General features: G+C 48.2%; 2 protein-coding genes and 1 long non-coding RNA gene across 16 annotated transcripts in view; 2 read left to right on the top strand and 1 right to left on the bottom strand.

Moving 5' to 3' along the window:
* Window positions 1-4765: 4765 nt before the first annotated feature.
* Window positions 4766-7003, bottom strand: LOC109283710 (uncharacterized). The gene is made up of 2 exons (XR_002090982.2): window positions 6133-7003; window positions 4766-5604 (listed from the first exon to the last, which is right to left on the bottom strand). It is a non-coding gene; the product is annotated as an uncharacterized LOC109283710 (long non-coding RNA).
* Window positions 7004-7059: 56 nt separating this feature from the next.
* Window positions 7060-117977, top strand: TCF3 (transcription factor 3). Of its 14 annotated transcripts, none has more exons than XM_059719451.1 (20): window positions 7060-7294; window positions 9001-9105; window positions 16536-16608; window positions 57443-57516; window positions 59734-59830; window positions 70205-70272; window positions 76073-76202; window positions 78162-78211; window positions 88416-88518; window positions 89006-89145; window positions 91186-91312; window positions 92370-92428; window positions 94594-94672; window positions 96160-96233; window positions 97328-97531; window positions 97928-98051; window positions 99103-99265; window positions 104192-104418; window positions 104914-105058; window positions 106658-117977. In XM_059719451.1, the coding sequence occupies exons 2-19, from the start codon at window positions 9028-9030 to the stop codon at window positions 105054-105056; spliced, it is 2013 nt and encodes a 670-aa protein (XP_059575434.1). In that variant the 5' UTR covers window positions 7060-7294; window positions 9001-9027; the 3' UTR covers window positions 105057-105058; window positions 106658-117977. The 14 variants fall into 14 exon arrangements, with proteins under 14 accessions (XP_059575434.1, XP_059575436.1, XP_059575437.1 ...); XM_059719453.1 differs by having other exon boundaries at window positions 104195-104418; XM_059719454.1 differs by having other exon boundaries at window positions 99103-99250.
* An 8867-nt stretch (window positions 117978-126844) lies between these two features.
* The window catches only part of LOC102577101 (cytochrome b-c1 complex subunit 10), a 5118-nt gene continuing 5007 nt past the window's right edge, over window positions 126845-126955 (top strand). The window contains exon 1 of the mRNA XM_006275741.4: window positions 126845-126953. Within this exon, the coding sequence (XP_006275803.1) occupies window positions 126904-126953 (50 nt within the window). The 5' untranslated portion in view covers window positions 126845-126903. The remainder of the gene's footprint in view (window positions 126954-126955) is intronic.

Raw genomic sequence — 126955 nt, forward strand, 5'->3', positions numbered from 1 at the left:
AGCCTTGGTTTTGGGTGCTGAGCTTGAACTGCCTGGATCCCCCCTGGATCCAGTCTCCAACCTTTTTAATAGGAGATCACCTTTGGCATTTAAAAGCAACCCAAGATCTACCACACACTGACATTTCCTGCTCCCAGTGGGTAGGTCTGTGGGAAGGGGAGGGGTGGGGTGGAATGGGGGGCAAATCAAGGCAGAGGGAGATAAAATTATTTGGAGGCATATCTTCCAAGTGGATAAGTCCCACCTGGCCAGGGCCCCACTCAACTTACCCCTGCTCCTGCCTCTGCAGCACTATACCTCACCATGGGGACCTCAATCTTGCCCCTGCCCCTTCCCTCACCCATGGACTGACCTGCTGGGCTGGGGCGTGTGTGTGCATGCACACAGGTGCTCAGGCCCCCACCCCAGCCTCAGATCAACTCCAAGAGGCTCCAAGATCTACCACAAGAGGCTCCAAGATTTACCGGTGGATCGAGATCCACTGATTAGTGACCACTGCCCTAGATGCTCAGTGCTAATGGAAAACCGGACTCATACAGAATATCCAAAACTGAAGGCTGCTTCTGAAATGTTGATCCTAGATACCAAGGCTGTTGGAGGGAGTAGAGTGTAATGGAGAGGAGCTTACTGATACATGGATAACAGTGAACAAATGTTGGAGGAGGAATAAAAGCCAAGCTGGAATGATGTGGCTCTGGCCACACTTGTGCATATACCTGGCTGCGGTTGGGGTGAATCCCAGGGCAGCTGCATGGCACAGACACTTGGCTGAGCTGGTTTTGTCAGGGATGTTCTTGCCTTGAGCAGGAGGCTGGACCAAGTGACCTTGTGAGGTCCCTTCCAGTCCTACCTTCCTACGATCCTATGATCTGCAAGAGGGGAGGAAACCCCATGTTTGTGTGTTTGCACGTTTGTCCAGATGTGGGTGTTGCATTTGCATTTCAACCTGAGTAGGCTTTTGTACGTGCATCTGTGAAATGGGGGTGTTGTGTTCCAGTTTGCTCATGTAAAGGGAGGAGTGCCTGTGTGTGCACTTCTGTGTGAGCCTGCCCACGTGTATGAAAAAGGAGTTTGTGTGGGGGCAGTCAGGGCTATGCATGTTTGGGTGTTTGGTGTGTTTTCTGGATCTGGCCATATGTTTGTGAATGTGCATGTGTTTGAGGATGCCTGTGTGAGCTGATATGTCTGGAGGTGTTTGGTTGCTTTATAAAACGGTGTGCCAACATTTGTGTATGTGCCTATGTCTGTATATATATGGAGTACTGTGTATGGATTTGTATTTGTGGGCATGTTAATGTGTGTATGCTCAACTGCATATTTATATCTCCCTCCTTGTGTTCATAGTGCTTGAGATGGGCTTGAGTTTACTTGCCTATATTTAAGTCATGGTTCCTTGAGTTATGGGATTAGGTGACAATCTCAACTTCTATTTAAAAAATGTAATTTTTTAGCCCCCACAGTTGCGGAAAGAGTCTTGAAAACGTGACGCAACCCCACCCACAGTCTCAAAATCCAGCAGGAAAATACACAGGATCCTGAAGGTACTGCTTAGAAACGCTCCCAATTTTTACACCAGCCTCATGGAGTTTAAATGCTGGGGGTGTCATGTTGCCTAGTACCACTGAGCGCTCACTGTTCAGGTAAATGCCTAGCTTTCCTTAGCGTCCTGTGAAACTCTTGGCCTCCATGGTGTCTGGGAGCAATGAGTTGAACAGCCTACATGCAGCCTAAGAGGGGAAATAGAATTTCTTTTCATTAGCTGGCAACGCATTTCTCCTTGGTGTCACGGATGACCACCAATGTCTTTTATAAGAACGGATGAGCTGGGACATGCTGCTCACCTGCTCTCTGCAATTCATTATTCTGTGTATTTCTACCAAGTCCCAGGGCCAGATTTTGACCTGTGCTATTGGAACAGCATACAGGGACACGAAGGAGAGTGCAGTCGGCTCAGGGCAGCCCACCATCCAAGCCCCTGGTATAATGGTGTATAATGGGGTTGGGCAGCTCATGGTGCATTGTTCTATGCCTTGGTACATCTGGGCTCCAGGGCAAACCACAGGTGCCAGGCAGATGCTGTGAACAGGGAGCTGTTCTTACCTGGGAGTAGCCCTACAAAATGGCTTTATGCTTTTCTTACAAGCAGCCTGGTCTTTATGTCCCGTGACCCCAATGAGGCATAGAGGCTACTCCTAGTCTTGCAATCTCCTAGGGGATCTTCTCACCCTCCTCTCATTTCTGTCTCAGATGTAAGGAAGCACAGGCTACTAGGGAATGGGGCTGGGATTTTGCATTTGTGTTCTCACTTCATTCCTCTATACTCATTCATGTACTTCATTCCTCTATGCTCATTGGGTAGGGAGCCAGCCCGCTGCTCTGATTTGAGTCTGTGCACAGTCAGACTTCCTCACCTGCCCTGCCTCCACACCGAAATGACTACAGTTTAAAAACAAAACTAGCTTTGGTGCAGCTCAGAATGAGATTTGAGTTGTGTGTTTCCTGTTTTAAACAGCAAGGGATTGCATAGAGTAAGAAGCATCACAGCTTTGCTTTCCTTTTCTGTTTCCTAAAGCCTGTCTATGTGGGAAAGATTCACCTGCTCAACTTAAACTGATTTGAAAACTGGTGTGGACACACTTATTATTGTCTTTCAAACTGGGGTATTTAATTGACTCCCATTGCCTTTTCATTTAAACCAAAATTAGGATGTCCACACAGGCATTGCGCCAATTTAATTAAATCAGTTTAAATTCCCACGTTAGGCTAAGCATCCTGCTCCTGTGAACAATCCCTAAGAAAACTATTTTTTAAATACTGATGGGTGCAAGAATATCCAGCTAATAAGGAAGAGCTGAGTCTACCTCAGAGCTGGAAAAATAGGTTAGCCTCAACTTTTAGAGAAAAGCCAGTCATTTACAACCCTGAGAAAAAAAGAGGTGGGTGTTACTAACCTGGATGTTAGGGGAAATCCTCTGGCACCAACAGTTTTAACTCCTACCCATTATTTCTATTAAGTATGTGCTCTTGTAGAGCAACCTTTGCCATAGCAGCTAAGCACTGAGGTTTAATTAAATCATCTTCACGGTGAAGTTACAGTGCAACTAAAATATGATATGCAACAGTATTGCTGCAATTTAGATTCTTGCAGGCTACTACTTCCCAAAGATCTGGCCCAGGGAGGGGAAGAGGGAGAAGGAAGCGCTGCAAGGCAATTTGCAAGGAGCACCGTGGTGTCACTTGTAGTACACAAAGAGCTGGAGACCTTATTGTGTTCAGGACTCAATTGCGCCGGGGGATTAAGTGCACACGGTGAGACAGTGTGACCCCAAAGAGCTTACAGACTAAACAGCCAATGGGTGGGAAAGAGGAAGGCTTCTTATCCTGGTTTCACAGATGAAGAAAATGTGGCACAATTAACAAGAATTACTTAGGAGCCCACAGGAAGTTTAGAGCCCAGTCAGGAACCCAAATGAGTCCTCGTGGTTCCCTGTCTAGCACGTTAAGCAGTATTGTGCCTGTAATATTTAACCTTAGTATTACTTGCTTTTCTCAAGCACCTTATGTTGCAGAGCCTGAAGTGCTCATGAGGCACGCACGTCCTGCTGATGTGTCTTTGCCCAGGAGACACCAAGAAAGGGGATTGCACTGTAGGATCCACATTGCAAGGAAACGGAGCAGGATTCATAGGATAATTCAGGCCAGTTACCCCAGGGAAGAAATTGCTGAGTGCTGCCGAACGGCCGGTTTTAAAGTAACAGGGCGCTGAGGCCTCTAAAATGAGATGCTTAAGTTTCAGGCAGGGGCAGGGGAGAGAGAAGCATGCCAAATGCCACCAGCACATCCGTGCTATAAAAAGGAAGGGGTGCTCCCCGCACCCCAGGGATGACATTACGGCATCCGCTCCAGCGGGGTCGATGCAGAGGCAGACCCTCGGTCTGCTCAAAGACACAGGCCTCTGACCATTTACATCAAGTGGGAGCGAACGCAACTCTGTGCAGCTCCCTGGCGGTTCACCACGTTCCAGGTGCAAACCCAAGAGATGGATTTGGCCCTGCTGCGCCTCGCCGGGCAGGCCTCGCTCAGGCAAAACTCCCATCGATCGGTCCCACTCCATTTCCTGTCTGCTGGGCCTGGCGAGCTACTGTTCAAGTGCATGTACGTGTGTGCCGGGAGGTCCCTGCCCTTCTTCCTGCGCGACCTCCCTGCCGAGCGCCCCTTTGCAGCGCACCGGTGCAAAGCACGGGGTTTCTTGGAGGGTCATTTGCACCCCAGCTCCTTTGGAAAACAACCCCGGTTTGGCTCGGCTGAGCCGCCAGGCTTGGGAAAAGGGCTGTTGCAGCTTTAACAAAATGTTCCCTGCCTCTCCCCTCCCCCTCTCTCTTTTTCCTGAAGTGATCCCACACTTTTCTTTCTTTTCTCCACCCTGCCTCTATGAATCAGCCCCAGTCAGCTAGACAGATTGATTCTCTGTTTGCCACCCAGGGCCTCTGGAGAAAAGGCAACGTTGAGGCAGGGCAGGAAAGCGGCGAGAGGGAAGGACCGGGGGCCAGCCAGGAGGAGAACGGCTTTGAGAGGAGGCGTGCAAGGGGCGGGTGTGAACTCAGGGGGAGAGAAATGCGATCACATGGTCCAACTGCTTCAGAGAAGGCACAGCGTCGCACGCCCCTCTGCCCCGTGAAAGCAGCCGGGACGAGGCTTGGATGCACTTTGCACAACTCCACGGAGCGGCCGTGCCCACCTCCAACCAGGCCGCGGTTATTCTGAAAGGCGCACACTAATCAGGGTTGTGGCAGTTCAGGACAGCTAGGCTGGTGGAGGATGGCTGCGATGAAGGGGAATCTCCCCCTCCCTCCTCCACTGCTGTTAAATGGGGGGGCGGGAAACAACCCTTATATTCTTATTTTTCCCCGCTTGGGAACGCTAGGTGTGCAAGGTATAGAGGATTATTCAGGTCGTGTTTGAATGCATGCAAGCCCTTCTGCCTTTGAAGAAAATACAGTTTCCTTCAAGTTCAGGGAACAGCCAGCCACAAAACAGGAGCAACTGCCAACTGAGATCAGACAAAGTGAAAATGAAAGCATCTGTGGAAACTGTTGGATTTGAACATGGTACCTACAGGATACTGGGGAAGGCAGGGCAGCAGTCTGGAGCGCTGCAAATGTGGTTGGAGATAGCTCTGTTGCTAGTGAGCGTGCTAAGCGGGCTGGTCAGCAGCAGTTAGGAGCGGTGCCCACCCATCCCTTCCCGTTCAGAACGGTTTAGAGGGCTGCGTCCAGAGTCCGTTCCACCCGAGCGCAGGAATCCAGCACCAGCTCTTCTCTTCCATCGGACACTGGCATAAACTTTATTAGATTAGATAAACTCACTTCCCGAACCCACAACAGTCGCACGTAAACTGCAGTCTTCGTTTTTGTGCCCGCCGGCGTTGAACGCATTTAACTTTGGCCCACAGTACCAGGCACTTTTACAGCCTACACGTGCAGGAAGAAATGTCACTATACAGAGATGAGGTGACTTCACTTTCGCCCAACCAGCACCATTGATCTCATGCTTGCAATACACCCCGTTGCATCTCAAAAAGAATCCGCCAGCAGCTTTCAGCCCCTGTGGAAGAATCAATGGCAAGTGTCAGGCCGTGTTGCCCAGCACTGGCAAAGGCTGGGAAACACTTGCTAATCCATGATAAGCACAAAGAAATGCCAATGGGGTCTTTAAAATTGTTTGCCAAGTGATACCAAATCAAGAGGCTGCAACCCAGGATGGAGGAAGCAAGCAATGCAGGGAGATGCATCCACGCCAACGCAGGGCAGGGTGGGCCCTTCTAGACAGCCTTCTGCCTAACTTCAATCTCTAAGCACCTCTCTACTCCTCAAAGAGAAACCAGTACAGCCTTTACACAGGGCTGCTCTGACATTAAACCAGTTTCCCGTCCAGGTCAAGGCTCGACAGAGGGGGGGGGGGGCACTCGCCCGGTGGCATCAGCCACAGCTTCATCCTTTGGCCTCCTCATAGCTCCTGCTCAGTCCAGCTGCCTGTCATGCTACAGAGAAAGCACAAATAGAAAAGAAAACTCCCTGGATGCACTGTTGCAATAAGAAAAGAGGATACAAATCGGGTTACAAGTGTATCTACCTTCCTTCGGGCACCCTGGCTACAGCAGGTGGCAAACTGCACGTGTGGGCCGACTTTCAGCATCCACCTCTGGGATACAAAGTGCAGCTTTTTCAGTGCTGACAAAGGGCGGCAGAAGGAGACCCGGAAATTAAGGGGGCAGAGGGAGAGCCAGGGTTGCAGCAGATCTGCGGGGATGGATTCAGCCCCGCGCACCACCAGGCACGCGGGCCCTGCGGCGGCTGCAGAGGCTCCGTGGGGGCAAACACTGCTCCAAAGCGTGGAGGGAGCAGAGCCTCCCCCCGCGGGGACCAGCCTGGAGGGGCCGGCCAGGCCCGACAGGTGCTGCCGGCAGCTGCGGGAGCTCCGCGCCGGCGGCGCGGCCCGGGAAGGTGCGGGCGGGAGACGCCAAGCAAAGCCCAGCAGCCGCCTCCGCCTCGGCAGCGCGGGGGTGGGCGGGGGCCGGCGCTGGTTGGCCGCCCCGCCTGCCACTCGCGGCCGCGGGGCCCTCCTGTTGGCCGAGGCCCCGCGGCCTTATCATTCCATCTCCCGGTGCTCCCGTGTCGTCACACCGCTCCGTCCCTCCTCGCGTCCTCTTCCGCCAGGAAACATAGTCCCCCCGCTGCCAGCCCCTTCCTGCTGCCCTCTTCCCCTCCTCTGCAAGGGGGGCGGCTCCTCCCCTCCTGGTGCAGGGAGCGGGGGACGTGACCAGGGCTGCGCGGGAAGGCAGTGGCAGAGGCCAGCCCGTCCCCACGGGGCACTGGAGGGAGGGGGAAGCCCCGCCCCTCCTCTCTCCTCTCCTCTCCTTCGCCCCCCCAGCCAGTGCAGCTGCCGGCGGCGGAGGGATCCGCGGGGGGAGGCGCCTCGGCGCGCCCCGACGTGCGCGGGAGGCGGGGCGGGCCGGCCGGGGCGGGGCGGAGCGGGCGGGCGGGCGGGGGTCCCCGGTCTCGCGGCCCCAGCGCAGCAGCCTCGGCCGCCGCGGGGGGACGATGAGGAGGCGGCAGCAGCGGCGCTAGGAGCGGAGCGGGGCGGCCGCGGCCCGGCGCATCCGACGGGACCGGGCCGGAGCGCAGCGGAGCGGGCGAGAACAATAGGCGCCGGCGGCCGCGCTCCGGGCACCGCCGCCCCGCGGGGCTTTGTCCGGGGGCGGCCGCAGCGCCGCATGCTCGGCCCCTCCCTCCAGGTAGGCGCGGGGGGAGCCGCCCCCTCCCCTCCCCTCCCTCCCTTCCCCCCCCCGCGGGGCCGCCCCCGCCTCCTGTTGCGCGGGGCCCGCTGCTGCCCGCGGGTCCCGGCCGCGGCCCCAGGTCGGAGCCGCTGGAAACTTCATGCGGAGTTTGGGGGGAGGGGGCGCATTGTTCCCCGCGGTTTAAAGGGCCGGGGTGGGTGTGGGGGGGGGCGGCCGCGTGGCGCAGCTCGGCTCGGCTCGGCTCCGCTCCCCTCGGGCCGCGCCGCTGTCAGTGTCGGCCCGGGCCCGGCCGGAGTTTGGGGCGGAGGAGAAAGGGGGGCGGAGCGGGCGGCGGCGCGGAGCCTTTGTCCGAAGGCAGCAAGGTGCAGCTCGGCCTGCGGGGGAGCGCGGGGCCCGGGGAGCGCGGCCCTGCCCCGGCGCCGGCTTTTGTTGTGGCGGCTGCCGGCGGGGCAGGCCGCGCCGCTGCCCGGGCCATTGTGCGGCCTCCCCCGGCCGCGGCTCGGCACTCGCCGCCTGGTTTGTGCCGGCGGAGCTGGGGCTGTCCGGGACCCCGTGGGGGAGGGGGGGGTTAATGTTTTCAAAGTTGCTTTAAAAACATGGCAAGATGCACAAAAGAGGCGAAAGCAGGGGCTTGGTTTCTTTGCCGGCTTGTAAGTCCCCTCTTTTATTTTATGGTGGCAACGGGGTTTCACGGGCTGGGCTGATTTCGGCACATTTCTTCAGCTCCGCTGAAATGAGAGGGGTGAGCGAGCTCGCGCTTCCTCCCAGGGCTTTGGAACAGCGCAGGTTTATAAAGGTTTTTTTTTTTGTGATTAATGAGTTAAATTATTGGCCAGCTGCCCTTTGTAACTATGAATGAGCTTTAAGGAAGAAGAGGGAATCATTTATCTCATCCCAGGTTTCTTTTTTTTTTTTCCTCTCTCCCTGAAGAGATATTTTTTTTCTGACGTAATGGGCTTGATTTTTTTTTTTTTTTTTTTTTTTTTTGCCATCTCCCTCTTTTACAATTTTTTAAAAATAAGCAAGGGATACTTTCCCCCTATATTCTGCCGAGGGAGTTTTATTTTTGCAAGAGGCTTTGAAGGTGAAAATGTGACTTTATTTTCCTTATCGCTTGTGTTAGGGTATTGATCGTTCTGGTAGATAATTCCAGGGGCTCGATCTTTGTTGTTTTGTTTTTTTTTCCCCCTTCTTTCTTTTCAAAGCTTGCTTTCCACGACTCCGGTCCAAATAAAGTAGGAGCTGCAGGTGCTCCGTACCCATAGGGAGGGCGACGGGCACAAAACTGGGCCCTTTTTAAACTTTAAAGAGAAATAGACAAAAACAAGAGAGCCTCCTGCGAGGAGGGGGGGCGGTGGCGAAGCTGAAACCCGCCAAGAACGTTTGATAAATGAGCTGGCTCTCTCTTTTTTTTTCTCGCTTGCCGTAAGCCGGGAGCGGCAGAATTGGTCTGAGCTAGTGGAATTGGCAGCAAAAAACAAACATACAAGTGTGGCTGGTCAATAGGAGGCTTGTTCCTGCCTCTGGGTGCCATGTGAGGACTTTCACTGTGTTCCAAGGCCCTGAAGTTGGAGGCTGGGAATTTGCAAAGAATTTTTTTTTTTCCCTTTCCTTTTTCTTTTTTCTTTAATATTCATCAGTGGGGTGGGTAGTTTGCTCTAGTCATTAAAATATCTCCTCCCCTCCCCCATGGTTTTCTTTAGGACTGCCACCGCTGAGTCTGTGGGAGTATGAATCAGCAGCAGCAGCAGAGAATGGCTGCAGTTGGGACAGACAAAGAACTCAGTGACCTGCTGGACTTCAGTATGGTAAGCGAGCTCTTCCGAGGGGGGCCTTTAAAGGGACCGTGGCTCGAGCGATTCCTAGTGTTCCTGAGCACTTGTTAGGGGCCAGGGGGTGGTGGGAGGGGGGGCAGAGAGTGTGAGTTGGTAAAATGAGGCAAATTGCAGATGATGGGTTTCATATGTGCCGTATTGTGTGTGCGTGCGTGCACATGCACATGCTGCAACTTGTTTATTATCAAGCTGAGCAACAGCCGCAGCACCCCTCATCGCAACATAATAAAGGCCCTTCTTGTGATGAACACGTGGGGACTTTGATGGGAAAGCTCTTTGGAACGGTGCGGGGTTTAAATGCCCATAGCAGAGCACGCTGGATAACTCTGAAGCTAGAGATACAGCGCTGATGCAAAGATAGGACTTTTAATCAGGCTGTTTTTTCCCCTCTCCATGATCCAGACTGGCTATGTTTGCGCTCTTACAGATTTTTCTAACTAGGTTTGAAATGTTTTTGAGCATCCTCGTATTTGAATTTTGTCAAAATTAGGTGCTTTTTAGGGGTTACAGTGACAAATTAAGGCTTTTATCTGAACAGCGCACGTGAATGGTTCACCTTGCCCACTTGAGTTGTTTGGCTGACTTTCCCGGTGGTACTGGCGTGTGTGCGATCTGGCTTGTTTGTGCGTGCTTGCTAGGCTAGAGTTAGAATGTAATTGGTAGGTGACTAGTGGAAAGAGAAAGTTACTGTTTTCAATGCAAACTCCAGCTGGGGGGAGGAGGGGAGCTGTCCTGACACTGGGAGTGTATCTTGCTTTTTAGATAAGCAAACCTAGGGTAAAAGCTGAAAAAAATGCAGCTCCACAAAAAAAAAAAAAGAAGAATTATCAGATAGCAATATAGCTGTTACTCTTCTTAGGGCCGTTCTAGGTTACAGTTGTCAATATGTTGCATTTCTTTTTGTATCACAGCAGAAAGATACAGTATTGACAGCACAACTCTTAGAATAGTTCTAACTTGCAGTGGTCTCTAAGAAGCTGCTGGTTGCACAAAGACGATCCCTACCTTCTCTTTACCCTGCATGAGAGAGATCGTTTGGCAGGAGGACAGGGTGAAACCCTACCAGCCATCTCCTAACAATTGAATTTTAGAATTTAATTATGAGTGATATATTTTACAGTTGTTAGGAGGGCTGCAGTGACAATATACCTGAGCATAGAAGTGCATTGGAGGTTCATGGTGGAGTAGCATGCAGTGTTTTGGGGGTTTTTTTTTTCCTCTTTCGTCTTGGAGAGACTGCCCCTATTGATGGGAAGTCTGGCGATTGCTGTCTTGCATGTCTGGCATCCATGTTTTGAATTTCAGAGTGGGTGAACAGTAGGCAATCCACTTCTACATAGGATCAAAAAGTTGCTCCTTTTCCACCACCCCCTTACAGAAAGAAATTTCCAACCACTACTTGCAATGTAAACAAACTCTTACATGACTTATGGCTGTAACCCAACTTAATTTGCATGGTCATGCAGTTGTTAAGGCCATTACAGTTAACACATCTCCCTTTTTAAATATAAACTCTTCCTGAGCTGGGTAGGGTGGGGGTTTGATCTGGAGCTAGAGGTGAATAACTTGGTTCAGATTTCTGCTCTTTTAAGTCAGTCTAACTCTTGAGTGACTTCAGAAATTGCAGCAGTGTAGATCTGAGGTGTTGCATCCCTATGGCACTCTCTTGTAGTTACCTTCAGGGAAGTGGCTCATTGCAACTGGTAAGGTTCCCTGTGAACACAAAAGTCAGTTGATTTCAGAATCGAGGCCTGCAAAAGTTGCTTACAACACACTGCTAAAGAGATTCTCATCAGAGCAAATTAGGCCTCGTCCTAGGCTGTTGAAGTCAGTGGGAGTCTTCTCATTGACTTCAGTGAGGTTTGGAATTGGGCCAGTTATGTCCATCAGCACTCAGGGGCATACTTTATTTTGGCTTTGCATAAAAGAGTGTTTTAAAATAGTAAATATCTATTGAGAATGAGACTTAAAAATGTTACTAGCAAATGGCTCATATTTATCTCGCTGTTGCAAACTTTTTAAGTATAATATAGACTATATAGAAAGCTTTGGAGTTTAGCAGGTTGCTGATACGTTTTGTAATGGATCTAATTTGTCTTGTGGTCTGGTTCTCTTAAGTGTGTGTGGACTCTGCAGATCTAGTGGCATCTGTTTAGCTTGGTGTTTCAATGTCTTCCTCTAGGACAAATATGTCCACATTGTTGTGATTGTGGTACTTGTTCTGTGCTGTGCTCCTCTCCCAGTTGGGTAAATGTTATGTCTTCAGCCACTAGATTGTATAGCCAGGAATGTGTTTGTCCTGTTTGGCAGTGTGATTGGGGGGGAAATAAATATGGTAGGTAAAACAAGATTATTGTTGATATCATGGAGAGGGAGGTGAATACCTCCATAAAATAAGCAAGGTTTGGATAGGAGCTTTCATAGTTTGCTAAATAACCTTCCCCCCACCCCTTCTCCCTACTGAATTAACGTATCAGTTAAAATAGTGAAAAGCAAGAGAGTGCTGCATTATATAGTTGAGTGACTTAAAGTTGGAAACCAGCACTAAACTCCCAGAATTGCAGTCTGATTGCTGCTCTGGGCTGGTGCAAACTAGTCCTTTACAAGTCCCTCTGAACCAGTTGCCTTTCATAATTGCCCTGAAGTACAAGTAATTTGTAAGCCTTCTTTCATTGCGGCTTTGCTGGCAGTGGGCCAGGAGGGTTTTCGGATGTGGGGGAGAGCTTTCCAGAAAACCTTGTATTTATTGGTTTAATTTTTCTCCAGTTGTAATGCACAGCTCTTTGACCTGTGACTTGACATTTCTTGCTTTTTTCGGAAGATGCTACAGCCCCAGCTGGCTGGAGGCTTGTTCACATTAACTCCATTCAGATTGTGTCCACATGGCATCATTTCTGTTCCCACAGCCATGTTTATTCATTGGCCTTCCCCGTTTTGCGGGGTCTGGCTGCGTGTGCCGTGCATTCTGGGAAAATTTGGGCAGCTATCCCAGAATGCCTCAGTAGGGGGAGAGAGTGCTCGAAGGGCAGACACAAAGAGTGGCAGGAGCAGTCCTCTGGGGCAGTGCAGGCTGGGACACTTCAGTGCAGAGAGAGCTGGGAAGAAGGAAGACCGGCCAAACCAATTACACAGACACGGTTAGGGGGTCCTGTCTGTGCCGCAAAGCAAGCATGCCAAACCAGATACAGTCTAGGACTCTGGCAGGAGTAAAACAGTGTTAACTGCTACGGTTATTAACCAAGTATTAGCCATATAGCATGGGGATACAAACGGCGTCATAATTGGTTTCCAACTACTTTAAAACTTGTTGTGTGGACAGTGTGTAAAATGATAACCAACTTCGCAGTAAAGCTGCAGCTCCGTCTATCAGCAGCCACCTCTGAGGAGTGAAACTTTGGTGCACGGCAGAGCTGCCTCAAAACCTCCTAATGCCAAGAAACAAGCACGTCATTCATTTGAATGGCTAGATGTTTGACTGGAGCTCTCAAATCTTGCCTCAGCTGCTTCCTAGAGTTAAAAACACTAAGTGGTGTTAAAACACTGCCATATGCCTCAGGATAGTTAAAGGATTATGCCCATAATAAATCTGTTGGGTTTTTTGTTTGGAGTCTAGCTGCAGTAAAGTTCATTTTACAACAAACTGGGCAGAGGAAGGTTTTTCTTTTTTAAAAAAAAAATGCTTTTTATAAAGCATTATTCTGGGGAAATTAACTGAATGAAATCTCCTCTCTTCCATTCTAACACAAAATAAGGTTTGCAAACTTATGTGCTGGAAAAAAGCTTTCAGGTTTTACCTTTCTTTAAACCTGCTATTTGGGTGGCTGTACATAAGATGTCAGCAAACCAGAAGGGAGATGAAAGTAACTTGTTACTTAATTTGGAAACGTTAGTGTATTGATATACACGCATAGTAAATAGACTGTTGCTTAATATTAGTAAACGGAATATTTTCTACGATAGCATTTCCCAAACTTTTGATACCGGGGCACACTTTTTCTGGATTGAAACGGGCAGCACACTTTGCTCACTGGTCTGTGGACCCAGTCCAGGTTCACAGGGCCAGGGCCTGATTCAGGCCATTCTTCACAGCACGTTTCTGTTCGTCTTGTGGCACACCCTTTGGGAACCTTCAGGTGCATCACTTGAAGTTAGTGTGAATGTTTGCTGACCAGAGTGATACAATTGTTGATTATGTTGTCTTTGTTATGGTATAAGCAGGTAAAAAAAAAAATCATGCACATACCAGAGAAAGTTTGTAAACGAAGTGATGACAATGTAGGTGATAATCCCAAATATATATACCCACACAATCGTTCTAGTTTGAGTTAAGTCACTGTCACCTTTGTCAGCTAATATATGAGCAAATTGCTCAGACTGGATCATTGCACTTTATCATCTCATGAAATGTCTTTTGACAAAAGTGAGTGCAGTCTTAGATTTAACCTTCCATAAAACCGTGCATATTTATGTATGCATTTTTACACTTTGGATTTGTGGTCTTTTATGGGAAAGAAGGAATGATCTTTTGGTATTTATGGGACTAACACTTAAGTTATTATCATCTGTCCAGGAAACTGGAGGCTATGCATTTATAAACAGTATTTAGAGATTTAAGCTTTACATGACCAATTTAAATCTATGCAATTCAAATACAGTGAAGGACATTCATTGACCTCATTATCAGACCATTAAAAAATGAATGTCTGTAAACCCCCCCCAATGTGGTGCTCTCCTGCTGCCCTGACGTACCAGTTCATCTACTCCCCCCTGAAAGTTAAAATAGCATCTGAACACACAGCATTAAAAGTGGGTGGGTGATCCTAATATATTGAGTAACAAATTAATAAAGAGCACTTTTTCATGTTAAACATATTTAAAAAAATTTTAAAGCACTCTAGCATCTCTTTCAAATATTGGTCCAATAAAATATAATACCCAACCAGTCTTTTTATTTCTCATATGTACCTTGGAACAACATGGCTTCAACAACACTTTTGTAAGCTAACAAACTCAGAGAATACTTCCAAGTATAACTTGTACTCTGCCCTTAAATGAAGCAAACCAGTCTGACTTAATAAACCCACACTGCAGTGGAAAAACAAGTTGACAGTATAAATGTTATATTTCCTGGATTTCATGTGTGATAAACTTGTTTAAAGTTCTTATTGTAGTAACAATAGCCTGGGGTTCCCTGTTATCAAATGTCATGATGCTTTAAAGTTTCAGATTGCTTTGATGTGGAACAGTGGGGAGGGCAGTTCTTTAACTCCTATGGAAACAAACAGGAAGGTGTTATATCAGTCTCCTACCTTCAGTATCTTTCAAAACAGAATAAGGAACACGAAGGCGAGAGGTGGGAAGGGCATCCCTCATTCATGTGTGTAGTCTGTGGGCAGGTTGGGGATTGCCAAAAGTAGTCGTGGGAGGGCCTTTCTTGCAGAAGCAGATGAGAAAATGTGCAGTGCACAATGGAACAGAACTGTACATTTTCTCCATTGGCATTTTGTCACTCTAACCTTGTGCTTTTCAGCATCAGCAAATATTAGGCAGAACTGTTTATGAAAAAAGCAGGCAGTGCAGCTAAAGAAGACAGTATGCATTGCATTTCTATACATTGCTTTGCTATAGTTTATGCATTGCTTTGCCATAGTTGGAGATACTGGCTTTTGATCAAAGTAACATTTCTCCCCTGTCTTGGGGGGGGGATGAATTAAGGATGTCTCCTTTGCTCTCTTCTTAGGTAAATGGAGTGAATTTCTGATGTTGTAATATCATTTCAGTAATCCAGATTTTAAAAATCTCTCTAAACTAACATTATTCCTTTTCTTAATTTCTTTATCACACTGAAAATCTAAATACATTGTGAATCTTTAGTTTGGATGTTTAAAAGTGTGCGTGTGTCTATGTATGTATATACTTCTGTACACACATTTTTGGAGGTCCCTAAGGGAGCTAGTTAAATGCCCAGATTCAATTGCCTTCAATAGAAATTGGTTGCCTGTCTGTTTTGCTGCTGTGAATATCTGCCATATCTTCCTTATTTCCAGGTTTTGTAACTAAAACTGGATGGACAGTTGTGCATAGGAACACAGCTGACCGAAAAAGCCATCAAACATGTCAAGGCCTGAAATGCTGACTTTCTGTAGGTTTTCTAGGCCATTAAAATTGTTCAGCACATTAAACTTTTGAGTTACTCAGACATTGGAAAGGTAAAAATAATATAAATTCAAATGACTCGATGGTGAAAGTATCTGAGTAGACTAGTAAAAGCATATTAAAATGTTAATTTACCAAGCATTTTCCTACCAGTTGTTTTATTAGCTAAAGCTCCATTTTTGTAGAGAAGAATTAGTTTTCTTTTCTGCTGCATGCAGGTGCATATACATTTTAAAATAACAGCTTTTGAAACCCTCCCAACTTGTATTAAAAATATTTATACAGGTTAGCTGACTAGGTATGCAGTATTTTTGAGGAAGCTCTCTGGCAGGAGGAGATTAGCTATAAATTGTAGCAGTAACAGTGTGGCAGAGAGGTAACTAAAATGACTGATAATATAAAATAAGTTAATCTTTTTAATCATGTGTTAAAGAATATTGCAATCAGCCTGACTTCATCCACCTACAAATTCTTGCCTAACGTCCTCTATCTTGCTTTGCAGTAGTCTAGTGTCTGTTTTGGGGGGAGGAGGTGGTGCATTCATAAGACTCACATTTTTCTGGAGAGGAAAGGATGAAAATTAACCTTTTGGAGACCTATGAGATTTTTATGCGTTGAAGGCTTGCGGCAAAGGAGTAGCCTGTGGTTTAATCACCTCTGTCCTTGCTGGTTAGAGCCCCTTCAGTCACTGCTGACTCTTTCCTAGGACATGGGATCATGATAAGGAAGGTATAGGGGGGCAAAAGAGGAAGAATAGGAAATAAACCCAGATTCTGTGCATGTGATTTGAGGCAAGGAGATGAACTTTCCTCTGGACAGAGAGCTGGGCCTGCAGCCTTCATGTTAATTTACTAATAATGGAACAAATCTTTCTCTGGGTTTGTGAACACTATATTTTGATGCCTCCTTTAATAATGTGAGAAAATAAATCATTTGCCATTAGCACACCAGTGGTGAGCAAAAAGCACCTTAGAGAAGCTGAAAAGTATTCTAGCAGTTGCTCTCCCATGAAGAAGAAACTGGAAATGTGTGCATGCCATGAAAATGTACTTACAGGGGAACTTTGAGTTAGCTTACAGTTGGGCTAGTCTCTTCTATTCACTCGCCTGCTAGATAGATCGCCTGAGAAAGGAGTTGGAAAACTTTCTGTACCCGTAAAGGCTTTCCTTCTCCCCCACCCCTAACAGCAGCACAGTAAAACTAACATATTGAATTCTCTCTTCTCTTTCATCTTCTTGTTTTTCTAGATGTTTCCTCTGCCAGTGGCTAATGGAAAAAACAGACCTACAACCCTAGCAAGCACTCAGTTTGGAGGATCAGGTATTGTCTTATTTTTCTTTGTACTGTCTCTCTCCAAAGTTTAAAAACAAACAGAGTCATGTACCAAAGGGAGTTGTGTTAGCTTTGTGCCCGCTCTTTTGTGTAGTCCCATGCTTCCCTTGTGCCATGGCTCTTCTTGGGATGAATATGAATTTAGTATTGTCACATTTGTGTCTGAGAAACTTCAGCTGTTGCTTGGCTAAAGTGTTAATTTTCATGCTGTTGGGTCTGTCAGGGGGTGGAGGGGAGTTTGACTGTCAGTGGGACTTGGGTGTGTGACACCCTTCAGCCCCTTTGACAGTCCTGGCCCTTTTGGGGTGCTTAAAGCTATGAGAGTTTTCTGCCCTGGTGAAGAATGACTTTGGCAAGTGTGCTTGCTCGGTAACACTGTTTCCCAGCAGACTGGCAGCAGTGCTCTGCTAGGGCAGGCATGCCAGTTCCCTGGAAGAAAGCTGCTGCAGTCTGAGCTTGTAACAACTGCTGGTAACCCTGGGAGCCTCGCGGTAGACACCCTGCATTGGGAATTTTGGCCCACGCAGATGCACCTCTGCACACTTGCCGAAATGTCAGCGTTTACTGAGAGGTTTGTTAATTTGAGGTTAAAATTAAATGCCTCCAAGGCCATACCTGGCAGGCTGGCTTTGCTTTGAGCTGGTTGGGTTTCCTGTGCATGGGGATGCGTGGCTTGCATTCATAAGACTTCTGCGTGCCAGGGGATCTGCTCCCAATATGCTTTCCTCTGCTGCAGTAGCTTTTTCTTTTTTGGTTGTTTTTTTAGGAGAATGGATTGTAAATTGTTAAAATTTCAGCCATTCCAGTATTGCTTAACTGCAGCTCCCCAAGTCGTCTTGAAATCCTGTGGTCCTGTAAACCAGTCTGCACTATTGCTTTGATGCAGTGATGCTCCCTCTGTCTGGCCCCACAGGCTGAAGGAGTAGCACAGGCCAGATCCCATGTCTGGGGTCAGTGTGGAAGCTGGATCCATTACAGGATCCATGTGGGGGGTGATCTAGTGCATTGGTACAACCCTTCAGGCTGAATCTAGCCATGGTGTGACACTGGACTGATGCGGTCAGGTGCATGCACCATGAGGCACCCCCTGAGTCTGGAAACAGTGGCAGCATTAATTGCTGCACCCTGAAAGCAATGTTGCTACCACTACCCTCCCACCAGATTTCCAGACCCATTGGGAGCTCCACAGGCCAGGTAATAATGTTTGTAGACCAGACCCAGCCTGTGGACTGAAGGTTAAGCACCACTGCTCTAATGGGAGGTGCTTTGGTGCCATGGGATAGTGTTGCTCTGGTGCTGTAGACTGATTTAATAGGGTATATGGGAAATGTCAGTAATATGCATCACTAGGGCTGCTGGACATAGCTCAGTGTGAAAAAGTATTTTTTTTTTCCTCTGGATGTACTTCCTGCAGGAGGGAGAGGGGTGTAGAGGGGCAGGACTCCCTGAAGTAGGTGTTGAAGTTTTCCATGGCAGAGTTGGCACTTCGGTATGTGGAAATGTGGCATTTTGGAAACTTGCTGTTTCTGAGATGAAACGTTGCAAAGTGGCGTCTCTGCAATATGTTCCTCTCCTCCTTTCACTTCAGCATAATATTAAGTGCCAAGATTTCGCCACTTAGCTTGATGTGTAAACAGTTTTCAACAAACATTTTTACAGAGAGGCAAGACCGTGGAGTGGGTGATGGAAAAAGAAGGCAATAGAGAAAGAAAGCGAGAAGAGAAAAGTATAAATTATTCCAGTTGGAACTTGGTCTCCTTAGTGAATGTTCCATTTTGTGTGTCTTATTTTTACTATTTAAAATCCACAAAAGAGATGACATGCTACTGAGAGGTTAGCAGTGGGGAAAGCTTGCATTCATTCTTTTCCTGCTTGGATATTGGTTTGGCTACTTGTCCTGCAGACCTGGCCCGTTCCAGCCAGGATGTAGGAGGGGGTGAGGAATTGTGCTGTTCTGGGAAAGTCAGGCTAGTGGCTGGCCTCTTGCTGCCTTGGCTGTGCGCTGAGCCTGGAATACATGAAATCTTTGTCTGTCTTTCTTTCGGGTGAGTGAAAGGTAACGTTGACACCACCCTTCCTTTAGGCTGAAGCTTTTGAGACGGGTTTTCTGAGCATTTCATAAAATCCAGGGGAGTGATATTATACAAGGCAGTTACACAACTACTGCCATTCCCTTCTCAAGCCTTTGTACAAATGTTCAGTCCAGCAGATGGACATCTCAGTTTTGAAGTGCTGCTTACTGCTGTATTAATGGAAGCCTTTTCATGCCATGAATGGATTCCTGTGGTTCTCCTTCCCCCTGCCCTTATGATCTCACCTTTAATAGGTGAAGTGTGTATTTTAATTGCTTGTCAAGAGTTTATAAATTACTTTTCTGCTTTGGCGTGATTGAATTTTTTTTTTTTAAATACTGATTGGTGAGTGTTGAAATCTGCAGTGTGCTGCTGACGAGTCTTGTCATCCAGGAACTTTAAATTGGCACAACTGTTGGGTATAAATAAAGGTCTTTACTGTTGAGAACCAGGAGGCACATCACGGAATTGGAGCGTCTTTAAACTTTCATTTTGGTACTAGGGAATTGCTTCCCTATAGTTCTTGGTTGGCGAGGGCACCATTGGGCCTATTTTCTTATGTCCTGTGTGCACTGGTTGCTCTCTCTGGCTTCGTTGCTGTTAAATCAAGGCTGTTTCTCCACCCCTCCCCTTCCCAGTGGAAGTTAAAATTGAAGGGAAAAGGTACAATCCTTCTGCCCAAATGCCCCTGCCTAGTAAGAGAGAGGCCTTCTTTCTCAATTCAAAGCTTGCTATGATGCCGAATTAACATGGGTAACTGTTACCATAAAGTGGTATTAGTAGAGAGTTGTAATAATGACTAATGTGGCACATGTTAGAATGCTTTAGTTAAGAATGTTCTCAGTTTCCCTTCCCCAAGCTGTTGTCCTGTGTCTTGTGTGACAGTCTCAAGGAGATGGAAGCTCCTCAGGATGGTAAGGTGACCACTTTTCCTGTTCATAAAGCACTAGATAAATCCAGCGTACTATTATAGGCCATTACATGTAGAAATTATTAGGAACTCCCAAATCTAAAGTATATCGAGTGTATACCCTCTTGCTGTGATCCTTTGATTGCAGAGCGTTCCTGTACCAAGCTGTCTGATATTTGCAGTGGCAAAAATGTTAGCCTTTCCAAAATTAAAACATCTTTTGTTCTGAAATATTATAACTTTTATAGATGACTGTTTACTCCAACTTCTGCTCTCCCTTCCCCAAAAGTGTTTCAGATGCATTATCCCTCTAACAAGATACACCGCACTAAATTTCACATAGGAATGGCTTTAAAAAAACCCCCAAGAAAAACAAAACAACAACAACTTGGAGTTAAGAAACAGTGGGGAGGTGGCAGCAGACTTGAGGTTTTAAAGAGAAACATCTTTCCAGCCTTATTTCTGGAGTCATTGTTTTTCCTCCAGTGCCCAAGTACCTGTGCATTGTTATTAGGGGACACAGTGGCTGCTGAGTTTCCTAAATGGCATTTGTATTGCTGGTGTCTAACTTGTGTTATGAAGTGCGTTAGGGTTGTCTAGAGTACAGCAATTTAAAAAAAAAAAAAAAGTGTTTTTCTATGAGGTGATGCTTCATGCGGTGATCCTGGCCTCTTGAGGAATTTAATATCTTCCTTCAAATTTATAAAGATCTCAAGCATATCTGTGAACAATTTAAAGTGAATATAACCTCACTTTCCTATCTAGTTAAATGGTGGTGTGGGCTGGCTCTTGCTGATTAAATTACTTTGCTTGCAACAAATGCAAGCTTTGCTATTTAAACTTGACTGACCAAACCTTTTTTTTTTTACTTAAGATTAAATAAGTTTGCTTTCAAATTAAAGAGAACTTTGTTGCTTGAAGACTGTAAAGGGGAGTTACAGGGGGAAAATTCCCTTTTGCACTGTGATGTGGTTGGCTACTATTCCCAAAGTTTGTTCTGCACCTACCTGTTAGTAAGATTGTGAGATGAGGCTTGTTGGGGGACTTGCTTTGATCAGGCAAGTTTATCAGATATTTGAAGCCGACTTACTAGGGAGTTTTTCAAAATTGCAAGCTGGTGCATGCAACAAACTCTTTAAAGTTATAATCTGCCAAACAAAGTAAATGCATTCTCCCTGGAGGTAGGTGAGTGTGCATCCCCTTTGAAATTTTACTGTAAATAGCATTCAAACTTGGATACCTGTGGCAACAACACTGAAAGTAATAAATCCAGCAAAAGATGACATTGTGTCTTTAATTGGTGCTACAGGTTAGCTGTTTGAAGATTTAATTACTCTGTTTGTGCATGTAGCCTCTTCTGTGGGCACATCCAAGGTGTAGTGTTGGTGTGCATGGGTGAGGTGTCTCTTGGAAAGGAGGTGAAAAAAGAAAAAAAGCCTCTTGCTTCCTGCAGCAAACCTGCAAAGCAAAAAGTGATGCTCTGTCCACTGTTAAATGGGTTGAGAAGCTGACTTTTTGTGTTTGAATTAAGAGCAACTAAATCGTAACGAGGGACATGAAGAGTTCAGTGAAACGTTTGTTGAAATCCTATCGGTAGTTGAATTTCGGACTGGCAAGCAGTTGCCAGCGCTGTTCCACAGAGTGAAGAAAAAAGAAGTTTTTAGTAGTAGAGGTGCATCGTGTTTTCCTACTTGGGGCTCATGCTCCCATGTATTTTCATTATGTAGAAATACAGCGATAGGAGATTTTGCTATTTTGATGAATTGTGAAAGGCAGATGTGAAGTGTACAATATGCGACTTGATATTTAGAACTGACATTTCTGTGCTGAAAGTATTTATTTTAGGCTGTTGGTTTATTTTGCAGCCTTGCAAAACACTTGGGGGGGGACTTATCCCACAAAACCAAGGACAAAATATAGTACGCAATCTCTTTCTCACCTAGGTTTCTTTCTTTCTTTTTAAATCGTGACGTGGGCAAGTAGAATTGGCAAACCACTGGTAAGTGCAGAAGTAGGTGTCATTTAGAATGAAAAATACGAGATCTTTGTAGACCACAGGTTCAGTTTTCATTATTATAAACCAGCTGTGCTGATGTGCGCACCTAAGATGTGCCCCAAGGTGGGAGTGACCTGGAGTAAACTTTTTAAAAGTGCCCAAAAGCTGCCATCTGCAGTGATGCAGCCAAGGTGTGTGCCTCTGCCATGCTCGGTTTTTGTTGCACTCGGTTTCCCCAGGGCCCGAGCCACCACTTGGAAAAACGAAACAAAAAACCCATAGCTTCTGCTTCTTTGTCATTAGACCAACACAGCTACAACCCACGTCACTTAGCTTCAGGGATGTATTTGGTAGCTGTGTTGGTCTGAGACAAAAAGAAATGCAAAACCCTAGAGCTCTTGGTTCAGAGACGATACCTTTTATTAGCCCAACTAAGAAATTGGAAAAGTCACTTTATCTTTTCATGGTTTTGGAAATATGGCAGCTTGTTTTGGGGGTTCTTGTTCCCCTCCCTAGTTCCTTGGTGCTAGTTCTGGAAACCATTAACAAGCATACAGAAGGGAGGACTTAAAATATATATGACAGGGGCCAGGAGAGAAAGAGGAGCATTCTTGGAGTTAGGGAGGAGATGGGGGAAGGGAATTCTGGCAGCAGGAAGTAGCAAGCTGCGTGGAACAAAGACTTCACACTTATCTCCACTAATCCAAAGTAACACCTCTGTTCGGTCCTTGCCTCTGATGCTCTCCTTATGCTTTTGAATACGTATTCCTACTCCCAGCACTTCTGCTTCACTTGAATCTCAGCAGCCAGGCTAGAAAACAAAGTCTGTATCTTTCCCATTTTTTCCTTTTTTCCCTTTTCCTCGCAAGGGTAGAGAGAAGAGATCTGAAGCATATGACCACAGTATCCTAGTTGCATAAGGACAGGTGAACTGGGAAGGAGGATAGTGAGGGGGAGTGTGTTATGGCGCAGAACTATGAAATTCCAAAATAACCAGCATGTTTCTCTAGCAGCTGGAGGCAGAAAAATGTTATAACATCATCTTAGCAATTCCTAAATTATGATAGAGAAGGCGAACGCCTTACCAATTCTGTCTTCATATTCACTTAGCTTCCAGGAAGGGGGAAAATATACCACTTTTTTCCCCACTTTTAATTTTTCTTGCTGTGTTGTTTTAATTGGAGATTGATTTCTTTTGGGTGGCCTCAAAATTCTGCTTGTCCACCCAAAAACTTCTGAATGGAAGAAAAGCCCATGAATAGTATTCCCCATAGTCTGGTATCTCTGCTGCTTTATTCAACTGAACTAACAAACGGTTTCCTTCTTAAAAATTTCAAACTAGGCACAGCTTAAGTCAGTACCTACAAATTGCATTGTTTTAAAGATACCACTACAAAAAAAGCAATAGCGCTGCCCTGTCTAGGAAAGGGCAGAAGATGCCCATTTTCCACTCCGATTAGTGTTCGGGTTATGGCTTGCAATGATATAGTTGTATCTCTTTTTTAAAAAGTTCTTGCCCTACAGTCAGCTGAATCCGACTAGTACAAAAACATTATAGAGTAGGTCAGTGTGGAGTGTGCGCAATTTGTTTCAGGAAACTTTCCATTAAAGCAAAACACACACAACCTCAAGATACATTTTCTTCCTCCTTTCTAAGGAAAAAATAAGTTGGGGGGGTGTTGTTTTTTAAATCACATGCTGAGACTTAAATGGTCATGTTTTAAGGTTTCTTTGGAACCAGGAGGCCTAGAGACTCCCATCTTACAAAACAAAAAGTGAGTTTCTGGAAAACAAAGGCAACTTGGGAAAGATGGTTTTTGCTGCACAGTTATGAGTTAGACTAAGTCAAGTCCTGAGAACACAAGGATTTGTTTTTTTTCCTCTTGTATATTGCTGGTTTTGCAGGATTGGGTCTTTAAGTAGTGAGGATGGGGCCTTGGCTGGCCCCTGGACCCTTGTTGGTCATTCCTGTTCCTGAGCCATCCTTCTATATCTGTCTGAATGTGCAGTCATTAGATCACAATTTTGCTGACGGGAGTATGCCGAGTTCTGCAATTGGCTTGATGTCCCAGCTCAGAGCCTTCCAGACTTATTGTGCTCCCTTCCAAAAGGGGAAAGATGGCTTTGGAAGAGGCCCAGCAGATCTGGCAAGCATTCTGCTGGACCTCACTGCTGCTAATTTCAAATTCTGCATGGTCTGTGGGGTGCCCAGCTCCAGCGTGCACACCATGTGTGACCACGTCACACTTCCCATTGAGTCCGAATCCTTTTCTTAATTAACCCTCAAAGCTGAACTAAGCTAATACTAAACAGATATTTTTACATGTGCAAAGTTAGGAAATTCAATTACAGTGACAGGAACTTGCTCACATTACGTGTGCATGCACGTGTATTTATAATATGCATAGAATTTAACACACACTTATTTTTTTTACTGTACAAGCTTTTCTTTATGACATGTAACAAGCACAGTTTTGTGCAGTAGTAATACGTGCAAAGGAGTCCAGTGATTTAGATAAATTCTCTGTATCCTGGTATCATGCAATGTGCCTAGTCAGGCTCAAGGCACTATGTTCTAGGGACAAGTGTGAGAGAAGATAGGCTGTGAACTCAGTGGGGCAGGGACCTATTTGCAAACTACTGTATTTCATATCTGGTTACAGTTTTGGCTGCAGGAACCACATTTTGAAGTTGTGCACAATAAGTCTGCAGGGTATAACTGGGTTATAACCTCTTCGTTTTTAGCATATGTCATGACTCTTTGGCACAGTGCTTCCTGCACCTGGGCTGAAAAAAGGGTTTTGGAAGCTTACCATTTCGTGAGCTCCAGACAAGTTGAGGCTGTGCTTGGAGATGCCTTGTGCCTGGTGGACGAGCAGACTCCACTCCTCTGATGTAGTCATTCCCTCCTACCCCACTTGACCATGGAAGTTGTAATTGGCTGTTGGTTTTTATTGATTTGCTTAGTTTTCAAAGCAAGCTGATCTGCCATGGTGCTTAGACCAGATTTGTTATATCCATGGGTCCCACCCATCTGCATTCTCACTGAAATTAGAAATTCTGTAATTCCTAATGGGCTTCCCTGTCACTCATGTGGATGGTGTTGGTATAAATGGCCCTCGTTCTCTCTCTCAGGGTCTTGACAAGTGAGATCTGTGACCGCTGGGTCTACCTTTTGCAGATTTGGCAAGCTCTCAGATTCTCAGCATAGTGGGCTGTGACTACCAGGTCCCCTGCCCTCTCCCAGATTCTCTGAAATGCAGAAGTCTCAAGTGTAGAGCAAGGGAAGTGGTAATGCACGTAAAGTTGAATCCATGTTAGTAAGTAATCCCTTCTGGAAAGGGACTGCTGGATGCATTTCCAGTGTTCTTCTAGCCTTGCTGCAATATTTTGGCTGCCGTTTAGCACCACACAGAGCAATGTACCGGCTGCATAACTCACTGCAGCTGCTGGGCTTCCCCAAGATTGTAGGCTAGAAGCCTGCCTCTAGGTTGGCTGGGTGGATGGGGTTCCCTGAGGCTGTCCTTAGGTGGAAGAATGGGGGATCTCCTTTGGGACATGTTTCACTGTCAGCTGCTTTCCAGTTCAGACTGTGACTTGAACCCTTGCAAGCGAGTGCCAGGTGCTGAGCTACACCCGCTGCTTTGTTATGAGTGGCTTATTTTGTGCTCTAAGGAGTGAACATTTTGAGAGTGCAACTGCTGCTGGTGTTCAGGCAGATTTAGTAATCTAGTTGTGCCCCTGAGCAGTCCCTAAGCCAGTTCAAGGGGCTGTTGAGACAGGCAGCATTTCAGTCTGTGCTTCAGCGTGAGTACTAAGGACCATGCTTCTCCACTGGCCCTTTCCTACCAAAAGGGCTTCGTAGTACTTTGATTAGCACATTAGCTTAAACAAATTGAGTTATATATGCCATGGAGGGGAAAAAGGTACTGTACTGCTTCAGCATTGACTTAAAATTTAATTAATTTTGTTGCCAAATGAGGCATGAAATACAGTGTGAAATATTATGGTGCTGAATGCTTAAGTGTATGGGGAGGATGGAAAATGCAGCTAGCACTGATGGATCACCTAAGGCAAACGCAGGCACAATGTTCTTGTTCGATTGCAGCAATTCTGAACGAGGGTACCACGGTGCTCTGGGGTGCCTTGAGATCCTTTCCAGGGTGGCATGGATGTGCAAACATGAGTCACAAGATTAAACCCAGAGTTTCTGAATAGGAATCCACAGCGTTTAGAAAGGTTCTGTCCCAGCGTGGTCTGAGTTATTTGCAACAGCAGAGTTGCTCCATTCTTCTGTCGTCATAAAAAAGAGTGAAAACTAAGAGCTGGCATTTTCTGAGGGGTGTCTGGAATGTAAAAGTGTTGAAAACTACTGTTCTATCGCTTGGGGCCATGAATAGCTAGCTGCCTTTCTCACTGTGGCCAGGGGTCTTATGCCCTGCCTAGAGCTGCAACAATGCAACCAGCAGCTCTAGCTGCAATGTGATCCAGTGGGCAGTGGTCTTTTCCCCACATGCTTAGTTGAGCAAGGGTTTGAGGTGCTGTGCAAGGAGCCTTGGAGTTGGGTGATGCCAGGAGAGGAGGTGGGAAGAAGGCAGCATGGAAGATGCTGCCATCTTTGAATAAAGAAATAAAGGGAGGATGTTTCAGTTCATCTCTGACTCTTATTTTCTCGTTTTTTTCTGGAGATAAAGGTATTGAACGTTACAGTTGGCCTGCCTTCCTTTTGTTGGACCCTCTAAGTATGGGACCTCTGAGCTTTCTTTCAGTCCTCTCTTACCATTTCATTTAAGGAATCTTTAACAAAGAGAGCCATCCTCTTGAAATGCTTGCTATAGGTCAAATGGGCTTTAAAGCCATCTACTTAAGTTATAAAGAGCTGAGGAGGCGTCGTAACCTTCCACAGCTCTTCTCTCCCTTTTCTCGTGCTGTTTCATTAGCACTCTGCTTGTCAAAAAGTCTTTCAAGGAAGGTAATAGTAGAATGTCCTTTGTGAGACCAGAATACCACCCCCAAAAGCATGCGTGCATGTGCACATACACTGCAGACCTTTTGTGTACATCACAAAGGGGGTGGAAACGGTCAAAAGCAATGACCGTGGATTTTTTCTGAGCTACAATTGTTAGAACTCACCTTTCTAGGAGAGTCGGAGGTCCTGTGCATCAAGTAGAGAGTAAGTGGTGTTGGTCAAAAACTACATTATCAAAAAAACCAGCTGGCATAAAGCCTGCCCCACTTCTTCAGCAATAAGTCTGAAATGCTGGCACATCTCCCTGGGTCAGTGATCATGCAAGGCAGAATGGATATATGAAGTTCCCAGACCCTGACGACTGGCTTCCTTTTCACCAGAATCATGGCCTTGCTGGCTGAGAGAGCAAAAAGCTCTGGAGGGAGGGTGGTACTGAGCTAGTCACCTTTTCACCAGCTGGATTGTGCCAAAGTGGTCTTTAGCTCCAGGACCTTGATGGCTTGCTTCGATGCTGCTTTTCCCTTCCTAATAATGAGTGAGTTGGGGAGGGTGGTTGACCCAATTTGTCTTGTGAAAAAGACCATTAAAAATGCAGTCACTAGGATGGTACGCGCACGGTCTTGTCCTAGAGGAAAGGAAGTGGGAATTGCCAGGCTATCTGCTTGTGTTGTACTTTTTTTTTTTTAAAGTGAGGTGGTCTCCTTTCCAAAGGCTTGTTAACGCCCTATTAACATTGTTATACAAAACAGCAGTATACCGTTTAATTAGGAAAAATAAGTACTAACCTCTACCATATGTTGCTCTTCTCCTGATATTTGCATTTGAAAGTCCAACTGAATTTCAATGTGGAACTGGATTTTATCCAAATGAATGGCCTCCAAGTCTGGATTTCTGTGAGAAGATGAATGTGTCTTCCTCTCAAATTTGGTATCTTGATATATACATTTTTTTTTCCAAAAAAATTAGCAAAATCAGTTTTTCCAGCAACTTTTAGTTCTTGTATCTTTGCTCTAAACCCTAGTGTTAATATATCCTGCCAGGTGGTCATTCTATCATTTTCTGATGTGCAAAGAAGAGCTTTGCAAGCCTGAAGAGAAGGATTACATTTTGTCTTAAGCAAGGTATTTTTAGCGGCAAACCTACTCAAAGCAAAACTAATGATCTCACTACTAAGGTTCCTAGCACCTCGGATTTCTAGCACAGCTGCTGCATCCTTGTAGGATTATAATCTTGTTGAATTGGATCATTTACTTTATATAGTGAATTTTAGTACTAACAAGCAACTTTCTTTGAGAAGGCAAATGAAAACCTTGTCTGCCCTTGTGTCTTCTCTGTTTCTGTGCTGTGAAAACAGCATTGCAAGAAGCTGTTGATATGTCAAACGCTCCATGTTCCAGGTCAGTGAGGGACAACCTTTTTGGCAGGTTTCACAGACTAGCCCCATGCCTTACCCAAGTGAGATTCCCTCTCTCCCTTGCCTGATCTGCTGCTCAGCTTTCTGATCCCTTCCCTGTCCTCCCTGACCAAGCTGCTGCTCTGCCTTCTACTCCCTGCCCTATCTGCCCTTGTGCTGCCTGTCCCCTCCACTACCTGCCATGTGCCCTACAAAGAGGCTACCTGTGCCATAGGTTGGCCAACGCTGCTGTTGACTTGTTGGGAGGCCAAGGTTGGATGAGATGTTGCACTGCCAGTGGCTTTGCTAGCAGGCTGCATCAAGGTCTACAGTATATAGTCCAGAGGCCAGCTAACCTCATCTGCTCCTTAGAGTAGGAGTGTCAAGCTCATCAGGTCCCACAAACTAGCCCTGTATGCCAGATCCAGTGTGCGTTTTGGCTTGGCTTAAGTGCCATATGTAGCATGTTGGTCAACTCCAAGACTCTCACAGGCCGGATAATGGAGTTCCTCAGGCTGGATTCAGCTTATGGGCTTTATCTTTGACACCCTCGCCTTAGAGAGAGGATGGTCAACTCTAGGACTAAGAAGATGGTAGAGGACGGTGAGATTAGTTTGCTTCCCCACTTTCCCACTGTTCCATGTAAGCGTTTTGGAGCCTCAGTTTTCCACGTACAAAGGGAAGTGGCAGTTTCCCTGCCTTGGAGGGATGTTGGGAAAAGCAACACATTGAGAATTGTGCAAGGTTTGTTTTCCATAGTAATCGAGGCCGTATGGATACCTGCAATAATCTCAATAGAATTCCATTGACTTTGGCAGGTTTGTGTGTCCTGTCTCCACTGCTGTTCTTTCCTAGCGACTACTATTCACGGTTAAAGTGTGGACTTTCTTATTTAGATCAAGCTAACAATTTTGTTGTTCTGTATTGTGAAGCTGATTCTGTGCACAAGGTCATTGGTAACCTTAATCTCACCTATCTGGCACGTAGCTATATTGGAGCAAAAATGCATTTTGTATCCTGACTCCTTTCACATTCTTTGTTGCTGCAAATCTTGTGCCAGAAAGTTTGTGTTGGAGTCCTAGGCTTGTTTTCTATTATTATTATTAATAATAATAATATATTAGGAGTAGTGTTGGTGGTCCTATTGCTGTGTTTTTGTTCCCCTTTGTGTTGGCCTCTTGGAGATCAGATTAATCTTTAAGACAGTTTTTGTTGTTCTTGGTATTTGTATGTTAATGCAGCTGAATTAATATGATTGCATTACCAGACTCAGATAATGGAATTACAAGTCAGGAAGCTCAAGATGAAAAGTATTTTGAAAAAAAATGCAAATGACATTAAATTCACTCTCTAAATCTCTAGGTTGGAAGATCCTCTCCATCCCCCTTGGCTCAAAGGTGTCTGGTTATGTTGCTGTCACCGAGTGTTTTCTGTCTGGGACATCCAGGTCGTAACATGGCAAAAAGCCTGATCTTGGGGTTAGAGCTCTACTGTAGGATTTTAGGGCTCGTATACGCGTGAATGAGCTCTGCTCCGATGCATGCTAATAGGCACGTGCCGGAGCAGATTTGATTAATCAGGTCTGCTGGAGTGTACTGTTTAGTGTCCTCCAGCAGCCTCCACGTCATGTGTATTTGGCGTCCCCATGGTTCAAAATGGTGGTGGGGGTGATTTAACTAAAACTTGTTGAACATGCTTTGGTTTAAAGCGCCCCCACCATCATTTTGAAGCATTGGATGCTGAATACCTGTGATGCCACAGGTGCTTTAATTACAGCAGCTCTTGCATTAAAGCACCCCCCTCCACCCTGGAGCACATGTGCAGATGTCCTTAGTGACCCAGGACCCGTTTCCTGCTCTGTCGCAGCCTGGCTGGATGACCATGGGCAATTTGTCATACCTATATAAGAAGGTGATAGCTCTTCCCCAGCTTAGAAGGATATTGGTTGGGGCAGCGGAGGGGAGTGGAGGAGGGAGCATATAAATTCCTAAGCTAGACAAACCAAATTCCAAGTGCAGTGTATCAGGTGTCTGTCCAGTGTAGGCACAGCAATCTCCCAGCAGGGATACTGGAGCCAAAGCATGCTGGCTCTGCTAGCCTGCATATCCATTTTCATAGTTCACTGGACCAGCCTGGAAAACAGATAACAGCAATGCAGCCAACTTCCTTTCTGAAAAGAGAAGGATGTTGTGGTGGTAGTGGCTTCCCATTATTTGTCCCATTCTGAGCACTCTTTAGTGTTCTCCGTATGGTCTGTTTTAGTTTTTCAGTGGTCTTGTTCTGGCCTTGCAAATACCCCGCTGGAAAAGGACTTCATCTGGGACCCTTGAGTGTTTCCACTCCATTGTTGTGGCATGAATTTGGCACAAAGGTCCCCAGGGCCAGCTGCTTGGTGTGACCAGAACTGCCAAGTTGCCATCCTGGACATGGCCTTCAGCGTGAATATTGCTCACGCCCCCGTGTTGCTTTTTTGCACAATGTTGGCTAGCCAGCAACATTGTCCACTTCATAACAAAGTCCTGTGGAGCACTAGCATGACCCTTTGCAATTTGTCCTTGTTTGGGTATGTTGTAATAAGGTGGTGAGTCACTTTCCATTGAGCCCATAGTTACCCCGCTCTCATCTTGTGTTGTGTATCCCATGAACTTATTTATAACTTAGCCAGCATCCCAGGTCTATTGTTTCAGTAAAGAGCAGGAATGACTAGATGACTTCCTGAGATTTTTTTTTTTTTTACCACCCCCCTCTTTTTAAACTCTGCTTTTCCTTCCAAGTATTATGTTTGCCAGTTGGATGTTTTTCTCCCCCTCCTCCCCCAATTGCACATTTGCGCTGTTGACAGTCCCGCAGCCAGTGTCGCTTTAACCCTGAATATTCTCCTAGGAAAAGGTGGGAAACATCCTTGAAATATATATTACAATGATGTATACACGGGTGTAACTGGTTCTCACTGTGATTGGAGCTGGCAGGAGGAGTGCTAAACAATAATGCATGACTCCTATCTATAGCCTCAAGTTCCTGGCTGTGCTGTTAATCAGAGGGGAAAGCTCCTGTGTTCCTGCGCGTGGAAGGGTGGGAGAATTGCTTTGTGGTGCGAATGCTTTTGAATACTCTGCAGTCTAGAGCGACCATCACCCCTGTGGAGTGCCAGCAAAAAAGGTTGCACACTACTTACATCCTTGAGGAGCTGGGTGAAATGCAGACGTCTGATGCAGATCATCTGCTCCAAGGTGAATGTCATCCCCTGTGAAGACCAGTTCCAGCTCTGCTGGAGTGGCACCTGTTTATGTCCCGGTTGAAGTTGGCTTTGGCACTGTTGAGGGATAGGGTGGGCACCACGTTCTTAAAGCAGGCTGCATTTTCTCATTTAATTTTCTCATTCCTAGGCTATCTTTCAAGCAGCCCCCTTCTGTCACTCATGTTTGTACCTGCTCAGAATGCAAGCGGCATTACTTGTCCCCTGCACCCTGTTTTGTGACCGACTTGTACCTGCAGTATAAATATGCTTCTGCTTGTTGCTGGTGAACTTATGCCTATTTGAGTTAGCAAGTCCTTTTCATGATAGTATTTATGCTTAGAAGATGGGTTTTGTATCAAGACTGAGTTGTTACCCTCCAGAATGGTAAATAAAGGTAAACTCTTCTGTTTTTTTCTCCCCTTCATCACCCCCTACCCAGCTTATAGGATGCAACTTTGATCCACTTGGATCAAAGCAATGAACAATTATTCTTCTCTTGTTGTGAGATGCTTCCCTCTGGAAACCACTGGGCAAAGAATCCCCAAGGTGTAATTAGAGGGGGGAGGTGGAAATTGTCTAGTAAACTCTGCCGTTTCTTTTAAGCCTGTTTAAAAGGACTTGGGTGCAAGTCTTTTGAGCTGTGGAGAATGGAAACCAGCTGTGAGTGTGTGAAGCCTTAATGTCAGATGTCCTGTGGCCAAACCTCCCTTCCCCAGATGATTAATAACATACAAGAGTAAAGCTTCCACTCCAGAATTACTTCTGTCTCCAGGTCGCATTAGATGCCCGGACACATTTCTTCCCAAGCAACTTCCAGATCCTGCCTTCTCCGCTCTGATGTAATGAGCAGTCTTTGAGGACTGGGTGGCCTGGACATCTGTCTGCTTGAGTAGGGTGCCATCTTTGTGCACTAAACAGCTGAAGAGGAAAAGCACATCACTTGCACTGTGGTCACTGCAGCTTCTGTACAAGTTCTCTCAGTTTCTATTAGTTTGGAATTTAAAACTTCACGCTTGGTTATTTTAAGGTTTTGTGCGTGTTGGGCCTACGTGCGTTCAAGCTTTTGCATGCACTTTTGCCCCTTGAAGACAAGGTTCTTTGGGTAAATGTGATTCTTTTTTTGGACCAACTAAACTTTTGGTGACTGCGATGCGCACTGCAAAGGGTGAGAGAGGCACTGGGGTACAGAATTCCTCCCAGCCCATCTCCACTTCAATGCTCTTGGCACACAGTTTTGCTTTTCATGAATTTCCACGTGGGAATCTGAGGCTTGTCCATAGGGAGTTCTGAAACTTTGGAAATGTTACACTTTGAGCTCTCAGATTCAGTTAGCACCAAGTGCAAAACTGGCCCCTGACTTCTGTTGTGAATGTGTTTTCATACACTCCTAATATCCTATTTGCTTTTCTGAATGCCTTTTGTCAGCAGACCAGTAGCAGTAGGCTGCAACACTGAGAAATGTCCTAGGATTTCTTTTACAGATTAAATCAGACCTGGCAGTAGGTTGTGGGTATTTCTGGGAGAAAGGGGGAAAGAAGGTGGTTGGAAAGCTTGTGTAAAAATTACATGGTTCATGGTACTCTTTTGCTCATTGGAGAGAGAATTTGGTCTTTTCCAGCCCTGTTGCTGCTCAACTTCAAGACCCCAGCAGACACCAGGGACCTTTTGTGCTGGCACAGGAGAGGCCCACAGTGTAAAAGTCTGTGCCCCAAGGAATTTACAGCCTATACAGGCGGGTCTGGCAAGGAGAGGGAATGAAGGGGCGTAGGGAAGGGAGTAACTTGCCCAAGTGGGCAGTGGGTCAGTGGCAGAGGTATGACTAGAATGAAAGCCTCCTTGTCTTTGATCCCTGTGCAGTCACTAGATTTGGCTGCCTCCTCCCTGTTTCCAAGGTTTTGATCTTCGAGTTCTTGGATGGCCAGTGCATGGCGTGCTCAGAGCAGGGAGTTCTTGCCATGTGAGATGGCGCTAACTGATTTGTATGGAAGAACATGAGAGAGAGACCAGCCTGCTGCTTTCCAAATCTCTCAAACTCCAGGAGTTGTGTGACTCATCCCCATTCCTGACATGCTGCTTGTTTGGGTTTGAGTCCAGAACTAGCTGCTGTCCTGTTACTTGTAGCTTCATCAGCTGGTACAAAGTGTGCTAGGGATCTCTTGCCCCTCTCAGCCCTTCCCTGGAGCAGTGGGAAAAGCATAGCCTATATGTCATTGAATTCCCAATTCCTGCTGCTACTCAAGATTTCCTTCTCCCCCTACCCCCTCCAGTAGCTGGGTTAATGATTGCTTATAGTGGACATGTGCATACAGGCATTTAAAGGATAAGCTGTGTTGCTTTGTGTGTGAAGGGAAGCAAATGTTCTCTACTCAGTTAATTCTCCACTCTGCTGCTGACTTGGTGTGATCTAGGGCAAGTCTCTTCATTTCTCTGTTTTTCCCCTGTGGAAGGAATGGTTAGAATAATATTAAAATCCCCCAAAAGTTGTTTGGGGTTATTTAATTCCTTTCAGGCTTTGAGATCCATGGGTGCAGGTGAGATAGGAAGGCAAAGTGATAAACAGCTGCCAAGAGTATGGCAAAGATATGCAACATAGTGCTGCTGCAGCCCTGTGCAGCGATGGGTGGAAACATCTCTAAGGAAGGGCTTGCCTGCGTTCTGTTAGCAAGGGAGGAGTGGGTTAACCCCTGATCTAGAAGAGCCTGAAGAAGGACTCACCCCAGAAGTCACTCCTTTAAAAATGTATCCAACTGGAAGCAGGTAGCCTGGGATTTTCAGTGCTACATGTTGCCTTTGTAATGCTACTCCCTTTAAAGACAATTGGGCTTTTACTGTTGCCTGTGAAGGGAGCAACATTTTTAGGTAATGCTAGAGGTGCATTGATACCGTATCGTATCAGCACTGATGAAAGGAAAATTGATGCTATTGGCAGTCGGCTTTTTTTGGGCTAATGTGGCCAGCAGTATCACTGATAAATGCTGTGTGCATGAGTGCAGCCAGACCAGGTATGAATGCAGCTCGGCAGCTTGGAGAGAAGTGTCTGGCTGGTAAGTTTGGGGGGGGGGGGGGGGGCAGATCAAGGACCCTACGGTGCAGGAGGGAGTGGGGCAAGTGGAGGGGCAGGAGCTGCCCAGGCAAAGTGGGGGCATGGGGTGGCCTGTGTAGGGAGCAGGTGGGGTGGGAAGGGGGAGGCAGCTCCTGTTGCTGCATGTGCTCCTGGTGTGGGGGCATGTGCCCTTTGGATTTGCCTGTGGGATGAGGGTAGGGTGCCCACTGGGGGCCAGGGGCTGCGCAGGCCTCTTCCTGGTGGGGCCTCCCAGCTCGGCCCCAAGCCCATCCTCACCCTGTGCATCGATCAGGGGGGGCACATGCCCCCCATGACTCCCCTGGGGTTGTGCGCACAGCAGGAGCCACGTCCCCTGGATGAGCTGCCCACAGCTCCATCCCACATCCCCCCCTGGCTGTGCAGCACCTGCCCTGCTCCCCCTCACTAGATCTGTCCCCCCGTGCTCCTCCTCTTCCCCCCCCCCCCGGACAGACCAGCTGGACACTGGTCTCCAGGCTGCATATCGGCAATTGGTGTTGGCCGATATGGCTGGTTAATAATTGGCCACCAGATCAGTCCAAAAAATCTTTATCGGTGCACTCCTAGGTAATGCTGAGCGCTTCTACAAGCCACTGTTCCCGTCTTCTCCCCCTGCCCCTTTCTCCAACAGATGTTTCACTTGGGGCTCCCTGCTTGGAGCTTTCATGTGGGCTTGTGAAGCTGTTAAAGGTGTTGCGGGAGTTGCCATGAGCCAGGTAGCTTTCGTAGCCCCTATGCACTGGCAGTCCAAAGTGGACAAAGGAAGGAGGAAGTAGCCAGGTGGGAACTTCCCTGGGTTGTGATGCAAGAAGGATAATGTGTTTTGTGTCACCAGGAAGCAAGGGCAGGGTAGTGGCTGGGGCAGGCTCGTCAGTCTGGCAGAGGAATGTTTCTTGCTTTGAGGCAGGCCTCCTTGATTGCCAGTTAATGAATGAACATGGCACTCAGCACTGGCTATTTCTGTGCGGCTCTTGCTGCCAGACATCTGGCAGTGCTGGATTTTGGAATAGTGTATGGGAGGATAATCTTCTTAATTTTAGCAGATGGGTTAAATTTCTTCTCTTGTATAGTTTTGGGGACAGGTCAGTTTATAAAATTGTAAATCTGTGCCCTTTACCCCTGCAACATCTTAGTCTGTACTAGCGTTCTAGTCTCCTATTTTGATGAAGAGTTTTAACCTGTTAGACATGTGTTCCTGTTCTTGGAACATGCTGTTTGGCTGTCCAAGATCTGCTCTTTCCTTCAGCATCCTCATAAAAAATTACTTGGAAAGATGCAGCCAGTGACATGGTACTCTGGAGTAGAGGCATAATTGATGGCTCAAGGCTTTTTCAGTATATTGAACATAATACCCCTTGCTGGGTACTCAGTACATGATGTTAATTGCTGTAGGAGTGTAGGGTAACTTAACTGGTCATAGATTTATTTCCTCCTTAAGGTTTGTACACTGGTTTAATTCAGTTTGAAAAAACAACTTATAATTAAACCAATGTAAAACCCTGTATTAGTCTTTATTTTGGTTTTAATAGTGCCTTATTTATTTATACTCTTAGTAAGAAATCAAATTAACTAGATTGATGCAAGTCCCTTCTAAATTGAAATAAGGCTGTCCACAGTGTTTTTTTCACTGATCAGCTAAACTGGTTTACAAAGTCACCATTTAGTTTAAACCAGTACAAGTTTGTGTCTAAGCAAGGCTCCTTGCTGTGTGCATTTCAGACCAGGGAGCACCCCTTCTTTGGATAAACATCCGAGGCTTTTTGGGTGCTACCACAAACATATATAATACTAGTGACATTACTACTTGCAGACTGGTTCACTGGGCGTATGAGGAATGGGCAGTCTTCAAGATCCAAATCCCCTCCTAGCTAGGGAACTCAGTCTAAGCACTGGGGCACTGTGGAAGGTAGGAGATGGTCTGAGCACTGCTGTTGCTCATAGTCTTTCTAACCAACAAAAGCACGAAAGTGTTGGTGGCTCTTCTCCATGCAGGTGCTGTCTGCGCTATTCTGAATAGCAGCAGTGATGCTGACAATCCTGTTCATTTCCCTCTGCTTCCTCCTCTGAGAACAGAGCAGCGGCTGACGGGGAGACTCCTGAATGCAATATTGTGTTCACAAGCTTTTGCCCTTTTAGCATTTGGGAGGCAGTTGTTGGGCTAGAATACTAAAAAAAACCCTTAATTTTTGCAGAAATTCATGGCTTGAGCCCCTTCCCTTGGCAAGGCAAGAGTTGCCCCTGGATAGATGTAAACGAGGAATGGACTTCCCATGCCCTGGTGCAGTGTAGCTGTGCAATTACTTGGAAAGAGCTCAGCTTTCTAAAAACGTGCGGGTGACTTGGTTACATGCTGTTCTTTCATCACTGTTCACATGTGGCTCCAAAGGCCAAACAGTGCCATAACTGCTCTGCTCTGTCCATGGCACCAGTAGATTGGATTTAGTTTGGGGAAGCCTGCTTCCTGCCATGTGGGTGATGCCATTGCATTGTCATTGTGGCCTGCTGTAAGCTGTACTAGGTATAAATCTCCAGTGAGTCCTGTCTATGCAAGCTGCACCACTGGGGAGAGAATCCCAGTGTAGATGGCTAAGGAGATCCCCAAAACGAGCAACACTGGAAATACCTGGCTTCAGCCCCCTTTGGGTCATCTGTAGTATTTAGCTTTTTCCAGTGTTTGGGATGGGGAACAGCAGGTAGGGATTTTTTTTTGCTGTGTGAAAGTGGCTGTTTCTTTTGAGTTTATAAGGTGCAATTAAGAAAAGAGACCTAAGCTAAATATCAGGGAAACCTCCTAACGGTGAAGTTTACTAGACAGTTATATTGGCTTTCTTGATAACAAGTGCTGTTGCTTGTCTAGACAAAGCACTGGAAAATACAGCATAATGTAGGAAAGGGAGATGGAGCAGATAACTTAATAGGTTTCTTTTTGTTTCTAGCTTGTTGCAGTGAATAGTGCAATGATTTACATGACTAGCATTTAAAGGATTTAGACTAGTTAACATATGAACTTGTGTTATACCTTACCTAATGCTAGTGACTCTTTGTGCATATTGAACACCACGGAGAAACGGACTCAGTTCGTTGCAGAGGTGTGTTACCTGCCCGCAGACAGCATGACTAGCATTTAAAGAATTTAGACTAGTTAACATATGAACTTGTGTTATACCTTACCTAATGCTAGTGACTCTTTGTGCATGTTTAACACCACGGAGAAACGGATTCAGTTCATTGCAGAGGTGTGTTACCTGCCCGCAGACAGCGTGGGGTTGGAGCGTGCTCTGATTACTGTGGCAATATTTCATTACATCTAGTTCTTTGACTTCTGAAAGCTAGTGTGTTCAGCCCTGCTTTCCCCATATCGGAAGCATGAACCCCTTTTTATGAGTGCTCCCATGGATGGGAGCACTCCAAAGGAGCTGCCACATCTATTATTTTGGAAGGAAACATTTTACCAAAGAGGTGCAGCCCTGCTATGGCAGCTTTTTAGCATCAACTCTTTGCCAAGCCATTTGCAGTTTGCCAGCAAGTTGTCTGGATCCTTGAAAACCCAGAACTGTGCTCCATCTACTAGAACTTCATCTATTAACTGATGTTCACCTGCATACCAATGGGATAAAAGGGTATCGCCCCTCAAAAATCCTTGCCACTTTCAGACGGGAGAGCACTTCTTTCGTGCAAACTGCTCAGGCAGCCACGGAGGTGCTTGAAAAGACTAATGCATCGGAAAGACTTTGTGTGTACCACCTGCTGGGGGAGCACTGGCTTCAGTCTTTTATAGTCCCTAGACTGTTTACAGAGACCTTTTGGCACTGCCTGGGCTTCTAAATGGTGCTGATAAGCTTAAGAAAATGGCTGCTGCTTCTTCACTAATGCTCCTTTCCCTTTGTGTCTCACTTCAAATTTTCTGCCTTCCTTATCTTAAAACTTCCCCCACTGCCTCCAGTTTTACTGAAAGAATGTTAGTTTGGAGGGGATTTTGACTCTGCTTGTATTGAGGGGTTGTTCCAGCCCCTTGATGGCTCTGCAAAGTTACATTTCTGTCGCAAGCAGACCTGCCGGAGGAAAACCTGAATCTGAATGTGACCTGGTTCAGTATTATCTGACTGAGTCTGCAGGCAGACAGCTGGGACAGATGCTTTGAGAGGGCTGCTAAGTTTTACTTGGTGCTGTGTCAACACTGGAACTTGGTAGGGACAAATCTAACACCCTTACGTACAGGTGGCTTTTTAGCAATGGTACCCTACCAGCAGCCAGTCTTAAACTTGGCAGCGTACTTATCTACCACTTAACTGCAGTGTTGAATACAATAAAAAAACAAAAACCTCCCATATCTCAGAGTGCATACAAAAGAGCCCAGCATTGTTATGCCTATTTTACAGGTTGGGAGGGTGAGTCACTGGTTGGGAAAGGGACTTGACTGAAGTTACCCAGCAGGACACAAGCAGAGCTAAGAATAGAAACCTTGTCTCTCCTTCACCTCTCCCCCCACCAATCCCACGAGAGGAGGGGGAAGGATAGGAGGCCTAGACGGACCGTCCAGCTCCAGACCACTGTGGCCTTCCCCTTGATCTCAGAGCCGATTTCCTATTACTTTTCACACTGCTGCAGGAGAAGGTGGCCCCTGAGGAGCCAGAGGGAAACTTGGGACAATTCACTAAAGGGCTAGGAGGCCCAACCCCACCCAGACTGTCTCCATGCTTTGCTCCGTGCTCTTCTAGAGTCTACCGCAGCCTTTGTCTCTTTAGACCCCCTCCTTTCTTGGGTTCCTCTGGATCTCCAGTGAATTCAAAGACCCTCCCTCCCCACCCCGCAGTCGGGCTTCTGAAGGAAATGTGTGCGTGTTTCCTCTCCAGGTTCATTGTCTTCGTTGTCAGCGCCTCCTTTGGAAAGAGTGCTGCGACTGGGAGTGCTCTCTGTACACAGTACCACGCTGAGCATGTGGATGCAGGAGCCCTGAGGGCAGTTCTGCTTCTTGGGACTTGTACAGAGTGTGCTAGAAAGTCCTCTAAGTGCATCTCCTTCCTGCTTTACTGTCCCATCTCCCAGGGCAATAAAGCTTCCAAATGTCCCTTCTCAAGATGGTCAGCATGGATTATTCCTGGTGCTTGCAAGGTAAAAAGAGTTTGATGCTCACACCAAATATACCCGCCCATCTACCCCCAGGACAGCTGCGTGAGAAGACAAATTTGCTATTAACAGACCCCCTCCTAGTTAGTATGGGGTCCGTGTGATGGTTGTTTCACTCTTTTCCAGAGTTCTGTAAGTTGAATAGACGGGTGCTCCCACCTAGATGCTCAGTAAGGAGAGATCAGACATTGCTTATATGTTATAATTGCGCTGGTCTTTAGACTTGTATGAGAGAGAATAGGAAAACATACCTGTGCTGCCTTAGGGAGAGACAATTTCTAAAGTAAGGACCCACAGACCTGACTTGCGGTGGGCTGCCTGGTCTGCACAAACTAGGAGTTAATTTGGCTTCTGATTCATTTAAGAAACATGTTTCTCTTAAGCTCTGACAGATACAACTGCAGTCTCTCAGTCATTCTGGATTTGAATTCCATGGTAGTGCCCTGACCAGCTGGGTCGTCTTCTAGGCTGAATGATGCCTATCTCTCCCCCACCCCTCCCTTCTTGCCAGTGGCAGTCAAGTTTGCTTTTATCCGCCAAAATAGCAGAAATGCTATAATAGGTTTGTAGCCTTCACAGCATGGAGGGGGGTTTGTTGGGGTAAACCCAGATAAATTTTCCTATTCTGATGTTCTCTAAGATTTTAAATAAGTCAAGTGAAATTTGGAGCGTGGAATAGTGTTATGCAAAGATGTGAGTTTGCAGCAGAATAGAGAAAAGGGAACTGAGCCTATTGAAAGATTGGGGAAAAAAAATGGTTCTGGAATGGTGTCGCTTCTAAGCAAGAGTATAGAACGTGGCCCTATTTAATGACATTTAAATAATCAATGGAATATTCAATTACAAAAATACTTGGCAAAGTCCTAAATAGGTCACATCTGTCCTTTTACAAGCTGTTTGTAAGGCAGAATCTCTCACCGTGCGGCATTCTGTTGACCAAATATGCTGTCAGAATTGGCACTGCAGGGAGAAAAAAAAATCTCTAAGTCCTGCATAACGCGCAGCACAGTGTTCTCCCTACGTTTACAGCTACGTCGGGATCTCCTGGTAATTGTGGCTGGCTTAGTTTGAAAACCTCAAGAGCTGAATACTTTCAAGTCCTAGATGTACATCGCTGTGAGCTGAGCTTTGTGGCTCTGCACCTACTTGTAAAGGTGCCTGATTCCTATCGGAGCTTGCATTGCTAATTGTCTTCAGCGACGAAACACATTTTAGGGTATTAAGAGCTATAGGAACAAAGAAGCTACAAAATTAGGTACCTCTCCTCCTGCCATAGAGGATGGGGAATGAATGACTTTGTTGTGGCAACCATCACTTCAAAAATATTTGCAAACAAAGGCCAGAATAAAGACCTTGCTTCAGTTTTGCAGGGACAGGTGGTGTTTAGCATACTTTTGTTTAGGAAATTTTTTCTCAGCGTGTCAAACAATTCTTAGACAATCTTTCCTGTGGGCTGAATCATAGTCTCGCTCAATGGATTAGTTGTCCAACCACTCTTTTGTCTGTGTCCTGCAACATCCCTGGCACACTGTATCCCGGCAAAGTCAGTGGAGGCAAGGCTTTTCCGCACCTTGCAGGCTAGCACGTTTAATATTTTGTTGTGGAATAATGCTCTTGTGTTTTTTTTACTTTGGTCCTCCTTCTCTTCCCTTCCTCCCAGCCCTACACTCTTTACAAAAGATGAGCTGTCTATCCCGTTTCTCTACCCCCACCACTTGTACCAAGGAAGTGTATAACGCAAGCTGACAAAGCGTTGGGAATATTTAGAAGTCACTGTTCACAACCCCCCTCCCCCCCTCCGTCTCCAAAAGAAAGACAGGACGTAGTTAGCAAATAAAAATGCTGAGGATATTGTGATTGTGTGTGTGTGTGTGTGTGTGTGTGTGTGTGTGTGTGTGTGTGTGGAACTGCGAGGTAATTTGCACGTGAGCTTGTCTTTTTAATACTTTGTCTAATTCTTTACTGTCATTAACCCTTTCATCCTCTATCTTAAAAGTGTGGAGAGGATGCAAGACTATCACTTTGTAAGTTTGATACACACTCAAAGAAAATGTGCTTTCTAGTGGGTGAAGTGGCTGGTGCTGTAGTTCAGACTGAGTCTTGGATGAGCAGCATCTTAAATCAGAGATGACAGGGTAGTGTTGTCTTTTTTTGATGGGGTAGGGAGAAATGGCCCTTTGTCACCTGTTTCCCTAACTTGTCATTATAGGTCTGTTTGGAACCAGGGTAGAATTCACCTGCAAGTGAGCGTTGCCCTCACAGCTTTGGCTATGCCGCAAAGCCAAACTAGTGTGTCAACTTTTAACAATAATCTGGAGAATGCAAACGGGAGTGGAAGGATAGGCATCATGTGGACAATTAAAAGCAAAACCTAGCCGAGCCTAATGGAAGGTCTGTGCATAAAATGCTGCAGAATATGCCTTTGCCACCGTGTACTATTGCTGTTCTCTGTAGCCTCACACATCCATGCAGGTTCATTCTTTCAGTGTTTAGCAGCGTTTGTGTTAGTGTCTGAGCCTCTCAAACGTGCAGCTTTTGTAGTGAAGGAAATGAGCAAGTAAACAGTTTGTGGAGAGATCCCTTGCTCTGTCCTCAAAATGATTGAATAAATGGAATGTGCATCTTTGCCTTGTGAGTAAGCCCTGTGTCTTTTGAATATCATTTTTTCTTAATGTCAAATATGGCAATAGTAAGATATTTTATGCAAGCCCTGACTAAAAGGTGCTTATGGAGCTGTCTGTATGTACGTAAACTTGCTTGTAGGACTGTAGTTCTCAAAATGCACACTGATGGCCTGGGTATGGTTTCAAAATGAGCTCTTAAGGTGGCCCAGGCATTTTGACCCAAAGCAGAACTGCTAGTCTGCAAGAGCTGGTATGCATTAAAATTTGTATATCTTAAAATAGTCCTAGAGAGTTGTGGCATCCTGTGAATTTTAATGATTGCTTGAAAAATACGGAAAGCAGACGAGGTAAAATCAAACTACACTTCCTGTTTAGTGGGATGGCACTAAGTAAATTTTGGGTTCCAAGTTTGACTTGGTTTTGCTTCCTTGAGTCTTAAATCTGTTTTCACGTCTTAATGACTTTTGTTAAGACGTGCATCAGAGGGGGTTGAAAAAACCATATCCTTTTAGGGCAGAGGCTGTATTGTGTGTGTACAGTGCCTGGCACACGTGGCCCTGGCTGCTTTAAGCTGCTGCAGTCCTAGAAACCTGCTGTGGGCCTTCCCTGCCTCTTGCATTGGTGCTCGCTATTGCCAGGGCTGGTGCCGCCTGTGTTCTCCTGTACAAAGGTCTGTGTTTGTTTTTGAATGTAATACTCTGGTTAGGGGAATGCACCAGGAAAAAGGAAGCCTTATTTACCAAGTGGAAAGGGAAGCTCTAAGTTAATGATGGAAGGATTGTGGAAATACCCTCCACCCCCTCCATGGGTGTTTTTAATCTCGGCTGTTCTTCACTTCATATATTACAGTCTGTCTGGATGTAAAAAAAAAAAAAAAAAAGTGGCTGCTTTTGTCCACTGGTCAGTTCTTGCACTCCCCAGTCTCTGGGAAGCCTGTCTGGGTGCCTGTTCGTCCCCAGCCCTTCTCAGTAGCTTGCCCCATCCAGGACGGGCCTTTGGAAGGAGCTGACTTGCAGGCAGGTTGAACCTTGTGTTTATCCTAGATTGGATCTCTTGTTTCCAGGCTGCTCCTTTTGTGCTCTTGTTTGGTCATTGCCGGGCTTTTGTTTTTACAGCTGCTGGAAGTGTTTTGAGCTTTAAAGTTTATTTTCTTCCCTCTGGTTGTCGTCACATATTTGTTTTCTTTTTTTTCCCTTGTGGCATCTAGCTGGCTTTGTTACGGGGCACCGTCATAGGACCTGCTCTGCTCTTAACTAAGGTAATATCTTTCCGTGCAGCACTTAACATATAACATGTGGGCAAATTCAGGAGAGTGCACCAGCTTTAGTGATGCCTTGCCTCCGCCTTTTATGAAGTTGATGTGTCCACTCTAACTTGACATCTCACTCCTAGTTTGAGGGATGGATGGCCCAGTGCTGATTGTGTTTGCCTGAAACCTGAGCCCTGGGTTCATTCCTTTTCCTCCACAGACTTCCTGCGCGACCATGAGCAAGTCACTTAACTTGTCTGTGCCTTGGTTTCTCTGGTGTAAAAGAGGATAAGACAGCCCCACATGTGCATTGCAACTACCTGAGGCCACTAAATTTTAAAGATGCAGGCTCAAATATGCAAAACTTTTTTTTTCATCAGTGTTTTTGGACAAACGTTCTTCTTTTCTACTGAAACCACATCTGTTTCTTGGAACGATCTTTAATTTCTCTATCTCTATTTCTGCTAAGTTCAGAATTTGTATCAAAATCTAAATCGCATTTTATTTTTACATCCACAACTGGAAGTTTTTATGAGAAACTCAGGGGTACCTTATGAAAGATCCACAATTTTTTTTATTTTTTTTTTAACAAAGAAGAGAACTGGTTTAAAAAAAAGAAATAGTGGCCAGATTTATTTTTAATGTGTTGGACACTTTTGAGGATCCTGCTCATAACATCCAGCCCTTTGGTAGGAGTGAAAGCTCTGTAGTTATAAAGCTGCCCAAGTGAACTCCTGAGTTAGGGGCTCCAAACTTTATAAAAGTGGGGGCTGTCCCCGACTTATAAATGTAACTTTTTTTTTTTCGGCTTTGGGAGGGAGTCAGGTCCTGGGTTCTATGCAAACTGCTTTAAAGAAAGTAAGTGACATTCTTTGTGCAGTCATTTCCCCACTTAAAAAAAAAAAGGGGGGGGGATATACTGGGGAGAGGGAGAGGTAGAGTGTGGATACCTACTTGGAGGCCTATACATGAAAAGTGTCTTAGAAAAACAAGGTGGTATTTTCTTCCCTCCTACCTGTGCCTGCCAACTCAGGGTGTTTTCTGAGGGTGACCAGTGTGGAATATCAGAAAATTAGTGTCTGTTCTTCCACTGCGTTGGGGTGAGCACTAGCCATCAGGTGCAGCGTGTTTTTCACCTAGCCCTTGTTGGTGAGGGGGCAGTCGTCTGGGGAGGAGGGCAGGAGATCCCTCTTATTGATTCAAAGCAGTGATTCATGTTTTTTCCTTGCTCCCACACTTGATCCCGAGCAGACGCTTCTCCTGCTCCACCCCACTGACTTTCTTTTGTCTAACCTCTTGCATGAGTTGCATTGTAGCTTGCAGTCTGAGCTAAGAGGGCTCTTGTCCTCTCGGGACCATAATGCTGTGAACCGTCTGCTTGGGGAGTCATCAGGATGATGTCATCCCTTCTCCCTCGAGGCCATGTTGCTTTTGTCAGTCCCGTCCCCCGACAATAATGGCTGGGAGGCTACCTTGGAACGCCCCTTCACCCCCACTTTCAGCTTCTCTCCCATATTTTCCTGGCAGTATTATTTACTACCTTCTGGTCTGTCTTCTCCTTCAGGAGCAGTCATTGCTGTCCTGGCTGGTCTGTGAATTCAGACCGGATGCCACTTCTTTATTCAGAACGCAGGCTGTGAACGCAGCTTTGTTTCGAAAAGTAGTGAGGTGCCTCATCTACACAATTGTCTTCCAACAGACTTTAAATCAGCACAGTATTATATGCTTCTAGGATAACCTGGGCCTGCTAGGCCAGTATTGCTTGGACTTTTTTTCTCATAGGTCTCCTTGCTCAAACCTAACATTGAATTAATTCCTCCCCCCACCCCCCCCTCCGCTTCCTCTCTGTTTTTCATCCCCTGCCCCTAAAATAGTTGCTTAATTTCTGCTCTGAGCATGGGCTATAACCATACAAAAATTGCTGAACCATACAAGGCAAGAGATGCCAGAACAGATGCGAAGCGAAGGAATTAATGATCACTGAAGTGGTGGCATCAGCTTTTTTAAGTAAAAAATTATCACTGCGTATGCATTTGGGGGTGGGGGAGGCAGCAGTGGGCATTTCCCTTGGGGTAAGTGCACCAGAGTGTGTGTGTGTGTATATAATACGGTAGTTGTTGGAGTACATCGTTTTGTATTTTAACATCTCGGAAGCCCCACAAAGATAAATGGGAAGGATCTGCCTAATAAATCTCATAAGAATCGATGAAAACAGGCTCCGTGATATGCTTGCGATGACTGTTTGCATAACGTACCTCTGCACTTGTAAGGTACATGTGTCCTTTGTTCAGATGACCTAATCCACTCGAAGGCGCACCATGGTCCTAGGCTCTGCTCCACCACTCGATTACTGTAATATCAAGCGTCTACTCTCAACACTTCTTACCTTTATCCTTTTCATCATCTTGGGACATTTTAGTATGGTGGTATTTATACCTCCTGCTCTTGAAAAAGCGGATGCAGAATGTGTGGCTTGGCTGGGGTCATGGGACCAGATGGGGCTGTGAGTGGAACCTGGGATCCACGAGTCCCAGTCGGCGCTTCATCTTCTGGGCTGTGTTATCATCGGAGCTGAAGGAACACTTAAGTTGCCCACTTCTTCGCAAGAACCAAGGCAATTGGTCCCATCCACCTCTTCATGGGGACACTAGACAGACAGCAAACAGTGGCAGAGTCTGTTTGAGCAGTTGCCACCTTTTGGTGCCTTCTTTCCAAAGCTGTTGACACGCTTTACAAAGGTCATGGAGTTGGTCTCGGTAGTCCTGAAGGCTGCTCGGGGATAGACCCCAGATACCCCGAGTTCAAGGCTTACACAGCTCACCCAGAACAAACCCTGCTAATCAATCCCATGGACATCTGAGCATGCCAAGTTGCAGCTATTGCTCAAGTTGCCCTTGTCTTTTCATCCCCGTTGCACTGGCATGTCCCCCTTTTTTTCTCCACTATGTTTGTCATTAAAATGACAAGCAGTAAGATGTTTGCATTGTGGCTGCAGGAGCCAAACTTAGCCATTTAGAGCTATCTTTAAGCAAAAAGAATTAGTGTTTCTATATTCTCTCCAGGAGGTGAAAATAATGGGAAACTTATGCACCCTTTAAGTTCTGGAAGACTTGTAGCTTCCATCAGCCAACCTTGGGTCGGCCTAATTGAGCTGCTCACTTTGAGGCACTTCGGGTACAAAATGAAAATAGGTGCCACTGCTGACCAGAGGCTAACACTCATGGTCTGGCCTTTGAACATTTGACTGAAGGCAGGCATGTGGCCATAAGGGGAGTGGTTTTCCTCCACCCACACACCATTAAGTATCCCTGAGCTGCATTCCAGGTGTTCAGCATTTCTTTTTTTTAGGTTGTTTTGTCGTGTGCCAGGAAGAGGAAGTGAACGAATTGTATAGTCCCGTCCACAATTGATGTCCTGTAAACAGAATTTCATTGCAACTCTTAAGTGCATTCCATTCAAATCTGTTTTTTCCTTTTCTGGGACAGATAGGGCTGCCTGCAACTTTTGGTCTGTTTATTAATAATTCCGATTAAATGTGCGGGCTGCCTTTAAAGGTGAAAAAGGGGCAAGAAAAAAAAATGCTGTTGTATTGGGGTGATTTCCATTGAAGATACGATCTTGTCAAAGATGTGGCAGTGGTTTTTCTAACAGAAGAGGGATGGGAATGGTGGGGGGGTAGTTTGGAGGGTGAACTCTTGTCAAGAAAAACAACTTTGCTACTTTGCCTGGGACTAAAGCTAATTACTAGTCAACTAATTTTATTGATTTCAAATCCCTTTTAGCGGAGATTTTGCTGTAAGGCTGATCGCCAGAGCGATTAGGACACAAAGCTGCTTAATTTGGAAGTGTTTATCAAGCCGCCTTCTGTCACCTCTGTTTCAAATCAAATTACAGTGGCACCATCTTCTTCATCTGAGATTCAGGCAGCTCACTCTGTGCTCCACCCCGATGGAGGCAGACAATTTGTGTTTGGAGGGGGCACCCTTTGAGTTCCCCCTTGGGCATCTGGTGGGGGAGAAAAGGTTAACTATATTCATAGGCATAAAAATACTAGGCTGCTGACTGCATGATTTTTATTCCCAGCTGCCATCATGTAACCATCCTGCTATGACATAGGCAGAACTGGAAGCCCATGGGCTTTTGTAGTGACAGCCTCTTAAAGTCATCTGTGTATAGAAGGGCCCCTCCATTCTCTCGGATGCTGCGTTTGCTATTTGGAGAGCTGCATTTACCCACAGCCTTGTAAAGACTTGCGGAGAACAAGTGCTTCATGCAACACAGATGCCTGTTTGAAAGAAGGGGAAGGGAGTGCTTTGTGATCAGTCAGACAATCTAGCCAATCTTGCTGGTACATGTAACCCTCCCAACATATATACCAAGCTCCAAAGCGAGTTGGTGCTGATGTGGGTTAGCCACTTAGGTGTGTCTTCACAGGGGCACTGTAGAAGCTATGTGACTTGGTGATGGGTCCTTTCCCTTGGCACCTCCTTTTCCTTCCTGTGCCACTGACTCTCACCCTTCCCCTGTTGAACCAGCAAAACTTGCTTGTGGGCAGATTGTGACTTCTCCCACATAGCCTCTGGATCAGGGATTCTTGGGCACAGACTGCATTGCATTGTAAAGCTGAACTATACTTGTGCTGCTGCAGTGTACGGACCCTATGTGCTGCTGCAGTATATGGCCCCTTGCACCCTAGTTGCTGTTTTAAATTCAGGTATTGCAAACCCCCATCAGAGTTCCCATGTCTTCATCAGGACGAGGATGGCTGCCTGCTTGTCTGTGGCATATCTTGCTGGAGGCTAGGGTCTGCAGAAATCAGCCCAATCTGAAGGCAGCCAGAATCCACTGAGTGCCATGTAGTGCCTGGTGTGGTATCCTCTAACCTCCTCTCAGGGCCTTAATTGCCCTGTCCTCATGCTTAACTGGGCTGTTCTTGAAATAGCATCTGTGCTCAGGCAAATCATGCAAGAGAGACTTGATGGCAAAGCAGAAATCGTGGGTGGGTTTGCCTGGGTTCTCTGTCCTGGGTTCCTTGGTGTCTCAAAGCCCACTGCTGCCCCCCAGGAAACCCCTTATTTTAATTTCTTGCAGGCATTGTTGGCTGAAGCCAGAATAGGCACCTTTGCATGGCATTTTCTGTCTCTGGGAGTCCGATGCTTTTCGGCCTCCAGCAGCATGTGGACTAAGAGGGACACCGCATGGCTGCCAGGCTGGGAAGGCATACATTGTGCTTTATAGACTTTGCTTTTAAACAGAGGATTTGTAAAGTAGCTTCTATCTGCGCTGTAATACCCCTTTCGTTGGGCTATTTATTCCTGGAACCAGATTCCCCGAATTGCTTATTTGTCACCTTCCTGAATAAAAAGGCAACTTCTTGTTTCCCTCAAGATTTGAGGGAGATGGTTGGGTTAGTCTGAAGCCGGTCAGATGTCGGGGTAGATATGCACCTTTTTATACACTCACTAAATAAGATGTATATCAAAGCACAAGCTTTCATAAACTCATTTGCAAATGCTTGTGCTCTATATATCCAAATTAGTCCATAAAGGTGCATCTATACCCTGCCTTCTCCCTAAAGATTGCCAAATCAAAAGCTGTAACCTGCTCAGCCCCACATCTGTGGTGGGGTGTCAGGTCCCTGTTCTAAAATGTAGGGGTGCAGGAAACAAATGGGGGGGGGTAGGCAGTATTGGGGTAGTCTGTTATGCAGTGGGGTTAGATATAATGCCAGTCTGCTTGCTTTGGAGACTGCAAAGCTAATGAAGAAAGGAAGGGAAGGGGATACAGTGTGTGTGGTTCTGATGATAACTGAGTCTGACTTCACCCTTTCTCTTGCCTGCAACTAAAACCTACGTTTGAACCACGCCAGTTTGAACACCTATCGTTTATGGGTGTTCTGCCCCTCTCTGGAGGGTAGGCAGATTGTAAAGGTCTGATAGTGTCTGCTGTCTGATAGAAAGCTTTTTTATAGAGGCTAAACTTGGACAAATTATTTTTATCCATGCTGAGAGCTTATAACTGTACTCGTATATCAGCTCTTCTTAGCTCCAGCATAAAAATCGTAAAAAAAAAAACAAAAAAAAAAAATTACTGTCTGACAGCTACATCTTATTCTATTAGTACGTTTTAATTAGAACATGAGCAAGAAATGCATAATGAATATTCATGATCAGGGTTATTAAAATGCATAATTAATCTGTGGGGTTTTTAATAACTGTATTAATGGAGGGGGGAGGTAGTCCCTATTTTTGTAGTTTCTGAATTGGGAAGTGTGCCTTCAAGTAGGTGACAATTTTTCTTATTTTAAAATTAAATTGGCTTACACATGTGCACGCAGCTGTTCTATGTATGCGTGCGCACATATAGGCTATGACATGAAAGCCTGTAGTAAAAGACCATTATTACAGTTGTAAGTTAAGGAAACATTAGAATAAATTGTCGCGCGCGCGTGTGTGTGTGTGTGTGTACATTGTGATATGGTGCTCGTTAGCACGATTGCTGGGGGTTTTTTCCACAAGGCTGCAGCCTCATTCACTAGCTGTGGTCTGGGGATGAATTGGGGTTGCCTAGTGAAGGAGACTTACCTGTAGGACCCCTGCCTCATTTGTCGTAGAAGTTGGATGGCATATACTGAATGTGACGGGAGATGGCAGGAAGAGGAAGAACGGTCTCGTGGTTAAGGCAGTTGAGGGCTGCTCCACAGAATGGATTCTCTCCCTGTTTCTCCTTCAGAGGGGTCACTTAAAGCAAACTGTTCATGTGTAGTCCCTACCTGTGTGATTTCTTCATGTCTGCCTTGAGATCCTGGGGTGTAATTTGTAGAAGGGCTTAGTCTCCCCAGCTACAATTGGAGCCATGCTTTGAACATGGGGAGTGCTGTACACTGAAAACAGTAAGTCCTCTGGGTCTTGGATTGGATGCACCTTAATCTCTGCTCCCCGTCTATAAAATGGGGTTAGATAATGGTGCTTCCTGTCCTTACAGGGTGCGGAGAACATGTGCCAATGTCTCTGAAGGTCTTGAATACTAAAGTACCATGGAAAAGCTCATGAACAAATGAGCCGTTCTGTCTTGAGAGTTGGGGGTGGTGTGAAGTGAGTACAGCATGGAGGCACACGCTGAACAGGGAGGAGGGAACCAAACCTTGGGCAGCTGCTCTTGGGGAGAGCACTGTCCTTTCATTGCATGTGCTGAGGCAGGGGTTTGGTGGAAGAAAACGTTATACACTCAACGACACCAAATCAGGGTTCTGGGCTGCTGCCGTGCTGGTGTTTCCTGACTTTTGAGTGCCTGACTTCACAATCTTACTATTCCTCTAACGACTTCTTTGTGTGCGATCTCTCTCTTAAAAGCCTGGAGAAAATATGCCACGTGGCAGCATCTTGTCCCCACTATGAAGCATGAGGCGGATAGGATCTTTGCATCCATCACACTGACTTCGAATCACAGAATCATAGAAAATTAGGGTTGGAAGAGACCTCAGGAGGTCACATCTAGTCCAACTTCCTGCTCAAAGCAGGATCATCCCAGCCAAGGCTTTGTCTAGTTGGATCTTAAAAACCTCCAAGGATGGAGATTCTGCATCCTCTCTGGGTAACCTGTTCCAGTGCTTCACCATCCTCCTTGTGAAGGTTTTCCTTCGTATCTAACAAACTTCCCTAGCTGCAACTTGAGCCCATTGCTCCTTGTTCTGTCGTCTGCCACCGCTGAACAGTTTAGCTCCATCATCTTTGAACCCCCCTTGAAGGACTTGAAGGCTGGTATTTAATCTCCCCCTCATCTTATCTTCTGCAGACTAAATTAGCCCAATTCTCTCAGCCTCTCATAAGTCATATGCCTTGGCTCCCTAACCATTTTTGTTGCCCTCCACTAGACTCTCCCCAGTTTACCCACATCCTTTCTGTAGTGGGGGGTTCAAAACTGGACACAGGACTCTAGATGTAGCCTCACCAGTGCTGAATAAAGGAGAATAATCACTTCCCTCGATCTGCTGGCAACTCTCCTCCTAATGCAGCCCAGGATGCCATTTAACCTTCTTGGCAACGAGGACACACTGTCGGCTCTTATTCAGCTTATTGTCCACTGTAACCCCCAGGTCCTCTTCTGCTGTCTTAGTTAGCTGAGTGACTAGAAGCTGTAGGAGATTGTTCTCCTGGATGGGCACCATTACTGGAGGGAGGTGGAAGAGTTTTTGCTCTCAGCAGACATCTGTGAAACCATCCAACAAAGGCATAGTAAGAGCCATTTCTCTCCAGAGCCTGGGGTGGCACCTGAGGGGCATACGCTCTAGTGCAGGTATGTCAAAGATGCAGACTGTGGGCCGGATCCACCCTGCAGAGCCTCATCCAGCCCCTGGTGCTGCTTCTGGGTCTGGAGTTGACTAAAACATCAAGCACGGCTTGCACCACGAGCTGCTTGCCTTGGCTGCGGCAGGATGTGCATCACATGTGGTGCCTGTCCCAGCCACTCTGGCACTCATGCTGCATGTGACACCCACTCCGGGGTGGGTGCAGAGTAGGTCCCAGACCGGCCAGAGCAAGCAGTGTATGCACTGGGTCAAGTATGGGGAGGGGGCTGCAAGTCTGTGGGCCTGATCCAGGCCTGGGGTCCATGGCCTGACGAGTTTGACACCCCTGTTCTAGCGGGTGTGCGGTCTTCTGTCCTGTCTCCTCTGCCCTGTCTTTCTCATTATGCTTCCAGGTGTTGTGACAAGTGTCCTCTCCCAGCAGATTCTAGTTTCTGGGCTTGCTGTTGGTCTTGTTCTTTCTCCCCTCTGTTTGTCCAACCAGCCCCAATTCCCATTCTCCCCTAACTCCTAGGCTAGTCTTTCTCTCTCCCTACCCTACCGGCTTCCAGTCCTATGCCCTTTCCCTGGGCTGCTCGTCCAGTGAGTCCCTTCGACCGTTCCCCCTGTCTCCTTGTCCTGGTGTCTGTGCCTAGCCATTCAAGTCTTTCCCGTGAATCCCAGCCCCTCAGATCTGTCTCCTGTCCCCCTTTCCTAACCTTCCTGGTTCCTAATGCTACTGCCTTTCTTTGTCCAGTCACTCTTGCCTTCCACTGCTAGTCATTTGTCCTGCCCCATCCCTGTCCCCCACCAGACTCCTTCCTGTTCCTTGCATTGGCTCTTGTCTGCTTTGCATCCAAATCAGGTGGACCCCCGCCACAATTTCCTGCCTCCTGGGGGCCAGCAAGAAGGGGACCGGTTTAAAGTACAGGGGAGAGAGTTGGTTGCTCTCGGCTCTAGTACCTGCCCACAACCCTGGTCTGGGGCAGCCAGACTTGTCCCTGCAACCAGGGGTTGGCTTAGTCTCTTTTAGGAGCTATGAGAGGCTTGAGCAGGCCCAGTTGAGATTGAATCTTCTGAGGATTTAGCTGTTGAACTCTAAACAGGTCTCTCCTGAGCTTGTGCAAAGAATATTTTCAGAGGCTTATAACTTGGCCAAATTTGGATGGATGGCAAAAAGGTCACACTGCCAAGTGTCAAGTCCCTGCTCCAAAATGGGAGGGAGGATGCTGGAGATGTTCAAAGAAAAGGTGGCCAGGATTTTTGGGGGTTTTTTTTAAGGTGGGCATCATCACCACCTCCTTGCTTTATTCTCTGAAATGGCCAAATCACATCAGTCAGTTCCTCTTCTCTTCAGGTGTTGGGCACCTTGAAGATAGGTGGCGCTACTAGCTCTGCCCATGATATTCAGCACAATATATTTAAATGTGTGCAGTTGTGCATGAACAAATGCTAGCTGAAGCACTTTAGATGGTCTACCTGGGGCTATGATCCCAGAGTTGTGCAGCTTTGTTCGCTGGGAGAAGGAAAGCTTCAGCAGGGGAAACTTGTGTTGGAGATCAGGAGGAACTTTTGGACGAGGAGGGTGGTCAAGTGTTGGAACAGGCTTCTTGGAGAAGCTGTGGAATCTGCATCCCTTGAAGTTTTCAAGAGGGGGTTGGACAGACATTTAACTGGGATGCTTCAGTCAAGGGTGATCTTGCCTTGAACGAGGAGCTGGACTAGATAACCCTATGGGGCCCCTTTCAGCCCTACTTTCCAGTGCTCTTAATGATGCAACTTCAACAGCATTCACTTTCAGCGCACCTTGGCAGTGGCCTGGCTGCCTTGCGTGTGTCTGTGCCTGGACGGCTTTTAACCTCCCTTTCACATGCTTGTTTGCTGTGCTGAAATGTGACCACTGCTGCTCTCCTCCCCAAGGAGCATACTCCAAAGCTGATTAAGAGGGATGGGCTTTCTGTCCCCATTCTGAGGAGGCTGGAGTGAAGAAGAGGGAAGGGCAAATCCCAGGCTTATTGAGAGAGGACGGACTGATATCCCCAGCTGTTGCTTCCATCCACGGAGCATCTGAAAATCTCCAAGGCTTTGTGTCCAGTTGAGCTGGCTGATGTAACAGCATCATTTGGACCCCAGCCTTTTAACATGCCCCAAGCATGTGGAGAAGATTGCTCCCAGCAGTGTTGAAGGAATTCACATTGCCATTGGAATTGCCTTTCCAGTGAGCAGTAGCAACCACTGCCAGTGTCAGGCCCTCCTCTTCCACTCGTGCCCGTGAGTGCAGTGCCAGGACAGCTAGCCACCATTCAGATGCGGTGACGGGACACATCAGCTAGGATAGGGGCTTGTGTGACATGTAAGCCCGGTGTATGGGACCTTGAGGTATTGAGACTTGAGAGGATGCAAGGCAAGGGCAGAGCCGCTTGCCTGATGATCCCAGCAGCATGTTGAGAAAGTGCAGTACCAGGATATAGGACTGCGAGTTGCTGGTAGACTACCCCGTGGTTGGCTTCTGCTACTCCATGTGTTCCCACAATGCTCCAGCTCTTCCTATGAGCAGAACTAAGCAAACACCCCCGCTTGCAGCCCCAGTGCTTGCACCGTGTGACATGGATAGTGTGAAACTGTGTCTGCGTGCGAGATCAAGTTGGTGGTGTGGCTTTGACTTGGCAGGAAGACCCATCAGTCCTGTAACTTAGTAGTTCATGAAGAGGATTATTCCCAGGAGGGGGAGATTTGAGCCCCTCTGCTGTATTTTCAGTAACTCTCTTAATGTTACCAGAGGCATCCTGCCTGGTGGCTGGAAAACACTTTGCAGGGGGCTTCGCTTTGGAGGGTCCTGAGCTTTCCTGGGCAGTTTGAGAGTACGACCCCATCAGTGGTAAGATAGGAAGACCAAGACTGTTGTTTTAAACGTGCCAACGTTGGCTCCCTCAGTGCAGGAAGTGCCTGGCCCATTTTACGGACTCCAGTACCGTGCTCTGCTGAGTGTAGTCTCTGGAGTGAGATGGCTGGGAGACCGAGGCTCTGCTCTTGCTCTGCCACTCATCTGCTTCGCCACCTCGAGCATTTGCTTCCTCTTTCTTTGTTTGTCTGGTCTTCTCTGGCCTGTGATTTCTTCAAGAATGGGGATGGTCTCGCCTGGTGTGCCTGCACGAGGCCTAGGAAATGAGGCCTCGCCTGCATAGAAAGAGCCGTGCTAGTGCCGTGTATGCTTGCAGCCCTGTCCTGGCCCTGACGCTTGGTGGCTGGGGTAAGGGCGCTGAACTGGGAGGGTGTGTGGTGTCTCGCAGGACTTGCCCTCCCTGTGTAAGAGAGGAACGTGCCAAGGATGCATTGGGCCTGAGCCATTGTTTGGAGCTTCACCCTGACTGTCCAAATGCTTTGAAAGTGCTTGAGAAACCAAACTGAACAGAGCAAGCGTTTCTGTCTCCTGATCTCTATTGGTGTTTGCAGGGTATGCAGATGAATTGCTTTAGAAAAACACATTAGCAAAGCAAAAGTTTATTCTAGGAAGTAGGAGGTGGGAGAATTGGCAGTAATTCTCCCTAGTATCCAAGGTATTATTAGAGGCTTATCCCTGCTCTGCACAGTAATCACATTGGAAATTTTTGATTAGAAAACAAAATCTAAATGAGAATTATGAATATTCATTAGGTGTGGAGATTAATATGCATAATTATGCAAATTAGACAGCAATTAAACACCAATTCTCTGGGGAAATGATTAACACAAAGGCACAGAAATAGAAGGATGTAATTTGAAAGAAGTTTCTGGTTAAATGAACAGTAAGGGGAGCGGAGGAGACAAATATATGGCGTGTTTGCCATAATAATAAGCTTTGCTAAAATGAAATTGGTGTGAGCTCTGAACCTCTTAAAGCCCCCTACCTCTCTTCCTCATCCACATGCCTTGTTTTCTCTAATCTTTTTTTATGGTCATTCTCATTGAAGGGTATAAAGTTACCTCTTAGTAAAAAGAAATAATGTGTAAGGCCATATAGACATGTTTGTAGCTGGCTTGTAACTTGTATTGTAAGAGGGGAGGGCACGTGCATCCAGGAAGTCTTACCTGGAGCCTAACTGGACAAAAGCTACTAGCCTTCCTGTAACCCAGCTGGATGGGGTGTTGAGGTCTTGGGTAAAATCTAGTTCTTCCTGTTCAAACTGTGCAGTACACTACATCTCTCAGCATTCAAAGCAACTTAAAGCAAAAGCTAGAAGGCAAGGGATGGTATCATGTTCAGAAAATACCCAGTCCTACTCCAGTAAAAACATTTTCACCTACCCTGTAAGTTTAAGTGCATGTCTGCTGTGGACTATGGAGCTGCTGTTTATTGTGAAGTGTTTGCTGCAGTCTCCTGTGTTGCTGCCCTTCTCAGTCTGATGCATATGCTGCAGCTTTGAAGTGTGAGAAGGTAAAAAACATTGGGTGTTTTTCTTTTTTTTTTTTTTTTTTTTTCAGTTGTGGAAGGGGCTAGGAAGGGAGTGTATTCTCAGCCGCTTTAGATGAATGTAAATCTTTAACGACAAGATTTTTTGGAGCGGGAGCACAGATCAAGTGCAAGGTTTGAAACTGTAAAATTGGAGTTAATGAGTGAATATGAGAATCTTAAAAAGCCAGTGATTTATAGAAAAACATTGCCATCTGCATGTACTGGCTGCTGGGGTGGTGCAACTGTTCCAGAGTGTGTATTTGTTGGAAATGTAATGTAATATATATATAATAAAAATAGATAACCGCGTTCATAAACAGCAACAATGTGATTGCTAAACAGTTCCAGGAGCAGCCGCAGTGGCTTTCTTATGCTGCCCCGCTGTGAGTGGAGTGATGCAGGCAATATTTAAACCTAGTGTGAACAACTAGACTGGAATTTGCTTGGAAATTAAGAAAATTTAGTAGCCCACCTTGTGGAGTCTGTGGGACTTGTGCACCTAAATCTCCTGGGTGCTTTTGAAAGTCACCCTCTGAGCAACCAATTCCCATTGACATTCAGTGGGATTTGGACAGTTACATTTCAGGGCTCCAGTTTTCATAGGGGGGCTATTTGCTGAACTCTTGTGGCATATCCAGGATGTATTCTGCCTGTTAAAACATGGGTGCAAATCTTTAGACCAAAGTGCTGTTTTGTTTTCCTTGATCTGTCTGAGCTCCCAAGTCCTGGCGTTACCTGTTTTTTGTCTTACTGCTTAAGAGTAACTCCCCAAATGTCCTCCTCCCAGTCCAAGGAAGCATAAATTAAATATGATCTCCATTTTAAATGAAAAGTGGCCTGCGTCTTGTGGTTCCTTTTCGGCATTCCTGGGTTCACAGACATCTCTCTCTTTGCAGCATAATTCCTTAGGTGTGAGCCTTGAATCCAGTCTGGCATCGCCCATCGTTTATGTTAACCCAGTGCATCACAAGGCCTGCATGGCAGTACAAGGTTTAGGCCTTGTCCATATAGGGAAGAGTTTTATCGGTAACCTCCACGTGATTTAAATACAGTAGTTAGACTGGAAAGTCCCTCTGTGTGGACACACTTAATCCAGTACAAGGGAGCTTTATATATCCCTTGAGAGAGGGTTTAAGCAAAATCAGATCCCACTGTCCCATGCTAGCATACTGGCCACACAAGGCTATCCTCCTGTAAATGTCTCTGTTTAGAGAAGAAAGTAGTTTGACATCCATACTTACCAATAAGTAAGTATTTGCTTTGAAGTTCTCCAAATAAGCCGTCGGCTGAACCGGAGAGGGGGGAGGACTGGCTGCACTGAGTGGAAATGGTTTATTAATGAAAATATTGTTTTGTTTGTAGAAGGAAGAGTTAATTTTGCAAGGACACCTTTGAGGGTTTGCTGATAAAGCAAAAGTAACCTTTGTTCTTCCTGTTTTTCGGTAGGTTTGGATGAAAGACCGGGATCAGGTTCCTGGGGAACGGGAGATCAAAACAGCTCCACGTTTGACCAAGGAAGGGTAAGGACGAAGTATAAACAGTGACCTCAAACAAAAATAAACAGGGTCTGCATGATGGTGTATATTTGTGCCCCAGTCAGTTTTAACCCTGGAAACCCCTTTTTTTTTTTTTTTTTTGTCACGCTTTAGAATCACAGGTGTCAAAAGCATCAGGCCCTGTGGGCCAGATGAGTAGCTTTGGGCTGGTCTTCAGATTGGATTGGGCTTGCAAGCTGACCTTGCACAGTGCCACGGGCAGCTGGCAGCACGTGCCTGGGACCAACCCCACTTTTCCTGTGCAGCATGCAGGGTGGTCTGGAGCATGGGTCCAATCCAAGACCCCTGGGCAGCACTGGAGGGCAGATGATAGGGCTCCATCCAGCCCACGGGCTGTATCGTTGACACTCCTGCTTTTAGATGGAGTTTCTGTGCTCCCTTCACCCCTCAATTGAATTCCACAGTGATACTAGACGAACATCTGCTTGTTTCTCTCCGATACGGTTGTTGATCTTGTCATAAGGTCCTGCCAGGGAGATGTTTTTAGCAGCCACCTTGCAAGCCTGTAGGCTGCACCTGTCAGTGCTGCCTTTACTTGTCTAGGCAATTTGCCCTCTATTCCATGCTTGGGCTTGCGTTCAGTCTGAGGAGTGCCAGAGTGCTTTGTGGCAGGCAGAGAGGCATCAGGGTGTGCAGAACAGAAGCAGCAGTTCGGCTTGGAGTCGGGCAGTGCTAGCTGGGTCCGTCTAGTGAGGTTTGCCATTCGCATCTGGCGCGTGTTGAGGACTCCATGCTGCTCGCCTCCCATGTCTCCTCTGACCTCTAATGATAAAGACTAAACGTGGACCCTAAGTCTTGCACAAGCAGCAGCCAGGCTTAGCTTGATTGGCCTAGATAGCACACCAGGCCACCACTGGTCCTTAGAGCTGTGGAACAGCTGGGCATGCGAGCAGACTTGGGTCGCTCGGTGTGGAGGATACTTCCACGAAACGGCTCCTCGTGGTGCATGTTGAACATCTCGCATAGCTCAGCTCTTCTGACCCACATGATCACTGTTCCTCATTGCTGAGAGGCTGGAGGTGCCTGTATGAGAGCCGGCTCTCAGGGGTTCGGCGCATCAGGCTGACATAAAGCTGGCACGGAGGGAGTGGAAAGCAGCTGGGGGAAGGAGGAAGAGAACTGGAAGTGTTCTTGAAGGGAAGGAATTGAGGCTGTTACAGCACATAACTGGGGCCTGAGGAGGGGAAGAGAGAAAAGACATTAACTTAATTGAAATGGTGTTTTTTGACAGATGCTCATGTTTTAATGGGTTTATATGATTCGTTTTCGCAATGGCACCATTCCCTTCCCTTAGGTCAGTGATGAAACAGGCACTGCCTCATTTCTCATTTTTATAGGCTTCTTCTCTTCCTGCTCCCCTCCCCTCATCCCACGCTTATGATTTTTGGGATGGGGTGAATTGCATGGCCAGTTGCTACAGGAGACGTGCCTCAGTAAAGGTTGCCAAGTGCCAGGCTGTTCCAGGACAGGCATAAATCTGGGTGATAGCTTTCCATGTGGAAGAGTGTGTGCTGCTCCTTTGTTTTTGTGCCATTTCTCCCCACCAGAGACCCTGTCCCTCAGAGAAATCCAGTCACTCTGCAGCAGGACTATCCTGCTGTCCCTATGAATGGGAAATGTAAGTAGTAGGATTGGAGAGCCCATTGTATTCATATCCTGCCTCTTGAGAAATCAGTGTCTGGGTCCAGGTATAAGCCTGACTGGCTTAAGAGTCAGCAGACCTTTTGTTAAAATAAAATATAGCCATCCGCTTCCTTGGGTCAGAGATTGTGGTTCCGTGTCTTGGTCTTGATCCCAGGATCAAACCTGACCGTTTTCTGTGCAGTAGCAGACCAGATGCCTGTGCATGTGCATACCACAAATGATGCTTTTTGTAATTGAGGGAGCAGCAGCTTGAAATTCAAACCCAAATGTTGTCTTGGTCCCTTCTTTCAAGGTAAACCAAATATATATTAAAAAAAAAAAACCCACAAAAAAGGGGAGGGTGGTGGGGGTCAAGTTTCACTTCTTGCTAATACGAGCATCTGGATAACACAAACTGACCTAGCTGTTAGGGCAACAGGGCAGTACCTAGGGGGTCTTCTCTGCTCCCTGCTTATTCACTGCAGAAATGGCTGCACCTATCAAGTATGTTAGCTGGTTCTGTCGCATGTGCCATGATGCTATTTTGTGTTACTTTAGCAGAACTATGGTGAAGGCCCTCATTACGGAGAACACAGGGACCTGTCATCTCACAACAGCATATCTTCATCACCATTCCTGGGGTCTGGACTCGTAGGTAAGTGCTGCGTGTTATCTGTGAGCAAAGCTGTTGTTTTAGATGGTGCAGACAAAATTTAAAGTGAAAAACACTTGGCTAGCCCAGGGGGCTAATGCAGGCCCTGCCAACCCCCAAGGATGCATCTAAAAGATGATTCTGTTCTGGTTGATTGAGCTGCTGTCCAGGGCCTTGCCAGTGTTTGCATGTACGTGGAGACCTTTGTACGCTATTATGCTATATTTTTATGCACGTTATAAAATCATAGAAAATTAGGGTTGAAATGGACCTCAGGACATCATCTAGTCCTACTATCCCCAACTATATATATGATCCCAGTAGAGATCAAGCCCCTGTTGTTCTGGGCACTGCACAGACATGCATCAATAGACAGTCCCTGCCTTAAGGACTAAATAGACTAGACCCAGGCTGCCCAACTGGTGGCCCATGAGTGGTTAAACTATAACCCGTGCAGCTGATAAGTATAGCTGCTGGAGCTCGTGTGTTGGCACAGCTCCAGAACCCAGAAGATGAACACAGCTGCTGCTTGGCCCCTGCACCCCCTTGCCCACTGCTGAATTTGGGGTCTGCAATCACTGCGGGTGACCAAAATTGTTGGCAGGAGTAAAAGAGAGGCCCCGCAAGCAGTGATGGCCTTCACACGCTGGGTTCTGGAGCTGCACCAACAAGCTGCTGCCCTTTCGTCCAGAGGTGGGCCATCCACTGCACGAGAAGCCCTGTGGTCTGGATCTGGCTTGCAGGGCCATGTGTCCCTGGACTAAAGGGACAAAAGGTGGGAGGAGAAAGGCATTGAAAGAGGATGCAACTTGCCCAGGGTCGTGCTGCAGAGCCAGACAGAGACACAGTCCAATGGACCAGGGCTCTGGAATCTATTCCTGGCTGTTGCTGCCCTGCTGTGAGTTGCTGATATCTGAGTGTAATCACTTGCAATCTCTGGGGAATCGTTTTTGGGGCATATGGCTATCAAACTGTGTTGGAAGGAGCGGTGCGGGGCTGAAGGCAGTGCTGTTAACTCTGTTTTCTCTCCTGCACCTCTGCTTTGTGAGGTTTTCCCTGATCTGCCTTGTCACCTGAAGGACACAGCTCTTGACAGCCCTCCTGCCCACTGAAATTCTCTTGTTATGTTCAGAAAGGGGTTCACCTGCTAGTGCTGATGTGTGGGAGTCACTGGTTTTGTTTCCCTTGTCTCTTGACATCCAGTTCAGTGTAGAGGAGGGTTAAACAACTTCCAGGTAAATCACAGATCGACCCTACTTCTATGAATCCCATTGACCTCTTCTGTGAGCCAAAGGGTTTTGATATACCACTAGTATCCTATTCCCAGTGCAAATCCACACTAGAGAATGTCACTGCGTGCCCAAGAACTGCTGCTCTGGGTGGTTCAAGAAATGTTCTTTGTTCCTGGGCTCCTCTGAGGTCCCACGCAGGGTCTAGCTCTCAGAATGGTCATTGGTGCTGCAGCGTAGAGCTTGTGCTTGCTCTCTTGCACGCTCAGTGGTGACAGTGGATTATAAAAAGGCCAGGCATGGAGGGGCTTGGTTTTGCCTGTGTGGCAAGTACTATGCTACCCATCTCCTCTTGTGCTTTCTTTTCCACTGCTGGCAAATCCATTTGCTGGGGACTTGCTGACTGGGTTGTGAGTCCTTCCCTTCTTGTTCCTCCATCCGTCTGGGTCAGGTGCCAATAAGGGGAAACCTCCTTTTAAGCTCTTGTTGCCAGGTATGGGATACTTGCATCTCTTCTTCCCCACTCCTTCCCCAGTGATGGTGCATGCTAGATGCAAGGAGCACGTTTCACGATTTACCCAGTTACCTCTTCAGACTCAAGGGGTGGGGAGGGATTAAGATCAGCAAATATCCATCTTGAAGAGCTTAGAGAGCTTCTATTATATTAAGCAAGTAATGAGAGTTAGTCCTTCCCTCCTTTCCCTTAGCACCCATGGTGTAAGCCCTCTGTAGATGCCCTTGCCACATTTTTGGCAGAAGAGCCTGGGTGTTGGCAGCAGTGATTTTTATGTGGGGGAAATTTTATTTAATTGTGGGGGAGGGAAAAATCCCCTCAAATCAGTGGTTCCTCTTGCAGAACTAGTAGGGAAGAAGAAGTTGTGGAAGCAAGTGGTGGCCAGCATCTTCTCTCTGGTTGTCTGGTGGAAGAGGGCAAGCTGTTAGACCCAGCTTTCCAGAGGCAAGCAGTCTATCCTCAGCTGGTTATTTCTTCACCATGGTCAAAGGGGAACTTTTAATTAAGCCTCACATGTTCCCTCCAGAGGAGGAAGTGGAGGGGGCTGTTTCCCTGCTGCATTTGAGGAGGAGATAGCAGTCCCCCCTTGCTTCCTGTAGCAGAGGAGGTAATAAAAGTTGATGTGAAGCTTCTTAATGAAAGTGGTGAGCAATAGTCCTGTGTGTGAAGCGCTCTAAGTTTTGTAGAAGAAAATTGCCATTACTTACAAGGTGGCAAAGTCAGTCCGGGTAGTTCTCCCTGGCTAAGGACGGCACGATTCCTGAGACTGCTTATGGAGCAAGTGGATAGGAGCTGCCGTCAGGAGGAACAAGGAGGTCTCAGCCCCAGCTGTGTGCACCTGTGAGAGATTTTGCCCCTAAAAGTCTTCATGTGAGACTGAACTTCAGGCTTTTTTTCACTAGCACATTGCTAGTGAAACGTACTTCTGTGGCTGCTGGATGCTCCCAGCAAGTCTTGTGTGTGTGGCACTGGGGTCCCACGCAAGAATTTCCTCATTTAAGGCTCACGTTCTCTTCAAGTGTCTCCCTCTAGCACCCAAAACCGGAAAATACTCGGGTTCATCCATCCCATAAGAGACTAGTGCAGACATTACAAAGCCTCAAGGACCTCAATTGGAGCCCTATATCCCAAGACAGAAAAATGTTCTCATCTTCTGACCAAGGAGGCTGGTGACTAGGTATAATGGCTGGTGAGGAGAAATGGGGAGCGGGATGAACTAGTTTTGAGAAGGAGAAAAATCCAAAGTGTCAGTTTATTTTCATTCTTTTATTGAATTTGGAGTTTTGTAAATTTTTCATGGATCTCTTTTTTTCCCAAAAATACTTCAGCAGAAAGGGAGAAGCTAAAAGGGTGGTTTAGGGTTCATTTTTTTCACTTTGTAAACATTTTTGGAGAAAAGGGGAAAAATAGTAGTTGTACCAAAAGAAAGAAAATAGAGGAAGAAGAGAAAAACGAAGCAAAATGGAAAGCTGTGGGGAGCCTTCATTCAGCAGCAAAAATCAAGGAAGAGGGAGGGGAGGGGAGAAGCGCATGATATTTGATAAATACCTAAATTTTCCAGAATCTAGATTCAATTGAAAATGTCCAGTTTAGAGGAAGACTTTTTGAGCGGGTTGGAGGAATGTGGGGGTTAAGGTCAGAGTTATGCAGGAGTTTTGGATGCAACTTTTACCATCTCTAACTACCCTCCTAAGCGGACAGCAGAGGGGTATGGTCTGAACAGAATGACACAAAGTGGGGGCAGAGACGGGTGTGAGAATTTTCTAAGTCCTTTTCTGAGCATAGACTTCACCTCCATTTCCAGGTCTGACTAGATTTTATCAGGGAGAGCCAGAAAGCTTTAGAACAGCCTCTCCTTTCATCAGCTGCACATGCTGGGCTGGATGGAGGAGTTGAGTGCATCTGTGCTGAAGGTGCCCCACAAAAGTTGTATGTCCTGACTTTCTGCTTCCAAGATGATCAAATAAGGGAGTTTGGGGAGAGGGCACCTATCTGTGTACTGTTGGACCCAAGAAATGATAAATCCTGAGGTTTTCCCTGGACTGTAGCACAACCCTGCAAGTTTGGGGAACATTTCCACCCCTGAAGATGTCCACTGATGCTGTATTCTAATAATGGGGGGAATATCGTGTGATTTGCACACGAGTGGAAGAGTTTTGGGGCTTTGGTAGTTGCCAGGCCTTTGTGTTGCCTTCCAAGATGGAAGAGGCAGCAAGGACTTTGTTTTTGCCAACAGCTCAGTGTTTGAGGGTTTTGTATCTTGAGATCCCAGTCAGCTAATGGAAAGATTTTTCCACCTGGTGATAAACTGTGCCATTGTAGCACTGGCAGTTAAGTGGGTAGAGCTCTATGTTAGGAATTTGGAGCCTTGTTTTCCCCAGCGGTGCCAGTATCCTGCTGTGCGACTTAGCCAAGTCCTCCTCTGTTGCTGCTCTTTGCCCTACCCTCTCTGTCTGGCCTATTTGCCCCGTGACCTCTTTGGGACAGGAGCTCTCTCTTTGCGTAGGTTTATCCCAGCAGAGCCCTGATCTCAGCTGAGGCCTCTTGGTAATTCTGTAACGCACATTAGATGGTTTTGCACGCTGTTTAAATAGACCAGCATGTCAGACCTAACACTCCTGATATACACACAGTTCCCTAGCTTTCCAGCGGGCCTCACGAGCATATGCAAGCACTCCCACCTTGGTGGACCGCGAATATATTTTATCTTGAACAAATGCGCATATTCTTTAAAGTGTTCGTTAGCCACTAGAGTTTAGTAGGGCTAAACAAAAAACCCCCAAAAACCATTGTTTTCAAATTGCAAGGATAGAACTAACTGGGTGAAACTTTCTGGACTAAGAGAGGTCAGACTAGACATACTGATCAAACAGTCTGTCTACAAGGTAAGGCTAAAAGAATCTGAAGAAACATTGTCACCCCCTTCTCTGCATAGCTGAGCGTTCAGCTTCCTGTTCCTTGAAGTGCCTACCCGGGCAAAATTTACAAGGCCTGAATTCCTAATGTGCATAAAAAAGGCCCTGGAGGGGGGAGGACAGGGGGAGAATCCAGAATGCACCCGCTTGCAACAACCTTCATCCTTGACAGAAGCAAGCACAAGGCATGAGCCCAGTGTCTGGACGCTGAGTTGCGGCCGGAGGGGGGAGAAGTCCTTCGGTGGAATCCCAGCCCAGTGCTTTTCCTTGGCTCTTTGCAGACCTTTCTTGAGTCAGCGATGGGCCAGGAATCCTGTAGTGGGGCGGCTCTCCTAGTCCCTGAACCTGCTAATCCAGACAGGGTTGTGGAAGAAGAGGGAAGGGGCTTGCCTTTCTAAAGCGATCTTTGAAATCGGTTGTTCTGTTCACTATTCACCCTCAGTAAAGGAGGGGGGGATAGGGGAGGGGGAAATTGTTTAAACAGCAGGGAAACTGATAAGCCATAACAGATTTCTTTCTAGTAATTATTTCTAGTAATTAGCTTCTTTTCAGAGAAGTGTTTCTAATCTGGGGTGTATTGTGAGCTATTGTGAATTGTGTTCTTCCTGGACAATGGTTTTAATCTGCCCATGGACCTGGGGTTGTCACTACTCTTTTTTTTTTCTCTCTTTTTTTTTTTTTTTTAAAGCATTTTTTTTTCCCTCTTTAATTGCTTGCTGTGCTTTGCTTCCCCTCCTCTTTCCCCCAGGAAATATTTCTAATAGAATTACTGGAGTCAGAGTGTTTGCTGTTCCTTCGAACTTGCTGCGTCGGCATTGCACAGCCAGGGCACGTCATGGGTTGTTGTGTTTCTTGGGTTGGGAGATGTATGGGGTTGGAAGAGGAATGAGAGAGGCAGCCATTGCGACTCTGTTGTGCTGCACGTGGATGGAGTGATTTGAGGGCACCCGTGTGAATGCTCCCAGCGGGTTTAAAGACCCGAAGGACGCTGCATGGCTGCAGAGCACCTGCACTTCTCTGGGGAGGCCCCTTGGCAAACCCAGAGGAAGCGCAAGTCGCCTCTTCTCAGCGCAGTCGTGCACATCTGAATTGAGCATGTCCAGGGCAGCAACGCTGGAGCCATGAATCTGTTTGAAGTTCCCATCTAGCTTGCATTGCCATGTGCAAGATGCTCTGTGCCAGCTTTGCAGCCCCACCAGCATGCACAGGATCCTGGCCTGTGCTAGGAATGAGAGATGTGGCTGGGATGGTGCTTTCAGTGTAAATGCTTATCTTCAGACCTTGCTGCTCTCTGGATAAACAGCCCTCCGAGACTAGGCTTTTCATTCTTGTTCTTAGTCCAGAAAGTGAATTTAGGTGTCACTCTCTAAGGGGAGAATCTGCTCAATGGCGTGGAGATGTGTGTGGTAGGTGGCTTTCCAATGCCAGGGTTATCTGTGCAGAGAAACACCTGAATATATTTTAATTTTGAGTTTGGCATGTGCACAGTCTTTCAGGAAGGACTGTGCCAAGTCAGGGGGGAGGAAATAGATTGAGAAATTGCTTATTATGTATGGGTGAAAATAAAGTACTGGAGATCCCTGTAGGACAGGCTGGCACTAGCCTGTGTGTGTGTCTGCACATGTATAAAAGTGGGGAGGGAGCGTAGGGAGCTGGAAGAGAAATGGTGTGTAGGTGGTACAAGCACCTACTCTGGAGACTTTTAAGAAATATTTGGATGTTTATCTTGCTGGGATCCTTTGACCCTAGCTGAAGGGCAGGGAGCTGGACCCGTTGATCTTATGAGGTCCCTTCTAGCCCTAAAGTCTATGAAATCTATTAAATAAGTTAGCAGGGTAAAAGCACTTAGCATTTCTTACATACAGCACCTTCAAGTGCTTGCAAACTTTTCATGGGGGAAAAGTCCCATCCCTTGTCCACTACCTCATGGGTGCCTGGTCACCCTTCCCCCCTCCTCCCCCATATATACACGTGGACTTCCAGTATGCAAACTCCTGCCAGATCTGCTGGAGCGGCGCTGTCTCCTGCGGACCTTACCCACCAGCCCAATTCACGATTTTTGTTAGTCTTGTTCATTCAAAAAACAGATTTTTTATTTATTTATTTATTTTTTAATGAAAAGAAAGAATGAGAAGTCAAATGAAGATTGTCCACGAGTTTCATGGGAGTCGCCCCGGAAAAAGTACACTTAAAAGCTGCAGACTTTTCCAAAACAAACTTCCAAAGTTCAGATGTCTGGAAATGTTTAAGGCACCCTGCCAGTTCCCACTTCTATCTCTTGCTTCCTTGCTTGCTGCTGCCCTGTCTGGTTTACCTTTCCCACCCCCTTTCAACTTTTGCATCCTAAAATTCACAAGAAAATACCCAACAGTTAGAATTATTATAAAAATCCCATTTCCTGTTTGTGCAGTGTATTCTCGGTGTCGTCTTTGTTGTCCAAGATTCTTAACATTTGGGTCGGTCTCTCTGAAGTTGCTGAATTTTTGTAATGAAGTGTACTTCTTTGGAGTGGGTTGGGAACGTGAGGGCAGGAATAGTATTTGGCTACAGCCTCCTTTCATCCCAGCTCTAACCAAGGTGTTGCTCGTTTTTCACCTTCGCTGTGGGGGGTGACATTTGAGGTCTGTTCAACCTGTAGGGTATTCTCTACTGTCAGACCTGTGTGCACCATCTTCATCATGTGTGTCAGTATTATAACTCTGGAAGTGCAAGCTGAGCAGAAGCAACATGCTGCTCCTGTGGACCTCATGGCACCACTGGCTTTCCTGCTCAGCTCGGTCATAGAAAAGTCAGGGAATTTTAAAATGAAGTCAGTAGTCTTAAGATCTGGAAGACGTTGCTAGTCATATTAATCTTCTCCCCACCCCAGGTGTATTTTGTGAGTTAATTGCTAACTGCATTAGACCGTACAATCTTGTGCTTTCTGGGAGTTTAGCTGCTTTTCCTCTTCCTGTATTACTCAAAGAACGCTTTCAATCACCAGATCTGCTCTCCAATGTTGAGGGTCACTTTTATTTTCTGGCTGTTGTGCAGCAGGTGTGCTCAGTGTTTTCCAAATTAACTCCGTTGTACAAAATGCACACTGGTGGCATAGCACAGGTTGCTGGTACCTAGGCATTTACCTACATTTAAATGCTGGGCAGGAGAAAGCAGCTGAGGTGGAATTTCAGCTTTGATATTGCATGTGTGTTCGCATCTTGAAAGAGGCTCACAATTGGACTGCTGGAGAATTTATTTTGCAGTTTTACTCTGCACGTTTGGCAGCATATTGTGTGCATCGCACCCTTAATTGTAATGTTGCTGACTTGATGAGTTTGCAGCGCTATCGGAAGGATGCTTTAGACTTGGTTTCACCCGCACAGTGATATGTGTAAACAGCAAGATATTTACAGAGGGGAAGCTTGCCGGTTGCTTACCAGATAAAGCATCCTGGAATTACCCTTGTTTTCCTTTATTTTAGTGCTAACCCTGGCCTGTCTGACACAACCTGTTGAGTTATTTCTGTAAAAGTGTGGGCTTTGCAGTAAATATAGCTCCTAAGCTCTTTTAAAAATTAGGTCATTGAAGTGACCCATCTTGTGACGTTTTGACCTTTTGCTTACTTAGCGTTTAATCCTGTGGAACCACAGTAATGTGGGCTGGTGCATCTTGCCACTGTGAATTGTGGGGGGCATCGCATGTGCCTCTGGCTTGGGGGGGGGGGGGTGATAGCAGGCTGGCCCCTTACAGAGGCAGGGACCTGCAGAGGAAAATGCATTGACCACATCAAGCTGGAAGTGGCGTTAGTTGTGAAATTAGCTGGCTGTGTGGGCAGGAGCTGATCCAGCCCCTTATCGCTTCACTGCACCAGCGTTGGTTGAAGTCCCACGCAGTAAGTTGCACAGAACAAAGGTGGACAAATGCCCTGTGGATTTGGGGGTTGCAGGTGGAAGAATCTAATCTTTGTGCCACGTAAGTACAACCTAAGCGCTATCTTTCTCCGTTCGGCTATCTGGGTATATCAGTCCATACCTTTCTCTCTCTCCATCCTCGCACCATGAAGGCGTGGAAATGAGGGTGTCTGTGTAACCCAGGGAAGGAGGTGTGTTTTAAGCAGGTGACTCCTCTGCTATGCTGTAACATAGTCAGTAAATGCTGCCTCAGTGCATCTTATGCTTTAACAGGGTTCTCCAGGGCTTTTTAGGTTAACTGTGTTGGCAGAAATGCATGCTAGTTGCTACCCGAGATGACAGCCCCAAAGAGAGAGTCTGTCTCTCCACACCACCTGTCTTTACTGGAAAGGACAGGGCTAGTTGAGTGATGAATACGTGGGCTGCAGTGTCGTGTGGGCATGCTGGCACTCACCCTTTCCAAGTCGGCACAGAGCTCCTACCTGGTGCCTGCCACGCACGAGCTGGGCACGCTCCATCCCGCCCCACGCCCGGCAGCTTTGCATGTCTGGCTTTGTGGGATACTAATCCCTTTCCCTTCCCTCGTGCTGCCATTAATGCACTGTAATTGGGGCCAGCTGGAAATTTTTTTTATTAATTGAAACTAGAAGGTTTCTATGCAAAGTGTCAGTTTTCTACAGAAGACTTCCATTTGTTGTCAGAAACATGAGCACCTAAAGACAGAAGGATTCTCTAGCACTGCATTGCATGGCAGGGGTTGCAGTTCAGGGGCCTGGTGCACCCATTTTCTCCGAGCCAGCCTCCTTGCCTGTCCCGTAATGCACCGTGGCCACCTCCATGCCACGATGTGCCCCCGGTCCATGGTGCATTGCAGGAGGTTCAGTGAGGCACAGGGAAGCGAACGGGAGCGGAAAGCCTCAGAGCAGCATTTCAAGATTGAAATCTTTCAGCTTGCAAAGAAGGGACCCTGTTTTCCAGCCAGCTGTATTTTGATTTGCCGAGCCCGATTCGGATGGCGAGGCGGTCACTCAGCAGCGTGGGGGCTTGTGGTTTTAACCTTTTCACCATGGCCGTGTTCCCTTCATGGTTTTCAGCAAGAAAGAGGTTCTTTGAAATGCAAACAGGCCCCTTCAGTCTCAGGAAAGGTCCTAGGTTTACTCCCAAGCCATGCTGGTTTTGATAACCCTAGTTACCCAGGCTAATAGCAGGGGGAGGGGGAAAGTAAAAACCTTCCCTCCGGTTCAGGCCTCTTAAAAACGTTCCCAACATGTGGATGTTTTCGGAGGAGGGATCACACCCCCCCCCTTCCCCCTGTTGAGCATGAATTTCAGCCTGCAACTAGCTGTAGGATTCACAACTGATTTTTGCCATTGTATGGAAAAAATACGTGCAGATTCTGTTGGTCAGCCATGCTTAGCTTCTGGTTTATTTTGTCCCTGGTTCTGTCATATTTGGATGGCTTTTTTTAGTTGGTGTGCAGGGCTTTTTGGTTGTTTTAGTATTTTTTTGCTCTGTTCTGAAACTGTCAGTTTCCATGGCCGCAAGCGGCTCCCTGCATCGCTGCAGCATTGGGGTTTTTTTTTTTTTAAAGAAGGACAAACTGAGCCCTGCTGCTCACAGAGTGAAAAGGTCTCCTGGTTTTGCAGCAAGCTGGTATTTGCTTCAGTTGACACTCCAATAATGAGCACAAGAAGCCAGATTTTTAATGATGGGTTTTGTGCCTTGGTGGGGAAGTCTGTGAGAGCCGGGGGGGTTCCTCTGCAAGCGCTCAGCGTCATCTTCTGTAAATTTTCACAAAACGATTATTTTTGTTTCTTCCTCCACTTTAGGGAAAAGCGGAGAAAGAGCCTCCTACTCCACGTTTGGAAGAGACGGAGGGATGCCAGGACTAAATCAGGTAAAAATGCTTTGCTTTTATCTGGAACTGAACAAAATGCCCGTGGTAAGAACTTGAGGAATACATGGATTTGAGATTTTTCAGAGTAAGGGAGCGTTTAGGGATTCTTCACCCTTTATGAAAATCACATAAGCTGGTTTGAAAAACTCGAGCAGCAACTTTTTGGGGGAGGGGGTTCGGGTGGAGGGGTGTAATCACAGGAGTTAAAGGCCTTGTTAAAAGGCAGACATTGTACTGTGGCCGTCTTTAAACTGCATTAAAACCTGTCTGCGTTCTCTTATTTTAGTTGCAGTAACTTATTTTGGTTTGATCTTAAATCTGCTCATAACAGACTTCAGTTTTTTATATAGAGTTAAACTTGCTGATTTAGGGTCCACATGATCTTTTGGTTCCGTTTGACTCCATCACTTTTAAGTGCCATCTTAAGTTTACCCAATACTGTTCTTATTTTAGAACAGCCTGAAAGCTCAGGGTTTTTTATTTTCTTTTTTAACTGGTCCGGGGGAAGGGAGGGGTAAGCACTCGAGTCCCACTAAACCAAGGGTGGGCCAAATACGACCCGCGGGGAGGCCATTCTATCTGGCCTGCGGGGCCCCTAAAAATTTTAGAAAATTAATATTCATCTGCCCCTGGTTCATGTAAAAAAAAAAAAAAAAACAAAAAAAAACAAAAAACAGGAACCAGGGGGAGCCTGGTAGGCTCCCACATCAGCAGGGCCCACCCCCCAGCCCAGAAGCCAGGCTCAGCTTCTGGCCTGGGAGCACGTGGCTGGCCCACTCGGGTAAGGGGGAAGGGCAGGGGAGGACCCCGGGGAAAAGCTTGGGGGGGGGGGGGAAGCAGCCCCTTGCCTGCCCTGTGGCCGGCGCCCCGCGCTGCAGCCACTCGCAGCCCGTACGGGGCTGTCCAGAGCAGGCACAGGCAGCTCTGCGCGGGCTGTGAGCAGCTGCAGCAGGGAGTGCCGGCCACAGGGCAGGCGAGGGCCACTATTTCCCCACGCTCAGCACCAGCTTCTTCCCTGCCGGCGAGCAGGGTGTCGGGGCTGTGCACTGCCCCCACCTGTCCTGTGGGGCTGGGGGGCACTGGGAGTGAGCAGGTGCAGGAGCCAGCGGGAGCACGGAGCCCGCACTGGCGGGGCCCAGAGCAGGGTGGCAGGAGTGCGGGGTCCCAGCCAGCAGGGGCTCTGTGGAGCCAGGCCAGCTCCCCCCTCCCTGCTGGTGCAGCCCAGCCCAGCTCCACAGACCCTTACCAGCCTGTGCCCTGCTTTGGGCCCCACCAGTGCTGGCCCTGGGACATGGGTCCCAAGACACTGGGACATGGGTCCCAAGATGATGACCAGGGTGCGGGGCACCGTCAAGGGGCAGGGCTACCCATGCGGCCCTCAACAGCCTGCCAAAACTGGGTAAGTGGCCCTCTGCCTGAAATAATTGCCCACCCCCACACTAAACCCAAGGTGGATTTTGGCATCCAGATCTCTTAAAATTCATGAGAAATTTCAGTCCGACCCTTGACTGCTTCTTTGCAAGCCTCTTCCCCCTCCCCCATTTTTCCTGTCTTCTTTCCAGGGCTAGTCAGTAATTCACATTGTTCACCTCCTGGTTTTGAAATGCCTAGAACAAATAGTATCCCTCATTAACTCTCTAGAGGTGGTTTTTGGCACAGACCAAGGTGCCTTTTACTTTTAACATGGGGAAAAGTCCTCCTAAAAGAAATGACTGCAGTGCATGCACCATTTCTCCCCTGGAAAGAGAGAACCACATGTGGCAGATGCTTGTCGCTGCTGAAAAGCACTTGGATTTTACGACGTAAAAACCGCCCTGTAATGTGTATTTTCTCATGCTCCATCCTGAAGTGTGGGCCATGCAGGTGTGTCCCCTGGACCTTTGAACTTGGTGGGACTGAGCTTGACTCCCACGTGGCCCTTCTGGCAGGGTGAGGTGTATGCTAGCTGGTGGCGAACTGTTTGCATCCTTGTATACCTGGGCACCTCGCACTGGATGTTTGGGGAGGGGAGGATGGAGCTCATTCACTTGGGACTTGGACTATTACTTGGATTATGTGGCCTCTCCCTGCCAGCACCCAAAAATAACTTTTCAGGGAAGAAGTGAGCGCCTCTTCTCGGATGCATGTTGCTGAAGCTGCCCCTTCTGGAGACCTAAGTCAGCATTCAAGGGCTGTACAACAGAAACAGTCTCACCATCTTTGTTCACTTGAGTAATTCTGGGCTGGGCACCTTTTTTTCTTTAATAAGAACTGTGTTTTAATTTTACACAAATTTGTCATAATTTCCTCTCCTCTGAACTGAGGATGTTTCCTTTGCTGAAACAGCTGTGCTGGCTGTCTGTGCCAGCGTGGATTTAATTTACCACTGAAGCTGCTAAAATAAAAACGGGAGCGATGCCAGGCCTTGTTCTTTAATGTTATGATTTTGTTGAGGTTTTATTTGGGGGGAGAGGGGAGGATGGGAGGGGGGATATAAGCTAACAAAGGGGGTGGGCCGATTTGTATTGCAGTTTTGGGGAGGCCTCTCTGGAGCGTGGAGGCACTGAGCAGGCGAAGGAGGTGCAGATCAAATAGTCCACAGGATGAGACTGTCCAAGCCTGCCCTTGGAGCAGCTGCTTTTGATACAGGGCAGACACCAAAATTGCTAGGAGGCAAGCGGTAGTGCCTGGACATTCGCTTGCTCTCTGACTCGGAGAGGAGCTGATGCTTCTGCCTGCCGAATTGCTTACCTGCATTGGCAGCGTGCTCGGGCCTCTTCTGCAGCTTGTGAGACTTGTTGCACAGCAGATGCGCTGTGTGCGTTTGAGTCCTCGTGTGGACTGGACAGGGAGCTTCAGAGAAGCACATTCCTCTCTCAACCACCCGCCCTTGCATGTTCCAGATGGAGTAGGAGGCCTCCAAGCCACTATTTCATTTAACCCTCAACTCCCCTTATCCAGCACAGGGGGGGAGGAGAGTTGTGGAGCAGGGCTAGAGAAGTGAAAAAAAAATAAATTGATGATTTTCCAGGAAGCGGTGTTGAAACATTCATGCAGAGTGCAAGTTTCACAAAAGTCAGACTATTCGAGCTACCTGCTTAAGGAACAAAGCAGTAACAACTGGCAGCTCCAAGCCTCCATAATCTCCTCTGGGGTACCTAGTTTTTTTTGCTTTTCTTGGCTGTGTCACTTGGTGGTGTGTAGCCTTTTAAACACAAAGGTAACCTGACCAGTGGAACAGATTGCAAGAATTTTACCAGCTGTGAATACATGAGCTTCTCCCGACCCCTTTCAGAGGAGACAGATTTCAGAGCAAGGTTTCGTGCGCGCACCCCCACCCCCCTTCCAATAGCCAGCTCTAAATATTTTTGATCAAGCTATTCTGAAATTTAAATCCTTCTTTATTGCAATTTTTCACCTGTGGAAGATGATCAGTGAGAGAGATTTTTATTATATAAGGGCTTTTCTTCATCTCCTCAGATCCCAAGTAAAGAATAAACTTCTCTTCCTAGCTAAATGTCGTCTCTCCTGGAGACTCCCTGCTTGCTCTTCTCTTGGAATATGTGTAGGTGCTTTGGTTTGTAAAATTCATGCTGTATCACAGATACTGCTGGGTTTGCACTGATGTTTTTTTTGCTTCCAAGGTCAGTTTAGATAAACAGGAGGAAGGATTTTCCTCCTTTTGAGAAAAGGATTTCACTTTCGTTAATAAAGTATTGGGGGGCAGGGGAAGAGGGAGAGACTAAGAGAACTAATTAGTCCAACCCAGCAGCCTATCCTGCTGAAGCTTTGGCAGGCTGGCATTTGGATTAATCATGGCTTCCATTGAGTTTGACTGCACTGGTGTTGCTTTTAGAAGCCCCCTACCAGGAATGTTTCCAGATGCTCGATGCACATGCTGAGAGATTGTAGTACAGTGGTAAGACACTGGACTAGGGTTTGGACTAGGTTCTTTTCCACCTCTCCTGCTGGCCTGCTGAGGACCTTGGGACAAGTTGCATCTTTTCCCCCTCTCTGTACTTTTCTTCTCTCTGAAATGGGCATAAAACTACATCACTCCTTTGTAGACGGAACACAAAATGGTATATAGGAGCCACCCTTGCATGGCAACGTATGCGCCAACAGTCTGAATTTAAGACATGCTATACTCCTAGCAGGCGTCTGCTATGTTAGCCTCCTGTTTGTAGTCTGTAAAAGCTTCAGCTAGCTGTGGAGTAGATTGTGGAAATGGGAGTGTGCAAGCAGCCAGTGGCCTGCCAGCTGGTTTCTTGCATCCCTGGTGATGTGGTGGATGCCTGCGCAGCGTATTTTGGAGTCGGTGGGTGTGCCCCTTCTTATGGTTTAAAACCAACCAAATCAACACACTTGGGAGAAAGTAATCCTGACACCATATTCCCTTGTATTAATGCACAGAGAAGTCTGTAGATTAAATTATGGTAAGCCAGCAATGCTGAGACTTCATTAACTGCATTTTTAAGACCAGAAGGGTCATCGTGATCTCATCTGACCACTTAAGTAGCAGCAGCCATTGCCTCTTACCCCACCTTACCTGCATCAGGTCCATGGTGCGCGACTAAGCTAGGGCATATGCTTAGAAAGGCATTTAGTGTTGTGTTAAAGACTTCAAGTGACAGACTTCGCCGTGTCCACAAGTAGGTTATTCGAAAGGATGGTTTCCAATGTACTCTTAAATATTTTGAGCTTCTTTTTAGTCTGAATTTCATGTCCATGCAGCAGTCTCTGGGGAGGAGTGACCAGCTTCTTCAAGGTGTGTCCCCAGCTGGGCTTTCAAAATTACTGGCCACTTCAGAAAATTGTGTCAGAGGATCATTAATTCAGGTGTGGAGGGGAGAAATGTTTGGGTTTAATGTAATTTCCCAAGTAAAACCAGTCATTTGATTGGCCAAAGGCCTAAAAAGCTGTTAACCAGGGATTTAGGACTCCACAAAATAAACAGAGCAGAACAGAGCCAGACTAAGCAAAGTAGCATATTGATAGGACATAACCCGTTGTAACACTAGTAGTATGTAGATGCCCACCTGAAATTGGGGCTCGGTTATAATGGGTGCTGCATATACTCACAGTGGGAGACAATCCCTCCCCTGCAAAAACTCAGCCTGGGAGAGCAGGCAAATAAAGGGAGGGTTCCTGTCCCTAATGCGTGGGGGACAGGCCATCCTGAATCATCTGCCCCATGAACTCCTCCTTCCACTTGACTTTGGCTGCATCTGAACCAAGCTTTTTGGGGAATCATCTGCTTCTGTGGTCGCTACTGCTGGGGGACCCACTCCACCAGCACTGAGGGTGCAGAGCATTTGTGTTGAGAGCGCTTTGCTTTGCTGCTAGCGAGTGGTGATACACTGTGTACATGAGCTCAGGCATGGCTGTTGCTCCCGGCGTACTAGGGCTTCTCAGCAGTGTCGGTGCCTGAGTCGCACAACCACCTTTTCACTCTGCACCACCACCCACCGTCAGCCGTAGACACAAGTGACAGAGTAAAGCCATCTGACTGTGACTGTCGCTCCTACAGATCAGCAGTCTGGCTGCTGTCATCTGTGCTCCCAGTTAATTGCATCTGTAAGTTTGCACTCACAGTAGCTTGTGGATGCATATTTAGAAGTGGGGGATCAGGGCCTCTGAATCTCTGGCAGGAAAGGCCCCCTCCTGACTGCACATTTGTGTTTTTCCTTCTTTACCGCCCTCAGGTTTGATTTGAGGCTGAATCGTGTGAAAGCTGTTGAAGGCAGCTTCTGTTTGGAATGACCATGATGGTTTTACAGCATAATTACATGGAAGGGCTTCTCTGTCTCCTTGTTTACAGACTGGTTTCCTGCCCAGTGAAATGGGAATCGCGAGTCCAAGCACACTTTCCCCCACAGGGGTGAAGGGAGGGTCTCAATATTTTTCTTATTCCAACAACCCTCGTAGGAGAGGTGCTGACAGCAACATAGGTAAGTCACAACCCACATCCCTCCGGGGAAGCAGGGTAAGGCGGGTGAGAGCGAAACTAGGAAGTCATCCCTCGTGATCTGTACTTCAAATTGATCAACTGACCAATGTAAACCTGGTGCATGGGTTTTTTTGTTTTCTTTTTTTTTAAAGAAAACAAAAGTGATGGCAAAAATGGGTCCCGTCACGTGTGAGATTTTTCTTTGCCCTGGGAAACGCCACATATCTCAAAAGGTGACCAGGGATGAGGGGGCGAGCCTCCACTTGGCTCCCCAAATATATATATGCACACAAGCTACTATGCATATCCTGATTGCTGGAATGTAGTGTGCTAAGCAGCAGCATGGGGTCCTGGTTCCTGGGAGAGGTGTGAAGGCACAGTGTTGTACCTCTGCTGCTAAGGGCTTGTCTGTATGTGGAGTTGTTCCTGAATAACCTCATGTATGGACATGCTTATTCCACGATAAGTGTGTGTCTGCACATGGGGTTATGCAGGAACAAGCTGTTGTGCTTTGAAATGCATATCCTACCTCAATCCCCATTAATTTTCAAGTGCAGACAAGCCCTGATTTCCCAGAATGGGTGTTTCTGGTCATATCCACATCCTTTGAAATGGCTTTATTGCTGCTATTTTTGTCTTTTTACTGCAAATGAAACCAGAAACAGTTTTGTGTTGCATACATTTTTATGCTGTGGTTTAGAAAGAGGAGTCTGCTTCTGATACTCAAAGGTTTAATTTATCATTCCAAAATGTCTCGGGTTTAAGGCTTTCAGGGTAGCAAATGGTTGTGTAGATGGAGTAGCTCTGTTATGAGTTCTCCTCGGCTGGGGATGGGCAAAATACCAGTGTGGCAGAGTTCTGGGCACTAGCCCAATATCTCTCCTATTCTCCCCTCCCCGCAGCCCAAAGCAAGGTTTTCCTTAGCTCTTCACTAAAATTCAGAAACTTTAGTCTGAGCTGATTCTTGAGCTGGCTCCTCTAGGGGTGTCGCCCCCAGTTTACCTTTCATTTTCTCCTCCTGGACCTTACCTTGCCTTCAAGACTTGAGTGTTTCTGTTGTCCTGAGCAGGATCTAGCGATACCTGCCTTTTCAGTGACCTAGGGTGCGTTGTGCAGTAACTCTGGGCAGTGCTACAGCCTGACTTAACACAATGGGTGTTTATACACGTGCTGCGGGGGGGAGCACCCAGAGCATCGTGTGTATTGGTGCCACCCCGCTGAAAATGGCAGTGGGGGGCGCTTTAACTACTGCTTGTTGGATGAGCTTTAGTTAAAGCATGCCCACCATTTTTCAGCATTGGGACACCGATACGTGTGGTGCTGGTGTGCGGTAACTACCGTGCTCCAGCAGACTCTATTAATCGAGTTTACTCCAATGCGCTGTAATTACAGCACAGTGCAGCAGCCTCACTGCACATGTATAGGTGCCCAGTGTGCCTTCCCAAATATGTTTTTTGTTAAAGGAGCAAATAAAATAAGATGCAAACATTATATTATTCTCCTTCCTCCACTTCTTCCAAATCCTCTTTAATGAACCAGTTAACAATCTTTCCCAGAAGTGGTAAATTATCCTTGGGCTTTACTATTCCTCCCAAACCAGAAGAGAACCCCACCATTCTTCAATAGAGGAGCTCAAATATTCGGAGATGGGCTATTAGAAGAGATTTCAAATCAGCATCTACACGTCGAGTCTTGCCACAAAGAAAGCCAGCAGGCTCACCTGTGAGAGTACAGCAGACTGCATTCCAGATTTGGGTTCTTTTTGCATAACTTTTATTTAATTTGGACACAATCAAGGGTGATATCCATATCCTGCATCTGCCATCCTGCATTGCCTTCCTTAGTCGCACCTTGTTACCTGTTCAGCATCCAGTGGGGCGTCACATCCCAACACCTTCAGCAGCCAGACAATAACTTCTCTTTTGAAGAGTTATTCTCTGTTTTTATTTCTTTAACCCAGATGGACAGCCTAAAAAGGTTCGGAAGGTGCCTCCTGGACTCCCCTCATCGGTAAGCAGCACTGCACAAGCATCTTGTGCAAACATGCCATTGAGCCATGTGTTGTTTTGTTTTTTTCTAATGGATCTATCAGCTCAGTGCCTGAGCCCCAACTCACGTTTTCAGGTTGAATCTTTAAAGTTGATTTGAGCCTCCCATTTCCAACAGTTCCCATGGGCAGTAGCCCCTAGCTAGTTTTACTGTACTCTGTGCTGCAATGGTGACCTAGCATACCTGCTGTTGACAAAAGGTTTAAAGCACTGAAAGGGGGAGAAGGGAAGGGGATTACTTGCTGCAATGGGAGTACATTGGAAGACTGAATACTGCACAGCTGTCTGGAAGTGTAGCAACCTAGGAACTTGATAGAATTGCTCATAACTCTTCTTCGTATGCACAGTCACTGTTGGCTAGTGCCGCCTGGGGTGGAGGAAGGCTGTGAGCTGGTGCTCTGGCTTGTTAAACTCCTTTTGTGATGCCAGAGCCTCCTGAATCCCAGTTCTACCTGAGCAAGGAAAGGATGGTGCGTCAGTTAGAGCTCTAGATTTCTTGGCTCTCATCTATTTGACGTTATGTCGCAAATGCCCCTATGAAATGTAATATTCCACGTGATCAGATTTCACTCTGAAAAGGAAACCAAGCCAATTGCAATGTGGGCAGGCATGTGGGGCTGCACCAGGTGTGCAGAGCTGCCTGTGTTGTTTTATAAGAAAGCTGAGCAGCCTGTAGGAATATGTTAGCCATACTTCAATGGCTGTTATAGGGGAATAAATTAAACAATGTCTTTGTGGCGGGGAGTAATGGGATCTCCAGAAAAGTTAATTGGAGCAGACTGCAGCACAGCTTTGCTTGGGCCTGAAGTGGCAAAGACCAAGGCTGCATTCCACGCTCCAGCTTTTGTGCCACTGCCTGCGAATGAGTGGCTTCCAGGCCGAAGGTAAAATGTGGAGCTAAAATTTCATCTCGGATGGAAGCCTCGCTGGCTGGTCTGAGCGTTTGGTACCTCTTGGTCTGGGAGCCCAAATGCAGGAAGGAAACAGCCAGTACAGTTGGCTTTGGACACGTAGCTAGCCATACAGGAAAATGAAAAATGCTGTGGCATTTTTTTCCTCTAGAGCAGGAGTGTCGAATGCACAGCTCACAGGCCAGATCCAGCCCATGGAACTGCTGCGTCCAGCCCACCAGACTCCTGGCAGACCCCTGGAAGCCGGGGGCATGGCTGAGAGTGGTGGTAGCTTGTTGCAGAATCCCAGGGCCCTGGTGGACGTGCTTGGTGGCAGGAATGAGCCCAAGAGCTGACATTGCCCTGGTTGCCTTTGTGTGAAATCTGCTGTGATCCTACCTCCTCAGCTACAGCAGCATAGCGCATGTGGCAGTTCAGTAGGGCTGTGTGACGCTTCGGGTGGTGAATCTCTGAATCCGAATCAAATCAGGGGACCAGTTTAAAGGTCCGAATGGATTTGAAGCTCTCCGAATCTTCAGCAAAGATTTGGAGAGCTTTGATGATTCAGGCAGTCCCCGGTGGCTGCAGCAGGGAGCTGCAGCCAACTCCGAGCTGGTAAGTACTAGGGGTGTGGGAGCAGGGGCTGGGAGAGGGGACCATGAGGGGGACCCCTTTTTGCTCCCCCAGCCCCCCCATGACTGCCCCTGCCTGCCTGAGCTCGGTACTTTAAAGAAAAGCCCTCGTGCTGGCTGGGGGGCAATCCCCACTGCCCCACGCTGCATGGGGGGGCTCTGCATGAGCCCCCAGCCTCCCCACGGGTGCCTCGCCTGGGCCAGCTCCAGCCCTTTTAAGAAAAAAAGACAAAAAATAATCCCAGGAGTCACTGCTCCTGCAGTGGCCTTGGGGCTTCAGGGGGCTTGTGCAGAGCCCCCCCCATGGCACGGGGCAGCGGGGATTGCCCCCTGCCGGCAGGAGCGGTGAGTCTGGGGGTTTGCAGGGGGGGTTTTAGCAAGTGCTGGGAGCTGGCCTTTGCCAGGCTGGGAGAGTGGGTAGGGGATGGGTCTGGTCTGGCTGATTTGGAGATTCAGTGATTCGGCAGCAGCCAAATCTCCGAATCAGATTCGGCCGAATTGAATCGGGACAGTGATTCGAATCACTGTCCCCCGAATCATCCAAATCCAAAGTGAATACTACTGCTTTGCACAGGACTACAGTTCAGCACGGGGCACAATTCCCTGCGTTGGAGTGAGATCTGCAGCTACCAGCTCCTCATGCCCTGGCTGGATCTGGCCCACAAAAAACTTTACAGTCTGGGTCTGGCCTGGAGCACAAAGGGAGTTGGACACCCCTGCTGTAAAGCAAAGGCCCTTCTGCCAAATACGTATTTCTGAAAGGGACATTTCAACAGCAAAAGCACAGGGGAACCAGAAGTGGGATTGAGGCAGGGGTCTGGGCCCAAATAGTGCCGCCTGCCGATGTGGGTGGAAGGCATCGGTGCTTTCTGCACAGGAGCTGCCTGCTGCTGTCGGTACCGCAACTCGGCTGTGGTGCTGCCCTTTCCCTGGGGCTTTCAGTTTTCCTGGTGGCGTGCGCTAACAGACGATTCACGCCGCTTCTTCCGATTCACGTGGAACTCGGAGTATCTGAACTCTGGCGGCTTCCCAGCGCTTTTGCTGGAGATTGTGGGGATTGGGAGGGGGAATCATTGCTCCGTAGCTGTTAAACAGGGCTGCTGGTGGGTGCTGACAGTTATCGGCCTCCTGGTTTTGGCGACGCACGAGAAATGCTTCAGAGGCACTCCGATGCCTGAGCAGTGGGTGCTCAGCACCACCTGAAGATCAGGCCGTGTTAAGACGCCTTTAAATTGGATCCCCCAAAATTTGATGCAACCTCTGGCTCTTGTTCAAGCTCAGACCGTGCTGCCTGCAGCAAAGAAGGCCCAAAGGGGAGCTGTGTCCCAAAGCACTTGTACGCTTCCGGCACAGGATTATTTTACTTGATTGCTTGAACAGACACAGGGAGCTGCTTTCCAGCCCCACAAGAGGCATGCCCTCCCTTTGAAAGAATTAATGCTAAGGCTGTCCAGCAAGGCTGGCTGGATGTGCTCGCAGCTCTGTAAACAGCGTGCCGCCGTTGTAAAGTTGCAGCAGCCCCCACCCTCTCCCTCCCGCCACGGCAGAGACGGTAAGATGGAATTTACTAGGCCTAATCTCCCCGTTCTGTCGTGGCTCCCCGGGGGGAGGATGGAAGGTTATGTAATGCTTAGCAAAGTGCAGCCAGCCCTGAATGGCAACAGCAAGGGACCCGAGGAACACAAATGGCTGGAAGTCGTGCGTGCGCACACCCTCCCTCCCCTTTTCAAAGCAAGCTGTTAAGGGGGATTCAGCTTTGCTTTTTGCCTCTTCTTGGAAAACTCCCTTTCCCTGGGGTGGGGCTGGGACACTCTGCCCACTTTTTCCATAACCTACCTCTTTCTTTTTTCTTTTTTTTTCTTTTTTTTTTTTTTTTTTTTTTTTAAACCTCCATGCAGAGAGAGAAATCTGCACCCACGCAGAATTAACTATGTAGCCAGAGAGCCCTCCCCTTTCCCCCCGCCCCCCAGGCAGCTGATCAAAGGAGCTTTCTGGTCTGACTCCGTCTGCAAACATGCAGCGAAAAGAGCCTGTTCCATGTTATCACTGGACCCTGTGCAACGTAAATAGATTAATAAGCACCATGTTAAAACAGAGCACTTTAATCTTAATTTCACAACCACTCTGACAAGTTGGAAGGGTCAGTGGCTGCAATAGTTGAGTGTGGTTGAAGCGGGGCAGGTGCTGCCAGAGGCACACGGTGGAGGGGTAAGTGGAAAGCCTGAGGATGCTTCCTGCTGCTCTGATGGCAACGGGGATGGGACAGGGACAGGCTACCCTGTGGGTTTGAAGTTGGCAGGTCTGGCTGTGAATGAACCTAACAGCATTTGGCATCTTGTTGTAGTGTATAATTAATGCACAGTCCTCCTGCCTGTTTAGCTTTGGTGAAGTGGGTCTTCAGGTGCTGGATCCAGGCAGACACCGGATCTCTCATACCCTCTGCGTCACTTCTGAACACCCCCATGCACAGCAGGAACTACGCTTGTTCCTAAGCTCACTTGAGCAATAAGTCAGGAGAGCCATGACGGCATCTGGCGGTTGGCTGCCTATTTTGTATGGCACAACAAAGAACAAGGCCCAAGGCAGAGTGTCTGCATTTAACTATCCCACGTGCAAGAGCTGCCCAAAAAATGCCTCGGAGAAACAGGTTGGAGCTGTGCATGTAGAGCCTGCTGCTGTTGAGATCAGCGGGAATTTCCTGTTTGCTTCAGTGGAAGCAGGCTCAGGGTCTTACTGAAGCTGATGGTACTGACAGCCAGCTGAGAGAGCTCAGTGGCATCAGAAACCATGGAGCATGAATAGAGTTAAAAATCCTCTTGTGTGAAGCCCAGAAATCTTTTTTTGCAGCCAGCATATGCCTTTCATCTCCCCACCTCCTTGCACCACCTTAAGAATTGCTTTTTTGGATGTACCAGACTCTCCATCTGAAATGGCATTCCTAGGAGAAAAAAAAAATCACCTTGTCAACATCTCAGTTTGCCACTTGCTTGGCTTGAAAGAGGGAAGAGGCTTGGTCCGCACGCAAGACTTGCCAGCACAGCTGAGTTGATCAGGAGTGTGAAGAAATCACCTCCCCAGCTAACACAGCTGTGCCAGCAAAAACCCTAACGTAGACGGTTACATCAACAAAAGACCTTTTTTGTCAGTCCAAGCTATGTCCACACTATGAGTGTTAGCCCAGGCAGCTCTGTCAGCCCATCCAGGAGTGACCAGGTGAAGCTACCTGGCTCATGTTGTGCAGAAGCTCCAAAAAGAGGTTTGTGATGGCCTCTTCTGGTCCTTGTGCTTGTGGGTTTAGAGTATTGCTGCTGGTGCATTTTTCCAAACCAAGTGGGTTAAAAACTTTTTTGAGGATGTTTGAGTTCCCAGCTCTCACTGTCGCGTGCACCAGAGGGGTTCCAGACTTGAACAACAAATGGCGTTTGCAACATTTGTCCTCTCATGAAAGAAGCTGATCAAGCCTCCTACCTTTTGCATTTGGCCTTGAGTGACGATTCCTCACGGTGCCTCTGCTCTACATGGGACCTGGGGCTGGCGGGGGTGCCTGATCCCAAGCAAGCAGGTCTGAGCACCAGCCTGTGTTGTCTGGCTTTGTCCCTGAGCCCGCTGGAAATTGGTTTGTGCGCACCTTGAACGGTCAGCTGTGTGAGGGATCTGTTGCAGTGCTGAGCAGGGTGGCTGGCAGCTAATTCGGTGCATAGGTTTGCAGTCTGGTGGCTGCTCTGTTTAGTATTAGTCTGCAAGGATTGCTTGAAGTCCCACCCCAGTTTATGCTTTTAAACGTGAATAACAGAAAGGGGGGGGGGGGGGAGGAACCCTGAGAATCACAGGGCTGGTGAATTTAATGCAGCTTTTTGGCAAGCTCCCTCCTTTTACTTTGTGCTAGCAATTTAAACACAGGAAATGATCTCACCTGTAGGTCCCAGAGGTCTGACTCTTTCGCTGACGGAGGCAAGGGCTGGGGGTTGGGTGGGGGAGGAGAGACCTGGCTATGATTTACTGTTTCCTGTGGTGCTGGATGTAGGACGTGGATTTTGTCAGTGCCCCCGAATGCAGAGGATCTCGGCGGCTCCCCTCAGCTGCTTTGTGTGTTTTGGGAACAGGTCTTCTCTCTGCGTGGGGGACCCTCAGTGATACCCTGTGCGGGTACTGGTTGTGGACGTTGAAGATGGAGGCCAGGGTTGGGTGGCAAGTTGACTGGTGATGGCTCACCCTTTGGAGGAGCCCACATTGCTTTAAGTGATGAAACGGAGGAGCCATTTCCACCCCTTTCCAAACTGCTGTGCCAGTTCCTGTGACCCCAGGCAACACCCGAGAAACATTTTTGAAGCTTCTTTTTTTCCTTTTTTTTTCCTTTCCTTAAAAAGTCCCTTAAAACAAGCAGCTTGAAATTTTTGCATCTGTTGTCTTGAGGCTTAATGAGCAACCTCAGAGGGTATGTGCATGTGTGTATACTTGTACGCACGCATGTTCAGATGCATGCACACATCCTCTCTTTAGACGTGTCTTTGCATGGCTGGGGAGCATGGATCTGTGGGAGTGAATTGGGTGGAGAACAGGGGGCCAGAGAGCGTTAATGAGCAATTGGGCTGAAATCTGATTCCTTCAAGATAGAGGTTAGCGGATGGGCGGGGAGAAAAGTTCCTAGCCTGGAGTATGTGCAAAGGGGGGCTTGCACGTGTGAGCGTTAAGGAGCTGGGGCGGGGGGGGGGAGGCTCCAGCAGCCTGGGAGCTGCTGTGCAGCGAGGTGAAAGCATTGGCACCTTTGAAATCCTGCGTTGAAGCCTTCCTCCGCAAGGATGTTTCACTGGTTTTTGATTCTCACTCAGGATTTATTAAATATATGGTAAACCTCCTTTCCCCACCCCCACCCCCTTTTCCTCTCCTCTTCTCCACTGCTGCACAGCTGCCTAGAGAGCTGGCCAGGTGCCAGGGGCTGGCAGATGGTGCAGGGCTATTAGATGTGCTTCATTCGATTCCCTGTCCCAGCTCCCGCTATTTAATCAAATTATAGGAAAAGTCAATTTACTGGATTCTTATTCTTTGTAGCCTATTCCATTCCCCCGCTCTCCCCAGACTCTGCCACAAATGCACGCCACAGAGACGGGGTATTTTTTTTCCATGAATTCCACTTCAGCGCTTGTCCCTGTGTTGAAACACAGAGGTTATTGGAGACGCAAGAGGCAGAGAGGGCTGCTCTGTTTTGGGGGGTTTTTTTCTTTTTTCTTTTTTCTTTTTTTTTTTTTTTTTTTAAGAGAGGACAGGGATCAGTTGTTTGGCATCTATCAGTTCATTCCTTTCCACCTTCCCTCTGGTTTTTGGAGTTCACAGTCCAAATTTGTACATTAGGGTCTATAAGGGCACTATCTGAACACAGCAAGATCTTCAGCAAAAAGACTACAAGTTGCAACTTCCATAGTCTCCTGCCTCTCCCATGACCCAAAGATCCCTGGTGACGGGTGGTCCCAGCTTTCTGGCTACCGCTTACCAGCAGCACTAGGCCAGCTGGGGGACTCTGCTTTAGGCTTTTTGGGGTGAGGGGAGGAGGATCTTTAACAGCTCCAGCTCACTACAGAGTCTTCACCTTCTGATCACACCAAGGAATTGTGGAAAGTGTTATAATGGAGGGGAGGAGGCTGTAAATTAGCTGCATGGGGTTGTCAAAGAGCTAATGGAGGGCGGGTACCTTCTTTTTTAAAGCAGCACCAGTTTGCAGTGTTGGAAGACGACCCTTTGGCAAGCGGTTATGTCCTTGTTTGTGCAGGAGGGAAATCTGAGGCAAGTTTGGGTGGAGGGGGTAGGATGAGGGGGAATTTTAAAGCCTCTTTGGAGTACGTGGTTCTAAGATTTGGGGGGGGAGGAAAAATCTGGAACATGAACATTGTGCATCTTTACCACGTTAGATTCGCCGTGTTGCTGGTTGTGGGTGTCTGCGGCTGGCTGTCCTGGGCTCTGGTCGTATCCCTTCCAGAATGGGTGCTTTTCTTGAGACGGTGTTTGGTGTATGCCATCCTGGAGCGCTGCCAAGAAGCCCACCCTGCCCATGCACTCCTAGTCCTGGAAATATGGCTTAGCTCTGAGCTGCTCTTGGGTTCTCTGTCGGGGCATTTCATGGCAGGCATCCGGGGTCCCTCTGTCCTGGCTACACTGCCTGACTTTAGGGATTTGGTGCGTGTGCAGCAGGAGTGAGTAGGCAGGCCTTGGCAGGGCTCCCGGCTGTGTACCAAGTAGGGTGGCTATCATAGAGGACAGTCCAGTTGCCCTCTATTGATACAAAACTGGACGCCTTTATGTCTCTTCTCTTTCAGAGAAAAATAGAGGACAAAGGCATCCGGTTTTGTATCAATAGAGGACAGAGTAGGAGAAAACTGGCATGTCCTCTCTGATGACCACCCTAAGGCAGCGCAGACCTGTGGGCCCTCCCTGGGATGAAGCCGCATGAACCTGACCAGCTGGACACGTTGATTTTAATAGGAAAAGCTGGTGCTTTTCAGAGCATGTCTCTCATCATTTCCTATTGAAACCCATTTTCCTCCCTATTTAGGGCAGTTTTTAAACTAAAGAGCCATTCTTTTCCCCCCTCTTAGTGGATCCTTGCTCTTTAGGTGATCAGAACTGTTCAAAGTAGCAGGCTGGGAGAGGGGAAAGAGAAACTTGCTGCATCACTGCAGGTTTCCTTTACAAACAGAGATGCTCTTTCCAGTCAATGATGGGCTGAACATGCCTGGCAGAGTTGCTGCAACCTCCGGCCTCTGCTTTCATGTGTATTTAAAAAAAAGAAAAAGAAAAAAGGTTTCAAGATGAATCAAAAGTGATGAAAATAGGCTCTTCACAGGTTCCCACGTCAATTTAAATGACATCTCAGTTTCTTTTACGTGTCACATTTGTGTGTGTGTGTTTAAAGATACTTTAACACTAGCACAGGGTGGGTTTCTGCAGAGGCTTTCCAGGATCCATTAGATCAAAGGCCCCTTGTTGCTACCCTGTCTGCTCTCCTCAAAGCTGTTACACCTGCCCTATGCATCTAGCATCATGAAGGACTGCTGTTACCATGCACACAGCTAGGCCTCTCCTGAGGCCCTCATTGAGGGATGACCCTTGTCTTAATCCTGCAGTTTCACTGGATAAAAGGTACTGCAAATCATCATCTTCCTGTAGTCTGAAATCTGTAACCTCTGAAATAGAGGCTGAAACAGAAGTTACAGGGACAGGATATGGCCTAAATGAAGGAATCCCCCAGCAGGAACAATTGTGTGTGTGGGAGGGAGAGACTGCACGCCCATGGATGCACACACTCATCCATGCATCTGTCCCTCATTCAGGGTCGCTGTCAGGCCATGGCCCTTGACAGCAGGAGAGGTAGATGCAGGACACAGGCTCCTGTCCCGGAGACCATTGCCCTTCGGAGATGAAGATGGAGTGGGCTAGGCCGCGCTTGCCTGCAGAATGTGGCTCGGTTAAATCATAGAAATCATAGTGGTGGGGCAGGAAGGGACCTCCTGAAGTATCTAGTTCAGCCGCTTCCCAAGGCAAAATCATCCGTATCCAAACTATCCCATGCAGTCCATAATCTAAACTGAATGAGGCCATACGTGCAGAATGTCCCTTCCCAGGCTGGGTGGCTTGTATTGAGCCATGAGTGATTGTGGTTGACCACTGCCCAGTGCTTTACAAGGCTGAGCAGCCGGGCTTTTGTCCTATAGCTAAGGATCCTTATGGTCTTCAAGGGTAGGGTTTTCAGTGGCAGCACTGAAGAGCCGCCTTAAAGCAAAGAGCCCCTCATTGATTAATCCCTGTGTGCGTGGGCCTCCATACCTTCCCTTCCCCCAGCCCCCCAAGTAAAGGTAGTAATACTGTTCTTTATAAAGCGCTTCTTGACTTACAGATTGAACATGCTGCTTAAACCTTGGATACCCTGATTATGGTAAAGGGCCACAGCAAAGCATGTCCTTTAAGAGCAGGAGTGAACACTGGCCATGCCCTTGCTCCACCCTCTCCTGTTTCTCTCTGGAGTTGACTGGGCACTTGGGTTTTGTATCCAGAAATAATCTCTTTGTGGTTACCCATAAAAAGCCATAACCACAGAAAAGGGAACTCAAGAGGAGAGTTGAAACTGCTGCTGGTGCTAGCCTGTTCTATAGCATCCAGAGCAAGAGAGATCAAAGCCTTACAGGAAGGCAAGGCTCATTTCTGCTTTAAATCCACTTCTTCCCCCTCACCCTGTCTCTGCCTCCGCCCCTTCCAGATGCTTCCAATTGTGTGTCGGAGGCAGAGCAATGCAAAGGCTGTTGGGGCAAGGAGAGTAGGTGAGGTGATCACCAGCCCCCACGTGGAAGGTGACCGGGGATGCAGGAGGCCACAGTAGGGTTAATGTGACATAGGGGAGGTCAGTGGCTGGGGGGAGGTTGAAGCACACCTTTGCAGCCAGGATATCCTGGATAGCCAAGAGTGTCGCTTCTTGGCCTTAACTTTGGCTGAACTTCTCCTTTCTGCTGTGGGAATTGGCTGTGTTGGCTGTAATAAGTAAAAAGAAGCACTAGGGCAGCCAGCCTGGGGCAGGGCAGGCGAGTGACAGTCTGGCAGGCAGGGCATTGTGGTCGGCAGGCCTCTCTCTGACTCTTGCTCCCCTCCTCGTCTGCCACAGGTGTATCCATCCAACTCAGGTGATGACTACAGCAGGGATCCAGCGGGATATACTCCCTCGAAACCTCCTAGCACTGTGTATCCTGGAGCCTTCTACATGCCAGGTCAGTAGCTGCTGACCCAACTCCATAGCAGCTGCTCAGAGCTGAGCTTTCCCTTCCTGTCATATCCTGAGCAGCAACGGAAGTGATTTCATACCTCTGCCTGGTGCCTGGGCGCAGGTGTGGGTGCCTGCTGAGCCCTGGGGATGCAGACAACATGCCCATTCATTTGTAAATAAGCCCAATAATGCCATAATCGCTGCAGCACCACCCCTTGCTTGTTATGGCTGATGTGTCCCTTCCTACAGCCTGCCTTGCAGCACATCCGAGACGGAGGTTGTCCCAGTGCTCGCTAGACTACTTGGGGAGAGCACTTCCTAGTTCTGTGTACCCCAAGCCCAAGGAGGTCCTTGTTTGTCCCTGGGGGCTGCTGTAGGGTGGGTCAGCAGCATGACTTCTTAGCGCTGGAGGCGCATGCCATAGGTTTTACCCAGTTACTTTTTCTTCTCCCAGTTGTACCATGATGATGTTTCTCATGCTTGTCTTGCAGATGGACTTCATAACTCGCCAGACCTGTGGAGTTCATCTGGTACCATGAGCCAGCCAAGCTACGGGGCCATGCTAGGCAGCTCCTCTTCCCCTCTCCCACAGTCCGGTGGCTTCAGTAGTTTACATCAGCACGAAAGAATGGTAATGTGCCTCTTGGCCAGCTGTCCTTGTGAGCAAAATGCATAGGCTGTTGAAGCACAAGACAGCTTGCTAGATCTCCTGTGTTCTCTTCCCAACTCTACCACAGGCCCTTTGGGACCTTTTCCCCTCTGTGCCTTCGGCTCCTTCTCTGTGAAAACGTGTCCTGATGCTTGCCTGCCCCTGCAAGGTTTGGGGAGACTCCTATAGCCTCTTAATGTCCCTGAAGTGCAGCATTGCTGTCAAATTCCTACAGCAAGCTTTACCAGAGGGTGGATTTGCTGTATCTAGAGCAGGGAAGGGCAATTATTTCGGGCAGAGGGCCACTTACTGAGTTTTGGCAAGCCATTGAGGGCCACGTGACAAGCAGTCAGGGGCAGATAAATATTAATTTTTCTAAAAATTGTTGGGGCCCCGCGGGATGGATTGAATAGTGTGGTGGGGCGCATCTGGTCCGCAGGCTGCATTTTGCCCACCCCGGCCTAGAGTGAGACTCATGACTCTAATGAACATAGATAATGTCAGTCATTAACTTGGCTGTGGATCTTCTTGCAGTGATGCTACTTGAAATAGCAAGATGCAGTCAAATTGTAGGATACATTTAGGATTTGAAAACTTTTGTTGCTGGACCTGTGGGGATTTGTCTGACTTCCGTCAGAGTAGCACTGAGGACCTTTCAGACATCAGGGAATAGTTCTGTAATGCCTGTGTGCACAGGCAAGTGTTTTATGCTTGTTCTACAGCTGGGTGAACTCTAGTACAGATCTAGGGGATAGGAAAGTAAAACAATTGAATTGATAGCAAAAGGATGTTCCTACAAGGATATCTCATTAAAATGCAACTGTTACTGTGGTGTGATACAAAACCACTCTAGGTATAACCCTGCTTCATCCAGGGTCAAAGTTGAGGCAGTTAGCCTCTTGTTGAGGATCTTGCAGACATTTGCATGTCCCTGAGCAGCAACTGCCTCCCAACTCCCCCTGTTTTAAATGCTGCTGAACTGTATATTTGTCTGTTCCCCTGGGTTATATGAGGATCCCGTCTCTTCCTTGGGTGCTTGAATGGCTCAAGTTACCGTAGCACTCGAATACTTCCCTGCCTGATGTATTTATCATTGCAGTGTCCCAAGAAAGTAGGGGACTCAGACCCAGAGAGATGAAGAGACTTGCCTGAGGTTGCCCCGGGAATGTGTGGCGGGACAGGAAGTTGAAGCCTGATTTCCAGAGTGTGGGGCTTGTGCCATAATGCCTGGGCTGCCCTTCCTTTCTAGGGCAAACCAGGCAACAGTGCCCAGATTGCCTTCCTTCATGACCACTGTGTGCCTGCTGCAGTGTTTCTACTAGGCATGGGCACGCATTTTGTGCACCAGCTGCCATTTTGTGCAGCTGGAAAATGCACCATTCGTAAGACAGGAGCATCTGTGGGCTGTCTGAGCATGTGGTCTGCCCTGAAATAAAGGCACTTGCTCACAGTCAGGAAAGAGTTCAAGGAATGAACTGGGAACCAGCCCTAGGTAGAAGTGTGTTCAGGCTCTTCTCTGTTGGTTTCAGCACCCTGTTGGCTGTGCAGGTTCCCCTGGGCATGGGGACTCGCACTGAGAAAAGCGTTTCTCAGGCATTTTTTTACGTTCTCCTTTGCTCCAGAAAGTCAGACGACTGTAAATCCACTCTAATGAGATGCAGAATCCTTATTATCCATCATTGGTTTGAATAAGGACAGAGGGAGAGTTCTTGTTAACCTTTGATTGTGTCCCTGTTCACTCACTCATGTGTGCAAACACACATCAGGCTGGCCATAATGGAGGAACCTTCTCCCCAACCACAGCTCCTTGCCCCTAGAGTAACAGCAGAATCAGTTAAGCTTAGTATGGCCCCCTAGACCAGCCACAGCCCCTGGGAAACACCAGTGCTTTGATGGTATAGCAGTGAGCACCATTGATGCACCCTCTATAGCCTTGACACTGCAGGGGATCAGATGCTACTTCATGCTGACAAGCATTGGCCCTCTGAGGGTATGTCTCATGCCTCCTCCCCTCTTTCCTAGAACTACCCGATGCATTCAGGAGAAGTTAACGGCGGGCTCCCTTCTGTGTCTGGCTTTTCCTCTGCCTCCACCCCGTATGGTGTCTCCAGTCACACGCCACCAATCAGCGGGACAGACAGCATGATGGGTAAGTAGCATCTTTACTCTCCTGGGCCCATGGAGCTTTTGGCAGATGATCTCACTCAGTTTTTGGTCTGTTCCCCACCCTCCCCCACTTACCTCCCTGCACGCACGTTAATCCAGAAAGGGTTAACTGCTGTAAGCATCTAATACCTGAATGCATTATGGGCTTAAGCCACTGTCTGGCACATAGGGAGTAAAGTACATGCATAACCTAAGGTCATACCCCTTGTGGGTTTGGAGTTGCACCCCAAGACAAATGCTATAGCAGGGCATATTGCTGTTTGATAACCAGCCGAGCTGTGGCAGGGGTTGGAGATGTCCCTGTAGCTCAGGGCTCTCCATGCATGTACCTTTTGGCACCTTGCGTATTTGTCCTGAAAAGGGTCTAGGGTCTCTTTGGGGGAGCAATGACCAAGAAAGCTTCAGGAAAGAGTTAAACATAAGCATGAGTTACGTGGGAAGCCATTGGTCTGAATCCGGAATAGAAACATTCATGCCATATTCAAATGTTGTGCTAAACCCCTGCCCACATTAATCTCTAACCCTGCTGAACCTGGTACAAAACCTGGTACTGCAATTCATTTCCTGCTTGCTGGGAAAGGAGATGCCTGACCTTGATTCCAAGGGAAATCCTCGTGTGGGGGGAGAGGACAGGAGCAGCGTTGGCTGTGGTAGGGGTGCGTCATTGCTGTTGACTGCACAGGGCCTCTGACCTGTCATCTCCTGAACACAGCCAGGCAGCTTTAAAAGGGAGCTACAGCCCACAATCCCCAGGTCCCAGCATGCAGGCCAGGTCTCTAGGGACAGTAACAATCAAAAGAGACTTCATAATAAAACGGGCCTTTCTCAAATCTGAAGAATGAGAAGCCCCTTTTGATTGCTGTTTCCTTCCCCTCCTACGGGGAAAGCAAATGCACAAGCAGGAAAGCAAAGCAGGCCATTTTCCTTAAATGCACCAGGGCTCTTTTGAAGCTAATCTCTTTGCAATGGAGTCTTTCTGGAGCGTAAGTTCCAGCCAGGATCATGTGGGGTTAGAGTCACATGTCTGTATCTCCTTGCAGGTAACCGAGGAACCACAGCCGGGAGCTCAGGAGATGCGCTTGGGAAAGCATTAGCTTCAGTAAGGATTTCTTTCTCTAAGTTCCTCCTGGCAGTGCCCCCCTGCAACAGCAGCCCCTTGCTGGATTGCTGCCCAGCTGCCTGGCTTCCTGCCCTGGGTGGGAGAACTCGTATGTCACTGTTTTGAATGACTCTGGTCCTGAGGTTGCTGCTGCACTTGTTAGTGGAAAAGATGTGGGGGAGTCTGGCCCAGCGGTGAGGGCACTAGCCAGAGATGTGTGAGATCTATCCTCAGCTCCCAGTTGTGCTACCAACTCTGCTGGCAGGTCTTTCAGGGCACATCTGCACCACAGTAGGGCTGACATCCCAACCAGGCCATTCCCAAACCCGCTCTGCCCAGAAATGCACTGGTGGAGATGTTCTGCAGCTGCATTGTGCTGATGTGCCTTTTGTCCTCCTGTGCCTCCCTTCCCTGTCTGTCAGACATACTGCTCAGCAACGTTGCTCTAAGGATAAATATGCTGATGGGGCTGTCAAGATGCAGCAGTCAAAGGATGGCCATGGGCTCCCCTAGCTCTTTATTTCCCTCTCCTGGCATCCTGCAGTCATCTGCAGTTCTGTACCCTGGCCTTATCTGAGTGCCAAGTATGAGGGGAGGCAACATGCAGATTTCCTCCTGTCTGGGCACACATGTATTTTTGAGGGCAGCTCAGCTCCTGATAGCCCTGAATCTGGATGTCCAGGGCGTATACGTTTCCCCAGACTACATGCTGCTGAGCTAGTTTCGGCTACATCCTCCTTGAAATGGGTAGGCAATGCCGGCTGTCCTGAGAGTAGGTGACGGCACTTCTTGTTGGGTGTTGTCTAGTGTTGTGCAGCTGACAGACCCAGCAGGCATGGTGATGTTGGAGGATAGGTTTTTCTTTGGGGATCCTTGTGGTCAGGGCTGCCTTCTCCATTCCCTGCCACTCTTCTGGTGTCCTTCTGGTGTTTGGAGTTCCCTTGTCCTGGAACTTGTTAATAATACCTCCTACTTAAATTGTAATGCCCCTCAGGCCCCTCTCACTGCAACACGCGGATACCTTGCAGTCACCCGTGTGTTTATGTTCCCAGCTTCTGCTGTGATGTAAAGAATTGTCATTTTGATTAACAGGGAGCCAAGGTACATGGAAGGTTGGATTGTAGAATAATACAAAAGTCTGTCTGGAAGGACCCTCAAGAGATCATTTCTAGTCCAGCCCCCTCAGTCAGGCTTGTCCCTCTCTAAACCATCCTAGACAAAGCTTTGTCCACTTGCTTTTAAAATCTTCAGGAAAAAAACCATCATGCACAACTACCAGCACAATGCCTGAGACATCAAACACACCCTTTAACTTGTCCCAGGTAAAGCAGGGGAACAAAGACACTGCCAATGTCCTGCCATTGCAAAGATAGGAAATTCTCTCGAAGTCCTGAGTCTGCAACACCCACAGATAGACTTCATGTCTCCTGCATCCCAGCTTAGTGCCTGATTCACTAGACGGTTGCTGGGGCTTCAGCCTGTAGGCATGTGCTGGGTTTCAGTGCAAGGGTATATTTTCAGCCCAAAGCTGATGTGTGGGCAGTCATTTTAAACCTAGCACCCTGCTAGCTAGGGTGGGGGAATGCCGACTTGACCAACGATCTGTCTAGCCAACTTCTCCCTTTCAGTCCCAGCTCTGGCCTAGTGTGATTTTGCATGCAACAGTCTGTCCAGCAGCCCTCAGTATCTCATCCTGTGGCTGCATGTGAAAAGCACGTGGCTGGCAGCTAGATTGGTGCAGCACCTGTCTCTGCTGTTATTTCTTAGCATCTTTACCCCCTGAAACCTTGGGTTGTGAGAACCTAGTGACTGCAGTGACAAACTAATGTGCTCACTGTGAGGAAAGTGCTTAATGGAGGGGAGAAAAAAATCCAGCAGTCATGTAGAAATTGATGTAAATTCCTGCCAGCAGAGATCAAGGATGCTGTTACCTCCCCCCGGGGGGGGGGGGGGGGTGAAGAGAGGAGAGGAGTGGGGAGAACAGGAAAACCATCTGTTGCATTGGCTGGGAGCTGGGGGAATTGCCAAGGGTGATGTGAGGAGGCTTGGCACTCGAGTGCCTTGGCACTTGGGTGCTTTTAGCACAGGTGAGGCCAGGAAGGTTTCATGGCCCTTTGTTTCCAAGGTGCCCTTTGCTAACCATGGTCTGTTCTCTCTTGCTTCAGATTTACTCCCCTGATCACTCTAGCAATAACTTCTCTTCAAACCCCTCTACGCCAGTAGGCTCCCCTCAGGGGCTTGCAGGTACGTATGTGCATGGCTGCCGTTCTCCTGGGAATAGCTCAGAATCATCCTGGGTTTGTTCAAATTTGTTAATCCAATTTAAACCATGTTTAAAAAGAATTTAAAAAAAAAAAGAAGTTTTTTTTGAAGCAGTAGCTGGTCTGTGGAAGAGCTGATTGGCTCAGGTACAGAGACAGGCAAGCTCCCTTCTCCAGCCAGAGCTTTGAAAAGTGGCTCGTGGCTTGGTGCCTGGCTGTAGATGCTATGGAGAGGCCTGATTTGTGTGGAGTCTTAACCCAAGTAACAGGGCTCCTTTGAAGTTTGAGTTGAACACCAGAAATCACTGATTGCCTTGACAAACCTTGGGTTGTGCGTCTCGGTGGGAACCTTGCAAGCAGTTCTCGGGCTCGGGAGTCTGATCCATGTGGCAACAATGTGCTATTGCCTGGAAGTAAAGTTTTTGCTACTGCCTGTTCAGTACCTGCTCCTGTGTTTGTCTTTCCCAAGTTGCCCCTTCATGCTCACCACTTTTGGGAACACGCTCTATAAACTTGTTCCGTATGTGTGCATGTGCATGCTTGAGCATTGGTCGGAAGGGCTCAGTGTGAATTAGTAGGCAGCTGACAGGTTAAAAGCCATTTTCAGAGGCTGTTTTGCACTGTGCGTAAATCATCTGCACATAACCTGGCAGCTTGATCCAAGTGCCCTATTCAAGGAGCTTTGGTTTTCTTCCAGCAGCAGGAACTAGAGCCCAACCTGGGGCTTCATTGCTGGAAGTGCTTCAAGAAACTCCCTTTTTCCCTGGAGGGCAGAGGTGTGCAGTGGCCCCTCCTTTTGCTCCTACCGCCCAGCCCATCTTGTATGGCAGGGTACGCATAGCAGAACAGCCAGCAATGTCCTCACCCTTTGCCTTGCCGCCCTGTTGCAGGCAGGACAGGACTCGGGTGCAGGTACTTGGGAGCGATGCTTCTGCTGGATATAAATCCAGAAGCAGGCATGGGCTGGGTGTGTGAGCCTCCCCTCCTCACTGACCAAATTACTGCCCATGTGCAGAAACAAGGGAAGATTCAAAGATCCCAACATACTGCCGGTTTCCATACTCAAGCAAAGAAGCCACTTCTTTGCAGCCTACCTACCTACAGGCGGCAGAAGCACTGGTAGGAAAGGAAAAAGGCTCCAGGCAGGCGAGGGCATGCATGAGCAAGAGTGTACAGTCGCACCAGCAGTGTGTCTGTGCGTACATGTGCTGTCTGCCTGCATTGGATTCCTTCTTTGCCAGCAATTAGTTGCTGTGAGGAGCAGCTGTACTAGCTTGCTATCCTGTCAGCCTCCACTTGCTAACAGGACTGATGGCAGACCCACAGTACCAGCTCTGCCTTGTCCATCTCTGATGGGGCAGTTGAACCTGCCACATGTTCTCCAGCAACTGGTTTCTGGGGCTCTGGCTCCATCTAGTGTCATGTTGTCAGAGCTGCACACAGTGTTTCTGATCCTGTGTTTGCTTCCAGGCACATCCCAGTGGCCCCGGGCTGGTGGACAGGGTGCCTTATCTCCTAGCTATGAAGGGAGTCTCCACACTTTAGTAAGTGTCACTTAACGCCTCTGTGCTCCTATTTTCTGTCCTTTTTGTGGGTGTTGTGCAATGAACAGCATGAGTAAAGTGGCAGCGATAGGGGATGAGAGCAGAGGGTGCTCTGTTCTCCCAACAAGATATTGGACCAAACTTACCAAGGTATTTAGTTGGTTGCAGACACCTAGTTGAATGTGCCTGAGCAGGCCAATCTTCTGAATCTTTCTGTGAGAGCCAGGAGCTCTTGTAAACCCTACCATGTGCCTTGCTCTGTCTCTGGGCAGTTAAATACCTTGTAAAACATTCCCTGTCCCATCCTAAGCAGCTTGGGCCTCTGCTGTCTCCCACAGCTTGCAGCAGCAATGCTGATCTGGTGCTGGCACCCAGGCTGCCTGTAGAAGCATTTACCCATGTTGCTGGGTGGGTATTACCCCCTGTGAGGCTTGAATCATTCTGGTAGGTGAGGTTGCAATATGCATCTCTAAGAGGGTGACTGAAAGCTTCTATCTAGCAGTTAATGCAAAGGTTTGGGAATTGTCATACCACTGCCTCTAGCCTGGGACCCCATTTGTTCACTGATCAGAGCCTGACATTTCAGAGGAAAGGACAAGAACCTCACTGTGGCCATCTGTCTAATGTTCTGTCCAGCTGGGGTGCTTTTTCCCCATCTCAGATGGTTAATGATTGTACTGGAGGGTTTGTATCCCTGGCCCTTCTGATATAACAGGGGGTTCATATTCTCCATATGCATATTCTTGCACTGCTGTACCTCAGCCCTCTTGAATCCTGTGGAACACTCTGCCAGAGTATAATTTGTGCGCGCTGTAGTGGTTCCTTCCCATGAGAGAGCGCTTAGCAAGGGGTAGCTTGCTGACAGCACAGGGAAGGCTGCAGGTGGGAATAGTCTTTCTACAGTCAGTTCTTCTTGTGGGTCTGAGCTCCTTGAGAGCTTTAAAGGAGTTATGGGAAACAGGTGTGCTGTTGCAGCCAGCTGTTTCATTGATCTGAAACTATGGCGAAGCCCTGAGTGATCCAGTAGACATCTCAGTGGGCTGTTAAGTTTTTAAAAATGTTAATGCAGTCTCCTTTTCCCCTTATACCTCAAGCAAAACAAAATGGAAGACAGATTGGATGAAGCCATCCATGTACTGAGGAATCATGCCGTGGGCCAGACAGCTGCCATGACGGCTAACCATGGAGAGATGCACGGTCTGCTGGGATCGGCACCTGGCCATAGTGCCACAGTGGGCGGACTGGGCCAGGCCTTTCCCCCTTCAGTCATGCCTATGGGGAACAGACATTCAAGTCTGGTGAGTTGGGACCTGTGGGGATGGCTGTTTGCATTGCTCTAGCACCCAGGTGTCAGAGCCCTGTTGTGCTGGGCAGGGTACCATCTCACGGGCTGGGCAGTCTCTGGGACCCTGTCTGCTCACAAACCTTTGCAGACTGCAGGGGGCACTGCCTTCCTATAATTTAAATTTAACTTGAATCAGCTTGGTATTGAACCTATTGCCAGGCCACATCAAGCTAAGTAAGCCATGTACTCTGATCTGAATCAGTGTCTAGGTTACTGGGTGGTGAGGAGGAATGTGTGGGTCCCAGGGCCAGTCCAGACTTGGAAGCACTGGCATCTGGTTTGACTTGTATCCTGTAGCTGCTGGCCCTCATGTTTGCCCTTAAAGGCTGCTCTGCTTGTTCCGCTCTAGGTGGGAGGAGGTCACCCTGAAGATGGGCTGCCCAACAACCCCAGCATGCTCCACAACCACGTCACACTTCCATCACAGCCCAGCTCGCTCCCCGATCTCAACAGGCAGCAAGACACATACAGTGGTAAGGTGGCACCTCCCTGCTCCACACGTACACATGCTTTAATCTGGTCTGCTTCTCAGCTGGCTGCATACCTTTGTGTGTCCTTTTGTGAAACCTGATGTCTGGAGAAGGCAGCTCTGAGGCCTGGTTGCAAGTGCAGAATAAGTCCAGTGATGAAAACTTTGCATGCAAGAAGGGGATGATCCTGCAGCCTGTCCAGGGCTAGAGGGGGCTTTGCTGAGAAACCTTCATGGGCCTAGACTGGGCTAGAGACAGAGGGTGGGCCAGTGCCCACTTGTACAACGTTCAGAGTCTTTTAAGTGCACTTTGTGCAAGGGTCCTTGATCCAGCCTGTCTCAGCATGTGGTCTTCTACCCATTGTCATCTGTGGGAACAAGTGGTTCTTAGACCCTTGCCTAGTTTGTGGGTGCTATTGGGATCTGACTGGAGGGCATTGGGTGGAAATAGGCCTCAGGAAATGCCTCAGTCTGAATCCTAGATGTTTGAGATGGAAAAAGTCCAGTCAGGACAAACCCAGTCCACCTTCGTGTCTCCTTACTGCTGATTTTCAGACACAGAGTTAGTCCATTTGTCTGCAGGTGGCCTCTGTGCTTAGATTGACAAGAATCTGGGCACAGGCTGCTGACACTGAAGTGTATGAACACATTGGGAACCATTCAGCCTTTGAAATGTCCTCCCAAGGATTTGGGGTAGTAACTCCAGCATCAGGCTGGAGCAGTGAGGCGCCCTGGAGTAAGGGGTTCCAGTCCCTGCTGGGCCTACTTGCTCGTGGTGTTCTCCATAGGAATTGGGCTTTGTCCAAGTGTGGGCCTAGACTCCAGCGTCTTCTCGTAGAGGTTGGCTTTATTTGCGATACCATACTTCGAGGACATGTGAGGTGCAATAGGATTCTGTGGAGTGAGTTGCTTTGTGCATACATGAGGCTTACCTTGCCTATTGCTACCAAGTGTCAGAGGGGATGCAGATGGGTCATGGCAGCAACTCTCCCTGTCCTTTCCCCATTGTTTAGATTTCTGTCTAAGCACTATGTGCTGCTTTGATTCCTTTGCAGGCTTGACAGGGGGGCTTGGGAGAGGAAGTGTCACCTCAGGGCCTGGTGAGATAAAGCGGGAAGAGAAGGAGGATGAAGAAAACACATCAGTGGCTGATAACTCAGAAGAGGAGAAGAAGGAACTGAAGCCGTCGCGGAACAGAACAAGGTGCTCTTTGAACAGGTCTCTCCCTTCATTCATTCTGTTATTGGCTGGGGCTTGGGGCAGGGCTAAGACCAAGGTGACCAAATGGGTGCTGGGTGGGGCCTGTCTGCCCTGCTGGCCTCCTGCCTGCTATCCATGTGGCAAGGGAAGAGCACTAGCACTGGCTAGATTTGGGGGTTCAGGACTGGGCTTCTGCCAAGCAGCCTCTGCCCCTTGCTCTGTCAGACCACTCCACCTTCGGAGCCTGAAACTGCGTGGCCTGCCCCAGCCTCCCTGTTCAACAGGAGGGGTTGGGGGGCCACCAGCAATCAGACATCCCAGGGGGGAAGGTCTGTGCTGTGTCCATCCTCTGCCATGCCCCGTTACTGCCCCCAGGCACTCTTAAAGTAGACAGGCCGAGCAGTGAAGCAAGCTGCATTCGTGCAGCCCAGCCGATCTTGGGGCATTGCTTCTGGCCCTGCTTGCCTGAACAGGGAAAGACAGGCTACGTGCCTCCCCAACCCTCCTACCTCAGGCAGGCTGTCATTAGTTTGTCCAGGAAAGGTGCCCGCTTCCTTTGGAGTCTGAGGAAATTGGCTCTTCGCTGCACACACCTGGACTTTGCCTGTTCTCCATCACCTGCAGCCAGTGACATGGGACTTGCCAAAATAAATCCGAAGCTAGGCTCAGCCAGTGGCCAGCCCCAGCTGCTTCAGAGAACACTGCAGTGGGCATAGAGTGATTACCAGCCTGGAGGGGAGGCTCTACCTTGACTCCAGCCTATCAGTGGCTGATCCATGCCCTGCAGCTGGAGGGTTTTATCCCTTCTATCCCTAAGGGTTTTGGTCCTTGTTCTTAGACGCAAAAGAGCTCCATACAAATGTCTGATCCTTTGTTTTTTTCTTTGACCTGTTGGCCACAATGGGATCAGTGACAGTGAGTTGGGGGGTAACTTGCATTGCTCTGGTTTTGTTTAAAAAAAAAAACACAAAAAAAACTTTCCTTCTGTTGTTTCTAAATGGCTTCCTTCGGATGTAAGCACACGTCCCTGCTTCTGGGATGCTGCGCAGCTGTGATGCTTCTTGCCCTGGGCAGTGTCGCCACTTTCTAGGGCGACGCTGTTCCTGGCCCTTTCCATCTGGGAAGAAACCTCTCACTGTGTGTCGATGCCTGAACATGTGTGTTTCTTTTGTGAGTTGATTAGTGCTGAGAGTGCACACAAGGAATGTCCCTGTCTCGTTCTTATTTTAAACCATTAGTCATGATGAGGATGAGGAGGACGATCTTCTTCCCCCAGAGCAAAAAGCCGAGAGAGAAAGAGAAAGGAGGGTCGCCAATAATGCCCGTGAGCGCCTGCGGGTCCGTGACATCAACGAGGCCTTTAAAGAGCTCGGACGCATGTGCCAACTCCACCTTAACAGCGAAAAACCTCAGACCAAACTGCTAATCCTACACCAGGCCGTATCAGTCATACTGAACCTGGAGCAACAAGTTAGAGGTCAGTGAGGGTCCCGGAGTGGTGATATTTTACGTATCTGATCGGCACGGGGCTGTCTGTCTGTCTGTCTGTGACACGTCACGTGTGCCGTGGTGCCTAGCACTGTCCTCTCCGCCACGTGGCCCTGGGTCCTCAGGGCCGTTAAGTGTCCTTTTTTTCATTTTATTTTAAGTTTGGTTTTGAACCCTGCTGTTCTATCCTCATTTTTTTTAAGCCATTGCATGTGCTGCATGTTGCTTGTTCCAAAGCCTGGGCTGTGCCCTCCTGTGTGCATAATACTATAGCTCCTGGGCAGTGAGCATCCTTGCTCCTTGTAGAGTGCCACCTGCCTTTAACTCGGAGAGGGGTTCTCTTGCCATCCGGAGAAAGGCCCCCCTGTGAAATGAGAGACTGGGCCTGAGAGTGGCATGCCATGGATGGTTGGGTGTGGCTTGCCTTTCCTGTGCTGTTAGCTGGGCAGAGCTCAGTATCGTGATGGGGGAGATGCAGAACCGTTTGATAGGTGATGAGCTCCTTGCAGCTCGGAGGGGTAGGGTCAGCCCCCACCCTCCATGCCACTGGGTTTCTCTCCTGGCCCCTTTAGCTTTTAAACAGGATTCTAGGCAAATGCTGCCTGCCCCAAAAATGCAAATCGTGCCCAGCAGCCATTCAGAGCCTCCCTGTAGCAGCGTTGCCTCTTCAGTATAATTGAGTGATTTGAGCCACATGTTTCAGGGGACATATAGTGTTGTCCCGTCCCCCCACCTCCTTCCCTGCCCAGGCAAGGTTGCTCCCTCACTGCTAGTTTGCAGTCCAGTCTAGTGCAATGTGTGTAAGTGCTGGGACTTCCCGGGGTGCTGTTCCCATGCAGCTGGGGCTCTTTGGGCATGTTCAGCTCTGCCAGAGGGGGAAGCTCTGCATTTTATTCCCTGCTCCAGACTTTGAAGGATTTTGCTGCTTTTTCCATAATGCTTGCAGTGCATGTTTCCATATTAACTTCTCCTACCCCCATCACTACAGAAGCAACTGTGGTGGGTTAACCCATTCTCTACTGGCAGAAGCCACTAATGTAAATCCATGGTTTGTGCCTGGCTCCTTCTCCCCTGCTGGCCCCTCGCTATGGCATTGTGATGTTGGACTTTTTTGTGCCTCTTCAGTTTGTAATTTTTTGCCTTTCATAACATGTATATTTTTCCTGTCTCCTTTTTATTCCCCCCTTCCTTTTCATTTTTTTTGTTCTGTTCTTTCCAATCTCCTACAGACAGTCCCCAGCCGTGACCTCTCGGTGGTCCCACTCTCTACCTTGTACTTGCTGCTTGCTGTTTGAGACAGAAAATGGAGGGAGGTGGGGAGGGCGGGCAAGAGAGAGTTGGCACCATGTTCACTTTGGTCTCCCACGCTTGTCCTTTTTTAAAGTCTTCCCAGAAATGGCAGCCAGGCAGGTCGCTTACCCCGGCCCCACGCTGCTGGTGCCCGGGACGTCGGTCCTTCAGTGGGAGTTGCGTCCTGCTTCTCCTCAGCTCCCTACTTCAAGGTTATCAAAGCATTTATCTCTGATCAACAGCACTCTAGCAATTGGGCCACCGAGCCCAGTTTGCAACAGAGCTTCTGGATGGTAGTAAGGACTTGGAGGAAAGCAGCAGAAGTTAGAGAAGCTGCCATCGTGGCTAGATCTGTTCTGTGAAAAGGCCAGGCAGTGGCATGCATTGGTCTACGCATAGTTCAGCAAACGAGGTGAGGATACAAGTGCCTCGTATCCTGTGTGGGGCAGAACTTGGCCTTGTCAACACAAATCCAGTTGCCTCAAGCCCTTGTGTTTCTAGCAAGGAGAAGCAGCTGTGTGGAGGACTGCTGCAGTTCTGTTGATGGTGAATGCAGGAGACATGGCTGGAGGTACAGTCCCTGCTGGGGGAAGTTTGCAAACTGGACTCATAAGAATGACTGCAAGAATTTCTGTAAGTAGCAGGCAGTGCTGATGTTTCTGCCAAGATTGGAGCTTGCCTAGCTTCAGGGAGATGCGGATATCTTGATGCAGGCTGGGAATCCTGGCAGCATCTCTTCTCCGATGCCCTGGAATTCTCCCAGCAGCAGACTTCCTGGCACACGGAAACAGAAAGCTGAAGCATGGGCCAGGGGCCTGAAGCACCTGAATGCATTAGGGTAGCTAGGACTGATCTGAAGCACAAGTTGCCTTACCCTGCTGGTTGCAGTGGTACCCCAGCCAGCTCCCCATCTCTCCTTCCTGAGAGCCAGCTGTTGTTCCTGCCAGCTGGGGCGGCGAGGAATGCCCTGCTCTGCACGGTCCTGTCCTTGGCAGGTTCTTCAAACCCATCGCAGGTCCTTTGCTTCTGCCACTACCCTCTTGCTCGAAAGTTTAATCACATCTGATTTCTCTTGACCCAAAGCAGGAGCCTGAGGCTAGTGTGGCCTTACCTGAAGACAGCCTTCAGCCAGTTTTCTTTCCTGTGAGAATTTTGCTCTGGGGGAGAAGGTCGTCCATGCACATAAAGGGACAGGGAAGCGAGGGAAGTGCTGCTATAGATTAGGCCAAGATTGTAAGGTGCTGCCAACCTGTGCCTGCATTGAAATCCCCACTCCCGTTGGTCCCCTGCTCTAGCAGGCTGCTGACAGAGCTGTGGAAACCGAGGTGCTATGCGCCAGGGACTTAGAGCTCATGGCCACGGCTTCGAAGACCTTTGGCTGGAGAAGGTAGACGCCAACCCCTGGGCCTGATTTTTGGCCCCCTTGTAAGAACTAATGTCAGTTTCTGCCTCTGCAGCTGACTTGGTGCGACTCAGGCAGGTCACTTCTTGGTGCCTGTGTTCCCCTCCTGTAAGATGGATATCACCCGATGTACTGAGCAGTGTGCTGTGAGTCATGCTGATTAGAAACTTTGTCCCATCTGGGTTTTAACAGGAATTGGAGTTTCATTTTGGACACGCTCGATATTTGGTAAAGATCGCCTGCCTTCCTCTGGGGCAGAAAGGGAGTTTTCATCAAAAAACTGAAAACCAAAAGGGTTTGGGCTGAAAACCAAGGACTTCTGGTTTCCAGATGAAAACTTACAGAAAGTCGAAGTTTCCCGTGGGAGGAAATTCCAAGCATGAGCAGCCTGAGTTGTGCAGGGTGGCTGGGAGGTGTGCGTGTGCCCTGCCATGATAGGTACTGTGGGCCATGAGAGGTGGCATCACTCCGCCCTCTCCCCCATCCCTGCCACCATCCCGCACACACTTGCACTCCTCAAATCTGTGCAGAAAGGGTGACCAGTGCTGGCAGCACCTTACCTTGGCACACAGCTGGCAAGGAGCCCAACACCAGGGCTCCTTTAGAAATTGGCAAGTCCCATTCTCCCTTCTCAATTGGCTTCTGCATTCCAAGGTTGACTGAGCTTTGGCAGTGGACACTAGTGGCACTACCAGCACAACAACTGCTAGACCCCCTGTCCGTTACACCCTCCCTAACTAATCTCTGTGGTGCTGTGAACCCAGCAGTACAGACGAGGCCCTGTCACTGGAAGACAAAGATCTGAGGGACCGGGAGAGGAGAATGGCCAATAACGCCAGGGAAAGGGTGCGTGTACGGGACATTAACGAGGCCTTTAAAGAACTGGGACGCATGTGTCAGATGCACTTAAAAACGGACAAAGCACAGACCAAACTGATCATCCTACAGCAAGCGGTGCAGGTCATTCTGGGCTTGGAGCAGCAAGTACGAGGTATGGTAACAGCTGACAGGTGCATTTGGGGGCCTTTCTCTCCCTGGAGATTTCTGTGTGCATGTATGTAGAAGGGATGTTCTTAACTGAACCTTTTGCTGGTGGGATGCATGTGAGGCTGAGACTTCCAGAGCTGCCTCGGTGGAGATGAACACCCGGTTCCCTGGCAGTTGATGGGAGTGAGGCAACTTTGGAAAACTCGAGTCTTTAAACCTTTGTAAAATGGATGGAGTTGCCAGGTGGTTTTAAACCCACGTGCATTTAAACTGACATAACATCCCCGCAGGGGAAAGAATCTGGCTTTGGCAGGAAGGTCCAGTGAGGGAACTGCGACTGTTACAAGGAGCAGCAAGGCTAGTAGAGGCTTGCACAGAGGTTATTTCCTCGCGTGGTGCAGTGCACTTGCTCTGGGACTTGGTTCTCTCATTTGGATGCTTCTGCTCTGTGATGCTCTTGCACAAATTGAGGCTTCCTCCCTTACTGTTCTTGGCACAGAGCGCAATCTGAACCCTAAAGCAGCCTGCTTGAAGCGTCGGGAAGAGGAGAAAGTGTCTGGAGTAGTAGGAGATCCCCAGATGACACTTTCAGCTTCACATCCTGGCCTAGGAGACGGTCACAACCCTGTTGGACACATGTAAAGGTATCGTCCTTTGCCCTGGTCAGGCCCCAGTACTCATTTCTGTATGTGAAATGCATAGCACGTGCTGTTACATCTAGCAGCTGGGTATTGATTGCTCAGAACTGAATTCCAAGCAACCATGCCGTATGCTTAGATGTGCGGTGCTAGCCAGTGAGAGGGAGGCCCTTACATTTCTCTATCAGGATGAGCGATGGGCTGGGCTGTTGGTATGAAAATGCTGCTGTATCGTTAGGCGTCCCCTGTAATTCATCTTTATGAACAAAACCCACATGGAAACATTTAATTTCTTCAATTACTGGCCAGGTTGTTCTCTGCCGTGGCCCCTCTGCTCTCCCTCCTGGGACAGTGTAGTAGGTAGTTCCACTCTGTTGATGTGCATGAACAGCCTCCACGTGAGAACAGGCTCTCCCTCTGTCAGGGCAGTGAGGGATTATCAAAATCACGTGTGCTTCACAGCCCATGCCCTTAAAACAGGCAGCAAAGTGAGAGCTGTTCTGAGAAGGGACAGGGGTTTTGGATGGTTTGGGCAGGGCTGGCCATGATGTTGTAATCCCTGCTCTTGGCTGTCCTTGGAAATGATGTCCCCTTCTTGCTCATAGGACACAGGGGAGTGTTATTCACAGTCTGTATTTCCTTTTTTCTGTCAGTCCCTCCATCTGTCTGCACCTCTGGCCCACGTTTATAGTGTCCCAGGGGTGGCTGTGAAGGAAGCTGAAAGGAATTACCCCTTTGTAGCAAATGGGGAAGCTTTACAGCAATGAGTTATGATAGATGGTACATAGGACTGTACAAGTTCATATCCCCTCCCTGCTGAGATCTCAGGCACGCCCTGCATTGTGGTATCTGCATCCATGTTTTATTAGACATTAAGGGGAGTGTGGACCAGTGTCACTTAACTCCCCTCCTCCCCAGAGGTGCTTTGTGGGTTGTGATGCGAGTCTGCGGTGGTCTAAGACCCCTGGCTCACCTAGGCATTCTCTGAGTCACAGTAAGCTGAGAGTCCTCGGGGCAAGCAGCTGGACTGATGCTCTGATTCCACCTACCTGAGGCCGTAGCACTTTCAAGCCTTTCACCATAGCTCTTGAAATGAAAGAGTTAAGTGTTCTTCCTCCTCAGTGGAAAATGTGGCCATCTCTAATAATTGCATAACAGTCCTTTAATAATTGTATTAACCCCAAATCCGTGCCTGCCACAGACATAATAAAGATAACTCAATAGCTTATTTAGCCCTTATTCCCCGGGTGAGGAACATTGGCACCTTCCATGCCCTGGGTGAGAGTGGTTGGGGGAACTCGGTTCATGTGCATGATGACCTGGCTCAGTCACAGTGCATCTTCACCTGTGAACATACTGGTCCTTAGCCTGTAACATCAGAGCATCAGGCTCCTGAAGTGTGCTGCAACAATCAGTTGCTGTGCAGGCATGTTGGGGAAGGTTACATATATGCACTGTCTACAACATGCTAGTCAGGCACTGCTTTAATTGCTCCCACAGAATTAAAAGTACAGCTTTGCCATTGCCCCAGTAGGGAGCATTGCTGCAATGTCATTGGGTTTCCCTTGGTTTGGACTTTTTTCTGTTTTCTCTTTATTTTTTTAGATCTTTTTGTTCCCCTGGATACAGAGATCTATAGGAAGGAAAATCCTCGGTGTGACCTGCAGCCTTCATGAACCATAAACTTTAGTACTGCTAATACTGACACCCATGAAAGGAACCTGGCATGCTGTAAGGGGCGTAAAAACACTTTGTCAAAAACAAAAAAAATTGCCTTAAGTATAAAATATGGAACAGTCAATACATATCACTCAATTCTGAGGGGGAACGTTGTATTCTCTTGGCTTGTTCACAAGCAGCCAGCAGCATAATTGTGCCTAAGCTTAATATTTCTTTTTTTAAAAAAAAAAGAACATTAGTTATGAGATTTTTTATGTAGAACAAAATAGCGATGCCTTTTGGTTTTTTTTAGCTTCTTTTGCATATGTTTTGTACGCGACAAAAGTTTTTTTTGTATAAAAAAAAAAAAAAGTCTTGTACCCCATGCTTTTCTGCTGCTGTTTCTATAGTTAACGTTGCATCTTTAGGATCAACCAGAATATTAAAATTGTATTAAGAGAGACTGGATATAAAGAGAGGAATTCTCAGATTCGGCTCTGAAAGCCACTAAAAGCGAATGTAGCCATGGTAGGGGAATGCCTTTCCTTGCCTGGCTTGTACCTTCCATTATAAAAACTCATGTGCTGAATTCATCATCTCTTTGCTTTGGCCACTTCTGATTTGGGAAAAGGAAGTTAAATGACAAAGCAAGTTGCGGCAGCTTTCTTCAGCAGCTCTTGGGCTCCTCCCAGCATCTGGAATCAAGGACCTGCCTCCAGAGGTCTCTGCAGTTATGATCCCTGGGGTCCCAGGAGGCAAGAGGTTGAGGGGCAAAGAACGCAGCTATCTTCTGGAGCTTCGCTGTGGAAGGACAAGGAAGCAGCCTTGATTGAGAAAGAGCTGCCAATAGAGAATGGGCCTAGGGACAAGAGAGCCAAGGGGTTTGGGGAAGCAGCACAAGGTGTAAGAGAATCTGGGGCTCAGTTGCCAGCTGGCAACACCTCATTCCCACACGCCTGAGTTCATGCCTGCTGTCAGAGCCCCTTGCATGGGAGGAGGGGGGAGAGATGCCGAACAAAGAGAAGAAACAGAACAAAGAGAGGGGGACGGAGAACGGGCAGAACAAAGACACCCAGGAAACAAGGCAAACAGAACAAAGAACTGGCCAGGCTGGGGGCCTTGCTGCCAGAGGGTATGCTGACTGCAAGCTGTGACCAGAGGAGTCATCGTCTTGGGTACAGATGAAGAGCAGTGCAAGCTGCAGAGACAGGGCTTTGGTGTGCAAAGGAAGCAGCACTCAATGGCAAGAAGTGGGCTTTGTGCAGCTCCAGCCCCAGCTTCCCATCTACGTGGAGCATCTGTACAGGACTTCAGCTACTGCCGCTTGGTACGTGGAAGTGGCAAGTCGAAATGCCACAGGCAGCAGGATTGTTTTTGAGCCGTTTGACCTGCTGCTGCCAGGTTATCTCCATGTCCTCCTTTGGAGCAGCCTTCTCAGCAAGCTGCCCTACCCTACTGTAGGCAACATCACCAGGGGCCTCAGCTGGACAAAGCCACTGTCCTGTGCATGTGGGTTTTTCCTGTTGAGGCAAAAGGATGATGATCCTCTCTCCATGCTGGTCACAGAGGGGCTTCCCCCTCCAACAAGACACTGCAGCAGCCCTCAGTGCTGGGCGCAGAAAACAGCCTCCCTCCCCTCTGCATGCACCTTGCAAGAAGTGCAACAGCTGTTATTTCCCTGGGAGGTTGTGCTGGCTTTCCTGTATCGCGGTGTTGTGGGGGCTGTGTTCAGCTGGGTGGGGACCCAGGCCTGCCCTCTGTGCCCATGGAGAAGCTGTACTGCAGTCCGTGAAGGCAAAGGAAGGAACGGTGTTTCCACCGGCCAGGTGGAGTCAGCCTGTTGCCACAGCAGCCCTGGAACTAGAGCTGATCCAAAAGGCTTTGAGTTTGCAGCAGCAGCTTTTCATTAAAGAAAAAAAAAATTCACCGGTTTTTCTTCCTCCACCTCTGTATGGTTCTTGGCAGCCTGTTCTGCCCAGCTCCAGTTGCAGCTTGGGATGGCTCAGCCTCTCTACAGGTCGGCACATGGGTGCTCTCTATTCTCAGCCAACTTATAACATGGTTTGGCCCCTTCTGTGGAGGCAGCAGGTTGCAGTGCTAGCGTAGAGGCATAGCATGGAAAAAAATAGCGCCCTGGGCAGCCCTCTGTGCCCTCCCCTCCCCCCTGCCCACCTACCTTCTTGCTTGCAGGCTCAGGAACAGCAGCAAACAGAGAGCCAGGCAGCGCGAGGCATCTGGGCATTGCCATTCTCTAGACCTGCAGTGGACTTTGGTGCTGTTCTGGGGCAGGACACAGTCCCCCTGCTGTTGCTGCCCAAGTCCATGCCCAGGGGGCAAAAATAAATAAATGCTGAACTCAGCAGCAAAAAATAGGGGTTCTGCCCTTGGCAGCAGCAAACTCTACTGCTGCCTTACAAAACTGACTCCTGGATTGCCTTGCACGTGGACAGTCTGCGCGGGCAGTGTGTGTCATAGAGACAGGCAGCTGGCAAGATTGCCTCCCCTTAGGTGGTATCCGGGTCATGCCCCACTCACCTGCCCCATGTTATGCTACAGCTGTTGTAACCAGGACAGGGTAGAGCAGAGTCGTGTTCGCTGTTCAGCTCCATGTCCTTGGCTGGGCAGATAACCCATCCAACTCCTGAAGGGAGCAGGGTGGCTTCACTTGTTTGGTCTCCATCTTCCTACGGGCAGTGCTGGGGCTTGGCAATGGGCTTGGTTAAGCCTGCACAGGAGCTAACCCTTTTCCTTGGTCTCAGCTTCTCAAGTTCTCCATACCTTGTGCTCTGTATTTGTTTAGCCTGTCTAGGGCTGGCAACCAGGACTGGACATCTCGGTGCGTCCTAGTAACCATGGGCATTGATGCAACCTTCTGGCTCTCCCCTGTGCCACCCCCACAGTGCCCTTGTGCTCTGGCAAAGGCCACTGTCAAGATTTAGGGCCTCATTTTACTTCTACCACCATGGGTTGAGCTGCTGCCCTCAGCCTCAGTCAGACCAGCAGGCTCTATCTCTGAATAGCAGGCCCTTGACTCCATCTCATCCTGTGGTGCTGTCTTGAGGTTTAATACTGGAGCTGAGGGCAGATCTGGAAACGGGGCCGGATATTCCCTTCCTGCCACCCCTTGCCATGGGGAGCTAGAGCAGCAGTTCAACAGCAAGCATGTTGCTCCAGTGACTCTCTGCAAAGGGCATGCACAGCTGTCCAGTGGCAGGTGTTAGCAGAGCTGTTCCCCTTCCCCCTGCCCCCAACCATTCCATTCTCTGCGGCTCTAAAGAAGGCTGTTGAGACCCGATTTGTGGTTCCATACGTGCTTGAACAGGGTCTCTTTGTGCTTGCATAGCAGTGATTCAGTTTTCAGGGAAACATCATTCAACCTGTTCAACTCCCTGGGTTAAACTCCTGTCCACCTGGGTTCTTCCTGTTTATACAAGCAAGGGAAAATTTTACAAGGAAGAGCCAGAGCTGTGGTCCAGCATGCTTGCTTATGATAATGTGCCAGGCTTGCATCCTGGGAATGGATCTTTATAGTTGAGACCCTTTAACACCAGTCAGACATGCACTTTTCTAGCAGTCTGGGCCTAAGCCCTGTGCTGGCTTGGAGGACATTAACAGAAGGCATCCAGTAAGTGCTGCTGGGAGCGAGGGGTCTGGCTGAAGAGCGACAGGCAGGTAGCTAAGCTGAGGTCAGAGAAGGAAATTCCTGCTTTATAATCCTGGGAAGGAGAAGTGAGCGTGACACCTTCCCTTTGTACATTTTAAAGGAGGCCACTCTGCCCACACCAGTCCTGCAGGGGAATTTGGGTCTTTTTCCAGTAAGGAAGGAGCTAAATGATGGGCTCTTACCACCATCGAGCCTCTATTTGTCCATCATAGCTGCCAGGGGAGGGGAGGGAGAGCCTCTCCACTCATACCTGTACCACAGGAAACATTTTAGGATTTTAATTGTTTAAAAGAAAAAAAATCACCAGTTTTGGTCTGGGTTTGTTTGAGGTTTGTGGTTTTTTGTTTGTTTGTTTGTTTTTCCCCCAACCAGAAATTAAAACTTTGGGGAAAGTTTCTGGGGTTTATTTAAAAGAAGAAAAACATGTTTTCAAAGTTTTCTGATTGCTTTTCCTACAAACCAGGACATTTTGGCCAGAAGGACAGCTGTCTGAGAACTTCTGATCAAGAATACTTGGCCATTGGTCTCTAGGCTCTTGTTCTGTTGCTCCACCGAGCAGTGGGATTTCTAACCAGGATCCTTCTCCTCTCCTGGGAGTTGCCAGGCACTGCACACCATATTCAGACACTTAATCCATTTGTGGAAACAGTGCAAGTGTCTGAACCCTTAGATCAAACTGAAATACATTCTGCACCTGGAAGGGTTAAATCCACAGCCAGAGAGCATGTGACATGGAATAAAGATTTGGCAGCTGGTCTTTGCATAGAGAGCATGCTTTAGTATAAAAACTGGTGCCTGCATCCAGAGTTTTGTAAGTGAACCGAGTACAGTCTCCAGTACCCTTATCCCTTACCAAGGAAAGAGCAGTGGGGATCCTGTGTTCGGCTTGGAAGCTGGCTGGTTGGCATTAACCTGAAGTACATGCAGCAGCAATGGATGCATCTGGGTAGCGTAGTGTTTGCAGGGTGAGAGAGTGGCCAAAACCTGCATAGATCTTGCTTGCTGCATTCCTGGGGTTGTCGGTGTTTGTACTAGCAGGGGCTGGGAGCTTGGTTGCTACTGAGGTCTAGCTTTGAGGGAGGTGCCGGCCATCCGCAGGTCCCTAAAGCTTTTTAATGCAATGCTGTCTAGTAAAGGTGCGAGCCCCCAAAGTTAGGTGTGTAGGTAGATGTCTCTGTACACTGCAAGTTCCCTGAAAAGCTACTGGATTTTAATTCCAAGAGATTTTTCTGCCATCTCCATGCAGTGTGAATCCTGCTTACCATTGCTCTGAGCTGGGGCAGGAACAGGCCAGGGGGCATCTCTGTCCAGGCAAGGGAAGTGCAGTTGAGCAAACACAAGACGGATGAAAAGTGAATTCCTCTCTTGGTGTGCTCAGCATGAACCAGCAGGAGTCGGGCATGTAGCTGAGGCAAGGAAGGCGTGCTTTGAAGAATGATTTGACCCATGTCTCTCATCTTAAGACCCCCTCAGGCCCCAGAGACTCTAACAGTATTGCAGAGCCTTGTCATAAAGAAATCGCTGTTTGCGGTAGACAAAATGCTCCTGTCTCATCTTTTGATCTGCCATTCTAGAGAGGGTCAGATAATGCCAAGAGCTGCCTGCCATGCTTACTGGTAAGCTGTGGGAAGGGAGCCGGGTGCTCTGTCGGCCAGTGTGGTACTTACAGGGGAGACTTCCAGGATTCAGTTCTCTGACTACTGCTTCTGCATCCCTCACTCCAGGTAATAAATCCTTTCTTAGCCTCGCTTTCCTCTCTTAGCCCTGCTTCCTCTTGTTTCTGCTCCAAGAAATGTGGCTGACTGCTGAAATTTGACCATCTCAAAAGATGCTTAGCAGGCTGTTTTTTTGGAGGGAGCGATAATGGGAGAGTGGGAGGACTTGACTGCCCAGTATCTTCCCTCTATTTCTTTCCTCCCATGCTCCTGTGCTTTGTCCTGTAGCATGGCGGGCACTGCCCCAGATTCTCTAACATTGGGTGTTTTTAAAAAAATGACTTTTTCTATTGGCTTGCAAGGGAGGTGAGGGAGTTCGTCCTCAATAGACGTTCCCAGTGCTGCAGTATTTGGAGCAGTTTCCTCAACCCAAGTTTCCAAGTCCCGTGATGCCTGCTTTTGGATTTGTCCCATGAGAGAGGGAAAGAACCTGAAATGAGGTGGAGTTTGAGGCCAACGAGCAGCCCAGAGACCTGCGTTTCCTCCTTGGCTCGCTGGCCTGCCGGCTGGATGTTGTTTGGTGTCTCTGCCTAGTCTGAGAACATGCTGATTTTGCGCCTCTGCCCAGAAGGTTTGTCCATCTGGGCTCGTCTGCTTGGTTCACGTGGAGTTCTCCATCTCGTGCTCTAAGCTGAAAGTAGCTGAGCTCTGTCCAAGTAAGGACAGTGGGTTTCTATGGCCATGTAACATGGGCACAGTGTTATCCCTGAACTAATCCTGGATGTATGGTGCAATGAGATGTGCTTTGGACACCAGTGCGATCGTTTTTCTGTAGAGCTGGCTGAAAGGAGCCAGCCTCAGTTCAGTCTTCCCTCTTGCTGAAGCCAGCAGAAGATGGTGAGCTGGAGATCTTCCCTTTGGCGAGGGGTGTCAAGTGGAGCAGGGGAACACAGCCAAATCCTACTCCAGACCCGCAAGGAAGACATTCTGTCTCCCTCTTTGCCTAGGGACCCAACTGCTTATTTTCAAGGCATAAGCACCCGCCTGCCAACCTGTTGGCTGGGACGCACGTAACCAGGCATTAATGCAGTGTTGGCAATCTCACTGATGCCAAGAACTGCAAATTCTTGATTCTTCTGCTTTCCTTCCCCCTCTCCTGCTCTTTTCCCCAAAACAAAATAGCCGCATCTTCACCAAAGCTGCTAGAAAAGGAAATGTTAAGAGCTACTATTGTAGACACTCCCCATTGAGTATTGGCACTTTTGCCCAGTTTCTGCCTATAGTCCCTGCCAGTGCCTTCTGGGGAACAAGTTTCCTCCTAACCCTGCATCTTCCCAGAGTCACAACAGCACAAGGAACAACCTACGCCCCAAGGAACTGCCTGGCTTTTGATCCAGCTGAGGCTGCTTTTGCTACCATCTCGAGCACATTGCCCTTGTTCTGACTCTGGAAAAGGCTGGATCCTGGAGCAGGTGTAACCCACAGCTCCTCTGTGTAGCATTCTTGAGCCTATGGGGCATAAAGCACAAACAAACTGCCTTCAAGGACATTCACAGGTTTCATAGGCATTAGGGCTGGAAGGGACCTCAGAAGATCATCGAGTACAGCCCCCCGCCCAAAGGGCAGGATGTCAGCTGGGGTCATAGGATCCCAGCAAGATAAGCATCCAGTTTCATCTTGAAGGTGTTCAATGAAGGCGCTTGAACAACCTCCGGTGGCAGGCTGTTCCAGACCTTGGGGGCTCGGACAGTAAAGAAATTCTTCCTTATGTCCAGCCTGAAACGATCTTGTAGTAGTTTGTGACCGTTCGTCCTCGTCATCCCTTGGGGCGCTCTGGTGAACAAACGTTCCCCTAGATACTGGTGGTCACCCCTGATAAACTTGTAGGTGGCCACCAGATCACCCCTGAGCCTGCGCTTTTCCAGGCTAAAGAGCCCCAGGGCTCTCAGCCTGTCATCGTAGGGTCTGCTTCCCTGACCTCTGATCATGCGCGTGGCTCTTCTCTGGACTCTCTCAAGCTTCTCCACATCCTTTTTGAATTGTGGAGCCCAAAACTGGACGCAGTACTCCAGCTGCGGCCTCACTAAGGCTGAGTAGAGGGGGAGAATGACGTCCCGGGATTTGCTTGAGAAGCATCTATGGATGCAAGCCAGCGTTTTGGTCGCTTTACTAGCCGCAGCATCGCATTGCAGGCTCATGTTCATCTTGTGGTCAATGATGACCCCCAAGTCTCTTTCTTCCATAGTGTTAACCAACAGACATAGGCTCATTGATGTCTGTGACTCAGCCCAGGAGACAGTGCTACATTGAGTAGCTGCAAGATGCACATGTTCTTGTATGCAAGGTGTGGAAAGGACCTCCTGGGTCATCAGGTGCATCTGCCTGCTCTCACCGGCAGCCCCATGAGCCAGGACCCCCTCCTTTGGCTGGTCAGACCTGACTTTCTTTGTCTGGCTGCGAGCATGCAACAGGTCAACTTCATCCCCGTGTAGCCCAGACCAACAGCCACAGCCAGTGGCTGCTGCTTCCTTGAAACAAATGAGCTGCTTTGGCAGCATTGACAGCCCAGATATCAGTGCAGAGAGACCAGGAATGGGAACGCAGCCACCTTTGCCAGTGGTGGCTGTGGTTCCCACCTGAAATACAGGAGGCTTTATGGGCAGATGTGAAGGCAATTGGACCGCTCTCTGAAGTGGAAGCCGCAAGTGAATGATGGAAGCAGACAGCTTATTTTTCTACAGGAAGTGGAGAGGATTAGCCGGTTCCCACAAGGCTCCATGCTCACCAGGCCCAGCAGCATTGGGGTGTAGGAAGGGGCTGCGTTTCCACAGGACACGCACCTTGGCTGCTGGGCAGCACCGCAGCCTCCTGCAGCAGCTCAGCGAGGGTCTAACACCCCAAGCCCTCCTCCGTCTTTAAGCAGCTGCCCATGTGGCCACGTTCCAGAGCAGTGCCTTAGTCCCTGTGCGCAGCCCCCATCCTCCACTGAGCTTCCCTCGACTTGCACTCCCACCAGCCAGACACAAAATGCCAAAATGCTCCGGTGTTTGGTTAACATCTTGCTGCAGCCCCCTTGGCGCTGTTCAAGCCAAGGGTTCTCACGTGTGCCTGTTCTGGGCCATTGATGCCCATGTGGGGTTTGTCAGCAATTTCCATGGCAGCAGGACTGAAACCCCAACAGCGCCTCTTGTCTCCAGCAGAAGCTGGAGCGGAAGGAGGGGTTGGCCCTTCTCTGGGCCAGATCCCTGAAGGGACTTTAGAAGCAGGAAGTGCCCGACAGCTGAGCTCCAGAAACCTGAGCAAGGTACATCACAGTCTTGTGCTGAGCCCTGGCTTGAATGAGCAGCAATGGCTTAGTGAGCTCCACAGCAGCCAACCCCAACCAAACCTGCACCCCACTGTCTTCATTCTCACCTCATACCAGCTAGAGCAGGATTGCTACTTCAGAGTGAAAGCTGCTCAAGGCTAATGCCCCACTTCAGTCCTATGCAACCCTCATCCTTGAGTACGTGGCATGCAGCCCTGCAATCGAGCATGTGCATCTCCTTTCCACTATCGCCCAAAGTGGCCTGTGAGCTGCAACGCACGGGAGCAGAGTCCCAGCCCGAGGGCACTGGGGATTCAGCTCGGGGCACTCAGTCTTGTCCCAGAGCAAGAAAAAGTTGCATCTTGCTGGGCCCAGCCCTGATGGCTGAACTGGAGGAAGTGGCAAGGACTATGCTAGCCTGGTTCCCTGCCCCTGACTTGCCCACTTGTGCCTTCTGTTTGGTGGTCGGACACCAATTTACATCACCCCCCATCTTGCTCTCTCAGCCTGGGCGTCCTGTGTGTTGGTGCACCTGGGTCCCCACTGCAGGCTGCCGTGTTCCCTGCAGAGCCCAGCGTCAGCTAGGACAGGAACCTGAGCTAAGCTTTGCTTGACCGATCCGTCTTCCATGGCTTCTCATCCACATGTGTATCCTCTCCCCACTTCTTGGGGCCTCTTTTATCCTCTGTCTGTGCCTCTCCCAGGTCAGTGTCCCATTGCAGTGACCGTGGCCTTGCTAGATCATCTCTTGAGTTACCAGAGCTCCAGGTGCATGCAGACTCCTGGCCCATGTTGGCATCTCCCAGGAGGGTGGTTGGGCACAGTTATGGAGGCTTTGAACAGGCAGCGATTAAGCAGCTGACTAGGGCAACCGTTTCCAGTGGGGCATAGGAGACACTTTCTCCCATAGCTTCAAACAGGGTGTTGAGGTACTGGGGCAAGAGCTCCCGTGGTTTTTTCCTCTTCCCTGTGTTGTTATTCTGGTGGCCTCTCATCCTCTTTGTTCTCCCTGGTGCCTCTTGAGCTAATGATGTCTGCTGTCTGCTTTGGCTTTGAGCTGGGTGGTATGATTGTGCCCTTTGCAAGGGTCTGATCTCCAAAGAGACATGTCATGAGAAGTCACCATGCATTTCTCTTGCCAACAAAATGCCATAGGAGCCAAATACGGTGGTGGAACCGGCCAGATCCAAGCAAGTGGCTGAGCGCAAAGGTCACTTCCGTCAAAACTGGCTTGAATTCCATCATCCCAGGTCCTGGTCCTCTGTGGGTTGGGATACAGCGTTTCTTTGGGTCTCAGTATCAGTATTTTGCTCTGCTTTCAGACACCTCCTGCTCCATATGTCTCATGATGCTGACTCTGCTCCAGCCCAGCCTGGTTGGGGATAGCAATACTGTTCCTCTGTCCCGTTAAAATCAGCCACCCGTCAGCAGCGGGCAGAGACGAGGGGGCCTTCATGGGGAGAGGGTATGCTTCTCCATAGTCGTGTTAAGCAATAGTCCAGCAGAGATGGCTGCTTTAAAGGGGGACGTTGTACTGAGTGGAATCCAAGCAATGCAGCTGCCGGCTCTTGGGGCTGCTCCAGAAGCATCCCCCCTGTTGTGTCGCGCATCACCAGCTGAATGCCCCCGTGGTCCCTAGAGAGACCCGCGGACTTCCCTAGGGAGCCGCTTTGAGCAACGGTGAGATGCTGAGATGGAGGAGGCTGCACATCTCCCTCTGTTCAGTGCCAGATGTTTTGCAATCGCATCAGAAGCCACCAGCTTGAGCGAATGATGTACCCGTGCGACTTGCAGGGAGGGGGGGGACTCAACGAACACGGGAAGCAATTTCCCCTGCTGCATGTTCATATTTAATGTGGTTTTGCGGGGGGGAGGGGGTGGCGGGGTTGACGCAGATGCCTGGTAGACCTGGCCAGGGCCCACGCTTCCATCAACCTGCTTTTTCTTTTATAGTCCACGGGGGAAAATACCCATTTTCTAAAGGAGATTCCAACTAGTTCAGAAAATGAAGCATTACTTGATTGCCCTTTATATATATTTTTTTAGGATTTGGGGGAGGGCGAGCTGCAGGGGAAATGCCTGTGGAAGTTGTTTATTTTTAACCCCTTAGATGGTTTTTTGGCCTTTTTTTAAAAAAGAGAAAAAAAAAAACAGTCCCTGCTTTTGATGTTTATGCTGCCTACCTGTAAATCCAGATGTACTTAAGTGGCTGAAAATCCTTGTTCTTAAATCAGATACACATTATAGTTTTGAACTATATATATAGTAAATATATATATATATGCCTAACCCAGCAAAAAAGACAAGAAAGTATTTGGGGGTGGGGAGATGCGTTGTTCTTTGAAATGAATCACAATTGGAGGATAAAATTGTGTTTCCGAGTGCCTCAAGATACGAATTGTTTTCATTTTTTTAAATAATTTTATACAAGTGTCAAAACAGCTGGCTGGATTATTTGGAATTTTTAAATAATCCTAACTTTTTTAAAGTAGATTTTGAGAACTGTCCTGTATATAACAGTAATGTAGCAATAAATGTGACATTTTATAACAATATTACTTTTTTCCCCCATATCTGTCTTTCAGATGTTGTATACCTATGAATGAAAAGTTGTAATAAAGGTTTTACCTTGTACTAAAACCCGCTGTCATTGGATGCTCCCCTTCTGTCTGTGTACTTTGGTTAAATCTGGCCCATGTTTAGCGCTAGGGGTCCAATATAAACCATCTACTGCAGCATTTCAGCTTGGCCTGGACTTCCCAGTGACTAAGCAAATCCAGCTGCCATCCTGTTCGGGTTTCCTCACTTCTTGGAGATGCTGCCCATCACCATCGTATCTGCCAGCCTTCCTTGTAAGGTCACTCGGAATAGCAATGGCCGGAGCTGACATCTTGGGGTCTCTGGGACCCTGTTTGAGAGCATGGCATGGGGTATGTGAAGAATTGAGGGCTTGATGGGTGAGGTTGGTGCTGCACATGCTATTGTCATGGGGGAATGGTTCATCTTGTGAGGTGGCCCCAGCCCAGGTATCCACACGTCGCACACCCTTCTTCCTAACTTTACGGGGCACTTAATGCATATTCCTGCCTTCGTTGCCCAGCCCCTGCAGGATTCCCCGTGTCCCCTGGAGAAGCTCTGGCTGCGGTGGTGATCACCCAGCGGTGCTAAAGGCTGAGAGGATTCCTGCTCTGCGTAGGGTGGCTGCCAAGATGGGGGATGTTCTTCTGTGGAAGCCTCCACTCGAGCTCGGATGCTTAGGAGCTGGGCACGGTCCTCACGTAAAGGGTCTGAGGATGGCATGAGTGTGTGATGGTGTCCTGTCCTCCCTCGCTGTCTGGCCTCTCGCATCTCTGCTGGGTCAGAGTCCTTTCCTTGGGGAGGGCTGGAGCTCAGGCTCAGAGGGGCAAAGCTCCCACTCAATGTGAAAGAGGGTCGTTGCTCTCCCGGGGGGTTACTTTCTAGTCCCAGCAGTCAGATGACTTCTCAGAATGGACATAGGGTTAAACTTCTAGTTTTACTACTTAACCCAGCCCCTTCTGGTCAGGCTTCACTGGCACGGCTGTTCTTCACTTTCACAACTGCCTTTCAAGAAAGCAAAGCAGAAGTGCTGGAGCAGCTTCAGCCCACACAAAGGCAACAGGAGCGTTTGAAAACCCATGTGTAAGGTAAGTGGCCACCTTGGCCTCCAGTCCCGTTCAAGGTTCTTGGAGCAAAGTGCCTGCTCGGAGGGGCCTGCCCTTCCCTCCTGTGTGGGTGACCTGCACTGCCCATGGACCGTCTCCGGTCTGGTCTGCCCAGGGAGGCAGGAGACTTAAATCACACCTTTAATGTGGATTAAAGGGCATTCAGCCCCTGTGTGCACACTGAAATGCAGTGTTCAAGTGGCCTTAACTTGATTTTCACTTCAGTTCCCTACATGGAGAAACCCTGAGTCTGAACATACTCTGTGACTGCCCCATGCACAAACCTGCTACGGGGTCCATCTAATGTCATCTAATTTGCTCTTATCTGCAGCATTGCTGACATGTTGACCCCCTTCTGGGTAAGTCTCTTGCTGTAGCACTGGCTTCTGTGGGGGTGTAAGTGGGATTTTACCCATCCCAGGTGCCTCCCCAGGGAGAAGGGCCATCAGCCAGTGCTCAGCAATGCTCTCTCCCTGCTGCTAAAGCAAGGGTTGAGAGAGCTGGTGCAAACTGCGTAGGTGCAGAACCAGAAATGATTGCGGGGGGATGTCAGTTTGGCAGTTGACTGTGAAGGCATGTGATGGGTGAGGAGCTGAGATCAGTCATTTAAAGAGAAACCTCAGTTCTATATAGTCTTCTATTTATTCAGAATAAGGAAGGACATACGGCTGCATTTTAGGCAAATGCACATGCATACTGGACTGTGCAAAGGCGGGACCTCAAACACAAAATGGGGGAAAACAAAACTCCTGCCGTTTATAGTAACATTACCTCCCCACCCTGCCCTTGCTGGAAGGAGTTAGTCTGGGGGTTAAGGCTGGTCATTCTCTGTAGCAATATCTCTGGGCTACCTGGAGGAGTAAGTCATCCAGCACAGCCCCAGCTGCAGGGTAATGCAGAAACTCTTAGTAGGCTACAAACAGGCACTGCATTTATCCTGGGAGAAAAGTATAATCATTCAAATGTCTGTCTGTCACAAAACATGTCAGACTGTCCTGGGATTGCATCACTGAATTGATGGTGCAGAAGCATCAGTGCAATCAGCCGCCTGCCGAACCCTGACTGGAAGGATGATGCACGTACATACAAATCCCAAGGTTTTTCTGTTCTGGGACAAACGCAGGCACAACTGGTCCCAGGACACATGCAGCGTCCGTTCCTAGCATCAGTATTACAGGTTTTGCACGGCTTTATGGGCCATTGGTGGAAATGAATCCATGCGCTAAGCTGCATCTTTGCCAGTAATTTGTATAAAGACCTAAACATCCACCTGGAGCAGGGCATTGCTAATGAGCTTCGCCAATAGGTCGCTTGCTCAAATCGTGCCAGGCACGTGTTGTTCCCAGTGAACAGATGCTCAGCGACATCTGTGGAGGGAATTGGGGGGGGGTCTCAGTGCCAGGTTCCAGTTCTCAAACTCTTTCCCTTCGCCAACCTCAACCCTTTCCCAAGACAGACAGCCTCAGAAGGGAGGTGGAGGGCTACCTGGCCACACCATGCACACTGCCCTGGAGGATGTCCCAGGTCTAAAATGAAAGCAAATACGACCTACTGGCAGCACGGTGCGCGGCCCAAGTGAGAGCTGGTATTCTCCAGGAGATGCCCCTCGGCTAAGCTACTTCTATGCCATTTGGGTCAAGGTGCAGCCCCTGTGTTTAATCTGAAAGGCAGCTAGCTTGGTCCTGGAGCCTGTAAGTGGCAAAGCAAATCCTGAAAAACCCCAGATGCTGTTAGAGAAGCCTAAAAATTGCTTCTAGTTTCAGAGCCATCTGTATCTTCTGCTGACCTGCAGCCTCAGTTGTAGGGGCCTGTTCAAGGTTCTTGGAGCAAAGTGAGTGCTTGGAGGGCCCGGCCCGGCCCTGCCCTGCCCTGCCCCGCCATGCATGGGCAAACCTGAGTGCCTGGTTTTGCTGTGCCGCCCACGAGTCCTCTTCAGGCTGGTCTATGCAGGGAGGTGAGAAACCTGATCCGAATTAAATAAGGCATGCATTGCAAAGGCATTCATTACACTGCATTCAGCCCCTGTGTGACTTTCTTCAGTTGACCTCGCTTCATTTCCAACAGGGATTTTAAAAAATCAAAGCAAGTCCACTTGAATGCTGAATGAGGATCCTCCCCAAGGCTTAACACTGGCTGACCTGTTCAACTCCATCCTGGTAGTGAGTTGGATTAAATTCTGAGTCCCCTGAAAAGATGGTGCTGATCTTGCCAGGACCCATAGGCCTTGAACCACGTAAAGCACAAGCATGGGCCTGAGTCCTGGCCTCTTCATCCACTGGTGTAATCCCTGATGACGTTTCCTGTGCTCTACAGGCCTCTGGACACTGCTTGAGTGCATTTGAGCTCAGGATCTGGCCCTGGTCTCAGATGCGGGTCTCAGTGACAGTGAGGGGAGTTCTTCTGACCCGCTCCACCCCTTCATTAATGCCAGAACGGACCATTGTGTTGACCCAATTTGTCACTCTATGTGCTCCAGGCCAGAGAATCCCATTGAGCATCTCCTGCATTCATGACTTGGGGACCTTAAGCGTGTCTCTTTGCATAGGCATCCAGTCCAGCTTGTAGCATCCAGCTCTGTCCATGTGTGCTCACAGGAGTCCTGGCTTCCTCAAACTGGCACAAGAGCCAGGCTGCTTACCAAACAAGGCCAATTGTAGGAGCGATCCTGAGCCAGCCCTCTTGGTGTCTGGAAAGGATCAATGCTGTATCCAATGCATCCGTAGCAAGGGAGGTGTTTGCATCATACCGAAAAGTTATAGGCCAGGTCTACGTGACAACAGCTCTGTTGCAGCATAGCCTTGCATATGTCCACGCTGACTTTTAAGGCCAGATAGGCCATGCAATCTGACCTCTTGCACAGCACCGGCCAGAAAGCTTCCTTTGGTTACTTTTGTGCCCAGGCCCATTGCTTGTGCTGAACTAAGGCAGATCTTTCAGCACCTAGGGTTGATATGAAGGAGTCAAAAATGGAGAATTCACCACTTCCAGGGAGAGTTTGTTCCTGTAGTTCATCATAAGGATTAGTTTTGTTTGAAGCCTGGAAGTCCTTTTACTGTCACAAATCCAGTATGTAGGGCCCTAGTCACTGTTCTCTCTTTTTGCTCCACTTAGGTCTAAAATGGGGAGCGACATCATTGATGTCAGCAACAAGAACAAGGCACCTGTCACTGCTGCTGTCAGTACTGATGCAGCACTTCCGACTTTGGGCAATAACATGGCAGTGCTTATTCCTGCCTGCCAGTCAAACACGTTGTACTTTGTTAGTGATAAAAAGAGAGTTTCAGAAGAGGAAATGATCATTGAAATGAAATGCAGCTGTGGAAGCTGTTCATTTACACAGCTGCACTGACAAGAGTAGAGTATTATCACATTACAGCGACACGAGGAAAGATGATTGGCAGGCTGAGGGTAAAACTCCTCTGTGCTGCTCCTGGACTGTAAAAAGGGACAAAATATACGCCCCAAAAATAATCCATTGATATGTAGCGCATTTTGGTCATTTCTCCTTCTCGTGTTACACCACTGGAACCCCGTATGGCACATCCCAAGCAGTAAGGAATCACCCTCTCTACACCCCCACCCTCCCGGATCGGGACGTTGATTTAAAGTCAGAGGTTTTTTTTTCTTGTGCGATCCCATGACTCCAGGAGTTGGGGCGATAGCGCTAAACACCGTGAGGTTTGTGATGAAACTCTCAGAGGTGGCAACGACGGTCACCTACCTGTACAGAATGAAAAAAAAATGAGTCCATGCTTACTATTACATACAAAAGTCTGCATTAAAGAGGGGCCCAGTCAACTTCCTTAACACTCTTCCTTGCTTTGGCAGCTTTGTGCCTTGCTCATGATCTGTTTTGTGTCCAGAATGGAGCAAGACACCGGTAAATACATAGCATGTGGCTGTGTCACTCAGCGACTCTACCAGGAGGCCTGTGCACAAGACTTGGAGCGGACCCCTTGCATCCTGGCGCTTCCTGACTTGGAAACGCTCCTTTTGTTCCTGTGTAGCATGTTCTGTGTGTAACTTTGTGCCCTGTTTACAACCCCATTGCCTGAAGTCACCCTGCCATGGGTAGAAGCTGTTGGTGCCTCAACTGCACTGAGGCTCCTTTTAAAAATCTTGCTCCATTTCCTTTCACTTTCCCCCATTGCTCCTGTCTGTTTAGCACTCAATTTTGTGGGTCACAGCCTGGGGTCAGGCATGGAGGAGGGGATTTTTTACGTGTATATGAAATCTTTGTTGGGGTCTGTAAGGAATTAGAAGCCTTCTCTGCACTGTTTCTGGTGCCCGGATTAGGCAGATAACAGTTTCTTTTCTGCTTCCAGCTGTATGCAAGATGTATCCAGCTATGTCCTCAGAGTTATCAACCAGATCAAGGAGGAAGTCATCGGTATAAAGGTTCATGCCTGACTGTTCCATGTGATAAGGGAGCATGTGTTTATAACACAAAGACAAGTGAAAGATGACTTTGAAGATGGCATTCTAGTTGAATCACAAAAAAACCCCCAAGAATTGTTTTTTGAGCCCCTCCTACCTCTCAATCCACTGAGCCACTGCACAAAAGTGACCAGGGGAAAAAGCCAGCAGGTGTGGTGCAGCACTTCTTTGCATTGCACCTGGACTGTAAGCCACCGTGGCATGTATCAGAAAAGTCATCCTCAAGAAGTCTATGCATTTCAGTAACTGGCTTCTCCCCTGTTTGATTGTATTTCTGTATATAGTTGACGAATAATTCTTATTAACATGGGGTTTAGCCAGTACTATAAGACATCCCATAAAGGGCAATGTTCTGGTGACTAAATTTAGGGACTAAATATTTTACAACATTTTTTTTTCTGATGAGTTGGGGCCTTTTTGTCAACTAGGTTCCTAGTAAATCATGTTTGCTTTCTATCCTGCTCCGCAGAGGGTTGAATAACTGAGCAGAGTAGGAAGCAGAGACCTGGATGTAATAAATGGTGTCTGAGGTGAATCTGGTAACAGCAAATCCTTTCCCCACACCACCAGGGATTTGTTTCAGCAAAGCATTTAAATGGGTTATTCTTAACCAGGGCATTGTGGCACCTTGATATGCCATGAGATCCTTTTAATGGTGCCATGGGGTACTGTGCAATATTAGCGCTGTTAGGTGTGCAAACATCTACATATGATTCACCAGCTAAACTCGGAGATTTCAAATAAGAATCCAAGGGCATTTATACATGTGCTCTGGGGTGGGGGTGGGCACACTTTAATTAGAGCAGCTCTGAGAGCTGCTGTAATTAAGGTGCCAAGAGTGTCATGTGTATTAGCATCCCCGCGCTGAAAAATGGTGACGGGGGCACTTTAACTAAAGCTTATCGAACGAGCTTTGGTTAAAGCATCCCTGCCACCAGTTTTCAGCGCGGGGATGCTGATACATGTGACACCGGAGTCTGCTGGAGCGCAGTAATGACCATGCTTCAGCAGACCCCATGAATGGAGTCTGCTCTGACGTGCTGTAATTACAACGCATTAGAGCAATCTTGCTGCGCATGTATAGGTGCCTGGGAGCGTTCGAAACGTTCTGCTCTGTTGTGCTCTTCCTGAGCTCTTTGCAACAGAAGAATTGCTCTATTATTATAGTGGAAAAATGAGTCAAATCTCAGAGCTGGCATTTTCTGAGGGGCACCTGGCATCTAAAAAGGTTGAGAACCACTGATCGTAAACTGTCAGATGATTCCCACCTCCAAAATGCCCAAACCTCCAGTTGTTCAACCCCACCATGCAGGCACATGACAGCTGCTGAAACAATTGCCCCTCATAACCCTACTTAACAAGCTTTTGTTCCATCTGCTGTTCAGCTCAGCTGTGTCTCAGAGGCCTAAGAAACCTATGTCTATGTTAACCGTACAGTTGGGCCAATAAAAGATATCACCCACAAAAAATCTTGCTTTTTGCATATCTCCAGGACCATCCTGGCAACAACTACTTCAATAGTGCCTTTTCCCTCCTTGGGCTTTTTCTGCGCGTGTTTTCTATTCTAGCTGCACCAGATGCTGTTTTACCAGCATCAACACACTTATCCTAATATAGCTGGTTTGCATAAGGGAACAAGTTCGGGCTGTCTATTATATACTTAAATAACTTGTCTGGGGTGTTTTTGTCCTGTCTTGTGATCTCTGTTTAAGTGGGCTGGTTTTCCACTAGGCCCCAGAACTGTTTCTGGTTTGAGTTTAATACTTTCTGGTTCATTAACTATTCCAAACGCACGTAGATATTTAGCTACGTGTGTGTGCACTGCCTCCCCCTCCCCTCAGCAGTGCTTTTCTGTATCTGCTTCTGATGAAGTGAGCTTCTGTTCACAAAAGCTTGTGCTATGTATGTATTTCTATATATCTATTTGTACTTTGGTTAGTCAATACGATACAAAGCTCCCCTGCCTTCTATTTGACTTCAGACTAATAGCTAACACAGTCTAAAAGTTAGATAGGGGAGAAATTTAAATACAACAGGAGAGAGGGAGGGGAAGCAGTGCTGGAGGCTTTGGGGGGTGTTAGTTTGAGGGGTGTATAAGGGCTCTGCTACATGTTCAAGTGAAAGCTGGATAGAAACTGGCTCTCAAGTTGTCACAGATTTTCAAACACTAATTTTATAGCTGGTTGGCGCTTTTCATAGCTGGATATCATTTGTATTACTATGCACGTGCAGCCAGTCTTACTTTGCACATGTGGCCAGTCTAAATTTACTGCGTGACTGACCAGTTAACTCTGTAATACATGTAATGTGCAGCAGGGACGTAAGTGAGGAAGAAGCAGGCCGAACACGATGGAAAGACAGAGCGACGCTTCAGGCACCATCTGGACGTGCCTGCGCAGCCCCCGCGGCACGTTTGGGGGCAGAGGGTGCAGTAATACCAACTCCCATGAAAAAAAAGCATGAGACTCCTGATTACCAAGTCGAATTAACTCCAATTTATGATCTCCCGATAGAGATCGGATCTCGGGATTTTTTTTGTCTTCTGGCACATGTGGAGAGCGCCGAGGTGGTAGGTTTGTGGAGGGGAAGGGGCAGGTCGAGGTCTCCACGGCGAGGGAGGGAGTGGGGTAGGGGTGAATGGGCGCTGGGAGCCCGGGCAAGTCACGCAACAGAGCCATGGGGGGTGTGCATGTGTGCAAGAGCCATGGGTGCACACCCCAAAAAATAGCATCTCGTGATTTACACACACCCCCAAAAATAGCATCTCATGATTTATACCCCCCCAAAAATAGCATCTCGATTTACACACACACACACACACGCACACAAATAGCATCTCATGATCTACACCCCCCCAAAAATAGCATCTCGTGATTTACACACCCCCCCAAAAATAGCATCTCATGATTTATACCCCCCCAAAAAATAGCATCTCGATTTACATACACACACACAAATAGCATCTCATGATCTACACCCCCCCAAAAAAAATAGCATCTCATGATTTACACACACACACACAAAAATAGCATCTCACGATTTACATTCAAAATCTCCTGATTTTTAAGAGCCTGCCTCATGATTTTGGACAGGGCAGGGGCAGCAGAGCCAGGCCACGTGGGTGCTGCTGGGGAGGGGGGCTGGGTGCCACGCCCCGGCTCTATTGGGGGCTGAGCGGACACATGAACACACGTGCGCTGCAGGGGGAGGGGGGGAATTTTCCACGCGCAAAATGAACCCCGGAGACCATTCGATTTTTTTTTTTCCTGATCAGGCAGTGCTGTAGACAGCCCTCCGCGCGGGGCGGGGCGGGAGGGTCCTTCGCGTTTGCTAGCGCGTGCGCGGAGGGGGCAGGCTCGCGCTCAGGCATTGGCAGGGGCAGGCGCGCAGGGGTCCTGTGGTTCGGCGCATGCGCACAGGGGGTGACTTTGAGGCTGCGGGTCAGGATGCTGGAGAAGCTGGTGGGGCTGCGCTCCGCGCAGCTGCTGCGGATCTGGT

This window comes from Alligator mississippiensis, chromosome 16 (assembly GCF_030867095.1).
Source record: "Alligator mississippiensis isolate rAllMis1 chromosome 16, rAllMis1, whole genome shotgun sequence".
In the NCBI taxonomy this organism is placed as follows: domain Eukaryota; kingdom Metazoa; phylum Chordata; order Crocodylia; family Alligatoridae; genus Alligator; species Alligator mississippiensis.

What these genes read in the sequence shown, in the direction of transcription:
- TCF3 (XM_059719448.1), top strand. Translation starts at nt 9,028, where the DNA reads ATGAATCAGCAGCAGCAGCAGAGAATGGCTGCAGTTGGGACAGACAAA. An exon ending in CTCCTGGACTCCCCTCATCG is followed by an intron (nt 78,212 to 88,415) that starts GTAAGCAGCACT and finishes CGTCTGCCACAG; the next exon opens with GTGTATCCATCCAACTCAGG. An exon ending in CCTGGAGCAACAAGTTAGAG is followed by an intron (nt 100,725 to 104,913) that starts GTCAGTGAGGGT and finishes TTCTTGGCACAG; the next exon opens with AGCGCAATCTGAACCCTAAA.